The sequence below is a fragment of the Ranitomeya variabilis genome, chromosome 3 (genome assembly GCF_051348905.1).
Source record: "Ranitomeya variabilis isolate aRanVar5 chromosome 3, aRanVar5.hap1, whole genome shotgun sequence".
Classification (NCBI taxonomy): Eukaryota; Metazoa; Chordata; class Amphibia; order Anura; family Dendrobatidae; genus Ranitomeya; species Ranitomeya variabilis.
Window position 1 is genome coordinate 311,992,774 of NC_135234.1, and position 144,179 is coordinate 312,136,952.

A 144,179-nucleotide genomic window follows, 5' to 3' on the forward strand; every position below is an offset into this window, starting at 1 on the left:
TCAATGGATGTTTGATAGGTTATAGTTTCACACAGCAACTATTTTTCTGGAATGATCTGGTTCAGGTATATGTTGACCCCGTCGCATGACCGGGGGGGCCCACAGTGTCTGAACAGCCCGGGGCCCTGGCTACCCTTAATCCACACCTGGTGCCCAAACAGTGGTCCCCCCCACATATGGGGTATCAGCGTACTCAGGACAAACGTTGGGGTCCAATTTCTCATGTTACCCTTGAGAAAATAAAAAATTGCGAGCTAAAAAATCATTTTTGAGGAAAAAAAAAAGGATTTTTTATTTTAACAGCTCTACGTTATAAATTTCTGTGAAGTACTTGGGGGTTCAAAAGTTCAAAAGTGCTCACCACACATCTAGATAAGTTCCTTAAGGGGTCTAGTTTCCAAAATTATGTAACTTGTGGTGGGTTTCCACTGTTTAGGCACATCAGGGGCTCTCCAAATGAGACATGGCGTCCGATCTCAATTCCAGCCAATTCTGCATTGAAAAAGTCAAACGGAACTCCTTCTCTTCCAAGCTCTGCCGTGCGCCCACACAGGGGTTTACCCCCACATATGGGGTAGCGGCGTACTCGGGTCAAATTGCACAACAACTTTCGTGGTCTAATTTCTCCAGTTACGCTTGTTAAAATAAAAATTTGGGTGCAAAAAAATCATTTTTAAGAAAAAATTTGATTTTTTTATGTTCACAGCTCTATGTTATAAACTTCTGTGAAGCACCTGGGGGTTCAAAGTGCTCACCACACACCTAGATAAGTTCCTTAACGGGTCTAGTTTCCAAAATGGTGTCACTTATGGTGAGTTTCCACTGTTTAGGCACATCAGGAGCTCTTCAAACGTGACATGGCGTTCGATCTTAATTCCAGCCAATTCTGCATTGAAAAAGTCAAATGGTGCTCCTTCTCTTCCAAGCCCTGCCGTGCACCCAAACAGTGGTTTACCCCCACATATGGGGTATCAGCATACTCAGGACAAATTGCACAACAACTTTCGTGGTCTAATTTCTCCTGTTACGCTTGTGAAAATAAAAATTGGGGGGCAAAAACATCATTTTTTAAGAAAAAATGCGATTTTTTATTTTCACAGCTCTACGTTATAAACTTCTGTGAAGCACCTGGGGGTTCAAAGTGCTCACCACACACCTAGATAAGTTCCTTAAGGGGTCTAGTTTCCAAAATGAAGCACATCAGGGGCTCTCCAAACACGACATTGCGTCCGATCTCAATTCCAGCCAATTCTGCATTGAAAAAGTCAAACTGCACTCCTTCTCTTCCAAGCTCCGCCGTGCGCCCAAACAGTGGTTTACCCCCACATATGGGGAATTGTCGTATTCAGGAAAAAATGCGCAACAAAATTGTGGTTCATTTTCTCTTTCTACACTTGTGAAAATAAAAAAAATTGGTTCTGAAGTAAAAGGTTTGCAAAAAAAAGTTAAATGTTCATTTTTTTCTTCCACATTGTTTCAGTTCCTGGTAAGCACGTAAAGGGTTAATAAACTTCTTGAATGTGGTTTTGAGCACCTTGAGGGATATAGTTTTTAGAATGGTGTCAAGTTTGGGTATTTTCTGTCATGTACACCCCTCAAAGTGACTTTAAATGTGAGATGGTCCCTAAAAAAATGGTTTTGTAAATTTTGTTGTAAAAATGAGAAATCGCTGGTCATCTTAAAACCCTTATAACTTCCTAGCAAAAAAAAATGTTGTTTCCAAAATTGTGCTGATGTAAAGTAGACATGTGGGAAGTGTTATTTATTAACTAATTTGTGTGACATATCTCTCTGATTTAAGGGCATAAAATTTCAAAGTTTGAAAATTTTTGAAAATATTTCCGTTTTTTTCATAAATAATCGCAAGTAATATCGAAGAAATGTTACCACTAACATGAAGTACAATATGTCACGAAAAAACAGTCTCAGAATCAGCGAGATACGTTAAAGCATTCCAGAGTTATAAACTCATAAAGTGACACTGGTCAGAATTGTAAAAATTGGCTTGTTCATTAAGTACCAAATTGGCTCTGTCACTAAGCGGTTAAAGGTATATACACGGCTAAGTTAGGACTGGTGCCTAATAAGCTTCACTGGTCGTTTCTCATTATAGCATTCTAAGATCCTAAGGCCACACGCACATGATGAGGTTTTTTTCTACGATTTTCCAAAGACATGGAGACATTTTTACCATGTATTGGTAAAATTGCAGCAAAAAAGAAAGCATCAAAAACACATCACGTGAATATGGCCTCAAGGCAAGGGCAGATGCCACAGTTATTATTTAGTCAACGCAGTCAAAAATGTGCAGTAGATGGCATGTAATAATTGTATACACAAACATTCAGATGTCCGTGTTTCACGTACGAGTTCTATCCAGATTTTTCACAGTTAGAACATGTACTCATTACAATCTGTGCTGCTATTCACATGTCCCTTTATTTTCGGCAGCATGGATTAAAAGTACCAACACAAGTCTATGGGTCCTTGTGCCATCCATGTGTTGTCTGTGTTTCTATGGCAAAGGATAGGCTCTCAGTTCTTACAATCAGTGTTTCATTAGTGATTTTCACTTCGCTAGCTTAACACAACTTTCTAAAAAATGATCAATTTCATTCAGAGAACTTGGGCAATTTTTTTCTTACTTGTCATCTGTACGCAATCCGTACAAATTTATATTTTCCTATTTCCTTTCCATTTATAGTTTCCCATGTTAATAAATTGTAATGTATCCATATAAAAATCGGATTTTATACTATAGCTTTATATGACGTCTGATTTTTTTTTTTTTTTTTTAGCAACCATAGACTTGAATGGGTGAGTCTCATCCGATTTACGCAAGAAACTAGTGCATGTTGAGATTTTTCTCACATGCAGACTTGGTTAGTGAAAAAAAATTCTCATCTGTACCGCCCCATTGAATTATATTGGTCCGTGTACTGTCTGTTTCTTTCACAGACGGCTCTTGGACTGAAAATATTCTTGTGTGAACCCACCCTAAGGTTGCATTCAGACATACGTACAAATCGGTCCAAGATCAGACTGCAATGCACAGACTGATCGAGGGTCACAGCGTGACAGCTTCATAGACATATATGAAGTTGTCACGCTTGGGTGAGTAGACCTGCGACCAGCTTGGGCATTGCAGTCTGATCTCGGACCGGTTTGTACGGATTTCTGAATGAAACCTTATGATGTTAACCACGGACAACACTCAGATTACACACGGATTTTCAATGGCTTGTTTGAGTCATTTTAATATATTATGTGAATCACAAACAGCCATGTCTCTGATTTGTTTTGCGCAATAAAATATGGCCATGTGAACAGCTCCATAGATTTTAAGGGGTTCAATTTAATCAGTGAAAACCACAAATAGAACACACACGTGAAAAAAAGACGTCTGAACGTGGCCTGATGCTTTTCTATGCAAACTTGTCATGCAGTCAACTGAATGTGTTTTTTTGCCACATCAACCACATTACCACTCACAATCATGTCTTATAGCATTGCCTTCAGAAGCATTGCTTCATACAGAGTTTTTGCAGTTTTTTTGCTTATAAAAACCACATTAAGTTTTCACACGCATACAGCATTTGGAAAACAAATTCCAAGGTCTAAAAAGCATGAAAAACACCACAAAAAATGTGCTGTTTACAGTGCTTAGACGCAAAAAAAAGGGTAAAAATATTGCAAAATATGTGGCAATAGCCAAACAATTTGTGCCACAATGCTAGCATATGACTGTTGCAAATAAAACTCATGAAATAGGCCTGGACAGAAATGATGGTACCGTTAACCCAATATTTTGTTGCACAACCTTTTGAGGCAATCACTGGAATCAAACGATTCCTGTAACTGTGAATGAGACATCTGCACCTCTCAACAGGTATTTTGGCCCACTCCTCAAGAGCAAACTGCTCCAGTTGTCTCATGTTTGAAGGTTGCAGACGGCATGTTTCAGCTCTTTCCAAACATGCTCAATAGGATTTAGGTCAGGGCTCATAGAAGGCCACTTCAGAATAGTCAAATGTTTTCCTATTAGCCATTCTTGGGTGTTTTTAGCTGTGTGTTTTGGGTCATTATCCTGTTGCAAGACCCATGACCTGTGAATGAGACCAAGCTTTCTGACACTGGGCAGCACATTTCTATCTATAATCCCTTGATAGTCTTGAGATTTCATTGTACCCTGCACAGATTCTAGACACCCTGTGCCAGATGCAGCAAAGCAGCCCCAGAACATAACCGAGCCTCCTCCATGTTTCACAGTAGGGACTGTGTTCTTTTCTTGATATGCTTCATTTTTCCGTCTGTGAACATAGAGCTGATGTGCCTTGCCAAAAACTTCCATTTTTGTCTCATCTGTCCATAGGACATTTTCCCAGAAGCTTTGCGGCTTGTCAACATGTAGTTTGGCAAATTCCAGTCTGGCTTTTTATGATTTTTTCAACAATGGTGTCCTCCTTGGTTGTCTCCCATGAAGTCCACTTTGGCTCAGACAACGACGGGTGGTGCGATCTGACACTGATGTTCCTTGAGCTTGAAGTTCAACTTTAATCTGTTTAGAAGTTTTTCTTGGCTCTTTTGTTACCATTTGTATTATCCATCTCTTTGTTTTGTCATCAATTTTCCTCCTGTGGCCACATCCAGGGAGGTTGGCTACAGTCCCATGGATTTTAAATTTCTTAATAATATGTGCAACTGTAGTCACAGGAATATAAAGCTGTTTGGAGATGGTCTTATAACTTTTATCTTTAACACGTTTGTCTGTAATTTTCCTTCTAATCTCCTGAGACAACTCTTTCCTTTGCTTCCTCTGGTCCATGTTGAGTGTGATACATACCATGTCACAAACAGCACAGTGAATATCTGTAGCCCTATATACAGGCCCAGTCACTAATTCCTAGATTGTAGACACCTGTGATGCTAGTTAGTGGACACACCGTGATTTAACATGTCCCTTTTATCACATTATTTTCAGGGGTACCATCATTTCTATCCAGGCCTATTTCAGGAATTTTATTTATTTTTTTTAAATCCTGTGGAAGCATCGTTGAAAAGAAATGTCTGACATTCATTTGTTCATTAAAAACACAACATGAAGAGCAGACTCACCAGAGCCCTGTCAGATGACAAATGCACTCGCAGGGTGCAGCAGGCCCCCAATAATAAATGCTAAAGCAGCACAGGTGCAAGCTACTGATGAGAGCAACCACCCACTCGCACCAAACATTAGAGGGGTTGGCTGCCTAGTAGCAAAAATGCACACAGGTAAGGCTTGCATAAGACACTATTCACACAGATAAATGTGATGCACAGTGTCTGAACAACCTATTGATCACACCCATAGTATTAGCAGGCGGGCCATCCAGCACTATATATATATACATGCAACACACAAGAAACAGCATCCTGCCGCACCCTGCAAAATGATAAAAAGTGCAAAAAAGATGAAAAATTAAATAATGTATATAATACATTAGATGAGGTATTAGTTACAATTTGGGCCAAAATGGATAAGCTTGCAGACCAACGTCAAGGGTCCTCATCAACTTGCAAGTCCTACTCTAATATCAATGCAATTTGATGAGGACCCTTGACGTTGGGTTGCAGGCTTATCCATTTTGGCCAAAATTGTAACTAATACCTCATCTAATGTATTATATACATTATTTAAGTTTTCATCTTTTTTGCACTTTTTATCATTTTGCAGGGTGCGGCAGGGCCCCTTTATGCTGTTTCTTGTGTGTTGCATGTATATATATATATATATATATATATATATATATATATATATATATATATAGTGCTGGACGGCCCGCCTGCTAATACTATGGGCGTGATCACTAGGTTGTCCAGACACTGTGCATCACATTTATCTGTGTGAATAGTGTCTTATGCAAGCCATACCTGTGTGCATTTTTGCTACTAGGCAGCCAAACCCTCTAATGTTTGGGCGAGTGGGTGGTTGCTCTCATCAGTAGCTTGCACCTGTGCTGCTTTAGCATTTATTATCGGGGGCCTGCTGCACCCTGCGAGTGCATTTGTCATCTGACAGGGCTCTGGTGAGTCTGCTCTTCATGTTGTGTTTTTTTTTGTTTTTCTATGTTAGCTGTTTTTCATTTGTTCATTGTCATAGATTTTTTATTTATTATTACTTTTGTCAGATTAAAGTTATTACTGTGACCATTGTGAGTTTTTCTGTCATTAAACAAGGGGTACCAACAATTTTGGCCACGTGTATTTTCCTCCAGAGGAGTCTGCATCAATACTAGTCTTGATGAATCAACGCCATGGTGATTTAAAAAAAAAGCTGTATGTAAATTTATCCTTCGCACTCATTAAGACTTCATTTTCTGTATCCCCACCCCACCCCCATAAAAAAAAACAAGCAAAAAAATAGACCAATTTTCATCTGTGTGCTGGATCAGGTTTTCATCGAGGTTTGGTTAGAGCGAGAGTTCTACTGTACAGCCATGCTTGTAAGTTTGTGAACCATTCTGAATTTTCCATATTTCTACACAAATTTGAACTAAATTTACATCAGATTTTTCCCACATGTACTACATGTACATAAATAGAGACAAATCAAACAAATAAGTCCAAAGTATTAGACTTTGTGTTTTAATCCAATATCACATCCGTGAGTGGCAGAAGTATGTGAACCTTTGCATTCAGGATCTGGTGTGACCTCTTTTGTAGCAATAACTGAATCTAAACATTTGTCTTGCCAGCATTACCCACATTTTCTTGAGATTCAGCTCATGGACAAAAGTCCTGACAATTTCTTTTAGATTTCACGGGTATAATTCTGGATTCGTTGTTCCATCAATGATGGTAAGCTAGCTTGGCATAAATGCAGCAACATGGGCCCAAACTATCATACTACCACCGTGTTTCACAGAAGTACAATGTTTTTATGCTGTAATGCAGTGTTTTTCTTTCTCCTAACAAAACACATTGAGTTTAAACCAAAAAGCCCTATTTTGGTCTCATAGATCTACAAATAGACTTCTGGTTTTCCTGGTGTTCTTTAGCAAATGGCAAATGGACAGTAATCTTATTTTTGGAGAGCAGTGGCTTTCTCCTTGCAATCCATTCATGCACATTATTACTATTTAGTGTTCTTTTGATGTTGGACTCATGAATATTAACACTGGCAAATGTAAGGCCTTTAGTTGCTTAGAGGCTACCTTGGGTTCTTTTGTGACCTTGCGGACTACTTTCAACCACTCCTTAGGAGGGTAATAATGGTTTTGAATTTCCTACATTAGTACAATATCTGTCTTACTGTGATTTGGTGGCGTTCAAACTCTCTAGAAATGGTTTTGTAACTTTTTGCAGTCTAAAGAGCATCAACAACTCTTCTTCTCAGGTCCTCAGAAATCTCCTTTGTTCTTGCCATGATACATGTTGACTCCAATTACCTAATTCATCAAGAATTTTTACACTGGTCTTGATGAGGGGATGAAGTGGAATGCGAGGCACACAATTCATTAAGAGGCGCATGCCTCTTAATGAATCAGGGGAGGTGGAAATACCTCAATCCAGTAGGAAAGCTGGGAATACCTGAATCCAGCGAGATTGTAGCATTAGGTATGCCACGGATCCTCACAAATTTGATAAGTGGGGATTACAAAGCACCGTTACGCCCAGACCCACTTATTTTGTTGGAGCTGGGCAAAAAAGCCATGAAAATGCTAAAAGTTCCAAAAATACTTGTACAACCTCACGTTGCAAAAACAATTTGAATCTTTTTACGGCGGTTTCCTGATGAAAAAGCTTAATGAATTGGGGCCTTAATACTTAAATATGTGTTTTGAAGGTCAGACTTTGATAGAGCCATATTCTTTAAATAAAGCCTCATTCACAAGTCCGATTTTTGCATATGAGTGCTACTCATGGTTTTCACAGATAACACTCATACCCATGATATTGTATGGGACATGTCCGGTGATAGCAACATCACCGTGTGTTTCTTGTAAATCTCCTCCATGCACAGTGATACCAGGCATATGGAGCGCCCCCACACCGCCGCAGGGCCGAGGGGTACCCGGAGCCGGGCCTCTGGGTCTCAGTCCTGGGGTTGTCACGGTGGCTAGACCCGGTCCGTGGCCCTGTCTGTCAGTGGGGGACGTCCGGTGCAATAAGTGGTGTTGTAACGGTGCAGTTGTGAGGTGCAGGTCGCGGTAAATAACAAGGACACCAGGTTGCAGTCTCTTTACCTCTTTACTGAAGGTTTTTGGAGACCTCAGTCCAGAGCGCTGTTAACTGGGTTGTCAGAGACCGGCCGGTCCAAAGGCACATCAGGAGTTCTCTTTACAGGTGGGAATCAGTGTCTACCTGCTAGCGCTGGGTGTTGTAGTTCTTCCCTGCTGAGCTACCGGGATAGTCCTCACAACTGTTTCTGTCTGTCTCTATTGTTCGTTCTCTTCGTCCTCCAGGTGATATGGTAGGACGCACCCGTATGACGGGGTAGGCCTGGAGTTCTTCCGGGACCCTAGAGTCGCCCCTCTCCCACAGCTGCCTCCGTTGTCTGCTTAGGTGTTAAGTGAGACAGCCAACCTGTAATTAGCTGTCCGGCCGTGGTTTGCAGTGTACTTAAAGTCTCTTACTTGCTCGGCGTTCCGGCCACCGACTGTTTGCGCCTCAGAAGGATGTTGCCTCGGTCTAACAGCACGACTCCTTCTGGTCCCAATACTTCTTTACTGTATTCCCGTTGTGCGCTGGTTAGTTCTGTTCTGAAGAGTCTGCCAGGATCCCATCCCTGACAGGTCTTCTCACTAGCTCTTCCCAGCTACTTCTCACTGTCTTCCTGTCCAACCCCCAGTTTTACCAGAGTTGTGAGGAGTGGCCTACTAGATAGGACCACCCCCCCTGGTGGCCGGAGTGCGAAGTGTGGTGTGAGTGTACCTGATCAGAGAAACTCCTTAGTGCAATCAGACGTACCATAGCTCCCCATAGTGGCGGAGCCACAGTACTGCAACAACCAGGACTCTGGGGTGCTGCACATACGCTCTCCAACTTCATCAGTACACTGCTCATGCCAGGGTTGCCAGCCATCCAGAAATTCCAGTCTATAAAATTAGGGAACTTTTTGCCCTCTCTCTAAAAAGTGGAGGGTGTCTGTGATTTTTTTGAAGATCGTATACAGATTATTTTGACTGCAATTATCATAACTGTACAGTGCATGCAGCTGATGTCAGAATTATGGGGTATTGATATGGATCATGTATCATAAGGATTTATTATATTCTTCCAATGTGTCCGTAAACTATATTGTCTGTCCGTGATTTTGATAAGCCATCCAGAAAAAATAAAAAGTCAAGTTGGCAACCATGGCGCATACGCAGGGAGGCTGAATGTCAAGATTTACAAGGAGTCGACAGTGACGTCGCTCTTGCAGGTTATGTCTATTGCAAATAGAGGGGCATGCTTACAAGATAGGGGGGGCAGCACTAGTGCAAGGGAATCAAAGCCCCGCCGGACATTTATGTAATAATAGTGCAGATTAAAGCTTGAGTAAAGAGTAAAGATATTACAAAGCCACGAGAAATAGAGACATGAAAAGCATGGAAATGACTGAAACACAGATGTATCCTTCCAACAAATCCAATACACACAATGCAGCAGCAAAGTGAGGAGTTTTAGCACAAGCTGTGATCTTGGCCCATTGTCTGCGCTCTTGTGGCAGTTTTACCAGGTTTACTTTACCTCAGAATTATTTTGATTTGTACGTTTTCAGCAACATATCGCTATATGTAAATGGCCAGTTCAGTCTTGCTGAAAATATTGGACCAGTAAGGTGCATGCACCATTAATCCGCTCAGGCATTGACTATATAGACATGTATGGTTATCCCCTGTATTGGATTTAGCCACATGATGTGGAATGGACAGTGATGTTAGATCCATACATGTCACGGTTTATGGTGAGTTAATGTGAAAAGTCAGAATGTACAGACCTATCGGCAGATGTATATGAGCTTTATTAACATCACATGTCTAAACTGTGCTGGGAAGAATAGCATCCAGGCGTTCACAGCACACAGGACACTCCAGTTCCTTTCAGCCCACAATAGCCATCTGGGATTTTCTGCAGATATTGTTGGTGGTAATCCTCAGCATAATAAAACTCTGGAACGGGGAGGATCTCAGTGGTGATGGCTCCCAAGTTACAATGTTTAAGCTCCTGTGGACAGAAGACAGGAATCATCATATGTACCGTATATATCTGCACCTTGCTTTCTGTTCCAATTTTGCACCAATGACGGATGTTCCTCACAATTGTTAACTGCGTGGTCTTTACTGATGTTATGTAACACAACAGTCGGCAACATACGGCTAAACCAAACCTAAATCTTATGGGCAAGGGTTTCCTGTTTATTTACTGGGCAGTTTTACCTGAAAATATGATTGTTAATGACCACATAGTTTTGTGGGGAAAACGACAATCTTTTGGCCCAATTCACAATCCATCTCATACATGGTTTTGGCTGCATGCAGCTGATGCAATGTGGCCACGTAGCCTTTGGGCTCGTTTAGAATACCTGGTTACTGATGGTCATATAGTGGCCTATTCGGACAGACAGACCGCATCTCTGAGCAATTAGTAGCAGACTGTTCTGTGTATATGAATTGTCGTTGTTCTCAGTAGCACGTGTACTGTTTCCACAGGACAATGTGCTGCCGAGAATGATAATTTTATTTTTATAGCTCAGCTTCAATATAATTTAATCTGACAAGCGTTTTGGTTGTTAGTCGGGTAATTGGCAGCATGTTTATGCTGCACGATTATCTATATACTAGCAATCCTAGGAAAGTGCAGCGCCCCAGAGTCCTGGTCGTTGCAGTGCTGTGGCTTCGCCGCTAAGGGGAGCCATGGTACGTTCGATGGCACCGAAGGAGTTCCTCCAATCAGGTATCACAGACACCAATATGTTTCACAGCTGGGCCTCCGGGGGGAGCTAAGGGTGCTATTCATTAGGCCACTCCCCACCATAGTGGGTAAACTGGGGGTCAGGCAGGAAGTTAGACAGAACGCTGACGGGATTGAACGGAGCAACACCCTGTGGCAGGGGGTGTTGTGAAGGGAGAGACTGTAGGGTCTCTGCCAGGGGTGGGATCCTGGCAGAGGCTTGGCATTGAAAGAACGTAACGGGTCCGCGCAGGCTCCTGGAAGCGGCGGGACTCAAGAAAGGACTAGAAGCGAGATAGATTGTGCTGAGTGAGAAACGAGATCAAGCAGAAGGAGAATACCAGCAGGGGTTTTGTTGAAAGAGGCAGCACCCTGCTGAGGCGCAATACCGGTGGCCGGAACGCCGAGGGAGTGGATTAGAATACAGCTTCAAGCCATACTCCAAACAGCGGCAGGACAGTCGGTCTAAGGCGGGCTGTCTACCACATATCACCTATGAAGTCTTGGGGGGCAATTGCGGGAGAGGGGCGACTCTAGGGTCCCGGAAGAACTCCAGGCCTACCTGACAAACGGGTGCCATTCCAACCTGAATACAGGGAAGGGGTGGATTACAGAGGAACATCAAATCGAGTTGTGAGGGAACTTAAGAAACAGACACAACCGTTGTGGGGTTACTTTCCGTGAGCACAGCAGGGAAGGACTACAACACATAGCGCTAGAAGGAAGGCACAGATTTCCACCTGAGAGGAGAACTCTGGAGGTGCCATTGGACCGGCCGGACTTGCGTAGCCTGGTGAACCGTGTTCTGGACTGAGGACTCAGAGATCTCCAGTAAAGAGGTAAAGAGACTGCAACCTGGTGTCCTCGTTATTTACCGCGACTTACACCCCACAACCGCACCGCTCCATCGCTACCATTACTACCACCTATTACACCGGACGTCCCCCACTGACGGACAGGGCCACGGACCGGGTCTAGCCACCGTGACAACCCCGAGACTGAGAACTAGAGGCCCGGCTCCGGGTACCCCTCGGCCCTGCGGCGGTGTGGGGGCGCGCCGCAAACTTGGCGTCACGAACAGGATCTACTTAAGCCTGAAGAATCAGGTCATGTGTGCCTAGAGACTGTGATTTGTTGTGCTTGGACTGTACTTTATTACAAAGACTGTGCTGCGCCAGTTGCCGACAAAATCCGCCGCCATTGCAGCGCTGAGGAAAGCGCAGGAAGAGAAGAGGGGCGTGGAGTGGGCGTAGACGAGCTGGAGAGCGCGAAGAATAATGGCCGCCCAGTCTAAGTATTTTTGTGTCCTGAGGACGTGCCCGTCAACTGCCGAGGTCCGCCTCCTGATTCTGGCCGGAGGGTGGAGACCATGGGGACGGGGCCGCCCACGGAAGAGACCGCGGGAAGACGACGCGGAAGAGGAGAAAAAGATGGCGACATTCAGAGTACCACGCGGAGCTGACCCGGCTCGGCCTGAGGATACGCAGCCTGAGGTAGCCTCAGGGGCGCCCACATTGCGGGGTTCGGCCTTGGCAGGGCCACCGATGGGACGACCCCCTCCGCCGATGTCCGCGGAGTGTGCGGCTGCAGCCGAGACCCGACAGCTGGCACGCCGCCTAAAGAATGACACCCGTGTGCTAGCTCGGATGGGGCAGCCAACAGAAATCCGCCTGTCCCCAGTGTCCCCTGCTCCTTCCCACCTGGCCGCGTCCGAAGATACACCACCGACGCCGGACTTGAAAATAATTCCGGATGCGGAACACTTCCGGCGTCTGATGGCAGCCTGGCGGAGCCGGCCCCAGCCCGCCGAGCAGATTGACCTGGTAAGCCCCCCAGAGATCCCACCGTTGCACTGGGGTGTAGTGGTGGCCTTCAATCCCCAGTCTGGACGGGGAATAATCCAGGAGATTGGGGAGCCACTACAGGTCCGTGTGGATCGGATAGAGGTGGAACCAAGCAGCGGGAGGTTCGATTGCAACTTAGAGCCAGGTGATGCTGTCACCTACACGCGGTGGAGGAGGGCCGCGGGTGAGACGGGCTGGATAGCCCGAGGCGTGCAGCGATGCGTTGCCCTCCAGGCTGCTGCAGGGGCACCGGAAGACGATACTCCGGCGAGGAAAGCTGCAGAGCCCGGTCCCGCGGAACCATCAGAAGCTCGACCTCACCGTGCCCCGGGGGAACGTGTACGGTTGCCGACAACGAGGATCTCCCAGCGGGGGATTCTGGCACTGCTGGGACCGGAACGACGCCCTGGCTCACCAGAACGATCTGTTGGTTTGGTGAGGCCGGAGAGAAGACCCCCGGCCACATCTCAACGGTAAAGTAATATTACTGCTAAATGTACATAGTTACTGTTCTTCCAAGTTGCTGCTAGACCCGTTCAGGGTTAAAGGTGACCCCTTTGTTGACCCGGGGTCACTGTTGTTTTCCTGAAGTTTATACAAGTTTTAAAGTTACACAAACTGCAGAAATCATGGACTGTGCATGATTCGAACTTTCTTTTGTAAATAGTTTGCACCTTCTTAAAGGTGCTCCCTACTGGTTTTAGCCAAAGACACTTTGCGAAGATATTTGCCCTATTGGTTTGAGCCAAAGACACTTTGTGAAGATACCTTTCCTACAGGTTCTAGTTAAAGACACTTTGCGAAGATACCATACCGGAACCTTTGCGTGGGCTGGTAGGCTGAGAAGACGAGCTACCTCAGAAAGACTTGGTCCCCTCTTAAAGGGGATGTGTGAAATTGAACTTGAGAAAGATACTGTTGCAGAACAGTAATGTGATAATGAAGCTTGAAAAAGAAATGTAACTGTTTTACATGCTAAGTTATATGTGTTGAATTTGTTGAAATGTGAAATCTAAATAATGTTTTGCAGAAAGAAAAGATGCAGAGAGCCCGTAGGGGTAGAGATAGAGATCTGCATAGCTGAAAGTAAGGAAGTAATGATGAAGGTGAGGATAGAAGGTCAACCCTGCGTCCCCATAGAAAGTTACTTTGTTACTAAGGACAGAAGGCGAACCCGTAGGGGTTAGAGAGTGAGTCCTTAAAGGAGCCGAGTAGAGCGGGCTCAGAGTTCTTTAAACGAAAGGAATGTTATGTCTATACTATGTATAGTAGCGAAAGGCAGTAGGCCCTGGCTGAACGGGGCGGTCCTGTAAAAGAAAGGAGAGGCAGTAGGTCTGGTGCCATAGGGACAGGCGGTCCTGCAGGTTCAAAGTAGGAGAATGTGAAGTTACCTTACCCTGTAATGTGATTATCGGAAGGCCTTTGGTAAACTAAGAGTGTATGTTTCTTAAAGGCAATGTTAATTTATTGTTCCAGAATTTGCACTAAGTAGAATACCCGGTTGGGTAACAGGAGTTATGCATAGCCTGTAATTTATAATGTTGACCATGTTTGTAACGTTAAAAGTGTCCTCACCTCCCATAAAGGGAAGCCTGTTCAAGTATACTTATCGTTTTGCACTCAACAAAATTGTATGTCTTTTTGCTAATCTGTATTGTTGTTTTTCTTCCCAGTCCCGGAGTACTGTGTTTAACCAGGGGGGAGTGCAGCGCCCCAGAGTCCTGGTCGTTGCAGTGCTGTGGCTTCGCCGCTAAGGGGAGCCATGGTATGTTCGATGGCACCGAAGGAGTTCCTCCAATCAGGTATCACAGACACCAATATGTTTCACAGCTGGGCCTCCGGGGGGAGCTAAGGATGCTATTCATTAGGCCACTCCCCACCATAGTGGGTAAACTGGGGGTCAGGCAGGAAGTTAGACAGAACGCTGACGGGATTGAACGGAGCAACACCCTGTGGCAGGGGGTGTTGTGAAGGGAGAGACTGTAGGGTCTCTGCCAGGGGTGGGATCCTGGCAGAGGCTTGGCATTGAAAGAACGTAACGGGTCCGCGCAGGCTCCTGGAAGCGGCGGGACTCAAGAAAGGACTAGAAGCGAGATAGATTGTGCTGAGTGAGAAACGAGATCAAGCAGAAGGAGAATACCAGCAGGGGTTTTGTTGAAAGAGGCAGCACCCTGCTGAGGCGCAATACCGGTGGCCGGAACGCCGAGGGAGTGGATTAGAATACAGCTTCAAGCCATACTCCAAACAGCGGCAGGACAGTCGGTCTCAGGCGGGCTGTCTACCACATATCACCTATGAAGTCTTGGGGGGCAATTGCGGGAGAGGGGCGACTCTAGGGTCCCGGAAGAACTCCAGGCCTACCTGACAAACGGGTGCCATTCCAACCTGAATACAGGGAAGGGGTGGATTACAGAGGAACATCAAATCGAGTTGTGAGGGAACTTAAGAAACAGACACAACCGTTGTGGGGTTACTTTCCGTGAGCACAGCAGGGAAGGACTACAACACATAGCGCTAGAAGGAAGGCACAGATTTCCACCTGAGAGGAGAACTCTGGAGGTGCCATTGGACCGGCCGGACTTGCGTAGCCTGGTGAACCGTGTTCTGGACTGAGGACTCAGAGATCTCCAGTAAAGAGGTAAAGAGACTGCAACCTGGTGTCCTCGTTATTTACCGCGACTTACACCCCACAACCGCACCGCTCCATCGCTACCATTACTACCACCTATTACACCGGACGTCCCCCACTGACGGACAGGGCCACGGACCGGGTCTAGCCACCGTGACAACCCCGAGACTGAGAACTAGAGGCCCGGCTCCGGGTACCCCTCGGCCCTGCGGCGGTGTGGGGGCGCGCCGCAAATGCTCGAATTGTACCTTTACATGTGTAAGTAAAGTTGTCATCCTTTATCTGAAGGCACCTATTTATTATAATGTGTTAGTAAATCTCAATGAAGAGCCTTTGGCCCCTTTCATACATCAGTTTTTTGCTATCAGTCGCAATCCGTCGAATTTTGAAAAAAAGGGATCCGGCGACTAATGCCGCCGGATCGTTTTTTTTCTCATAGACTTGTATTAGCGACCTTATGTTTCATCCATCATTCGCCAGATCGGTCGTAAATTGTTTATCTGGCGGCCAGAGACGATGGACAAAGTAACATTTTTTGTTTACGTCGAAAAATCAGACAGCGACGGATCCGGTGCCGTCCATCGTTTGCTCAAATGGAAGCCTATGGGCGCCGGATCCGTTAAATGATGGAATTCGGCAAAGGATTCCGGTTTTTTTAACTGAGCATGCTCCAATGTAGAATACACCCCACGTGTCATTCTCAGTGCAGTGATTGGGTGAATCCAAAACCGATGCCCGCGCAGTTTCATGATGCACTGTCTTTCTCACTCCTTTTCAAGAATGACCGCTTCCAAATGATTCGCCTCAAAAGTAAAATCCACATAGATCTTCACAATGTTCGCAATCACACCTTCCATTTTTGCCACTTGCTCTACAACCTGTAAAAGATGGGCTGTAGAAGCACTGTATATATATAGGTTTTCAGTAGCCAATAACATTTGGGAGCCTCCCATTAGCGTTTTAAAAAAACGGATCTGTCGTAAAATGGAAGAAAAAACTGAAGAAATGGATGAAAAACTGATGCGACGGATCCGTTTTTTCACCGGATCCGCTAGTTGGATCCGTCGAAAAAATTAATCCTTTGCATCAGTTTTTCACAATCTGACTGACGGCAAAAAACTGATGTGTGAAAGGGGCCTTTCTCTTCTATTGTTTCTGTCTCCTGGGTACCCAAAAAATGCACCAAAAATACATGAATGAATCAAGCCTTAGGTTTCTTTTAGGCTGCCGTCACACTAGCAGTATTTGGTCAGTATTTACATCAGTATTTGTAAGCCAAAACCAGGAGTGGAACAAATAGAGGAAAAGTATAAGGCCACGTTCACACTTTGCGGCGTCCCTCTGCGGGTTCTCCCGCAGCGGAATTGATAAATCTGCAGGGCAAAACCGCTGCGGTTATCCCTGCAGATTTATCGCGGTTTGTTCCGCGGTTTCCGCTGCGGGATTACTCCTATACTATTGATGCTGCATATGCAGCAATATGCAGCATCAATAGTAATGTTAAAAATAATAAAAATTGGTTATACTCACCCTCCGATGTCCGGATCTCCTCGGCGCTGCACGCGGCGCTCTGGTTCCAAAGATGCTGGGCGAGAAGGACCTTCGTGACGTCACGGTCATGTGACCCGGGCGTCATCACGGTCATGTGACCGCGACGTCACCGCAGGTCCTGTTCGCACAGCAACTCTGACCGGCCGGCCGCGTGCAGCGCTGAGAGGTGAGTATAACATGATTTTTTATTTTTATTCTTTTTTTTTAACCCAAATATGGTTCCCAGGGCCTGGAGGAGAGTCTCCTCTCCTCCACCCCGAGTACCACCCGCACATTAACCGCTTACTTCCCGCAACGTGGGCACAGCCCCATGCGGGAAGTAAGCGGTTCAATGCATTCCTATGGGTGCAGAATCGCAGCGATTCTGCACAAAGAAGTGACATGCTGCGGGTTTTAAACCGCTGCGTTTCTGCGTTTCTGTGCACAGCGGTTTGCGGTTTCCATAGGGTTTACATGTAAATGGAAACGCTATGGAAACTGCTGCGGACCCGCAGCATCAAAATCGCCGCGGTAAAAAACGCAAAGTGTGAACATGGCCTAATAGAAACATATGCACCACTTCTGCATTTATCACCCACCCCTGGTTTTGGCTTACAAATAATGATGTAAAATACTGACCAAATACTGCTAGTGTGACGGCAGCCTTAGGCCAGGTTCACATTGCGTTTACAGCAGCCCGTTCAACACATACGGTAATGGGCTGCTGTAAACGCAAGTGCCGGTATGGCAGCACGCTAGCGCAGATAGAGCATCTGCTAGCTCTATCTGCGCTAGCAGTGACGGACCTGGAAACGCTGCAGCCCGCGTCTCAGGGTCCGTCACGCAATGACGGCACATCCCTAGCGCACACCCATTGTGGGCGTGCGCTAGCGATGCGTCCGACAGGAATTAATGGCGGCCTTTACGGACTACGTTACACCGCGTTTATACCGCGGTGTAACGTAGTCCGTCTAACGGACGGCCATAATGTAGTGTGAACCCAGCCTTAGACAGTTGTAATTTTTTTGCCTGTATTACAATCACAACACCTGCACCCCTCCATGTCTCAGAAACAGAAAAGTGCTCCACTTCTCATAAAGTATGACATTTTCAGATTTTACATATGTATTGCAGCCATAAAGTACAATAATTCAGGCTGTAGGGAGGTACAGTGGGCAGCACGGGCTAGGTCTTATCCCATGTGCATGATGATATGCTCACAGTTTTTATCAGTACTTAGGGCTGTGTATGACGTTCCCTGAAGTCTGGCAGCATTTCTGTAGCACACACCTGCAGGCATGGTGTTCATATGCTAGAACACGGTGTGACTCTTGGCGTACTATGGTTGTGTTGTAAAGCATGAAGTGAACTATGTGCAGCTGTAATTTATCATGGCGCCAACATATTCCATAGATTTGTACAAAGTATACACTATGCCTCTGAACCCATTGGGCTCACAATTTAATTTTCCTTTTGTGAACGAGAGCGTCAATTTTGCAAAAGAATAATGAAGTTAGTAAACTCGAGCACGCTCTTATGAATCTGTGCCAATTTTCGAGGGATTTCGCAATTAGTGAGTGTGCTGACATCAGGAAAATAAAATTGGTTGGGTGATATGGTTGAGCACTTCATGAGATATTAACAAGACTTTTTTGTGTTTTTTTTTGCTTTTCTGTGGCAGTCTGTTAAGCATTATTTGACATATTTGCTAAGTAGGCATCTCTGGGCATTGCCAAGTGTGTAGGGTAATATTGTAGCTAAATGCAGACTAGTTTGACTTCTTTCTTAAGATAACCCTATTCATGAGTGCCCTCTGCTGGTGGCAGGCCAGTATGACAATGAAGCAATCCATCGGCATTCTAATTTACTAGATGGTGGCCCGATTCGAACGCATGGGGTATTCTAAAATATGTCTGTATGTACGTCGCGCTGTGAGTGGGGGTTAAATTCCGCGCAAATATTGCTGATTGGTCACGGCCAGCCGGGCGCATGGGAGGTCTCGGAACTTGGCCCTATATGAGTCTGGGGTGATAGCATGGTAATCCAGGATAGTCTGCTTTACAATGTTATGATCCCGATTCCGCTGTGAGTCAATGGTTCGGTAAGCCAGGCTACCGTTCAGGAGTCCCACTAACAAATGCATCCAGCCAGAGTGAAGCACCTCCATCACAGCACACTGCTGCTCAAAGTCCTTGAAGAACCCCTCCACATCTCCGGAAGCCTCATCAAATGGCTTAAAGTCTGTCCGGGTGATCCGTACAGGCTCCCGGATCGTTGGGTTTACATTCCACATTGCGTTACTCCCTCTTTCAAGCTCCATTGCTTCTTGTCTCCGCTGTGCCCGGCGGGCAGCCTCCTCCTTGTACTCCTGAGAGACGCCTGGGCCCAGAACCACCATCTCTTCTTCATACCACACCACCCACTGGTAGATCAATTAAGGCCTCTTTAGTCAGTCCCTGGTAGTTCAGGCCCAAGTCTCTGGCTCTCCCCTGTAAACTGGATACAGTCCAATTTCTGTACTCACTCTGTGTGTGGTTCTCCATTAGGTTACACTCTGTTGATCCCGTTGCTTGCCACCAGTTGTCACAGGTTCCTTCTCCGGTATCACACAATCAACAGAGCCAGTGAAGAGTGAACAATTCCAAGACCTTTATTTAGGCAAAAGTACGAAAGGTCCATATACGCATAAACGGTCCACCACACAAAGGATAAAAATATTCCAGAACACAAATGCAGTTCCGTTACAGGATAAAAGTCCAATAATCCAGCATAGAGGATAACAGTCCATATTCCCTTCTTTCTCTCTCTGACATGCTGTGTTCTCTTCATAGTTCCAAACAAACCGATCTGTGTCTCACCTCCCTCCTCATTCACAAGTTAGGGGGGTGGGTCGCAGGGGCTCATTGTTTCAACAAGCTAGGTCAACATGTCATTAGCATATTAGCAAACAACATTATTCACTGACCCTGTGGAGAGATAACAATACAGATCTGGGGGGAGAATACCAGATGGCAAATAACAACTCAACACCATGAAAATAAGTAAAATAGAAATATACACAAAATGATACCCACAAAGTATATCACACCATCACAACCTCTCCCCCCTCATATTAAGTGAGCACGCCATTAGGTCTACACAGACCTCTGGCCTGCTCACTTTAGTCCACTTTGCTCCACTGTTTATAGTTCCTTGTACAGTGGCAGGGGTTGCAATAATCATGAGCACTTGTCCATAAATTCCTGGGTCCTGCTTTATGGTCATACTAGGTTTTTTGTCTGGACTGGGCCATTCGCTGATGTTCATTAGCCAAGGTAGCTAGCTGGGCGAGACAGTCTCTGATCACTAGAATGTAGGGAATGATGGGCGTTCCAGTATCTGCGATATCTCCCTCCAATTGTTCTTTCAGAAGAGTGAGAGGCCCACGGACCTTCTGCTCCCACAAAATGACTTTGCAACGCCCCAATGTCATTTCCAAGGAGGATATCTGCAGGAAGTCCTCCCATAACGCCAATCCAACACAGTTTTTCTCCAAAACCAAAATTCAAACGTACCAAAGCTCCCTGTATATATATGCGGACACCCACCGCTAGGACAATGGGAATTCCCGGGCCCTGGTGAATTGCCTCGGGTCGAACCACACGGGGGTCAGCGATAGTCAGGAATGCCCCCGTGTCTCTATATCCCGACATTTTGTATCCATCAATTAAGACATCCTGCAGGTGGCAATGCCATTGCTGTGTATTTCTGATGGACAAAGGCCGGAGTCCGTACACTCCAGCAGGGGTATCTATGGTGCCGTGGTCAGTGGTCCACTCTGGTGGGGGTGGTGGTAGCTCTTCCTCAGGTGGGATGGAGTGCACAAGATGCACTGGACGAGGTGGGGCTGCGTGGGGCTCCCTCCGAATCCTTGAGGGACAGCCAGACTGCAAATGTCCAGGTTGCCCACACGGTAACATCTCCTCTCTGTGATACCCCCAGGTCGTGGTCGGAACTATTGGGGCCCAGGATTGTGAGCTGTGATTGTCATCGGCCTGTGGCTGGGTGGAGGGGCAGATATAATCGGAGGGGGACGGGGCGCGGGAGAAGGCCGTGGCTCATTGTCCAGAAGCCTCCTCCATTGCGGTCAGATAGTAAGGGCTTCATCGGCCAGGGCTGCAGCTCTATCCACTGTGCACGGTGTGCGCTCCTGGACCCATTCCCGTACCTCTGCGGGGCACTTGGCAAGAAATTGTTCTAGAAGGAACGCCTGTATAACATCTTCCACAGTAAAGGCGTTTTCTGCTTCCAGCCATCTCCGACATGCCTGGGACATCTTATGTGCAAACATCCTAAACGATCCCCCCTTGACTTAAACTGTCTGGGTGATCCGTACAGGCTCCCGGATCGTTGGGTTTACATTCCACATTGCGTTACTCCCTCTTTCAAGCTCCATTGCTTCTTGTCTCCGCTGTGCCCGGCGGGCAGCCTCCTCCTTGTACTCCTGAGAGACGCCTGGGCCCAGAACCGCCATCTCTTCTTCATGCCACACCACCCACTGGCTTTTTGGGGTGGGGGTCCTCGTCTCCAGTGCTCGTCCTTCAGACATATGGGAGTAGGTGGTCTGGCTAGCACCCACCAGTAGATCAATTAAGGCCTCTTTAGTCAGTCCCTGGTAGTTCAGGCCCAAGTCTCTGGCTCTCTCCTGTAATCTGTGTACAGTCCAATTTCTGTACTCACTCTGTGTGTGGTTCTCCATTAGGTTACACTCTGTTGATCCCGCTGCTTGCCACCAGTTGTCACAGGTTTCTTCTCCGGTATCACACAATCAACAGAGCCAGTGAAGAGTGAACAATTCCAAGACCTTTATTTAGGCAAAAGTACAAAAGGTCCATATACGCATAAACGGTCCACCACACAAAGGATAAAAATATTCCAGAACACAAATGCAGTTTCGTTACAGGATAAAAGTCCAACAATCCAGCATAGAGGATAACAGTCCATATTCCCTTCTTTCTCTCTCTGACGTGCTGTGTTCTCTTCATAATTCCAAACAAACCAATCTGTGTCTCACCTCCCTCCTCATTCACAGGTTAGGGGGGTGGGTCGCAGGGGCTCATTGTTTCAACAAGCTAGGTCAACATGTCATTAGCATATTAGCAAACAACATTATTCACTGACCCTGTGGAGAGATAACAATACAGAACTGAGGGGAGAATATCAGATGGCAAATAACAACTCAACACCATGAAAATAAGTAAAATAGAAATATACACAAAATGATACCCACAAAGGATATCACACCATCACATACAGTTACGTAGTATAGAGCACAGCCACGTAGTATATAACACAGCCCACATAGTATATAACACAGCCATGTAGTATATAGCACAGCCACGTAGCATATAGCACAGCCACATAGCATATAGCACAGCCACGTAGTATATTGCACAGGCACATAGTATATAGCACAGCCATGTAGTATATAGCACAGCCCCGTAGTATATAGCAGCCACATAGTATATAGCACAGCCCACGTAGTATATAACAGACAGCCACGTAGTATATAGCACAGCCCACGTAGTATATAACACAGACAGCCACGTAGTATATAGCAGCCACATAGTATATAGCAGCCACGTAGTATATAGCACAGCCATGTAGTATATAACACAGCCCACGTAGTATATAGCACAGCCACATAGTATATAGCAGCCATGTAGTATATAGCAGCCACGTAGTATATAACACAGCCCACGTAGTATATAGCACAGCCCATGCAGTATATAACACAGCCCACGTAGTATATAACACAGCCCACGTAGTATATAACACAGCCCACGCAGTATATAGCAGTGTGGGCACAATATCCCTGTTAAAAAAAGAATTAAAATAAAAAATAGTTATATACTCACCCTCTGGAGTGCACCAAAGCTGTCCCGCTTCACGCGATGCGGCCGCCAGCTTCCGTTCCCAGTGATGCATTGCGAAATTGGCCAGATGACGTAGCGGTCTCGCGAGACCGCTAAGTCATCTGGGTAATTTCGCAATGCATCACTGGGAATGGAAGCTGGCGGCCGCATCGCGTGAAGCGGGACAGCTTCGGTGGACGGCTAGGTGAGGATACCACTATTTTTTATTATTTTTTATTATTTTTAACATTATATCTTTTTACTATTGATGCTGCATAGCTGCACCAATAGTAAAAAGTTGGTCCGGGATGGGGCGACACACTGGCACTGACTGGAAGGGGGCACTGACTGGAGGAGAGTAGGGAGGGGCCAATTCGTGGCCTCACTAAGCCTGTCGCTGATTGGTCGCGGCCTCCTGGCCGCAACCAATCAGTGACGCGGGATTTCTGTTACAGACCAACAAACAGAAAGACAGACAAACAGACGGAAGTACCCCTTAGGGTATGTTTCCACGTTCAGGAAACGCTGTGTTTTTGACGCTGCGTTTTTCCGCAGCGTCAAAAACGCAGCGTCCAGATGTTACAGCATAGTGGAGGGGATTTCATGAAATCCCGACTCCACTATGCGTTAAAAAACGCATGCGTTTTTGCCGCGAAAACGCATGCGCGGTGCGTTTTTTCAAAACGCAGCATGTTGCTACAATGAGCAAAACACGCAGGCACACCGCAGGTGACCTGCCAGTGACCTCAGGTGCAGTTTTGGTCAGGATTTTACTTGCATAAAATCCTGACCAAAGCCTGAAGCAATCCTGAACGTGGACACATACCCTTAGGGTATGTTTCCACGGTACGTAAACGCTGCTTGTTTGACGCTGCAGCGTCAAACAAGCAGCGTCCAGATGTTCCAGCATAGTGGAGGGGATTTTATGAAATCCTGTCTCCACTATGCGTGGAAACCCGCACGCGGCGGCCCTGCGACTCCGGATATGCTGCGCGTCTTTTCAGATCGCAGCATGTCCGTACACCTTGCGGGGACGCAGCGTCCCCGCAAGGCATATCACAGGGCCCTATGGCGAGGGGTGCGATGATCCCGGATGTGTACTGTACACATCCGGCATCATCGCGTCCCAGAAAGGGGGCGGGGCTTAGCGCCGAGCGGCTTCGCCGCTGCGGCGATCCCGCCGGCAAACCGTACCGTGGAGCCATACCCTTAGACGATTATATATATATATAGATGGAATGTTACTTGGGAGTTGGAATTGAATTCTGTTGAATATTTACCTTTTGGTAGCTGTCTATTGACTGAAGAGCTGCTTCCCTCTGTTGATCGCTGTAGGTGAATATCACAGAGCGGTACTGAGTACCTATGTCTTTTTCTTGCTTCATTCCTGAATTGACAGATGGAGTGATACTTTTATGGAAAAGGATTATATTGTCATGGTTATTCTTACTTCTTATCACAGTCTAGTAAGAAATATCTAACCTGCTCTAAAATTAGAATCATAACATGCTCTGCCAGACAGTAGTGCCAAAACACTCCAGGATCTATAAATTACTCTCTTTCCATATATAGTAAGCCAAGGGTCTGTCTAAATCAGTTGTTTAATAACGTATCCCTTTTTTATTTCACCTTTATGGCTTTAAACCTGTACCATGTAATTACCTATGACATTTTCAGGTAAGCCAAAACTGACCTGCCATTATGCGTCTCCAGGTCATTATGAGTTCATTGACACCAAACATGTAAAGGTTCTTTTTTATTTAAGTGGTTAAAAAAAATAAAAAATAAAAATTGCGCCATATTCCAAGACCTGTAGTGTCTCCATTTTTCATGATCTGGGGCTGGGTGAGGGCTTATTTTTTGCGAGTCAACATGCCGTTTTTATTGATACCACTTTAGTGTACAATCTTTTGATCGCCCATTATTGCATTTTACTGCAATGCAGCAGTGACAAAAAAAAATTGTAATTCTGAAGTTTTTTTTTTTTCTCATTATGCCATTTAACGATCTGGATAATTTTTTTATATTGATGGATCGGGTGATTCTGAACACGGCAATACCAAATATGTGTATGTTTTTTTTTTTTTTATTGTTTTATTTTGAATGGGGTGAATGGGGGTCATTCTAACTTTTTTATATATTTTTTAAATATTTTTAAAAACATTTTTTTTTACATTTGGCATGCTTCAATAGTCACCATGGGAGACTAGAAGCTGAACTACTTTGATCTCCTCTGCTACACACAGGCGATGATCAGATCGCCTGTGTGTAGCAGAATGCTTACTTGCTATGAGTGCCATCAATCTGGCAATGACAACCAATGCCAAGCTCTGGTTATCATGCTGACCCATCGGTGACCCGCGATCATGTGACGGAGTCACCGATGGGTGGGATTTACGATGCGTTTCTGGTAAGGCTGGAGTCACACTCAGCGTAAGACAATACGGTCCGTTCAGAATTTGACAGCGGCATTTAACTAGTTAACAGCCGTGTCTGGATCACAATTCCACCTACAGCTGATTCAGGCACATGTCAGTTGTATATATCAGCTGACATGTGCCTGGAAAGGTGCAGGCTCAGTGCCGGAGTCAGACATTGGCGTACTATTATGCCCAAGTTTGGAAAGGGGTTACATGGTATTTTCACCATTCACTCTTATATTCAGACAGTTTATATAAAAAGATGTACGGTAAATATATTGTATTACTTATCTGGTAGTTAACATGTATTGTACTTCAGAGCTGTATTCATAATTCTGCTGGTGTTTACTGGAAACCATCAACACGCTTTTAGGATGAGCACAGTTTAGGATGAGAAGGTTAGAGACAGTTACATTTTCCTAAATCAGCAAAATTGTGGACACAACACTGAATATTAACACAGGCTGTAACTCATAGTATTAGTAAAGGCATATATCGTACTGTATGTACAATGTTACTCAATTTCTTATGTAGGTTAATTCTTTAATGTTTTATTAGAAATTGTGTTCGAAGGTGATCATAAACTTTGACCGAATTGTATTTGAGATGATATCTGCTCCCCAGCTTTAGGCTGCGTGCACACGTTGCAGATTCGTGTGCGGATTTTTCCGCACCGTTTTTGCAAAATCCGCAAGTAAAACGCACTGCGGATTACCTGCGGAGTTACTGTGGATTTCCTGCGGTTTTTGTGTGGATTCCACCTGCGGTTTTACACCTGTGGATTCCTATTATGGAGCAGGTGTAAACAGCTGCAGAATCCACACAAAGAATTGACATGCTGCGGAATAAACAACGCAGCGTTTCCGCGTGGTATTTTCCGCAGCATGTGCACTGCGGATTTCGTTTTCCATACGTTTACATGGTACTGTACAACGCATGGAAAACTGCTGTGAATCCGCAGGGCCAATCCGCAGCGGCCAATCCGCTGCAGATCTGCAGCAAAATCCGCAACGTGTGCACATAGCCTTAGGGCTCCCACATATTCCAAGTATATAAAATATAAAATATCTATTTATTATAAAATATTCATCTAGGTTTTAGAAAACCACCTATTAATACATATCATACCGTCTGTTGGGTTGTGATTTTCCCAGAACAATTTCAGCAATGATTTATAACTGATCACTTTCGGGTCATATACAACTCGGACGACTTCAATGTGTGCAGTAAGACCTATATAAAAAAAATACAAATAAAATAAAAATACAGCTCGCAGTGAAATGTTCATTTTGTAGGAAATACTAGGCTAGTATTACATTTGGATTGGAGGCTGCATTGCAAATACCGGTATTTTGCAGAAAGAAATAGGGCAACCACTTGCTAATGCTTTTCTTCCAGTAAAATAACGGCTTCCCTAATGGAAACTAAACGGACCCCATTAATGGTGGTTGGAGCTCATCTGTTGCCATTGTTATGTGTCATAGAATGGATTTTTTTTGCAGGAGTTCCGAAAGCTGGTGTGCTAGTGTGAACCTAGCCTTGGGGTCTTTGGGAGTAGGTTATATTTGGGTCCCACCAGATGGGACCTGCACCTGTCTCTGGAAGGAAGGTTACCACCAACCCCTTTCTCAAGAACACTTTTAGAAGAGTTCCAAAAACTGTTGAGCAAGCCATGAAGATACATTTACAGTTTTATGACCCCATAGCCATAAAACAAGTCATAAAACTTAGGGAACATTTAGAAACTGTGGACATTATTTGTAACATGCCACTGTTACATTTCATGAAAATGTGATTTTATGTGTTGTGTACACCTGCATGATGTAGAAAGCCTTAACGGAGGTCCAGTCACTGTCACCCCGCAAGGGTGTGAATAAATCAAATCCTTGAGAGAGAAGTAGCAGAATGCAATGGAAATCTCACTTAAATATTGTGGCTTTAAAGACGACCTTTCACATTGAACTGGACACACAATGTAATAATGACTGCAGAGCAGAAGAAAATGTTTGTTTTTCTAATTATTTTGCCTCTCCATTGCAGAGATATTAGCAACCAAAGTATTTGACATCTAGTTAGTTAACTTTTTTAGTCCAAGTGGGAATTATGAAATAATTTCAAGAAGACCCATAGCTTTTATTACCTGTTGCCCTCTCCATCCCATGAATACACTCGCTACCATGTAGCTTCATAACATTACAAGACATCATTTCTTCCCCACGTTTTTAATTTGTGTTAATGGGCTGTAATGAATAACTCTGATCTGTCAATGCTTAAAACATTTTCACCATAAAGTATTTGGTGCTTAGCAGAACAAAAAAGTATAAGATAATATTCTATCAGGGCTTTGGAGATCCCAGAGAATCCGTAGAGCGGAGTCTGGTTTTGCAAGAACATTAAAGTTTCTGTGAAAAAAAGAAAAGCAGACCCTTTTTAATAATCATAAGCTGAGTTCAAAGGTGTATCTACGTTTTACAGCACCCATGGCAAAAATTCAGTTTGCCCCCGCCATCCCAAGCACATATGCAATTTGTTATACAGTTACTTGCTGACTAGTTCCTCTGTTTAAGGCCTCATAACCATTTGCGAGAAAAAAAACGGTCCGATTTCTGGACCGAAAAAACAGAAGAAAAACATGCGATTATCATGTGAGTGTTATGCGATTTTTTATCGCAACATCCGTATGCAATGCGATTTTAGCATGAGCTTTTACATACAGCAGTTCTTTTACACACCATTTTAAAATGAAATATTCTTGAAAACAGACACACATATATACAGTATATATGTGTGTGATAGATAGATAAATGGATAGATAGAAAAGCCAGCAATTCCTGTGCGCTTACAGTAAAATCACACTGGCAGGTTACAATAGAATAGAAATATACACATAGTATAGGTGTGTTATATATATATATATATATATATATATATATATATATATATATATATACAGTATGTCAGTGAGACACATACAGTATATATATTTTTTTATTTCATAGAGAGATAGCAGAAAAGCCGGTAATTCAATTGTCGGGTTCTGTAAAATCATTGCAGAACCCGACATTAACCCCTTATTACCCCATATGCCACTGCTACAGGGAAGAGAGAGGCTAAGGGCCGGAAAAGATGCATCTTACAGATGCGCCTTTTCTGGGGTGGCTGGGGGCAGATGTTTTTAGCCGGGGGGGGGGGCAGTAACCATGGTCCCTCTCTAGGCTATTAATATCTGCCCTCAGTCACTGGCTGTCCCACTCTGGCGGAGAAAATTGCGCGTGAGCCCACGCCAGTTTTTCCCGTGAATTAATCTTTTAATTTAACCCCTACAGCTCCAAAATGTTACACACACACACTACTAACATTATTAGTGAGGGACATAAGAAAATCTAACGGATATGCAATCTTTTACTGTGCGTAAACCATGTGTCATATCATGTCAGGTTCTGCAATGATTTTACCGTTACCGCTGCTATTAACCCTGTGTGACCAACTTTTTACTATTGATGCTGCCTATGCAGCATCAACAGTAAAAAGATCTAATGTTAAAAATAATAAAAAAAATAAAAAACAGTTGTATACTCACCGTCCGTCGGCCCCTCGGATCCAGAACAGGCAAGACCACTACGTCATCATCTTGCGAGACCGCAATGCACTCTTGGGACCGGAGCGCGCAAGGAGCATCGGTAAACGCTTCGCCTGGATCCGGGGGCCAACGGAAGGTGAGTATATCACTATTTTTTATTTTAATTCTTTTTTTTTAACAGGGTTATGATGCCCACATTGCTATATACTATGCGGGCTGTGCAATATACTATGTGGGCTGTGCAATATACTACATGGCTGTGCAATATACTACGTGGGCTGTGCTATATACTATGTGGGCTGTATTATACTGTACACTACATGGGCTGTTATATACTACGTGGGCTGTGCTATATACTACGTGGGCTGTGCTATATACTATGTGGGCTGTATTATACACTCCATGGGCTGTGTTATATACTGCGAGTGTGGGCTGTTATATACTATGTGAGCTGTGTTATATGCTACGTGGGCTGGTATAAACTACGTGGCTGTTTTATATGCTATGTGGGCTGTTATACACTCCGTGGGCTCTGCTATATACTCCGTGGGCTGTGTTATATACTACGTGGCTGTGCTATATACTCCGTTGGCTGTGCTATATGCTACGTGGCTGTTCTATATACTACGTGGCTGTGCAATATACTACGTGGCTGTGCTATGTAGTACGTGGCTGTGCTATTTACTACGTGGGTTGTTATATACTACGTGGCCGGCCGCAAACAATCAGCGACAGGCACAGTCCGGCTGCGAATTGGCGTGGGATTTGGACCACGCTTCGCTAATTGGTCGCGGTTGGCCGAGTCCTGTGTATTCAATGTATTATTCTAAAATCTTCATAAATAAACTACATACATATTCTAGAATACCCGATGCGTTAGAATCCGGCTACCATCTAGTATATCTATATATGTGTCTCACTGACATATATATCTATAATATAATGGTGGGAGCGTCACTCTGTCCAAAGCCTTTATAGACTGCGCAAGCGCGACGCACCGCGCCTGCGCAGTCTGCACCAGTGACGCAGCTGGCACAACAACTTACTTATACCGCCAACATACCGGCCATGGGGGCTCCGTGCTCCCGTGCATACCCCCAATATACCACCATGGGGCTCCACACATCCCTGTATTCCCCCAATATACCGGCCATGGGGGCTCCGTGCTCTGCAGCTCAGGTGAGGGTAGATATAGATCCCAGCAGAGCTCCAGGACCTTTGATGATGTCACCACCATGTGACCAGTGACACGAGTGGGCGGAGTCAGCCCTCCGCTGTGCTGGCTGCAGGGGTGCTGTATCCATTATAGCCGGAGCCGCACTTAGGCAGTAAGTACAGCCACACTTAGTAAAGCCACACTCAGTACAGCCACGCTCAGTATAGCCGCACTCAGTACAGCCACGCTCAGTATAGCCGCACTCAGTAAAGCCGCACTCAGTACAGCCATGCTCAGTATAGCCGCACTCAGTACAGCCACGCTCAGTATAGCCGCACTCAGTATGGCCACACTTAGTAAAGCCGCACTCAGTACAGCCATACTTAGTAAAGCCGCACTCAGTACAGCCACCTCAGTATAGCCGCATTCAGTAAAGCCGCACTCAGTACAGTCACACAGGGCTGCAACTAGGAATTTTGGGGCCCCATACTGACAAAATTTTCCGGGCCCCCTTGAGACTATGCCCAGGCTCCACCCCAGCCCCGCCTCCACCCCTCGAACTGTCCACAGTCAAAAGATTTTTAAAGCCGCCGCCACGACAAGGTCAGGCCCTACCCTACTCTAACCTACTAAACATTTGTTAAAATATCCAATACAATTTAGGTATATTTTTATTTATTTTTCAAATGACAAATACCACGGTACCATGACCAGACACCATATTACCACCACATAGTGACCAAATAATAGCGCATACAAGGAACAAATACCACCACGCCATGTCCAGACCACATATTACCGAAATATGATCACCAATAATAGCACATACAAGGAACTAATACCACCACACCATGACCAGACCACATATTACCACCACATAGTAACCAAATAATAGCACATACAAGGAACAAATACCGTCACACCATGGCCGGACAACATATTACCATCACATAGTGACTGAATATTACAATAGTGATCAGTAATAAAAAAACACAATACTAATATCACCATAAGTGCCATTATACACAGGACATCTGTACTTAGTATGCAGTGTCTGTGTAAAGGTAATACAATGATCACCGGTGACATTATACACAGGCGCTCTGTATATAGTGCATAATGTAAAGGTAATACAGTGATCACTGGTGACATTGTACACAGGACAGCTGTATATAGTATACAGTGTATAGAATCAGTGTACAGGTAACACACTGACTCACCAGTGATGTCTCTAGGTGAAGTCCTTCATCTTTGCTTTTTATCTTCATCCAGCACATACCGCCTGTCACGATTCACACCGTAACCGTCACCCCTACGTCACAGATTGTGGTGACTTTAGGCCAACAGCCGTCTATCACATGTGCAGGGGGCTTATCTTAGTTATCCCTCCACTGCTGCAATGTGATAAAAAAACACACACAAGGCTATTGACTTCTTAGTTTACAGCAGGGGCTTATTTTAGGTATCCCACTGCTCTTCAATATACCATGAACTGCAGGGATCTATGAATATCCTGCTTACAGTTCCACTTAAACCTTGCAGCTCTCTGGCACCCCCCTTACTGTCAGGTCAGATTAGGTACTGCACCTAGGGTAAATAGTCGCCAGAAAGGCTGCCTGCTATGTACTGGCTATTGGGCATGCTGCAGTGACGCGATAAACTACTCCCACTCAGGCAGGAACAATAATTATCAATGCCGCAGTCGCTACAATGACACCCAAAGGCCTGCACACGGTATTGCTGCCACCAGCTTCGATTAAACGGGTCCGAAGCTAACCCAACACAGTAGCGTAATTCCCTTCAGGAGACAGGGTACGTTTTAGAGCATGAAGAACGAACTAGTACTTTAAATATTTTACTCCGAAAGAACTCAGTGTTTTTTATATCAAAATATTACAAGGATGTTACAGAAGAGACAATTGAAATATGTACAAGGTAATTATAAAAAAACAGGGATTACAATAAGAAATAACACTTACATATGGTCAGATCATTTGAGGCAACCAGGCTAGTGGAGTTTCCATCTGTCCCAGTGCATTAGGACTCTGGGTAGGAACAGCTCTTCAAGTCAGACTCCAGCAGACAGACCCTTGCTGGAGTCTGGCCAAAAAACTTATAGCTGCAGCCTGTGACATCACCAAAAGGGTTGAGTTAAGATCGCCCTCCTCTTTCTTCAGTCTTAGTAAATGTCACCCAAGTTTGTCTAATACCTATATCTCTGCTCCAGAACATGTCATAGTCATAACAAACCCAGCATTCATCTCGTCTTAATATTGGCATTCTAATGAGATCAAATATGTCCTATTTGTGATGCATAATTACAGAGAAATCCCTACTTCTTTACCAGATGGAGTTAGAAGCCCGTGCTTACCGTAGCGGATAGATCCACCGAGGGAGATTAAGAATATGTATTTTCCTGTTCCTATCTTAAATGGTTGGCCCAATATCTTACAATAATGGAACAAAAGACCCTCATGGATTCTAGAGATTTCTAATCCAGTTCTAGCTGGCAAAGCTTTCCAATGCAGCTATGCTGGTCGTAAATTCCTTTCTTCAACAAAACTCCCCCCACATACATTGGCAAGGCAGCTCTTGGCTGAGTGAAAGGGAAGGGGGGGTTTTGTAGCCCACAGCATGGGCTGAAGGACAAAACTACAACATCATATTATACTTCATACAATAACGTGACACCTCCCCTTTTGGTGTGCGCTACGGAGGCAGAACCCCTTGGTATGCCTCCATGCGTACCTCAGTAGGTTCACCCTGGCGGGACAGTTCATCTGCATTTCCATGATCCCTGCCCGTTTTGTGTTCAATGGTGAAGTCAAACTGCTGAAGGGCAAGGCTCCAGCGTAGCAACCTGCCGTTGGTTCCACACATGGCGTTTAGCCAGCGCAGAGGGTGGTGGTCGGTCACCACGGTGAAGGTGCGACCGTACAAGTAGGGCTGCAAATGCTGCAGGGCCCAGAATATGGCCAGGCACTCCTTCTCGATGGTGGAGTAAACCACTTCCCTCAGCAAAAGTTTCCAGCTCAGGTACAACACGGGGTGCTCTTGGTTCTCCGAGTCAACCTGGCTGAGCACAGCACCAAGGCCAAACTCGCTGGCGTCGGTCTGTACCAAGAACGGTCGACTGCTGTCGACTGCTTTCAACACAGGGGCGTTGCACAGTGCTGTTTTCAACGCCTGGAAGGCCCCCTCACAGCCATCTGTCCAGTTGACGATGTGGGGTAGCTTCTTCCTGGTGAGGTCCGTCAAAGGTTTTGCCAGGCTACTATAGTGCTGTACAAAGCGCCTATAGTACCCTGCAGTGCCCAGGAAGGACATCACCTGTTTCTTGGTCCTGGGAGTGGGCCAGTTCACGATCGCGCCCACTTTCTCAGGCTCTGGCTTTAGGGTGTCTCCGCCTACCCGGTGTCCCAGGTAGTGGACCTCCCTCATGCCCATCTGGCACTTTCCTGGCTTGATAGTCAGTCCTGCTCGGTGAATTCGCCTGAGCACCTCTTCGAGATGCTGCAGGTTTTCCTCCCAGGAGGGACTGAAGATGGCAATGTCATCCAAGTAGGCCACTGCGTACTTCTCCAGTCCCTGAAGCAGGAGGTTGACCATCCGCTGGAGAGTGGCAGGGGCATTCTTCATGCCGAAGGGCATGACCGTGGACTCGTACAGTCCAAAGGGTGTGATAAAGGTGGACTTCTCCTGCGCCTCGGGGCTCAGGGGAATGTTGTGAACTCTGTTTTTGGGCTCCCTCTTGTGGTCACAACTGGTACTGTGTGAGTGCTGTCTTTGGGCTCCCTCTGGTGGCTCTTTGTGTCATTCTGCAGGTCTGAGGCTTCATCAGCTGTCTCGTTATCTGTTAGCTGGTTTCCTATTTAGTTCACCTGGACTCTCAGTTGTTGCCTGCTGTCAATGTCTTCAGTGCTATTTTGGAGCTCTCCTGCAGTCCTTCGTTATTTTTGGAAGTGCATCTGAACAGCAAGGTGGATTGCTGTTGAGGGGAGATAGAGAGAAAAAAAAAATAAAAAATCTATAAATCTTCAGCACAGCGAGTGTGAGCGAGCTGAGTGTGACCTGAGCGTAAGTGTGAACGGCGGTAAGTGTGTGACTTGTGATTCAGTGAGGAGGTATTTGGAAGGCCTTTAACAAATACCTGTGTGAATTGGAGTGAGTTGCTGAATTGGGAGTAGCTGTATTCATAAGGAGTTAACTTAGGGTGGGGGCTCATAATTAAGGGGATATAAGGGGCAGCTGTTTGGGGCTCAAGTCCTTTTTGGAAGTGCATCTGAACAGCAAGGTGGATTGCTGTTGAGGGGAGATAGAGAGAAAAAAAAAAAAATCTATAAATCTTCAGCACAGCGAGTGTGAGCGAGCTGAGTGTGACCTGAGCGTAAGTGTGAACGGCGGTAAGTGTGTGACTTGTGATTCAGTGAGGAGGTATTTGGAAGGCCTTTAACAAATACCTGTGTGAATTGGAGTGAGTTGCTGAATTGAGAGTAGCTGTATTCATAAGGAGTTAACTTAGGGTGGGGGCTCATAATTAAGGGGATATAAGGGGCAGCTGTTTGGGGCTCAAGTCCTTTTTGGAAGTGCATCTGAACAGCAAGGTGGATTGCTGTTGAGGGGAGATAGAGAGAAAAAAAAATAAATCTATAAATCTTCAGCACAGCGAGTGTGAGCGAGCTGAGTGTGACCTGAGCGTAAGTGTGAACGGCGGTAAGTGTGTGACTTGTGATTCAGTGACTTTGGAATCAGGGAGTTTCCAAGGGAGGAATTGCTTCTGTTTTTTTGTTTTTTTTGGTTTAATTAATACTTTGTATTTATTTTTAATTAACGTTTCTGTGTGGTGCAATCCCCATTAGGAAATGTGCTCCACAATTGTTAATGCCATCCAGTGTACATCTTGCCACATGTATGCAGTCCTTGACCAGCCGGTCGAGGGTGCATACTGCTGTGCGAGATGTGAGCACATTGTGCATTTGGAAACCCAGATACTGGATCTAAATGTGCAGCTGGCAACACTGAGATCCATAGACAATATGGAGAGGAGTCTTCTGCTCACAGAGCAGACGCTCAATGGGATAGATGAGGAGGGGGATGGTAGGATGGAGCTGCAGGACAGTGTGGCAGTTAGCTGGGTGACAGATAGAAGGCGGGGTAGAGGGAAGAGTGCCAGGGAGGCTAGTCCTGATCTGGCACACCCCAATAAGTTTGCTAAGTTGGCAGATGAGGGGGGTGCCAGTGCAGGGGTAGCACTGCTGCAGCCAGGCATGTCCTCTGAAAGCCGGAGGAGTGACTGCTCCAGTAAGGAGGGAAAAAGGAGAGCAGGGCAGGCCAGACAGGTGCTGGTAGTGGGGGACTCAATTATTAGGGGAACAGATAGGGCAATCTGTCACAAAGACAGGGATCGTCGGACGGTGTGCTGCCTACCTGGCGCTCGAGTCCGACACATCGCTGATCGGGTGGACAGATTACTGGGAGGGGCTGGTGAGGACCCAGCGGTCATGGTGCACATTGGCACAAATGACAAAGTTAGAGGTAGGTGGAAGGTCCTTAAAGATGATTTCAGGGAATTAGGCTGCAAGCTGAAAGCAAGGACTTCCAACGTGGTATTTTCCGAAATACTGCCTGTACCACGTGCCACGCCAGAGAGGCAACGGGAGATTAGGGAGGTTAATAAGTGGCTCAAGAATTGGTGTAGGAAGGAGGGGTTTGGGTTCCTGCAGAACTGGGCCGACTTCTCAGTTGGCTACAGGCTCTACGCTAGGGACGAGCTGCACCTCAATGGGGAAGGTGCAGCTGTGCTGGGGGAGAAAATGGTTAGAAGGTTGGAGGAGTGTTTAAACTAGGGATTGGGGGGGAGGGTATTCATTTTATAGGAGGGGAAGATAGTGCAGATAGAGACCTGGGCACAAATAAGGAAGTTGGGGGTGGCGGTGGCATGGGGGGTGGGGTTAGAACAGTTAGTAATTTAAGAAAGAATAGAGGTACAGAGAGTAACATCAAGTGCATGTATACTAATGCCAGAAGCCTCGCCAACAAAATGGATGAATTAGAACTAATGTTGTTGGAGCATAATTATGACATGGTGGTGATATCTGAGACGTGGCTGGATGAGAGCCATGACTGGGCTGTTAACTTGCAGGGCTATAGCCTTTTCAGAAATGACCGTACAGATAAGCGAGGGGGTGGGGTGTGTCTGTATGTAAAATCGACCTTAAAACCCATCCTGCGTGATAATATAGGTGAATCTAATGAAAATGTAGAGTCTCTGTGGGTGGAGATAAGGGGAGGGGGAAAAAATAATAAATTACTGATAGGGGTTTGTTATAAATCTCCAAAACTAATGGAAGCAATGGAGAATATCCTCGTAAAGCAAATAGATGAAGCTGCGACTCAAGGAGAAGTCATTATTATGGGGGACTTCAACTATCCTGAAATAGATTGGGGAACAGAAACCTGCAGTTCCAGCAAAGGTAATTGGTTTTTGACAACTATGAGAGACAATTACCTTTCACAACTGGTTCAGGACCCAACAAGGAGGGGGGCACTGCTAGACCTAATATTAACCAACAGGCCAGACCGCATATCAAATATAAGGGTTGGGGGTCACTTGGGGAATAGTGATCACAAAATAATAAGTTTTCATGTAACCTTTAATAAGATGGGTAGAAGGGGGGTGACAAGGACACTAAACTTCAGGAGGGCAAATTTCCAACGGATGAGAGAGGATCTTGGTGCAATTAACTGGGACGATATCCTGAGACACAAAAATACACAAAGAAAATGGGAGACATTTATTAGCATCCTGGATAGGACCTGTGCACAGTATATACCGTATGGGAATAAACATACTAGAAATAGGAGGAAACCAATATGGCTAAATAGAGCTGTAAGGGGCGCAATAAGGGACAAAAAGAAAGCATTTAGAGAATTAAAGGAAGTAGGTAGTGAGGAGGCATTAAATAAATACAGAAAATTAAATACATTCTGTAAAAAGCAAATCAAGGCAGCAAAGATTGAGACAGAGAGACTCATTGCCAGAGAGAGTAAAAATAATCCCAAAATATTCTTTAACTATATAAATAGTAAGAAACTAAAAAATGACAGTGTTGGCCCCCTTAAAAATAGTCTGGGTGAAATGGTGGATGAGGAAAAAGCCAATATGCTAAATGACTTTTTTTCATCAGTATTTACAAAAGAAAATCCCATGGCAGCCAATATGACTAGTGATAATAATTCCCCATTAAATGTCACCTGCTTAACCCAGCAGGAAGTACAGCGGCGTCTAAAAATAACTAAAATTGACAAATCTCCGGGCCCGGATGGGATACACCCCCGAGTACTGCAGGAACTAAGTACAGTCTTTGATAGACCATTATTTTTAATCTTTAAAGACTCCATAATAACAGGGTCTGTACCACAGGACTGGCGTATAGCAAATGTGGTGCCAATATTCAAAAAAGGGGCAAAAACTGAACTCGGTAATTATAGGCCAGTAAGTTTAACCTCTACTGTGGGTAAAATCCTGGAGGGCATTCTAAGGGATGCTATGCTGGAGTATCTGAAGAGGAATAACCTCATGACCCAGTATCAGCACGGGTTTACTAGGGACCGTTCATGTCAGACTAATTTGATCAGCTTCTATGAAGAGGTAAGTTCCGGACTGGACCAAGGGAACCCAGTGGACGTAGTATATATGGACTTTTCCAAAGCTTTTGATACGGTGCCACACAAAAGGTTGTTACATAAAATGAGAGTAATGGGGATAGGGGAAAATATGTGTAAGTGGGTTGAGAGCTGGCTCAGGGATAGGAAACAAAGGGTGGTTATTAATGGAGCACACTCGGACTGGGTCACGGTTAGCAGTGGGGTACCACAGGGGTCAGTATTGGGCCCTCTTCTTTTTAACATATTTATTAATGACCTTGTAGGGGGCATTCAGAGTAGAATTTCAATATTTGCAGATGACACTAAACTCTGCAGAGTAATCAATACAGGGGAGGACAATTTTATATTACAGGATGATTTATGTAAACTAGAAGCTTGGGCTGATAAATGGCAAATGAGCTTTAATGGGGATAAATGTAAGGTCATGCACTTGGGTAGAAGTAATAAGATGTATAACTATGTGCTTAATTCTAAAACTCTGGGCAAAACCGTCAATGAAAAAGACCTGGGTGTATGGGTGGATGACAAACTCATATTCAGTGGCCAGTGTCAGGCAGCTGCTACAAAGGCAAATAAAATAATGGGATGTATTAAAAGAGGCATAGATGCTCATGAGGAGAACATAATTTTACCTCTATACAAGTCACTAGTTCGACCACACTTAGAACACTGTGCACAGTTCTGGTCTCCGGTGTATAAGAAAGACATAGCTGAACTGGAGCGGGTGCAGAGAAGAGCGACCAAGGTTATTAGAGGACTGAGGGGTCTGCAATACCAAGATAGGTTATTACACTTGGGGCTATTTAGTTTGGAAAAACGAAGACTAAGGGGTGATCTTATGTTAATGTATAAATATATGAGGGGACAGTACAAAGACCTTTCTGATGATCTTTTTAATCATAGACCTGAGACAGGGACAAGGGGGCATCCTCTACGTCTGGAGGAAAGAAGGTTTAAGCATAATAACAGACGCGGATTCTTTACTGTAAGAGCAGTGAGACTATGGAACTCTCTGCCGTATGATGTTGTAATGAGTGATTCATTAATTAAATTTAAGAGGTGACTGGATACCTTTCTGGAAAAGTATAATGTTACAGGGTATATACACTAGATTCCTTGATAAGGCGTTGATCCAGGGAACTAGTCTGATTGCCGTATGTGGAGTCGGGAAGGAATTTTTTTCCCCATGGTGGAGTTACTCTTTGCCACATGGGGTTTTTTTGCCTTCCCCTGGATCAACATGTTAGGGCATGTTAGGTTAGGCTATGGGTTGAACTAGATGGACTTACAGTCTTCCTTCAACCTTAATAACTATGTAACTATGTAACTATGTAACTATGTTATCAGTCTCTTCAAGAGAAGCTAAGTTTCTGTTTGTTCATTTTTTGATCATCAGTGTTCAATATGCTTCTTGGTTTATTATCTGTCCTTGTCCAGCTTGCTAATATGTGATTTCCTCGCTTGCTGGTAGCTCTAGGGGGCTGAGTTTCTCCCCTCACACCGTTAGTTGGTGTGGGGGTTCTTGAATTCTCAGCGTGGATATTTTGTATAGGGTTTTCTACTGACCGCACAGTTTCCTATCTGTCTTCTGCTATCTAGTATTAGCGGGCCTCATTTGCTGAATCTGTTTCATTTCTACGTTTGTATTTTCCCCTTACCTCACCGTTATTATTTGTTGGGGGCTTTCTATATCTTTGGGGTTATTTCTCTGAGGCAAGTGAGGTCTTACTTTCTTTCTCTCTAGGGGTAGCTAGTTTCTCAGGCTGCATCGAGACGTCTAGGAATTTAGGCACGTTCACCGGCTACCTTTAGTGTGTTTGGTTAGGATCAGGTTTTGCGGTCAGTCCAGTTACCACCTCCCTAGAGCTCGTGTCTATGTTCATAAACTTAGCTAGTCCGTTTTGTGATCCTCAGCCACTAGGATCATAACAGGGGAATCTGCCAGTATCCTCGACTCAGATCCATTATGGTCAGGTATTTTGCGCCAGCTAACTTCTCAAGCAGCTCATCGATGCGCGGCATTGGGTACGCGTCAGAGGCTGTAATGGCGTTGAGCCCCCTGTAGTCCACGCAGAACCGGGTGGTCCGGTCCTTCTTTGGCACGAGAACTACAGGTGAGGCCCACGCGCTCTTTGACCGTCGAATCACCCCCAGCTGTAACATCTCATCCATCTCCTGGCGCATAACCTGCTGCATCTGGTTCGATTCGATAGGGTGTTCGCCGTAGTGGGGCATGATTCCCGGTGTCCACCTCGTGGACTGCTAACTTAGTCCTTCCAGGTTGGTTGGAAAACACGACCCAGAAGGGTTCCATGGTGGTTTGCAACTGCAACCGCTGTGGTTCAGTTAGCGAGGTGCTTACCTCCATGTCCTCGATGGACCCACCGGCCTTGGCTTGGGCCAGCATGTCCAGGAGGGCGTCTTCCTCCCCATCTTCGGGTGCGCTGCAGACCGGTAGGATGAAAGGTTCACGTTCGTGATGACCCTTCATCATGTTGACGTGAAAGGCCTTTCGCCTACCCCGAGCGTGGTCAAGCGTGACCACGTAGGTGACCGGGTTGAGCTGTTGGTGGACGACGTACGGGCCCTCCCAGGCTGCCTGAAGCTTATCCATTGGGACCAGCACCCACACCTTTTGACCCACGTGGTAGGTCCGCTTCCGGGCGTTCTGGTCGTACCAGTGCTTCTGATCAGCCTGAGCCTGCGTCATGTTGTCATGCACCAACTGCGTCAAGGTCTGCATCTTGTCACGGAAGCGCATGACATACTCTACTATGGACACTTCAGAAGGGTTCGGCTCCTCTTCCCAGGATTCTCTTACTAACCCAAGGGGTCCCCGGACTCACCGGCCATACAGGAGCTCGAAGGGGGAGAACCCCGTCGAGGCCTGCGGAACCTCTCGGTAAGATAACAGCAGGTGTGGGAGGTACCGCTCCCAGTCGCGCCCTTGTGTCTCAACCAGCATGCGTAGCATCTGAGGGTACCATTGAAGCGTTCACACAAGCCATTGGTCTGTGGGTGATACGCACTCGATACCAGGTGCTTCACCTGCATTCTCTTACAGAGAGCCTCCATTAGGCGAGACATGAATTGGGTCCCTTGATCAGTAAGCATCTCCCTGGGAAATCCTACACGTGCAAAGATAGCCAACAGGGCATCCGCCACCTTATCTGCCCTAGTTGACGACAGAGCTACTGCCTCTGGGTACCGGGTAGCGTAGTCTACCACAGTAAGGATGTATTGCTTTCCAGAGCTGCTGGGGACGGCCAGCGGGCCTACAATGTCCACCGCGATCCTCTGGAAAGGCTCCTCTATCACTGGCAAAGGGATCAGGGGAGCCTTAAGAGCAGGCCCCACCTTCCCCACTCTTTGACAGGTGATACAGGAGCGGCAGTAGTTTGACACATCTGTCCCCATCTTAGGCCAATAGAAGTGTTGAGACAGCCGGGCCTTTGTTTTGCTGATCCCCAAGTGTCCAGCTAGCGGGATCTCATGGGCAATCCGTAACAACTCACCCCTGAATTGCTGCGGAACGACCAGCTGTCTTTCCCTTAACCACTCCTTTTGTGATTCTCCGGGTACTGTCTCCCGGTACAACCTTCCTCGTTCCCAGACCACCCTCTCCTTATCAGTCTCGGAGATGGTCGTCTTGGCGAGTTGTCTCAAACTCTCTAGGCTCGCATCTGTGTGCAGAGCGGCCTGAAACTCCTGGCTAGGGGAAGCCAGAAGCGATGTCAGGGTCCCTTCCCCACGGGAACCCTCTTGGACCTGCTCTGGGTCCATCTCTGGTTCAGTCACAATGATGACTGAGGAGGGTCCGGAAGGCAGACAGTTATCTGCGTTCCGGGCACTCTGACTGCGGGTGACAGCAGCTACGTAGGCTGTCTCCCCGGGGATTTCTACCAACCCATCAGCCGACGCTGCTATGGGCTCTACCTCCCCATCCACCCCCATTACCTCAGGAGCATTGCTACTTATGGGCCAGTTACCTTCCTCGGTGGCACTGGTCAATTGCATAGCATCACCTTCCTCACGGTTCCCATGTATCTCCCCATTTCCTGTAGCACCGACACTTGCCCCTGCTAGGGGTTCCTCAGCCGTCTCACTCCGCAGAGCGACGTGGCTGAGCACTCCTGTACCTATGGACACATCAACTTTCACAGAAAAATCATTATCAGGTTCCGTTGGCACAGGTACATTTTCACCATCAATCCTAGGGAAAAAATGGTTATCAGATGCATCATTACAAGATAAAGCATGGTCAGGTAACACATGCGATTTCCCATCATCATCATCATCATCATCAGGGTTAATGTTACCCTCATTAGTAGATTGGGGAGGGGTGTCAGGGACGTAGTATGCAACCATCCTCCCCAAATCAGTCCCCAACAAAACATCAGTGGGCAAATTATCAGACAGCCCCACTTCCTTCACCCCGCTCCCGGCACCCCAATCAATATAAACCCGGGCCATTGGTAAGGGACAGCTGATGCCCCCAATCCCAGTGACAGTTAGGGTTTTCCCCGGAATGATTTCTTCAGGGGCCACCAATTCGGGTCGGATGAGGGTTCGTTCAGACCCGGTGTCCTTGAGGCCTGTAGCAACATGGCCTCCCACGGTGACGTGCTGTATGTTGTCACACCCCCTCCCAGCCACACCACCCACCAAAAGAACTGCTGCATTAGGCCCTGGGGCCTTGGATGAGGGGTTCTTCTGCTTGTCTGGACAGTGGGGACTGATATGACCTGTCCGATTGCAGAAGTAACACTTGCGGGGTTCGGTGGTAGGTCTGGTGCTGTTGGCTACGGGGACAGGACCTCTGGTGTGTTGGCTGGCAGGGGTACTGGCGTTGGATGCAGGCTTACCCCCTCTCCAGCTGGTGGTGACTGGCTTCCGCACTTCCGATCTACGGTTGGCCTCATAGGCATCGGCAATCTGCGCTGCTTTCGTCACGTCTTTGGGTTCTCTGTCCATCACGAACTGTTGCACCTCAGCTGGGCAAAGATGGAAGAACTGGTCTTTGATCATCAGGTCTCGCAGCTGTGCAAAGGTGGTCACTGACTGTCCTTGGGTCCACTGGTCAAAGTGGGTCCCCAGTCCATGCACCACATCACTGTAATTGTTGTGTGGGCCACGTTGGAGGGTCCGAAACTTTCTACAGTACAACTCAGGTGTAAGCTGGTACTTTGTTACCAGGGCCTGCTTGATGGCCTCATATTCACCATCTTCTTCTTGCGGGAGTGCAGCAAACGCCTCCAGAGCTTTGCCTCTCAGCCCTGGTGTCAGGTACCGGGCCCATTCATCTGTAGGCAGCCGGTACTGTCTGCAGGCTTTCTCAATGGCCCGCAGAAAAGTGTCCAAGTCCCCTTCCTTTTCCATAACAGGGAAGTGATCGGGCTGGGGCTTCGGTATCTGAGCGCTGCTGGGCTCACGGCCGGACTGGGACAACCCCTGCATTTGCAGTCGGGCTAACTGCAGCTGGTACTCCCGCTCTGCTTGGGCCTCTCACTCGGCTCGCTGGGCCTCTCGCTCAGCTCTCTCAGTCTCTCACTCGGCTCGGGCCTCTCGCTCGGCTCTCTCAGCCTCCTGCCGGTATTGCTGAATCAGCTGCCGACGTCCCTCATGGTCGTCAGTGGGGAATTCTTTCAAGGCCGCCTGCAGGTGGGGGTCCAATCCGCCCTGGTTGCTAATCGGGCCGGCATTCAGTGGTTGGACCTCTGCTGCAGCACCATGTTCGCTTGTGCTGGCTTCTGCGGCCTCTGGGCTCTGTGGCCTGGCTTGGTCTGCTTCAAATTGCACCAGTTCAGCGACCATTTGAGCCTTGTTCTTACCCTGGGGGTTCAGGCCATGGTACGTGCATATCCCAGCAAGAGTGTCCTTCTGCTGGGTGTACCAGGCTTCTCCTTTCACAGCCATGGTTGCCAAATAAAAGATAGGATAGAAAAACGAAGAAAAAGGAAGGGGATAATTACCAGTACACAATTGTCTCAGGACTAATAAACACTGAGTTTGTTCTCCAAACTTATTTGCGCAGAGTCCTCGCAAGAACTTTCTGGAAGTTTTTAGTGAGAGGAATGATCACTCAAACCAAATCACTAATGCTCTAATATCCCACCGCCTTGCCACTAATTTGTCACGATTCACACCGTGACCGTCACCCCTACGTCACGGATTGGGGTGACTTTATGCCAACAGACGTCTATCAGATGTGCAGGGGGCTTATCTTAGTTATCTTATTCCTCCACTGCTACAATGTGATAAAAAAACACACACAAGGCTATTGACCTCTTAGTTTACAGCAGGGGCTTATTTTAGGTATCCCACTGCTCTTCAATATACCATGAACTGCAGGGATCTATGAATATCCCGCTTACAGTTCCACTTAAACCTTGCAGCTCTCTGGCGCCCCCCTTACTGTCAGGTCAGATAAGGTACTGCACCTAGGGTAATTAGTCGCCAGAAAGGCTGCCTGCTATGTACTGGCTATTGGGCACGCTGCAGCGACGCGATAAACTACTCCCACTCAGGCAGGAACAATAATTATCAACGCCGCAGTCGCTACAATGACACCCAAAGGCCTGCACACGGTATTGCTGCCACCAGCTTTGATTAAACGGGTCCGAAGCTAACCCAACACAGTAGCGTAATTCCCTTCAGGAGACAAGGTACGTTTTAGAGCATGAAGAACGAACTAGTACTTTAAATATTTTACTCCGAAAGAAGGCAGTGTTTTTTATATCAAAATATTACAAGTATGTTACAGAAGAGACAATTGAAATATGTACAAGGTAATTATAAAAAAAACAGGGATTACAATAAGAAATAACACTTACATGTGGTCAGATCATTTGAGGCAACCAGGCTAGTGGAGTTTCCATCTGTCCCAGTGCATTAGGACTCTGGGTAGGAACAGCTCTTCAAGTCAGACTCCAGCAGACAGACCTGGCCAAAAAACTTATAGCTGCAGCCTGTGACATCACCAAAAGGGTTGAGTTAAGATCGCCCTCCTCTTTCTGCAGTCTTAGTAAATGTCACCCAAGTTTGTCTAATACCTATATCTCTGCTCCAGAACATGTCATAGTCATAAAAAACCCAGCATTCATCTCGTCTTAATATTGGCATTCTAATGAGATCAATTATGTCCTATTTGTGATGCATAATTACAGAGAAATCCCTACTTCTTTACCAGATGGAGTTAGAAGCCCGTGCTTACCGTGGCGGATAGATCCACCGAGGGAGATTAAGAATATGTATTTTCCTGTTCCTATCTTAAATAGTTGGCCCAATATCTTACAATAATGGAACAAAAGACCCTCATGGATTCTAGAGATTTCTAATCCAGTTCTAGCTGGCAAAGCTTTCCAATGCAGCTATACCGGTCGTAAATTCCTTTCTTCAATAAAACTCCCCCCACATACATTGGCAAGGCAGCTCTTGGCTGAGTGAAAGGGAAGGGGGGTTTTGTAGCCCACAGCATGGGCTGAAGGACAAAACTACAACTTCATATAATACTTCATACAATATCGTGACACCGCCATCACTTCATCCAGTCAGGGCTCGTTTCTGCAGGAAATAACAGTTATGTCGAGCTCCTCTTCCAGAACACATTACTTATTTTTTTCCCAAATTCTAAACTACAGCAGATGGAATAAAAAAAGCGACAGTGTTACTCTACACAGTAACAGGACCGCCCCTCCATTTAAAACTGTATCCTCAAAAAATAAAATAAATACATCACTGCAGTAATGATATCCCCTAATTAGCCCCTATGGTAACAATATCCCCCATCCTTACCCCGTGTATCTCATTCCTGGCTCCAGCCTTATGTTCTCCTATCCTGCCCCATGTCATGTCCCATCCTGCCCCAAATGATCTCCCCATCGTGTCCCATGATCCTGCCCCATCTGTCCCATGATCCTGCCCCATCTGTCTCCATCGTATTCATCCTACCCCATGATCCTACACCATCTATCTCCATCCTTCCCCATCTGTCCCATGATCCTGAACCATCTGTCTCCATCATGCCCCATATTCCTGCCCCATCTGTATCCATCCTGCACCATGTCTCTATCCTGCACCCCATGTCTCCCATCTGCCCTTGTATCTCCCATCTGCCCCTGTGTCTCCCATCTGCCCCTGTGTCTCCCATCTGCCCCCGTGTCTCCATTCTGTCCCTTGTCTCCATTTTGCCCCCTTGTCTCCCTTCTGTGCTGGGCTGGATGGAGACACATGGTCCACATTGCGGCTTGCTGCTTTCAGTTAAAGAAATAAAAAAAACTTTCTCCTTACCTGGCCGCGCTCCTACGGTGAAGCGAAGATCGCTCCCGGCGTTTCAGCGCGCACTCGCCGGCGAATGACAATTGTCATACGCTGGCGATGCTCGCTGACATCACCTCCGATTGGCTGGCGGCTTTAACCATTGCCCCCACACGGGCCCGCAAGGCTGCAATAGAGTAACTGAACCTGTGTCAGACGCAGGTTCAGTTACCGATAAAAGCCTGCCGCTGGGGCCCGGGCCCGATGAGCAGAAGAGACGGGGCCCGATGCAGGCCCCCCCTGCCACCGGGCCCCATATGCCAGTCAGGGCAGTAATGCCCTGATGGTGGCCCTGCAGTCACACTCAGTAAAGCCGGACTCAGACAATACAGCCACGCTCAGTATAGCCGCACTCAGTAAAGCCGCACTCAGTACAGCCACGCTCAGTAAAGCTGCTCTCAGTACAGTCACGCTCAGTATAGCCGCACTCAGACAGTACAGCCACGCTCAGTATAGCCGCACTCAGACAGTACAGCCACTCTCAGTAAAGCCACACTCAGACAGTACAGCCACGCTCAGTATACCCGCACTCAGGCAGTACAGCCACGCTCAGTAAAGCCGCACTCAGACAGTATAGCCGCACTCAGACAGTACAGCCACGCTCAGTATAGCCGCACTCAGGCAGTACAGCCACGCTCAGTATAGCCGCACTCAGGCAGTACAGCCACGCTCAGTGTAGCTGCACTCAGGAAGTACAGTCACGCTCAGTATAGCCGCACTCAGGAAGTACAGTCACGCTCAGTATAGCCGCACTCAGGCAGTACAGCCACGCTCAGTATAGCCGCACTCAGGAAGTACAGTCACGCTCAGTATAGCCACACTCAGGAAGTACAGTCACGCTCAGTATAGCCGCACTCAGGCAGTACAGCCACGCTCAGTATAGCTGCACTCAGGCAGTACAGCCACGCTCAGTAAAGCCGCACTCAGACAGTGCAGCCATGCTCAGTATAGTCGCACTCAGACAGTACAGCCACGGTCAAAATAGCCGCACTCAGGCAGTACAGCCACGCTCAGTATAGCCGCACTCAGACAGTACAGCCACGCTCAGTATAGCCGCACTCAGGCAGTACCGTCACGCTCAGTATAGCCGCACTCAGGCAGTACCGTCACGCTCAGTATAGCCGCACTCAGGCAGTACGGTCACGCTCAGTATAGGCGCACTCAGGCAGTAAGTAAAGCCACACTCAGTATAGCCACACTCAAACAGTACAGCCACGCTCAGTATAGCCGCACTCAGACAGTACAGCCATGGTCAAAATAGCCGCACTCAGGCAGTACAGCCACGCTCAGTATAGCCGCACTCAGGCAGTACAGCCACGCTCAGTAAAGCCACATTCAGACAGTACAGCCACGTTCAGTATAGCCGCACTCAGGCAGTACCGTCACGCTCAGTATAGCCGCACTCAGGCAGTAAGTAAAGCCACGATCAGTATAGCCACATTCAAACTGTACAGACACGCTCAGTATAGCCGCACTCAGACAGTACAGCCACGCTCAGTATAGTCGCACTCAGGCAGTACAGCCCCGTTCAGTATAGCCACACTCAGGCAGTACAGCCGCGCTCAGTACAGCTGCACTCAGTATAGCCGCGCTCAGGCAGTACAGCCGCGCTCGGTATAGCCACACCCAGGCAGTACAGCCGCACTCAGTACAGCTACACTCAGTATAGCCGCACTCAGGCAGTACAGCCACACTCAGTACAGCCGCACTCAGGCAGTACAACCGCACTCAGTATAACCTCACTCAGGCAGTACAGCCGCACTCAGTATAGGCGCACCCAGGTAATACAGCTGCACTCACTGTAGCCGCACTCAGTACAACCGCACTCAAGCAGTAAAGCATTAGCACTCAGTTCAGCCTCACTCAGGCAGTTCAGCCGCCCTCAGTAGAGCTGCACTCAGGCAGTTCAGCCGCACTCACTACAGCCGCACGCAGTATAGCTGAACTCAAGCAGTTCAGCCGCACTCAGTGCAGCCGTACTCAGTATAGCCACACTGAAGCAGTACAGCCGTTCTCAGTATAGCCACACTCAGGCAGTATTTCCACACTCAGTTTAGCCACACTCAGTACAGCTGCACTCAGGATGTACAGCTGCACTCAGTATAGCCGCACTCAGGCAGTAGAGCCGCACTCAGGCAGTAGAGCCGCACTCAGTAGAGCCGCACTCATTCAGTACAGCCACGCTCAGTATAGCCACACTCAGGCAGTACAGCCACACTCAGTATAGTCGCACTCATGCAGTACAGCCGCGCTCAGTATAGCCGCACTCAGACAGTACAGCCACGCTTAGTATAGCCGCACTCAGACAGTACAGCCACGCTCAGTATAGCCACACTCAGGCAGTACAGCCACGCTCAGTATAGCCGCACTCAGACAGTACAGCCACGCTCAGTATAGCCGCACTCAGACAGTACAGCCACGCTCAGTATAGCCGCACACAGGCAGTACAGCCACGCTCAGTATAGCCACACTCAGGCAGTACAGCCACGCTCAGTATAGCCGCACTCAGGCAGTACAGCCACACTCAGTAAAGCCGCACTCAGACAGTACAGCCATGCTCAGTATAGCCGCACTCAGACAGTACAGCCACGGTCAAAATAGATGCACTCAGGCAGTACAGCCACGCTCAGTATAGCCGCACTCAGACAGTACAGCCACGCTCAGTATAGCCGCACTCAGGCAGTACCGTCACGCTCAGTATAGCCGCACTCAGGCAGTACAGCCACGTCAGTAATTCTGCACTAAGGCAGTACAGCCATGCTCAGTAAAGCCGCAATCAGGCAGTAAGTAAAGCCACCCTCAGTATAGCCACACTCGGACACTACAGCCACGCTCAGTATAGTCACACTCAGGCAGTACAGCCATGCTCAGTAAAGCCGCTCTCAGACAGTACAGCCACGCTCAGTATAGCCGCACTCAGGCAGTACAACCATGCTCAGTATAGTCACACTCAGAGAGTACAGCCACGCTCAGTATAGCCGCACTCAGGCAGTACAGCCACGCTCAGTATAGCCGCACTCAGGCAGTACAGCCATGCTCAGTAAAGCCGCTCTCAGACAGTACAGCCACGCTCAGTATAGCCGCACTCAGGCAGTACAACCATGCTCAGTATAGTCACACTCAGAGAGTACAGCCACGCTCAGTATAGCCGCACTCAGGCAGTACAGCCACGCTCAGTATAGCCGCACTCAGGCAGTACAGCCACACTCAGTATAGTCTCACTCATGCAGTACAGCCGCGCTCAGTATAGCCGCACACAGGCAGTACAGCCACGCTCAGTATAGCCGCACTCAGGCAGTACAGCCACACTCAGTATAGCTGCACTCAGACAGTACAGCCATGCTCAGTATAGCCGCACTCAGACAGTACAGCCACGGTCAAAATAGCCGCACTCAGGCAGTACAGCCACGCTCAGTATAGCCGCACTCAGACAGTACAGCCACGCTCAGTATAGTCACATTCAGAGAGTACAGCCACGCTCAGTATAGCCGCACTCAGGCAGTACAGCCTCGCTCAGTATAGCCGCATTCAGACAGTACAGCCACGCTCAGTATAGCTGCACTCAGGCAGTACAGCCACGCTCAGTATAGCCGCACTCAGGCAGTACAGCCACGCTCAGTATAGCCGCACTCAGGCGTACAGCCATGCTCAGTAAAGCCGCTCTCTGACAGTACAGCCACGCTCAGTATAGCCGCACTCAGGCAGTACAGCCACGCTCAGTAATGTCGCACTCAGGCAGTACAGCCATGCTCAGTAAAGCCGCAATCAGGCAGTAAGTAAAGCCACCCTCAGTATAGCCGCACTCAGACAGTACAGCCACGCTCAGTAAAGCCGCACTCAGACATTACAGCCAAGCTCAGTATAGCCGCACTCAGACAGTACAGCCACACTCAGTAAAGCCGCACTCAGACAGTACAGCCAAGCTCAGTATAGTCACATTCAGAGAGTACAGCCACGCTCAGTATAGCCGCACTCAGGCAGTACAGCCACGCTCAGTAATGCCGCACTCAGGCAGTACAGCCATGCTCAGTAAAGCCGCAATCAGGCAGTAAGTAAAGCCACCCTCAGTATAGCCGTACTCAGACAGTACAGCCACGCTCACTATAGACACACTCAGACAGTACAGCCACGCTCAGTATAGCCGCACTCAGGCAGTACAGCCACGCTCAGTATAGTCACACTCAGGCAGTACAGCCACATTCAGTATAGCCACACTCAGGCAGTACAGCCATGCTCAGTAATGCCGCACTCAGGCAGTACAGCCACGCTCAGTATAGCCGCACTCAGACAGTACAGCCACGCTCAGTATAGCCGCACACAGGCAGTACAGCCACGCTCAGTATAGCCGCACTCAGGCAGTACAGCCACGCTCAGTATAGCCGCACTCAGGCAGTACAGCCACACTCAGTAAAGCCGCACTCAGACAGTACAGCCACGCTCAGTATAGCCATACTCACACAATACAGCCACGCTCAGTATAGTCACACTCAGAGAGTACAGCCACGCTCAGTATAGCCGCACTCAGGCACTACAGCCACGCTCAGTAAAGCCGCAATCAGGCAGTAAGTAAAGCCACCCTCAGTATTGCCACACTCAGACAGTACAGCCACGCTCAGTATAGTCACACTCAGACAGTACAGCCACGCTCAGTATAGCCGCACTCAGACAGTACAGCCACGCTCAGTATAGCCGCACTCAGGCAGTAAAGCCACGCTCAGTATAGCTGCACTCAGACAGTACAGCCACGCTCAGTATAGCCGTACTCAGACAGTACAGCCACGCTCAGTATAGCCGCACTCAGGCAGTACAGCCACGCTCAGTATAGCCGCACTCAGGCAGTACAGCCACGCTCAGTATAGCCGCACTCAGGCGTACAGCCATGCTCCGTAAAGCCGCGCTCAGACAGTACAGCGACGCTCAGTATAGCTGCACTCAGGCAGTACAGCCAAGCTCAGTATAGCCGCACTCAGACAGTACAGCCACGCTCAGTATAGTGACACTCAGAGAGTACAGCCACGCTCAGTATAGCCGCACTCAGGCAGTACAGCCACGCTCAGTATAGCCGCACTCAGGCAGTACAGCCACGCTCAGTAAAGCCGCTATCAGGGAGTAAGTAAAGCCACCCTCATTATAGCCGCACTCAGGCAGTACAGCCGCGCTCAGTATAGACACGCTCAGTATAGCCACACTCATACAGTACAGCCACGCTCAGTTTAGCCGCACTCAGGCAGTACAGCCGCTCTCAGTATAGCCGCACTCAGGAAGTACGGCTGCGCTCAGTACAGCCGCACTCAGTATAGGTGCACTCAGGCAGTACAGCCGCGCTCAGTATAGCGGCACTCAGGCAGTACAGCCGCGCTCAGTATAGCCGCACTCATGCAGTACAGCCACGCTCAGTAAAGCCACACTCAGGCACTACAGTCGCGCTCAGTATAGCCGCACTCATGCAGTACAGCCACGCTCAGTATAGCCGCACTCAGGTAGTACTGCCACACTTAGTACAGCTGCACTCAGGCAGTACAGCCGCACTCAGTATAGCTGCACTCAGGCAGTACAGCCGCAGTCAGTATAGCCGCACCCAGGTAATCCAGCTGCACTCAGTATAGCCGCACTCAGTACAACCGCACTCAAGCAGTAAAGCATTAGCACTCAGTTCAGCCTCACTCAAGCAGTTCAGCCGCCCTCAGTATAGCTGCACTCAGGCAGTACAGCCGCACTCAGTACAGCCACACCCAAGCAGTTCAGCTGCACTCAGTACAGCCGCACTCAAGCAGTACAGCCGCACACAGTACAGTCCCACTCAGTACAGCCATACTGAGTATAGCCGCACTCAAGCACTACAGCCACACTCAGTATAGCCGCACTCAGGCAGTATAGCTGCACTCAGTATAGCCACACTCAGTACAACTGCACTCAGGAAGTACAGCCGCACTCAGTATAGCCGCACTCAGTCAGTACAGCCGCACTCAGGCAGTAGAGCCGCACTCAGTATAGCCGCACTCAGTCAGTACAGCCACACTCAGTATAGCCACACTCAGGCAGAACAGCCACACTGAGTATAGCCACACTCATGCAGTACAGCCGCACTCAGTATAGCTGCACTCAGGCAGTACAGCCACGCTCAGTAAAGCCGCACTCAGGCAGTACAGCCGCGCTCAGTATAGCCGCACTCAGGCAGTACAGCCACGCTCAGTAAAGCCGCACTTAGGCAGTACAGCCACACTCAATATAGCTGCACTCATGCAGTACAGCCGTGTTCAGTAGAGCCGGACTCAGGCAGTACAGCCATGCTCAGTATAACTGCACTCAGGCAGTACAGCCGCACTCAGTATAGCCGCACTCAGGCAGTGCAGCTGCACTCAGTATAGCCGCACTCAGGCAGTACAGCCGCACCAAGTAAAGCCTCACTGAAGCAGCAAAGCAGCAGCACTCAGTTCAGCCGCACTCAGGCAGTTCAACCGCCCTCAGTATAGCTGCACTCAGGCAGTACAGCCGCACTCAGTATAGCCGCACTGAATTATTTCAGCCGCACTAAGGCCGGTTTCACACGTCAGTGGCTCCGGTACGTGAGGTGTCAGTTTTCTCACGTACCAGAGAGACTGACACACGTAGACACATTAAAATCAATGTGCCTCTGTGGAGCGCCCCCAGACGCAGGGCCGCGGGGTACTCGGTACCAGGCCTCTCTGTCTCAGTTCTGGGGTTGTCACGGTGGCTAGACCCGGTCCGTGACCCTACTAAGGGGCGTCCAATGAAAGGTGTAGGTGGTGGTGCCTGGTGCAGGTCGCGGTGAAGAACGAGGACACAGGGTTGCAGTCTCTTTACCTCTTTACTGAAGGCTTCAAGATCCACAATCCAGAGTACTGTCATCAGGGCTGTCTGAGACCGGCCGGTCCGATGGCATCTCCAGAGCTCCCTTTGCAGGTGGAAATCTGTGCCTACCTTCTAGCGCCTGTGTGTTGTAGTACTTCCCTGCTGAGCACCACGGGATAGTCCTCACAACTGTTGTGTCTCTTTCTGATGTTCTTTCCCACAACTTATATCTGTTCTGATGTTCTTCTCCGTCCCCCAGATGATATGGCTAGGACGCACCCGTATGACGGGTAGGCCTGGAGTTCTTCCGGGACCCTAGTGACGCCCCTCTCCCACAGTTGCCCCCTATGTCTGCTTAGGTGATTTAGGTGAGACAGTCAACCTATAATTAACTGTCCTGCCGTTGGTTTGAAGTAATGCTTGGAGCCCAATACTTCCTCGGCGTTCCGGCCACCGGCTACGCGCCTCAGTAGGATGTTGCCTCGATCTTACGGCACGACTCCTACTGGTGTTATCTCCTTTTTGCTATGATCTCGTTTCTCACTCTTCACAATAAACCTCGCTTCTTGTCCTTTCTTGAGATACCGCCGCTAGGTAGTGCAGGCGCGGCTCCTTAACGTTCTGTCTTGTTCGCTAGGCCTCTGTCAGGATCCCACTCCTGACAGGGACCCCCCTGAATCTTCCCCTGCAACACCCTCTGCCACAGGATGTTGCCTGGTTCCAACCCAGTCAGCTTCTCTCTAACTTTCTATCCAACCCCCAGTTTTACCAGATTGTGAGGAGTGACCTAATACATAGTGCCCTTTGCTCCCCCTGGAGGCCAGACTATGAAGTGTATTGGTGTCTGTGATACGTGGTCAGGTGAACTCCTTAAGTGCCATCAGACGTACCATCACTCCCCTTAGCAGCGGAGCGTCAGTACTGCTACGACCAGGACTCTGGGGCGCTGCACTCCCCCCGGTTAAATCTAGTACTCCCGGACTGGGAAGAAAACAACAATACATGTCAGCAAAAATTACAAATACAAAATACAAATTTTTGGAATGCAATAAACAAGTAATAAGTAGTAATAACAGTGCTTCCCTTTATGGGAGGTGAGGACTCTTAAACGTTACAAACAAAACATGGTTAAATATTTTAAATAACATACTATAAATAACTTCTATTACCCAGCCGGGTATTCTACTAAGTGCAAATTCTGAACAATAATTTAACTTTGCCTCTAAGGACGTATAGGCTGGATCCACTAGAGGCCTACTATAAAACTCCTAAGATATAAATTAACTTTTCTTCATTTCTCTCTTCTAAGTGCAACATTTTCTTCTTACTCTCTGATTTGTCTTATGCAGGACCGCCTGTCTATCTGCCCAGGCCTACTGCCTCTTTTCTTAGTACAGGATCACTGAGCCATCTCTCTATGGCTCCTAGGAGGACTCACCCACTAACCCCTACGGGTTCACTTCCTGTCCTCAATCTCTAGCAACATTATCAAACATTTTCTATAACTAACTAGCTGGCTACATATAACTTGCTATATAAAACATTATTACTGTTCACTTTCTTTTTAAGTCAACATTGTACATTAAGTGCAACTGGTGAACTTCCCCTTTAAGAGGGAACCAACTCTCTTTGAGGTAGTGCAACTGCTCAAGTTGCAAGTCCGTGTAAGGCAGGAACTCCTGTACTGTTTCCAGGAACAGTGTCTTCGCAAAGAGTTCTTTTTCTTGTAAAACCAGTAGGGAGCACCCTTAATAGGGTGTGAACTATTTACATTACAGTTTGTGAATCATTCACCGTCCATGATTCGGCAGTCTTTTCAAAATAGGAGGTGTAAAGGACAAAAGGAAAACAAAAGCAAAAATAAAAAGCAATAGGGATCTCGGGTAAACAAAGGGATCCCTTTAAGAACAACCCTGGTCGGGTACTAGCAGCAGAAGACACAGAAGACGAACAGTTAACTATTTACATACTCGTGGTTCCGAGGTTTATCCTCACAGAAGGTTACACTGCATCAATTGGCGACGGACACTCACTGGCCGGGAAGGCTGCAGTCCTCTGTCCTCGGCGGATGCAGAATCAGTATCATTGGTTGGTCTCCCAGACGCAGTCAGATCACCTGGTGTCTGGATTCGAATGTCAGCTGTGGTTGCAAGTTCAGTAGCGGCGATAATACACACCGTGGCAACAGTAGTGGCATTGGTCAAATCCGGGTTAGTCATAGTCGGGACAGCAGGTGGCGCTACCACCGGCTCGCATCGTTGGACGTCCCGGGCGCACCACCCCTGCGCACTGCGGTGGCGAGTGTAGGTCACCTGGTCCCCTTTACATGGTAGCTGACTGTCATTGCGAGTCGGGGTTTTCACATTGTAGCTGGTAAAGAAGATTTCTGCCGGCAGTCCCGGTTCTTGTATAGAGCCCAAATCCCACTTCGGGTGGAAGGCCAGTACAGTCCCCTGCCTTACCGAGTTCCTCTTATTGTATTCAGTCTTTGGTCTCTGTACTCTCGGTGGGTCATTTGGTTCTGTCTTTTTTTGGTTTTGCCATTGTCGAATTAAGCATTGCGTATACTGTTCCCAGGTGAGCGCAGCAATGCTGAGGCCCTCCTGCCTGGCCCCATCCGGCCCAATCCGTGGGTTATCCCACTGGAAAGTCACCCCCTCTGAGCTCACATCTAGCGGTTTCCCCATCGTTGTTGGAAATGGAGGCACCAGCTTCTCCATGGTGCCTGGGGTCAGTATTACTAGCTCAGCGGTGAAAACTCGGTTATTGTCGGGCTGGGGAGCGGTCACGGGAGCAGGGTCGGTCGGGAGAGCAGGATCGGTCGGGGGAGCAGGGGCGCTTTCCATACCTGCGTCTGATGTGATTCCACCGATGTCGATCTGTTCCGTTGACAAGGACACTGGAATCGGCTGCAGCCTGGACCGCAGTTCTTCCAGGGCGGTCTCCTGACACAGCTCCGACCTCCATTGCTTCGCATCGGCTGGCTTCATATTCAGGATAGGCTGGCTCGGCTCCGCCTGTGGCTCCAAGAGGTCCGGGTCCTCCAGCTGCGGTGGGTCCGGGTCCGTCTCCGGTAGTCGAGGACAAGCTGGAATCACTTCGCCGTCGCTCTGGGACTCGCTGGTCTCCATCCCTGCTCCGGGATCTTCGGTGGCACATGCACGTTGCCCCTCCATTTTCTGAGGGCGTAGCTTCTTCTTCCTCTCGTTCCCGCCGTTGCAATTCAGGGGGCGGTTCTCCTCTGCTCCTTGGAAGGTCGTCATCTCGCAGCAGTAGTCGGAGGGGGCAGTCGCCACTTTTGGCGCCGCTTGGATAGTCTCCTCCCATGGCATGCCCTTCTTCTTCTTCTGCGCTCCCCGTGGCGCTGCAATGGCGGCGATTTTGGTGGGAACTTTTGGCGGCAAGTGGCAATCCACAGTCTTTGCAATAAATCACAGTTCAAGCGCAATAAATCACAGTTCCAAGGCACGCATGACCTGATTCTTCAGGCTTAGTAGATCCTGTTCGTGACGCCAAGTTTGGAGCGCCCCCAGACGCAGGGCCGCGGGGTACTCGGTACCGGGCCTTTCTGTCTCAGTTCTGGGGTTGTCACGGTGGCTAGACCCGGTCCATGACCCTGCTAAGGGGCGTCCAATGAAAGGTGTAGGTGGTGGTGCGTGGTGCAGGTCGTGGTGAATAACGAGGACACAGGGTTGCAGTCTCTTTACTGAAGGCTTCAAGATCCTCAATCCAGAGTACTGTCAACAGGGCTGTCTGAGACCGGCCGGTCCGATGGCACCTCGAGTTCCCTTTGCAGGTGGAAATCTGTGCCTACCTTCTAGCGCCTGTGTGTTGTAGTACTTCCCTGCTGAGCACCACGGGATAGTCCTCACAACTGTTGTGTCTCTTTCTGATGTTCTTTCCCACAACTTATATCTGTTCTGATGTTCTTCTCCGTCCCCCAGATGATATGGCTAGGACGCACCCGTATGACGGGTAGGCCTGGAGTTCTTCCGGGACCCTAGTGACGCCCCTCTCCCACAGTTGCCCCCTATGTCTGCTTAGGTGATTTAGGTGAGATAGCCAACCTATAATTAACTGTCCTGTTGTTGGTTTGAAGTAATGCTTGGAGCCCAATACTTCCTCGGCGTTCCGGCCACCGGCTACGCGCCTCAGTAGGATGTTCCCTCGATCTTACGGCATGACTCCTACTGGTGTTATCTCCTTTTTGCTATGATCTCGTTTCTCACTCTTCACAATAAACCTCGCTTCTTGTCCTTTCTTGAGATACCGCCGCTAGGTAGTGCAGGCGCGGCTCCTTAACGTTCTGTCTTGTTCGCTAGGCCTCTGTCAGGATCCCACCCCTGACAGGGACCCCCCTGAATCTTCCCCTGCAACACCCTCTGCCACAGGATGTTGCCTGGTTCCAACCCAGTCAGCTTCTCTCTAACTTTCTATCCAACCCCCAGTTTTACCAGATTGTGAGGAGTGACCTAATACATAGTGCCCTTTGCTCCCCCTGGAGGCCAGACTATGAAGTGTATTGGTGTCTGTGATACCTGGTCAGGTGAACTCCTTAAGTGCCATCAGACGTACCATCACTCCCCTTAGCGGCGGAGCGTCAGTACTGCAACGACCAGGACTCTGGGGCGCTGCATCTGCACATGTCAGCGTGTTTACATGGACCGTGTGTCCATTTGAAAAACACGGAGACATGTCAGTGTTCGTGGGAGCGCACGGATCACACGGACCCATTAAAGTCAATGGGTCCGTGTAAAGCACGTACCGCACACGGATGCTGTCCGTGTGCCGTGCAGGAGACAGCGCTACAGTAAGCGCTGTCCCCCCAGCGTGGTGCTGAAGCCACCATTCATTTCTTCTCTCCAGCAGCGTTCGCTGGAGAGAAGATATGAAAAATCATTTTTTTTTTTTTGTGTTTCAAATAAAGAACCCTGTCACCATGCCCCTCCCACCCCCTGTGCGCCCGCCCGCTGGAAATAAAATACTCACCCGGCTCCCTCGCTGCTTCCTCTCAGCGCCGCAGCTTCTCCTGTATGAGCGGTCACGTGGTGCCGCTCAATACAGTGATGAATATGCGGCTCCACCTCCCATAGGGGTGGAGCCGCATATTCATTACCATAATGCCCTGATGGCGGCCCTGGCTGCACTCAGGAAGTACAGCCGCACTCAGTATAGCCGCACTCAGGCAGTAGAGCCGCCCTCAGTCAGTACAGCCACGCTCAGTATAGCCACACTCAGGCAGAACAGCCACACTCAGTATAGCCCCACTCATGCAGTACAGCGGCGCTCAGTATAGCCGCACTCATCCAGTACAGCCACGCTCAGTAAAGCCGCACTTAGGCAGTACAGCCACACTCAGTATAGCCGCACTCATGCAGTACAGCCGTGCTCAGCAGAGCCGCACTCAGGCAGTACAGCCACACTCAATAAAGCTGCACTCAGGCAGTACAGCCGCGCTCAGTATAGCCGCACTCATGCAGTACAGCCACTCTCAGTATAACCACACTCAGGCAGTACAGCCGCACTCACGCAGTACAGCCGCACTCAGTATAGCCGCACTCAAGCAGTAAAGCAGCACTCAGTACAGCTGCACTCAGTATAGCCGCACTCAGGCAGTACAGCTGCACTCAGTATAGCCGCACTCAGTACAGCCAGACTCAGGCAGTACAGCCGCACCAAGTATAGCCTCACTGAAGCAGTAAAGCAGCAGCACTCAGTTCAGCCGCATTCAGGCAGTTCAACCGCCCTTAGTATAGCTGCACTCCGCAACTGTTTTCCACCTGCACCAATAGGAAAGTGCAGTTGGAAACCCGCAGTGGAATCCGCAGGAGAAACCGCACAGAAAACCGCAGGGAAATCCACCGCGGTTTTGCACTGCGGGTTTTCTCAAATCAGGACCTGAAAAATCCGCAGACAAAAAAGGATGGTGTGAACAAGGCCTTTAAAGAGGGTAAATCATCACGCAATGTTGCAAAAGATGTTGGTTGTTCACAGTCAGCTGTGTCTAAAATCTGGACCAAATACAAACAACATGGGAAGGTTGTTAAGGCAAACATACTGGTAGACCAAGGAAGACATCAAAGCGTCAAGACGGGAAACTTAAAGCAATATGTCTCCAAAACAGGAAATATACAACAAAACAAATGAGGAACGAAAGGATGGAAACTGGAGTCAACGTCTGTGACTGAACTGTAAGAAACCGCCTAAAGGAAATGGCATTTACATACAGAAAAGCTAAATGAAAGCCATCATTAACACCTAAACAGAAAAAAGCAAGGTTACAATGGGCTAAGGAAAAGCAATCGTGGACTGTGGATGACTGGATGAAAGTCATATTCAGTGATGAATCGCTAATCTGCATTGGGCAAGGTGATGATGCTGGAACTTTTGTTTGGTGCCATTGCAATGAGATTTATAAAGATGACTGCCTGAATAGAACATGCAAATTTCCACAGTCATTGATGATATGGGGCTGCATGTCAGGTAAAGTCACTGGGGAGACGGCTGTCATTACATCTTCAATAAATGCACAAGTTTATGTTGATATTTTGGACACTTTTCTTATCCCATCAATTGAAAGGATGTTTGGGGATGATTAAATCATTTTTCAAGATGATAATGCATCCTGCCATAGAGCAAAAACTGTGAAAACATTCCTTGAAAAAAGACACATAAGGTCAATGCCAAGGCCTACAAATAGTCCGGATCTCAATCCAATTGAAAATCTTTGGTGGAAGTTGAAGAAAATGGTCCATGACAAGGCTCCAACCTGCAAAGCTGATCTGGCAACAGCAATCAGAGAAAGTTGGAGCCAAATTGATGAAGAGTAGGGTTGAGCGACTTTTGCTTTTTTAGGATCGAGTTGGGTTTTGTGAAACCCGACCTTCTCGAAAGTCGGATCGCGTGAAATCGGCCGATTCTACTGTAAAGTCGGGTTCCGGACCGGAACACGAAACCCAATGCAAGTCAATGTGGATTATATATTTTCTCTCTCTCTCTCTCTCTCTCACTCCCCTCCGTGCAAAGCATATGTTGTGTTTGACTGCGGAAATCACTGCAGCCCAAACGGTAATATGGCTCTATGACGCCGCAGAAACCAGACCGGAACCTATGTCATCACGCTGCCCACACTCCTTAATTGGCTGAAAAAATGGCGGGGAAGGCGTCATACAAAATGCGACTTTGGCGCCAAGATCGCCGACCACGTGGCCGATCCCACGCTGGAGTCGGGTCAGGTTTCACAAAACCCGACTTTGCCAAAAGTTGGCGACTTTTGAAAATGAACGATCCGTTTCGCTCAACCCTAATGAAGAGTACTGTTTGACACTCATTAAGTCCATGCCTCAGAGACTGCAAGCCAGAGGTGGTGCAACCAAATACTAGTGATGTGTTGGAGTGTTTTTTGTTTGTTTGTTTTTCACGATTCCATAATTTTTTCCTCAGAATTGAGTGATTCCATAATTTTTTTCTATGCTTGGTTATAAAAAGTAACTATTACTTACTACCACATTTTTTGTTCTTGATGTCTTTTAGTGTTTCCTGAAGCCAGAAAGTTGCCATTTGAAATGACTTTAGTTTTGTACCATGTCTGTGATCTGCTTTTTTTCTACAAAATTAAACAACTGAATGAACATCCTCCAAGACCGGTGATTCCATAATTTTTGCCAGGGGTTGTATTCTATTCTACTTTTATATATCTATTCTATTCTAACATGTCAGTGTGATTTTACTGTACACTGCACTGAAATACCAGCTTTTCAAAGAACACCGGTGTGTAAAAATCGGACAGCACTCACATGGTGTGAGTGCTGTGCGATTTTTTTTCTCGCACCCATTGACTTACATTGGCGAGCCTCGTCCGAGAATCGCAGCAAATCGCAGCATGCTGCAATTTTTTTCTCAGTCCAATTTCAGCTGAGAAAAAACTTGCAAATGAGAAGTTATCTATTGAATAACATTGGTCCGAGTGGAATCTGAATTTATCGGATTGCACTCATCCATTTCTCGCACAAATGGGTATGAGGCCTTATTCTCTCAATGTTCACATGTGAAAATCGCATAGGAGTGAAGTGTTTGGAACCAGCAAGCAGAGCTGAATCCTGACAGTGAGCATATTACACACTCTTAGGATTGTCATGCTACAAGGTTTCAATTTATAATTACAGGGTGCGTCCAGGTTTGAGATGAAAGTCTGTAGTCTCTCTGTGACTGCACTCTGTGACTGTAGGCTTCTGAATTCTCCCAGCACATTCATTGCACACTTTTAGGATTCTCCCTTGGCGGTGGGCAAGAGTGGACGGTCATGTGAGCACAAACATGCTATTTGTATACTTCCGGCTACATTTTGACTAGACTTGTGCAGCCTCGCTGAATTCATTTTCATTATATGAGGCAACGCATGTGTAGTTGGCACGTGATCGCATGCAGTGGCGGATTATAATGAGGTCAATATGGGCGGTAGCCCAGGGCCCAGTGATGTGGGAGGGCCCTGGGCTACCGCTCAGATTGACCGCCAACATCAGGGCATTTCTGCCCTGACTGGTGTATGGGCATGGTGGGCAGAGGGGGCCCGCACCGGGCCCCATCTCATCTGCTCACCGGGCCCCTACCGGCGCTGCGGCAGTTTAACACTATTGACGTGCGGGCGCGCGCCCGCACATCAATAGTTAACAGCCGCCAGCCAACTGGAGGCTGGCAGCTGACGTCAGCTGCAGCGCGCACGTCGCCGGAGTCTGATTTCATTGTTAGTCGCCGGTGAGTGCGCGCTGCTGGAGGGAACTTCGCCGCTGGAGCGCGGCAGGTGAGGAGAAATTGTTTTTGTTTTTTATTGCGAACGGCAATCCGGGGGGCCCGGGCCAGAATGCTGGACACTGGGGGCAGAGATGCTGGACACACTGGGGGCAGAGATGCTGGACACACTGGGGGCAATATGCTGGACACACTGGGGGCAATATGCTGGAGACACTGGGGGTTGAATGCTGGAGACACTGGGGGCAATATGCTGGACACACTGGGCAGAATGCTGGACACACTGGGGGCAATATGCTGGACACACTAGGGCAGAATGCTGGACACACTGAGGGCAATATGCTGGACACACTGGGGCAGAATGCTGGACACACTGGGGGCAATATGCTGGACACCTTAGGGGCAATATGCTGGATTCACTGCGGGCAGAATGCTGGACACACTGGGGGCAATATGCTGGACACACTGGGGGCAGAATGCTGGACACACTGGGGGAAGAATGCTGGACACACTGGGGGCAGGATGCTGGACACACTGGGGGCAATATGCTGGGGACATTGGGGGCAATATGCTGGAGACACTGGGGCAGAATGCTGGACACACTGGGGGCAATATGCTGGGGACACTGGGGGCAATATGCTGGACAAACTGGGCAGAATGCTGGACACACTGGGGGCAATATGCTGGACACACTAGGGCAGAATGCTGGACACACTGAGGGCAATATGCTGGACACACTGGGGCAGAATGCTGGACACACTGGGGGCAGGATGCTGGACACACTGGGGGCAGGATGCTGGACACACTGGGGGCAATATGCTGGGGACACTGGGGGCAATATGATGGACACACTGGGGGCAGAATGTTGGACACACTGGGGGCAATATGCTGGACACTGGGGCAGAATGCTGGACACACTGGGGGCAATATGCTGGACACACTGGGGGCAATATGCTGGAGACACTGGGGGCAATATGCTGGACACACTGGGGGCAGAATGCTGGACACACTGGGGGCAGGATGCTGGACACACTGGGGGCAGGATGCTGGACACACTGGGGGCAGGATGCTGGACACACTGGGGCAGAATGCTGGACACACTGGGGGCAATATGCTGGAGACACTGGGGCAGATTGCTGGACACACTGGGGGGCAAAATGCTGGACACACTGGGGGTAATATGCTGGACACACTGGGGCAGAAAGCTGGACACACTGGGGGCAATATGCTGGACACACTGGGGCAGAATGCTGGACACACTGGGGGCAATATGCTGGACACACTGGGGCAGAATGCTGGACACACTGGGGGCAATATGCTGGACACCTTGGGGGCAATATGCTGGATTCACTGGGGGCAATATGCTGGACACACTGGGGGCAATATGCTGGACACACTGGGGTCAGAATGCTGGACACACTGGGGGCAGAATACTGGACACACTGGGGCAGGATGCTGGACACACTGGGGGCAATATGCTGGGGACACTGGGGGCAATATGCTGGAGACACTGGGGCAGAATGCTGGACACACTGGGGGCAATATGCTGGGGACACTGGGGGCAATATGCTGGACACACTGGGGGCAGAATGCTGGACACACTGGGGGCAATATGCTGGACACACTGGGGGCAATATGCTGGGGACACTGGGGGCAATATGCTGGACACACTGGGGGCAATATGCTGGACACACTGGGGGCAATATGCTGGACACACTGGGGCAGAATGCTGGACACACTGGCGGCAATATGCTGATGCTGGACACACTGAGGGCAATATGCTGGACACACTGGGGGCAATATGCTGGACACACTGGGGGCTGAATGCTGGACACACTGGGGGCAGGATGCTGGACACACTGGGGGCAGAATGCTGGACACACTGGGGCAGAATGCTGGACACACTGGGGGCAATATGCTGGACACACTGGGGGCTGAATGCTGGACACACTGGGGGCAGGATGCTGGACACACTGGGGGCAGAATGCTGGACACACTGGGGCAGAATGCTGGACACACTGGGGGCAGGATGCTGGACACACTGGGGGCAATATGCTGGACACCTTGGGGGCAATATGCTGGATTCACTGGGGGCAATATGCTGGACACACTGGGGGCAATATGCTGGACACACTGGGGTCAGAATGCTGGACACACTGGGGGCAATATGCTAGACACACTGGGGGCAATATGCTGGGGACACTGGGGGCAATATGCTGGACACACTGGGGCAGAATGCTGGACACACTGGGGGCAATATGCTGGACACACTGGGGGCAATATGCTGGGGACACTGGGGGCAATATGCTGGACACACTGGGGGCAGAATGCTGGACACACTGGGGGCAGGATGCTGGACACACTGGGGGCAGGATGCTGGACACACTGGGGCAGAATGCTGGACACATTGGGGGCAATATGCTGGAGACACTGGGGCAGATTGCTGGACACACTGGGGCAGATTGCTGGACACACTGGGGGCAATATGCTGGACACCTTGGGGGCAATATGCTGGATTCACTGGGGGCAATATGCTGGACACACTGGGGGCAATATGCTGGACACACTGGGGGCAGAATGCTGGACACACAGGGGGCAGAATGCTGGACACACTGGGGCAGGATGCTGGACACACTGGGAGCAATATGCTGGGGACACTGGGGGCAATATGCTGGAGACACTGGGGCAGAATGCTGGACACACTGGGGGCAATATGCTGGACACACTGGGGGCAATATGCTGGACACACTGGCGGCAGAATGCTGGACACACTGGGGGCAGGATGCTGGACACACTGGGGGCAATATGCTGGACACACTGGCGGCAGAATGCTGGACACACTGGGGGCAGGATGCTGGACACACTGGGGGCAGGATGCTGGACACACTGGGGCAGAATGCTGGACACACTGGGGGCAATATGCTGGAGACACTGGGGCAGATTGCTGGACACACTGGGGCAATATGCTGGAGACACTGGGGCATATTGCTGGAGACACTGGGGGCAGAGATGCTGGACACATTGGGGGCAGAGATGCTGGACACATTGGGGGCAGATATGCTGGACACTGGGGGCATTGATGCTGGACACTGGGGGGCAGAGATGCTGGACACTGGGGGGCAGAGATGCTGGACACTGGGGGCAGAGATGCTGGACACTGGGGGCAGAGATGCTGGACACACTGTGGGCAGGACTGGAGATATGGGCATAATGTAGATACGGGGCATGATTGGAGACACGGGGCAGAATGAAAGACATGGGGCAGGATTGGAGACAGATCGTGCAGGATCATGGGGCAGGATGGATACAATAGAGACAGGTGGGGCAGGATGGGGAAATCATATGGAGCAGAATGGATACTCATGAGGGCAGGATGGGAGAACATATGGCTGGAGCCAGGAATGAGATACACGGGGCCAGGATGGGGGATATTATTACCATAGGGGCTAATTAAGGGATATTATTACTGCAGTGATGTATTTATTTTATTTTTTGAGGACACTGTTTTAAATGGGGGGCGGTCCTGTTACTGTGTAGATTGACACTATGTTGCTTCTTTTTCTTTACGTGGTGTAATGTAGAAGTTGGGAAAAATTAAGTAATGTGTTCTGCAAGCAGAGCTCGAGATAACTGTGTTATTTCCTGTAGAGACAAGTCCTGGCTGGATGAAGTGATGGCGGTCTGTGCGGGATGAAAGATGAAGGACTTCACCTAGAGACGTCACTGGTGAGTCAGTGTTACCTATACACTGACACTATATATACACTGTATACTATTTACAGAGCTTCTGTGTATAATGTCACCGGTGATCACTGTATTACCTCTACACTGACACTGCATACTAAGTACAGATCTCCTGTGAATACTGGCACTTATGGTGATAGTATTGTGTTTTTTGGTTTTTTTTTTTCTAACTGAAGGGTAAATTGACTAGATCAATGGATGTTTGACAGGTTATAGTTTCACACAACTGGAGGCTGACAGCTGACGTCAGCTGCAGCGCGCACGTCGCCGGAGTCTGATTTCATTGTTAGTCGCCGGTGAGTGCGCGCTGCTGGAGGGAACTTCGCCGCTGGAGCGCGGCAGGTGAGGAGAAATTGTTTTTGTTTTTTATTGCGAACGGCAATCCGGGGGGCCCGGGCCAGAATGCTGGACACTGGGGGCAGAGATGCTGGACACACTGGGGGCAGAGATGCTGGACACACTGGGGGCAATATGCTGGACACACTGGGGGCAATATGCTGGAGACACTGGGGGTTGAATGCTGGAGACACTGGGGGCAATATGCTGGACACACTGGGCAGAATGCTGGACACACTGGGGGCAATATGCTGGACACACTAGGGCAGAATGCTGGACACACTGAGGGCAATATGCTGGACACACTGGGGCAGAATGCTGGACACACTGGGGGCAATATGCTGGACACCTTAGGGGCAATATGCTGGATTCACTGCGGGCAGAATGCTGGACACACTGGGGGCAATATGCTGGACACACTGGGGGCAGAATGCTGGACACACTGGGGGAAGAATGCTGGACACACTGGGGGCAGGATGCTGGACACACTGGGGGCAATATGCTGGGGACATTGGGGGCAATATGCTGGAGACACTGGGGCAGAATGCTGGACACACTGGGGGCAATATGCTGGGGACACTGGGGGCAATATGCTGGACAAACTGGGCAGAATGCTGGACACACTGGGGGCAATATGCTGGACACACTAGGGCAGAATGCTGGACACACTGAGGGCAATATGCTGGACACACTGGGGCAGAATGCTGGACACACTGGGGGCAGGATGCTGGACACACTGGGGGCAGGATGCTTGACACACTGGGGGCAATATGCTGGGGACACTGGGGGCAATATGATGGACACACTGGGGGCAGAATGTTGGACACACTGGGGGCAATATGCTGGACACACTGGGGGCAATATGCTGGAGACACTGGGGGCAGGATGCTGGACACACTGGGGGCAATATGCTGGGGACACTGGGGGCAATATGATGGACACACTGGGGCAGAATGCTGGACACACTGGGGGCAATATGCTGGACACACTGGGGGCAATATGCTGGAGACACTGGGGGCAATATGCTGGACACACTGGGGGCAGAATGCTGGACACACGGGGGGCAGGATGCTGGACACACTGGGGGCAGGATGCTGGACACACTGGGGGCAGGATGCTGGACACACTGGGGCAGAATGCTGGACACACTGGGGGCAATATGCTGGAGACACTGGGGCAGATTGCTGGACACACTGGGGGGCAAAATGCTGGACACACTGGGGGTAACATGCTGGACACACTGGGGCAGAAAGCTGGACACACTGGGGGCAATATGCTGGACACACTGGGGCAGAATGCTGGACACACTGGGGGCAATATGCTGGACACACTGGGGCAGAATGCTGGACACACTGGGGGCAATATGCTGGACACCTTGGGGGCAATATGCTGGATTCACTGGGGGCAATATGCTGGACACACTGGGGGCAATATGCTGGACACACTGGGGTCAGAATGCTGGACACACTGGGGGCAGAATACTGGACACACTGGGGCAGGATGCTGGACACACTGGGGGCAATATGCTGGGGACACTGGGGGCAATATGCTGGAGACACTGGGGCAGAATGCTGGACACACTGGGGGCAATATGCTGGGGACACTGGGGGCAATATGCTGGACACACTGGGGGCAGAATGCTGGACACACTGGGGGCAATATGCTGGACACACTGGGGGCAATATGCTGGGGACACTGGGGGCAATATGCTGGACACACTGGGGGCAATATGCTGGACACACTGGGGGCAATATGCTGGACACACTGGGGCAGAATGCTGGACACACTGGCGGCAATATGCTGATGCTGGACACACTGAGGGCAATATGCTGGACACACTGGGGGCAATATGCTGGACACACTGGGGGCTGAATGCTGGACACACTGGGGGCAGGATGCTGGACACACTGGGGGCAGAATGCTGGACACACTGGGGCAGAATGCTGGACACACTGGGGGCAATATGCTGGACACACTGGGGGCTGAATGCTGGACACACTGGGGGCAGGATGCTGGACACACTGGGGGCAGAATGCTGGACACACTGGGGCAGAATGCTGGACACACTGGGGGCAGGATGCTGGACACACTGGGGGCAATATGCTGGACACCTTGGGGGCAATATGCTGGATTCACTGGGGGCAATATGCTGGACACACTGGGGGCAATATGCTGGACACACTGGGGTCAGAATGCTGGACACACTGGGGGCATTATGCTAGACACACTGGGGGCAATATGCTGGGGACACTGGGGGCAATATGCTGGACACACTGGGGCAGAATGCTGGACACACTGGGGGCAATATGCTGGACACACTGGGGGCAATATGCTGGGGACACTGGGGGCAATATGCTGGACACACTGGGGGCAGAATGCTGGACACACTGGGGGCAGGATGCTGGACACACTGGGGGCAGGATGCTGGACACACTGGGGCAGAATGCTGGACACATTGGGGGCAATATGCTGGAGACACTGGGGCAGATTGCTGGACACACTGGGGCAGATTGCTGGACACACTGGGGGCAATATGCTGGACACCTTGGGGGCAATATGCTGGATTCACTGGGGGCAATATGCTGGACACACTGGGGGCAATATGCTGGACACACTGGGGGCAGAATGCTGGACACACAGGGGGCAGAATGCTGGACACACTGGGGCAGGATGCTGGACACACTGGGAGCAATATGCTGGGGACACTGGGGGCAATATGCTGGAGACACTGGGGCAGAATGCTGGACACACTGGGGGCAATATGCTGGACACACTGGGGGCAATATGCTGGACACACTGGCGGCAGAATGCTGGACACACTGGGGGCAGGATGCTGGACACACTGGGGGCAATATGCTGGACACACTGGCGGCAGAATGCTGGACACACTGGGGGCAGGATGCTGGACACACTGGGGGCAGGATGCTGGACACACTGGGGCAGAATGCTGGACACGGGACAGGACTGGAGATATGGGCATAATGTAGATACGGGGCATGATTGGAGACACGGGGCAGAATGAAAGACATGGGGCAGGATTGGAGACAGATCGTGCAGGATCATGGGGCAGGATGGATACAATAGAGACAGGTGGGGCAGGATGGGGAAATCATATGGAGCAGAATGGATACTCATGAGGGCAGGATGGGAGAACATATGGCTGGAGCCAGGAATGAGATACACGGGGCCAGGATGGGGGATATTATTACCATAGGGGCTAATTAAGGGATATTATTACTGCAGTGATGTATTTATTTTATTTTTTGAGGACACTGTTTTAAATGGGGGGCGGTCCTGTTACTGTGTAGATTGACACTATGTTGCTTCTTTTTCTTTACGTGGTGTAATGTAGAAGTTGGGAAAAATTAAGTAATGTGTTCTGCAAGCAGAGCTCGAGATAACTGTGTTATTTCCTGTAGAGACAAGTCCTGGCTGGATGAAGTGATGGCGGTCTGTGCGGGATGAAAGATGAAGGACTTCACCTAGAGACGTCACTGGTGAGTCAGTGTTACCTATACACTGACACTATATATACACTGTATACTATTTACAGAGCTTCTGTGTATAATGTCACCGGTGATCACTGTATTACCTCTACACTGACACTGCATACTAAGTACAGATCTCCTGTGAATACTGGCACTTATGGTGATAGTATTGTGTTTTTTGGGTTTTTTTTTTCTAACTGAAGGGTAAATTGACTAGATCAATGGATGTTTGACAGGTTATAGTTTCACACAGCAACTATTTTTCTGGAATAATCTGGTTCAGGTATATGATGACCCCGTCACATGACCCCATCACATGACCCTGTCACATGACCGGGGGGCCCACAGTGTCTGAACAGCCCGGGGCTCTGGCTACCCTTAATCCACCCCTGATCGCATGTATGTAAATTGCTGACACCAGAGAATCCTGAAAGCCTGCAGTGCGCTCTGTGAGAATTCAGAAGCCTGCAGTCATATAGAATGGCTGCAGGCTCATCACAAACTCGGACAACCTCTTTAATTCTCCTAACATAAATAAAAATATGAAAGTTATTTTTGCTTCCTTTTATTAGTGCATCCAGACAAAAAATAACTAGTGAACATTTTCGGTCCAGCAAAGGACCTTCATCAGACAATTCTTTGACATGAACTGGATGTGGAAGCAATCCAGGAAGAATTGGAGAGCATTAAACTAATGGCAGCCTGCTGTAACGGGTAAATAGCTGGGGGGTAGGACACCATTCAAAAGGAGAAAAAGCACTAGGGTCTGAAGCAACAGGGTTGCAGGAGCAAAGCGCTGTGTCCGGATCAAGGGTGAAGGAGCGCACAGGCTTCACTTGCTGGAGCGCACAGGCTTCCGGGTTCGGCCTTCTGTGGGCCTTCGGATCGCTGAACACCGCTTGGAGCACGCCGTTCCTCGTGGGGGTCTGCTCTTGGACCCGGGAAGGAGGAAGGGAATATGTTCACCTGCACTGGGGGCAGGGTTTATTACTATATAAACCTGCCTGAAGACACCTCCAGGTAAGACTGATCCCTGTCAGTATGGACGGTGCTTCCTGCCCTGCATCTGCAGAGCCCAGCGCTGCCCCAGCTCCTGTAAGTTCGTTGCGGGGTTTGTCCGAGGCCAGGGCTAGTGGAGGGGGTCCCTTCTTTCTCCACTCTCCCTCTTTATGCAGGGAGACATGTTTGCCCAGAAAGCCCCGGCCAAAAATACCCCCAAATGTGCCATCTGCAGTTTGAAGCTTCCATCTCTATGGGAGAAGAAGCTTTGTCAGGGGTGCACGGATAAAGTTGTCAGAGCTGAGCAGCCCTCTCTCATTTAAGAAATCTGTGCCCTGGTTAAGCATGAGGTCCAATCCTCTCTAGCCACCTTCAATCCTCCTCCCCCGCCACCTCCGTTGCCGGGTCCATCTCCTTTTAAAAATGGAACATTCTAATTGAGGACTCTGAGTCTGAACACTCTTATTCTTCCTCTTCAGAGAAGTGGGGAGAATCTTCATCATCTAATTCTACGGAGGCAAGAAAATATTTTTTCTCTTCTGATTATATAGAAGAGCTAGTAACCGCTGTACGTAACACACTGGGGTTACAGGAGGAATCAGTTCCACAGTCTATACAAGTTGAAATGTTTGGAGAATTAAAGTCAGAGAGACAGATGGGTTTCCCGGTACATAGAAACATCCTGGATCTAATAACTCAGGAATGGGCGCTCCCAGAGAAACGTCTAACTACCCCCTCAGAACTGAAACATAGGTTTCCCTTAGAAGGGGGTTCTCCTACATGGGACGTACCTAAAGTGGACATACAGGCAGCGAGAGTAGCGAAAAAAACTCTCCCTTTTGATGATTTCTCACAGCTGAAGGATTCAATGGACAGGAATATACAAAGCTTGTTGAGGAAATCATGGGAAACATCCACCTCGGGGTTAAGATCCAACATTGCCTCCACCTGTGTTGCCAGAGCTCTCTTTCGATGGATGAGGAGCTGGAAAAACATATTTCCCAGGGTACCTCGAGAGGGGAAATACTCTCTGCCCAAGCTCCAAAAGCCTACTGCCTTTCTAGCTGACGCTTCCATGGAGTCAATAAGGATTGATGCTAGATCCTTTGTCCAATCTAATTCTGCCCGACGAGCCTTCTGGCTCAAGATGTGGAGCGGAGATGTCACCTCCAAAATTAAGCTATGCTCAATTCCCTTTAAAGGTGATTATGTCTTTGGTCCCGCTCTGGATGAAATTCTGGAAAAAGCCATGGATTGAAAAAAGGCCCTTCCTGAGCAAAAACCTATCAGGAAGCGTTTTTTTTTTCGTGCCTCCCAATCTTATACCTCCCAGTCGAGAGGTAAGGGAAAAACTGGGAGAAAAATATCCTCGTTCCCCAGCAGCAGCAGCAGCCCCAGCAGGACAAACAATGACTCCATTCCAGTGGGGGGAGGCTCGCAAATTTCTTCCACCATTGGCGGGCCATTACTAATTGTCAGTGAGTCCTCAATGTCATCCAAGAGGGCCTCCTTATAGAGTTCATATCTTCCCTCCCCCCTCGGAATCTGAGCGTTACCTCCCCAACGTCCCAGGGAGCGCATACAATGATGATGGCAGGCCTTGGAGATCTCTTAAAATCAAACACAATCTCCCCAGTACCCCCCGAGAAATGGGGTTCAGGTCATTACTCTCGTATTTTCCTGGTAAAGAAACCATCGGGGGAGGCACGAGTCATAATAAATCTAAAAGACCTCAATCATCACATTCTATATCGCAGATTCAAAATGGAATAGGTGAAATCCGCTATTCCCCCGATAGGTCTGCATTTTTTCATGGCAACCATCGACCTAAAAGATGCGTACTTCCATGTGCTGATTCACCCTTGGTACAAAAATTATCTCAGGTTCGCAATACAGTACAACCAGCAGGTAAAGCACTTTCGGCATTTTCTCAGCGCTGAGAGTCTTCTCCAGGATAATGGCGGTGTCGTATATCCGGGGACAGGGAATCTGTATTGTACCTTACTTGGACAATCTGTTAATAGCCCCCTTGGCTCAGACTCTCAGCGATCATGTTTCAAGGACTCTCGATATTCTCAGAACCCTAGGATGGCTCCCAAATCTGAAGAAGTCCCAGTGCCAACCTTCCAAATCAAGGAAGTTTCTGGGGGTTCTATTAGACTCTGTGAAACAGAAGTCTTTTCTCCCAGAAGATCATCGCCGGGCTATAATGAGGAAAATTAGAGATTTCAGAGAAGAAAGATGTCCGACTCTTCGGAAACCATGTCGGTTCTAGGCTCCATGTCAGCCTGCATACAATCAGTGTCCTGGGCACAGGCCCACTCCAGAACCCTTCAAGCCCACATCCTCGGAAACTGGGATGGAAATCCAGGCTCTCTGAAAAGAGAGTGCACACTCCGGGGTGTGTAAAGGCATCCTTGGCATGGTGGTTGAACTCCGCAGGGGCGTGAGCTGGTCACAATCCCCCCCTGGTGACGATTACAACCGATGCCAGCAAACGAGGCTGGGGGGCCATGATATCATATACTTCTTTCCAGGGACACTGGCGTCAGACAACAAGCACCAGGTCCTCCAACTTCAGGGAACTGAAGGCAGTGGAGGAAGTCCTCCTGGCTGCAGGCGACCTAATAGCCAGAAATCATATCAAAGTTTATTTGGACAACACAACTACAGTTGCTCACCTCAGACATCAGGGGAGCTCAAAATTCAACAGCCTAAGAGGCATCTCAGACCGAATATTCTGTTGGGCCGAAAAGCACCTTCTCTCTCTGACAGCCGTCCTTTTAAAGGGGTCTTCCAATCTACAGGCGGATTTCCTGAGTAGCCAAGACATTCAATCGGGGGAATGGAGCCTGAACAGAAGAGTCTTCAAAATGCTGGTGGACAGATGGGGCCTACCAGAAATCGATTTGTTTGCCTCAGAACAAAACACACAGGTCCAGGCTTTCTTTTCTCTGAATCCCAGGGACAACTCCAGAGGAGTGGATGCCCTGGCCCAGCCATGCAGTTTCCGATTAGCCTACGCTTTCCTGCCAATCCCAATACTGGTGAAAACCCTTCAGAAGATCCGGGAGGATCAGGTTCCGACCATACTAGTAGCTCCAGTATGGCCAAAAAGAAGCTGGTTCAACCTCCTCATCGAGCTACAGATAGACGGACCAGTCCGCTTGCCAGTAGAAGCCGATCTTCTTCAGGGGCCCCTTCAACATCAAAACCCTCAAAAGTTGAACCCTAGCTGCCTGGTTACTGAGGCCTAGGTCCTGAGTGCTAAGGGGCTGTCGGATGCCGTAATTGCTACTTTGCAAAGATCCAGGAAGCCAGTTGCTAATGCGATCTATAATAAAGTCAGGAAAAAATGTTCTTCTTTCTACCTACTTATTAGTCCAGATCCACTTCACCCAAATATTTAGCAAATATTGAACTTCCTTCAACGGGGGTTAGAGTTAGGCCTTTGACCCAGCACGCTGAAGGTTCAGGTTTCTGCTCTCAGCGCTCTTTTTGACCAGGACCTAGCCAACCATCGTTGGATCAGAAGATTCATGGTATCGGCTCTCAGATCACTTCCCAGGAAACAACCCATTGTGCCTTCATGGGACCTAAATCTAGTCCTTAAGGGACTCACACAAACGCCGTTCGAGCCCTTGTCTTCCTGCACTCCTCAACTCCTTTCATACAAAGCTGCTTTCCTTGTGGCGATAACCACAGCAAGACGCGTGGGAGTCCTGCAAGCCTTATCAATTAGAGAACCCTATTTAATGATTACGGATGACTCTATAATTCTTCGTCTTGATCCATCTTTTCTTCCGAAAGTGGTGTCTGATTTTCACCGATCTCAGAACATCATCCTCCCTTCCTTCTGCCAGCATCCGACAAATTCAAAAGAGGAAGAGTTCCATACTCTTGATGTTAAGAGGACTATTCTACACTACATTGAGCAAACTAGATCTTTAAGAGTTGATCAGAATTTGTTCCTCCATCTGTCAGGTCAGAATAAGGGGAAGAAGGTGGCAAAATCTACCATCTCCAATTGGATCAAGAGGGCCATACATGAAACATATCTAGCCCAGAACATGACACCTCTGATTGGGGTCAAAGCCCACTCTACAAGATCTACTTCAGTTTCATGGGCAGAAAGAGCAGGCGCTTCCATCGAGGAGATCTGCAGGGCCGCAACATGGTCTCCACCTCATACCTTCACCAAACACTACAGATTAGACTTATTGTCCAATAGGGATCTAGTCTTTAGCCGGAAAGTTCTCCAGGCTATTATCCCCCCTAGTGAAGAATTGGTTGCTACTCCTCCTATGCTGTCGTGGAAGGTGACTAGAGAAAATAGAATTAGACTTACCGGTAATTCGGTTTCTAGGAAACTTCCACGACAGCACTAATTCCCTCCCTTGTTTCCTTGGTTAAATCCTGGGACCATTAAGGTAGCTAGTGCTATGGTATCCGTTATAAGTCACTGGTGAATAGGAGGTAGGAGGGGCCTTTTAACCTCTTGTGCTTCCTGTCCCCGATTAGGGAATGGAGACATCCTCCTATGCTGTCGTGGAAGGTTCCTAGAAACCGAATTACCAGTAAGTCTAATTCTATTTTTGTGCCCACTCACACTTTTCTCCACCATATTGTCACCTCACACTTTTCCCTTCAATAGTCTCCTCACACGTTTCTCCCTCCCTCCTCATACTGTTTCCTCTCACAATCCCCCCTCATAATCATACTGTCTCTTCATATATTTACCCCCTCACTCTCCATACCACCTCATACATCCCCCCGACTCCCCATACTATGTCTGAACACATCCCATCACCCTCACTCCCCACAAATTTTTCCCCTCACTACTCCTACTGTGTACGCACCTATATCCAACTCACCAGACTGTGTTTGAACCCATCTCCCACTCGCTCCCCATACTGTGTCTGCATACATTCCTTCCTTTGCTCCTCATATTGCATTCGCACCCATCCTCTGCATTCTTTGTCCCCACCAATCCCCCTACCCACCATACTGTGTATGCACCCATCCCCCTCATACATTCCCCCTCACTCCTCATACTGTGTCCACACCCATTCCCCAACTCACCATACTGTGTCTGCACCCATTTCCCCCAATCACCATACTGTGTCTGCTCCCAACCCCCATACTGTTTTCTCATACATTACCCCATTCCCCCCTTGCTCCTCATACTGTGCCTTCAAATTTGTCTTATTCCCCATATTGTGCATGCACCTGTCCCTTCCTTGCTCCCCAAACTTGTGTTCTCAAATATTCCCAAATACACTAAATCTCCCCCACCCTAAATCATCGGTGTCTTCCACTCCACTGCAGCACTTACCATCAATGTGCGCTTGTGCAGCGCTGGCGAGTGACGTCAGTAGTGTGATCACATGACCTGATCACACTGCTGACATCACCCTGATCCAGCGGTCAGAGCTTCAATTGTACTCGCGTCTGAAAGAATTGTTCGCTGGGAGCCGGCATGCTGCACCTTCTCTGAGCTAGCTGTCAGCTTGACAGTCGACTCAGAGAATGGCCAACTCCCAGTCCAGGGGGCATCAAAATGCCGCCACCAGGGGAAACCCCTAGGACTGCTGCATTATGAGGCCCAACAGCACCCCCCCCTGCCTGCTGTGCCCATGGCAGATGCCCTGTCTGCCCTCCACCCTAGATATGCCTCTGGATGAGTTCACATCTTTCTTTTTGTTAATGTTTAACTCCTGCAAACATTTTATTGTTCAAAATTGGGGTGTTTAAGCTCTGACCAGGCAATGTTCCCAAAACTGTTGTGGAAAAAGTGGGCTGCTGGCAAGTACACATCTGTCATAGGCCGGTGTTAAACTTATGTGCCATAAGCTTTACAAATGTAATCAAAGCTTTCTGTTTCTCAGGGCTAGACATCCATCCCTCTCTAGTTGGGTGGCCATGCCTACTTGTCGTGCTTCTTCGCTCCTGGCAGACAGAGTACAAAGTTACAACACACAATCTACCCCAAGTTCAGTAAAGAGTCAAGTCATTCACCCACCTTCCTACCCACCAGACTGAGATCAGAGCTCAATTCCCCCCCCTCTTCCCCAGCAGATTGAGTGAAGAGCCCACATCTGGCTGTATATAGTAACTATGTATATGCATAGTTACATCATTAGAGCTTTTCGAGGTAACCTAAACATGTGGGGGACTTCTTACCATTGTCTCGTATTCTTTCTGCTAATCCTGGGAGGGAAGCATGACTTCATTTGCCAGTGGGATGAGGTAGTGGAATAGAGTGGGTTACTAGCAGTATTGTGCCCCTTACATAGTAATTATCTTCCCTGATTGCACCCTTAAAACAAATGCCCTAAGGGTCACCTTAAAAAAAAAATGCCCCCTTAGGCCGGGATCACACATGCGAGAAATACGTCAGAGTCTCACATGGTAATACCCGGCATTGCCGCCATCACTCAGGAGCGGAGAGTGCGGCTGCATAGCAATACATGCGGCCGCACGCTCTGCTCCTGAGTGACAGCGGCAATGCCGGGTATTACCATGCGAGACTCGGACGTATTTCTCGCATGTGTGATCCCGGCCTTAGGGTATGTGCACACGTCCGGATTTCTTGCAGAAATTTCCTGAAGTAAACCGGAAATTTTCTGCAAGAAATCCGCATTTTTTTTTGCGTTTTTTTTCCGTTTTTTTTGCGTTTTTTTTAGCATTCTGCAAGCGTAATTAGCTTGCAGAATGCTAAAGTTTTCCAAGCGATCTGTAGCATCGCTTGGAAAACTGACTGACAAGTGACATGGTCACACTTGTCAAACATAGTGTTTGACAAGTGTGACCAACTTTTTACTATAGATGCTGCTTATGCAGCATCTATAGTAAAAGATAGAATGTTTAAAAATAATAAAAAAATAAAAAAATGGTTATTCTCACCCTCTGCACACAGCCGATGTCATCAGCGGCGTCCGTTCCTATAGATGCCGGTGTGGTTCAGGACCTTCGATGATGTCGCGGCTTGTGATTGGTCGCGTGAGTCACATGAGCGGTCACGCGACCAATCACAAGACAGCAACGTCATCACAGGTCCTGAACCACACCATCTATAGGAATGGAAGAGAGAGCATGCACCGGAGAGGCGGGAACACTTCGGGGGCCATCAGAGGGTGAGTATAGGACTATTTTTTATTTTAATTCTTTTTTTTTTACCAATTATATGGTGCCCAGTCCGTGGAGGAGAGTCTCCTCTCCTCCACCCTGGGTACCAACCGCACATAATCTGCTTACTTCCCGCATGGTGGGCATAGCCCCGTGCGTGAAGTAAGCAGATCAATGCATTCCTAGGTGTGCGGAATCCCCGCAATTCCGCATTTTTAATGAACATGTTGCTTTTTTTTCCGCGATGCGATTTTTTCGCGGAAAAAAATGCAACATTTGCACAAAAAATGCGGAATACCCTGTAAATAATAGGAGGCATATGTAAGCGTTTTTATAGCGAAAAAATGCAAAAAAAAAAGCGAAAAATCCTGAACGTGTGCACATGCCCTTAATGTCCCTTTCAAATGTATTAATGCCATCTTAGTTCCCTGTTAAAAAGTAATGATGACCCCTGAGTGCTCTTCAAAAGTAATAATTGCACCTTTGTGCCACCCCCTGGAAAACTAAAACATTTAGTTACCTAATCCAATCCTTTAAGTCCTATTCTCCCCTGCAGACAGAGCAAGCTGGCACAGGCTGTGCAATGCAGTGATGCCTTTGCTCTGCCTGCGCCGATTGGAAGAGTGGTTGGAAAAGGAGCCATCTAATGGGGTTAACTTTGTAATTTTGTGTGACACAAAGTTTGTGCACTGCACAAGATTGTTGGCTTTTTTTTAAGTCTGAAGTGTTTTCTTTTTTTGTATTTTGAAATGATGCACCCCAGAAGACCCTTCCATAGTGTCATGTGCGCAGAACTGTTCTTGCCCTAATGAAGTGGTAGGCAGGCATACTGTGGGTAGACTTCCATAGAATAAATATATCATGTCCCCATAAATATTGTGAACAGTCTCGTATACCAATACACAGCCATAATGTGAATAACCTAGAAGTGGTACAGCTTACATAATACGACACCCATAGAAGTCTCTAGTCATATACAATACCTTTGATTTCAGATTCAGATTTCATGTTCAATCACATGTTGTATTGCCAAAGTATTCTGCCATAGAAATAATACTTTTAAAAGAGAACATCCCATCAGCAGAAAGACACCTGAAGTGCCTAAGGATTGTATATCATCATGTACACCCTTTGCACACAGTTCACAGGAGATTGCCTACAGGGCTAAAGTTGAGAAATGTGACCTGCTAGAATAAATCTGCAGATGCAATGACTAACATCAAATGTATAGAAGAGAGAGAGGTTTTACTTCACTCTGTTCTTCATAAATGCAACAGTGTATTTAAAGGGAACCTGTCACCTGAATTTGGCGGGACCAGTTTTGGGTCATATGGGCGGGGTTTTCGGGTGTTTGATTCACCCTTTCCTTACCCGCTGGCTGCATGCTGGCCGCAATATTGGATTGAAGTTCATTCTCTGTCCTCCGGAGTACACACCTGCGCAAGGCAATATTGGCTTGCGCTGGCGTGTACTCCGGAGGACAGAGAATGAACTTCAATCCAATATTGCGGCCAGCATGCAGCCAGCGGGTAAGGAAAGGGTGAATCAAACACCCGAAAACCCCGCCCATATGACCCAAAACTGGTCCCGCCAAATTCAGGTGACAGGTTCCCTTTAAATGTGTGTTTTGGATCATTGTCATGTTGGAAAAGTGCCCGTGCACATCTACCAAGGGCACAGAGTGATGGTAGCATCTTCTCTTTCAATATAGCACAGTACATCAGTTAATTCATAATACCATCAATTAAATGTAACTCCCTGACACCAGCAGCAATTATGCTGCCCCCACATAAGGACACTACCACCACCATATTTCACTATAGGTATCATGCATTTAAGGCCACTGTTGCATTTCTAAAGAAGAACGGTGTGAAAGTGATTCAGTGGCGAAGTGTCTCCTCATCTGAGCCCAATCAAACAACTATGAGGAATTCTGAAGAGACAAGTTGAGCATCACTTTCTAACCAGCATCTAGGCTCTAAAAGAGGTTGTTCTTGAAGAATGGAAAAAGATGGATGTTGCAATATGTCGCCAACTTGTTCATTCCAATGCTAGAAGACGTGGTGCTGTCCTTAAAACTAATGGCAGTCATACAAAATACTAGATCTAGTAGTGTTTGATATGGGGTGTATTCATTTTTGCATCAACTAATTTGAGAAATACTGAAGATTATATTATTAACCTCACTTTCGTGTTATGGGTTAAAAATGTTCTATGAAACTCGGTTGTGCCAAAATTTTGAAAACTGTGCTTGTTTTCAGTTAGATATTGATTAAAATCTTAATTTTCAAAGGGGTGACTGTATACTAATTTCTGCAAATACAGCTTAAGAGACCACCACATCAAAACCCTGTCATGGGCAGCCCAATCTCCAGACCTGAACCCCATTGAAAACCTCTGGAATGTAATCAAGAGGATGATGGATAGTCACAAGCCATCAAACAAAGAAGAACTGCTTAAATTTTTGCGCCATAGAGCAATGTGAAAGACTGGTGGAAAGCATGCCAAGCTGTGATTAAAAATCATGGTTATTCCTCAAAATATTGATTTCTGAACTCTTCCTGAGTTAAAACATTAGTATTGTTGTTTCTAAATGATTATGAACTTGTTTTCTTTGCATTATTTGAGGTCTGAAAGCACTGTTTTTAAAAAAAAAAATGTTTGACCATTTCTCCTTTTCAGAAAAAAATACAAAATTCATTGTTTGGAAATTCGGAGACATGTTGTCAGAAGTTTATAGAATAAAAGAACAATTTACATTTTACTCAAAAATATACCTATAAAGAGAAAAATCAGACAAACTGAACATTTTGCAGTGGTCTCTTAATTTATACAGCTCTGGTAAAAATTAATAGACAACTGCAAAATGTTCAGTTAACCTCCAATACGTCTTTTTACTGACATGAGATATAAGAGAATAGCATCCCCGATACAGGTGACAATCCAGCAGCTGTCAGCTGTACACTATAGCTGACAACTTGCTGTATCAGCCACGATCAGTGTTGGCACCATCCATATCTGCTTAATCCCTTAGATTCTGCTGGCAATAGTGACTACATCATATACAGCTCTGGCAAAAATTAAGAGACCACTGCTAAATTTTCAGTTTGTCTGATTTTTCTCTTTATAGGTATATTTTTGAGTAAAATGTAAATTTTTCTGACATGTTGTCAGTATTTTATAGAATAAAAGAACAATTTACATTTTACTCAAAAATATACCTATAGCTTCAAGCTGCATAGCCGGAAGCAGCAGTTGTATCACCGGGCCGTAGACACGTATTCAGTAGGGTAAGTGCTGCATTATTCAGGTTCATACGGCCATACGATTCCCGCAGCTAGGGTGCCGCGACAGCTATGTAAGGACTTCCGTGGCTGCGCCATTGCCATATTATTATGCACGCTTGTTTTTGGTATTTGGTGTAAACACGTACACGTTGTAGTGATTACTGCAAGGTTGGCATCCGTGGCCATATCTGTTATCTGGTTATTGAACTACCTGACATCAGTTTTCAATATGTCAGGGGGTGTTTTTAAAATGGTATCACTTTTGGGGGTATTCCAATATATAGGACCTCCAAAGTCACTTCAAACCTGGATAGGTCTCTAAAAAAATAAATTTTTCTGAAAAAATGAAAAATTGCTGCTACATTTTTAAACTTCTTAAAATGCTAACAAAATAAAATAACATTTTACAAATGGTGCTGATTTAACCCCTTAACGACTGCCAATAAGCCTTTTAACGGCGGTAGTTAAGGGTACTTAAACCACAGCGCCATTAATTAACGGCGCTGTGGAAAGTGTATAGCGCCCCCCAGAGTCGGATTTTCTCCGGCATCTTGGCTGCCGGGGGTAGCTGAGACCCCAGAGAACATGATTCGGAACAGTTTTTACCGACCCCCGGAGTGCGATCGCTGGTATTAACCGTTTACGAGCAACCGCAAAAAAAAAAGTCTGATGTGCCATTTAATTTTTCTCCCCTCTGATGTGATCACATCAGAGGAGAGAGAAATAGGGTCCCTGACCCCCCCGGTACCTCCCAGTGCTCCACGGCCCTCCTACTTCCCACCCCCATGGGCGCCGTTGTCTTTTTCCGGAAAAAAATGGCAGGCGCATGCGTAGTGTGCCTGCCGAGATCAGCCGGCCGGTACCTGGCAGATCTCAGGGTCTCGGCTGCTGGGGGTAGCTGAGACCCCAGAGAACGTAATTCGGGTTGTTTTTTACCGACCCCGGTTTTGCGATAGCCGCTACTAACCGCGTAGCGGTGACTGCAAAAAAAAAGTCTGATGTGCCATTTAATTTCTCTGTCCTCTGATGTACCTCCCGATGCTCCTTGGCCCTCCTGCTTCCTCCTGTGGGTGCCACCATCTTCAGCCAGGAAATAAATGTCGGGCGCATGCGCAGTGCGCCCGCCGAGATCTGCCGGCCAGCACCTGGCAACAATAGGAAGATTTTTCCTATTGTTTCATTTTGGTCACTGTGATAAACCCTATCACAGTGATCAAAATAAAAAAAATAGTAAATAACCCCCCCTTTATCACCCCCTTAGTTAGGGAAAAATACTAAAATAAAGAAAATGTGTTTATTTTCATTTTTCCATTAGGGTTAGAGTTGAGCTAAAGTTAGGGTTATGGTTAGGGTTGGGGCTAAAATTAGGGTTAGGGTTGGGGCTAAAATTAGGGTTAGGATTAGGGTAAGGCTTCTTTTACACTTACTGTGGTTTTGTGTCCTGTTTTTGCCATCCCAATAGATTTGGATGGGGCTGCGAAAAAAGGGCAGCAATAATTCCACGGGGAGCCATACATCATATGGCCGTGAGGGTGGTATTTACGGCCATGAAAAAATATCGAGCCTGCTCAATATTTTTCATGGCTTACGGACATGGCCCCCATTGTAATTCAATGGGCCGCAAAAACAACAGAAGATTTTGCGGACCGCCGTTTTTGTTTTCCAGTACTATTGCCATGGTATTGCAAACCCGAAAACCGGCGATTCGCAAGTTTTTTGCGGTCCATTATTGCAGCAGACCGTGAAAATTGAGGCAATACTGCCCGCAAAAAAGCCCGTAATAACGGGCCGCAAAAAACCCGGTAAGTGTAAAAGAAGTCTTAGGTTTGGGAATAGGGTTAGGTTTAGGATTAGGGTTATGGTTGGGATTAGGGTTAGGATTAGGTTTGGGATTAGGGTTATGTTTGGGATTAGGGTTGTGGTTAAGGTTGGGATTAGGGTTATGGGTGTGTTGGGATTAGGGTTAGGTTTGTGGTTAGGGTTGGGATTAGGGTTAGGGGTGTGCTGGGGTTAGGGTTATGATTAGGGTTAGGGTTGGGATTAAGCGTGTGTTGGGGTTAGGGTTGTAATTAGAGTTATGGTTCGGTTTGGGATTAGGGTTAGGGGTGTGTTGGGGTTAGGGTTGTAATTAGAGTTATGGTTAGGTTTGGGACTAGGGTTAGGGGTGTGTGGGGGTTAAGGTTGTGATTATGGTTAGGGTTGGGATTAGGTTTAGGGGTGTGTTGGGGTTAGGGTAAATCAAAATGGTTTAGTTGAAAACGTCAGCTTGTCCCACAATAAACAAGTCCAGTCTGTGGAGAGATAAAAAGCTATAGCTCTCAGAATACAGAGATGCAAAAACAATTCTTTTCCATAAAAAGTTGTTTTTATTGTGTAAAAGCTGCAAACCATAAAAAATGCGACATAAATGTGGTATTGCTTGTAATCGTACTGGCCCAAAGAATAAAGCCGTCTTATTGCTTTTACAACATGGAGAGTAGCATTAAAAACAACAAAAAATTCCTGAATTGCTGTTTTTTCTTCATGCTGCCTCACAAAAATAGAAATAGAAAGCAATCAAAAAATGTCATGTGCCCTAAAATAGTACCATAAAAACGCGACATAAATGTGGTATCGCTTGTAATCATATTGGCCCAAAGAATATAGCAGTCTTATCGCTTTAACAACACGGAGAGTGGCATTAAAAACAACAAAAAAATCCTGAATTGCTGTTTTTTGTTCATGCTGCCTCACAAAAATAGAAATAGAAAGCAATAAAAAAGTCACGTGCCCTAAAATTGTACCAATAAAAACATTAACTCATCCTGCAAAACATAACGATATAAATCTGGTATCGCTGTAATTTCACTGGCCCGAAGAATAAAGTCATCTAATCACTTATACCGCACAAGGAATGGCGTAAAAATAAATAAAACCAATTTTTCACATGCTGTTGATTTGATCATTCTGTTTCCCAAAGATCGCACTAAGGCTCATACACATTTATTTTGAACTTTGTGCTGAACACTGAGTTTTCGTGTAAATCTCTGAAGTATGTGAATCGGATAGAACCCCCAGCGGAAGATTCCCTATAATGAGGCAGATGGAGGCACTGTGGACGCTGTCTGGCTGCCTATGATCCGGCATAAAAGCATTCGTCTGGCACAGTTTTGTGCTCCTCTGAATAAAAAACAACACTGAACAGAGGCCAAACAGAGTCCAGAGTAACACTGCGGTGTCATTATAGTTAATGGATCACTCAGGTTTCATCTGAATCACATTATTCAGAGATTTAGATGGAGACCTCAATGTAGATCGTTAGACACTACATTTTAGGTGCTGTAGCACCCCTTTAACTCCTTCCCGACTTGTGCCGTATATGTACTGGGTTCCCACAAAACACTGTACATATACTTCTTTCTCGATCACGCAGGGTTAAGCTGAGCGCCGCCGCGATTCAGTGCGGGTGTCCACTCTATATGAGCTGACACCCTGCAGCAACACCCATGATCGGTGCTAGCACTGATCGGACGTTTAACCCCTCTTATGCCGATGTCAATAGTGACAGCAACATCAAGGAGCATCATAGAGGAAGTGAGCTCCCTGTCTGCTCCCATCAGCACAATGTGTTGTGCAGATGATTTCCATGATGACCCCGAACCGCAAGATGGCCTTGGGGTTGTAACAAGGTGGCCCGGGGTGGTAGTCCCAGCTGAGTCAACTAAGCCACAGTCAGTGTACACCCCGGAACCTTGTACAGAAATGGACAGGACAAACGCAATCCCAGACACAGCTGCAGTCCAAGAGGGAAACAGTTTAATAAAAGGGATGAATAAAGTACATTAACTTCCTGCTCTCTCCCTAACAACATCCACAGTCGTAACCACAGCAGCCACGGCGGCCGAAAAAGGAGGTAGTCCATATGCTGGAATCTGGCTACTTGAAGTACCTTTCTGCGGGGCACTTACATAGTCCTAGTGCCCGTTGCACTGCCCAAAGGTCCGGGGCAGCATCCCTTCCCCTCCTGGGGTCTAGCAAGGCTGAGCTTGTGCCCTGGGCAAACATGCCTGGGCTCTGAGCCGGAAGAAGGAGCTTCCTGCTCCCCAGAGGCTGCAAGTCCAGCCCACCCAGTTAACCTGTGCTGGCCTTGCCTCTAACACATAGAGTAACATTGCAGATACAGCACAATAATACAAAACACAATGCAATACAACAGTAACATACTTCACAGTACAAGTATTATGTTCATAGGCATACACCATGGGTACCACACAGGAGAGAGAGAGAGAGAGAAGCGATGAGGTTCTCTGCCACCTCTTTACAGGGTCATTCAGGGTCATTGAGAGAAGGTGGCCTGTGAGTGCCTGCTCAGAGCAACTGACACGCCTTTTCCCTGCCTGTCAGACACTGCCTGATGCCCTACACTGTAGAAGCATTGTGGAATATCAGATAAGTGTAACGATGATGTCCCATAGTGGGACAATGTAAAACAGTAACAAAAAAAAAGTTATCAAAAATTGTAAAAAAAATTATTACAAACCCAAATAAAGAACAAAACAATGAAGAAAAATATTCTTAAAATAAGTATATTTATTTATGGAAAAAAGAAAACAAAAAAGTACACATATTTGGTATCGCTGCATCCAGAACAACCCGACCTAAAAAAAGTCCCACTAATTAACCCCTTTAGTGAACACCATAAAAAAACAAGTAGAAAATGAGGCAGAAAACGATGCTTTATCATCATACCATTGAACAAAAAGTGTAATAAAACACTATCAAAAAGACGAATATAAATAAAAATGGTGCCCCTGAAAACGTTATCTTGTCCCACAAAAAACATGCTGCCATACAGCTCCATCAGCGGAAAAATAAAAAATTATAGTTCTCAGAATACAGTGATGCAAAAATATTTTTTTTCTATAAAATAGTTATTGTGTAAAAGTGCCAAAACATAAAAAAATTATATACATGGGGTATTGCTGTAATCATATTAAGCCAAAGCATAAAGCTGCCTTATCAATTTTACCACAAGTGGAACGGCATTAAAAAAAAAAAAATCAGTTCCTGAATTGCTGTTTTTTCTTCATTCTGGCTCTCAAAAATCGGAATAGAAAGCGATCAAAAAATGTCAAGTGCCCAAAAATGGTACCAATAAAAACGTCAACTCACACAAAATTATAGCTGCCTAAATATGGCGATGCAAAAACTGTTTTTTGCAATAAAAAGCGTCTTTTAGTGTGTGACAGCTGCTAAACAGAAAAACCCGACATAAATTTGGTATCGCTGTAATCGCACCAATCGTAAGAATAAAGTCGCCTAATCATTCATATCGCATTGGGAATGGTGTAAAAAAATAAATAAAACCAATTCTTCAGCATTGCTGATTTGTTTCTGCCTCCAAAACATCACAGAAAGGCCGGCGTCACACTAGCGAGTTTTACGGACGTATGAGCGCATAAACTACGTCCGTAAAATACGCATTGCACACGGCCCAATGAATCTCTATGGCCCAGCTCCTATCTGCCGTATATTACGCATCCGTAATATACGGTCTTGTACGGCCGTAGAAAATCGCAGCATGCTGCGTTTGTCATCGTATTGCGCAAAAAAATCGCTAATGAAAGTCTATGGGGTGAGAAAAACACGGATTACACACGGACCATGCGTGTGACTTGCGAGAAATACGCACCGGTGTTAGAGAAAAGTTGGTAATTCAATTGCCGGCTTTTCATTTCTCCTTCCCAAACACGACAGGATATGAGACATGGTTTACATACAGTAAACCATCTCATATCCCCTTTTTTTTTTTGCATATTCCACACTACTGTTAGTAGTGTGTATGTGCAAAATTTGGGTTCTGTAGCTTGTAAAATAAAGGGTTAAATGGCGGAAAAAATTGGCGTGGGCTCCCGCGCAATTTTCTCCGCCAGAGTGGTAAAGCCAGTGACTGACGGCAGATATTAATAGCCTAGAGAGGGTCCATGGTTATTGGCCCCCCCTGGCTACAAACATCTGCCCCAGCCACCCCAGAAAAGGCACATCTGGAAGATGAGCCTATTCTGGCACTTGGTCACTCTCTTCCCACTCCCGTGTAGCGGTGGGATATGGGGTAATGAAGGGTTAATGTCACCTTGCTATTGTAAGGTGACATTAAGCCAGATTAATAATGGAGAGGCGTCAATTATGACACCTATCCATTATTAATCCAATAGTATGAAATGGTTAATAAAACACACACACACATTATTTAAAAGTAATTTAAATTTAATGAAATTTAATGAAATAAAGACACAGGTTGTTGTAATATTTTATAATACTGGTAATCCACCTGAAGACCCTCGTTCTGTAACAAAGGAAAAATAAAAAAACAACAATATCTCATACCTTCCGTCGCTCAGGTCAAGTCCCACGAAGTAAATCCATCTGAAGGGGTTAAATCATTTTACAGCCAGGAGCTCTGCTAAAGCAGTGCTCGTGCCTGTAAAAACCCCAGGGAATGAATGGAAAGTGGGGTGACCTGTAGTTACCTTGAGTTGCGGTGAGGCGCCCTCTGCTGGATGTCCTCATATGAACTCAAGCGTGTGAACTTTTACCAGGCTCAAGTTCATGAGGACATCCAGCAGAGGGCGCCTCACCGCAACTCAAGGTAACTACAGGTCATTCCCCTGCAATCCATTCATTCCTGGGGTTTTTACAGGCACGAGCACTGCTTTAGCAGAGCTCCTGGCTGTAAAATGATTTAACCCCTTCAGATGGATTTACTTCGTGGGACTTGACCTGAGCGACGGAAGGTATGAGATATTGTTGTTTTTTTATTTTTCCTTTGTTACAGAATGAGGGTCTTCAGGTGGATTACCAGTATAATAAAATATTACAACAACCTGTGTCTTTATTTCATTAAAATACTTTTAAATAATGTGTGTGTGTGTGTTTTAATAACCATTTCGTACTATTGGATTAATAATGGATAGGTGTCATAATTGACGCCTCTCCATTATTAATCTGGCTTAAAGGGACTCTGTCACCTGAATTTGGAGGGAACAATTTTCAGCCATAGGGGCGGGGTTTTTGGGTGTTTGATTCACCCTTTCCTTACCCGCTGGCTGCATGCTGGCTGCAATATTGGATTGAAGTTCATTCTCTGTCCTCCGTAGTACATGCCTGCACAAGGCAATCTTGCCTTACGCAGGCGTGTACTATGGAGGACAGAGAATGAACTTCAATCCAATATTGCAGCCAGCATGCAGCCAGTGGGTAAGGAAAGGGTGAATCAAACACCCGAAAACCCCGCCCCTATGGCTGAAAATTGTTCCCTCCAAATTCAGGTGACAGAGTCCCTTTAATGTCACCTTACAATGGCAAGGTGACATTAACCCTTCATTACCCCATATCCCACCACTACACGGGAGTGGGAAGAGAGTGGCCAAGTGCCAGAATAGGCTCATCTTCCAGATGTGCCTTTCCTGTGGTGGCTGGGGGCAGATGTTTGTAGCCAGGGGGGGCCAATAACCATGGACCCTCTGTAGGCTATTAATATCTGCCCTCAGTTACTGGCTTTACCACTCTGGCGGAGAAAATTGCGCGGGAGCCCACGCCAATCTTTTCCGCCATTTAACCCTTTATTTTACAAGCTACAGCGCCCAAATTTTGCACATACACACTACTAACATTGGTAGTGTGGAATATGCAAAAAAAAAAAAGGGATATGAGATGGTTTACTGTATGTAAACCATGTCTCATATCATGTCGGGTTTGGGAAGGAGAAAGAAAAAGCCGGCAATTGAATTACCGGCTTTTCACATATCTCGCGTTGAATTAAATATAAATACAGTATATATATATATATATATATATATATATATATATATATATATATATATATATATATATATATATATGTGTGTGTGTGTCTCAATGACATATATATATATATATATATATGTATACATACTGTATATATGTTTTAACGAACATTTGAGCACATAAATCCATTAGATGTCGGTTTTGCAAGCCCGCGAGAAAATATCGCAGTACGGATGCCATACGGATTACATACGGAGGATGCCATGCGCAAAATACGCTGACACACCCTGCCTACGGATGACATACGGATCACTATTTTGGGAACATTTCTGCGTATTACGGACGTAAAATACGGACCGTATTTTCATACGCTGAGTGTGACGCCGGCCTAAGGCTGCCGTCACACTATCAGTATTTGGTCAGTATTTTACATCAGTATTTGTAAGCCAAAACCAGGAGTGGAACAATTAGAGGAAATGTATAATAGAAATATATGCACCACTTCTGCATTTATCACCCACTCCTGGTTTTGGCTTACAAATACTGATGTAAAATACTGACTAAAGGCCATGTGCACACGTTCGCGTTTTTTTCGCGTTTTTTTCCGCGTTTTTTCGCTATAAAAACGTGATAAAAACGCGAAAAAAACGCTTACATATGCCTCCTATTATTTACAGTGTATTCCACATTTCTTGTGCAAATGTTGCATTTTTTTCCGTGAAAAAATCGCATTGCGGAAAAAAAAGCAACATGTTCATTAAATTTGTGGAATTGCGGGGATTCCGCACAACTAGGAATGCATTGATTTGCTTACTTTCCGCATGTGGCTGTGCCCACCATGCGGGAAGTAAGCAGATCATGTGCGGTTGGTACCCAGGGTGGAGGAGAGGAGACTCTCCTCCACGGACTGGGCACCATATAATTGGTAAAAAAAAAAGAATTAAAATAAAAAATAGTCATATACTCACCCTCTGATGGCCCCGGAGTCTTCCCGCCTCTCATCGGTGCACGCTGCCGCTTCCGTTCCTATAGATGGTGTGTGTGAAGGAGCTGCGATGACGTCGCGGTCTTGTGATTGGTCGCGTGACCGCTCATGTGACCGCTCACATGACCGCGACGTCATCGAAGGTCCTGCACACACACACCATCTATAGGAACGGACGCCGCTGAGGAGATCGGCTGTCTGCAGGTGAGTATAAGCATTTTTTTTAATTTTTTTATTATTTTTAAACATTATCTTTTACTATTGATGCTGCATAGGCAGCATCTATAGTAAAAAGTTGGTCACATTTGTCAAACACTATGTTTGACAAGTGTGACCAACCTGTCAGTCAGTTTTCCAAGCGATGCTACAGATCGCTTGGAAAACTTTAGCATTCTGCAAGCTAATTTCGCTTGCAAAATGCTAAAAAAAACGGGAAAAAAACGCAAAAAAAAAATGCGGATTTCTTGCAGAAAATTTCCGGTTTTCTTCAGGAAATTTCTGCAAGAAATCCTGACGTGTGCACATACCCTAAATAATGATAGTGTGACGGCAGCCCAAGACTCGGCTCACATTTATCCTGCACCGAGTATTTGCATCAGGGTTTCCGTGTAAATCTCTGAAATGTATGATACAGACAGAACCCGGGCAGAAGATTCCCTATAATATGGCAGATGAAGGCACAGTGAATGCTGTCTGACCTGTGATCCAGTGGTGTTCATCTTTTTAGGTGAGCATAAAAGTGCAGTCGACCACAGAGAGACCAGATCGAGCCCAGAATAACTCTGCTGTCTCACTGTAGTGAGAGGATCCATTGGGGGGGGTTTCATGTGTCATATCACTCAGAGATTTAGATAGAAACCCCAAAGTAAGTGCTTAGCGTAGTTAAATGTAATCGTAAATGTTATGTAACATGTTCCCAATAAAATCTGCAACTCAAGCCACAAAAAAGCAAGTCCTCACTCAGGTCTGTCATCTGTTAACAGAAATATAGAGGGCGTCAAAGGCTCTGGAAAAGCGAAATAGCTCCTCACCCCCAAAATAAATTCAGCAAATTCTGCACTCCCAAATCCAAATGCCCCTCTCCTTTCTGAGCCCCAGTGTGTCTAAACCACGTTTATCATCCATATGTTTGGCATTTCTGTAATGATGAGAGCCCGCCTAATTTACGGGTGCTTGTCTCCAGTAGCATGAGCTGGGCACTACAACATACTGGTAACTAGAATGGAAGTTTGCAATTTTCACTCAGCAACATCCACTACTGTTTGTTTCTGGAAAACACCCATGGAGAAAAAATAGTCAATACATCTGTAGACAAATTCCAAAAGGGGTATAATTTCCAAGAGGGGTCACTTGAAGGGTGATTCATCTTTTCTAGCACTTGGGGCTCTGAATATGGTGTCCGCAAACTATTCTAGGAAAATCTGTGCTCCAGGAGGCAAATAGTGCTCCATCTCTCCCTAAGTCTTGCCAGCTAAGCAATACTGTACAGCCACATACTGGGTGTTTCTACATTCAGCAGAAATTGTGGGACACATATTGCTGCCATTTTTACCCATTTCCCAGTATGAAAATTTAAAATCTGGGGTTAACACACAATCTTGGTGGTAAAAATGTAATTATTTTTCTTCACTGCCCAATGATATAAAATTATGTGACAAACCTGTGGTGTCAATATGATCGCTGCATCCCTAATTGAATTGAGAGGTTTAGTTTATAAAATTGGGTCTCTTATGGGGGGTTCTACTGGTCTGGCACCTCAAGGGACTCTCTTAATGTGACATGGCACCCTCAAACCAGTACAGCTAAATCTGAACTTCAATATGGCGCTGCTTCCTGCTTCCCTTCTGTGCTTTTCACTGTGCCTTAAAAGTATTTTTCTACCACAAATGGGGTATCGGTGTACTCAGGTGAAATTGCACAACAAATTTTGGTGTCCATTTTCTCATGTTACCCTTGTGAAATTGCAAAATTTGGGGCCCAAAAAAATGTTGTGGGAAAAATGTAATTTTTTTTTAATTTTTACCACTCAATGTTATAAACCTCTAGGAAGCACCTTGGGGTTCAAGGTGCTCACCACACATTTACATAAGAAGGGACTAGTTTCCAAATTTGTGTCATTAGCGTCTGCTAATTATTCCAGCAAATTTTGTATTCAAAAAGTCAAATGGTGCAGATTCTTTTCCAAGCTCTGCAGTGTGCTCAAACAGTGTTTTTCCTCCTGTCACCCTTGCAAAAGTAAAAAAAATTGGATCTAAAGGAAAAATTTAGTGGAAAAGGTTAAGTTTATTTTTTTCCTTCCACATTCCATTAATTCCTGTGAATCACCTGAATGGCTAATACATTTCTTGAATGTGGTTTTGAGTACCTTGAGGGGTGCAGTTTTTAGAATGATATCACTTTTGGGTATTTTCTGTCATATAGGCCCCTCAGAGTCACTTCAAATGTGATGTGGTCCCAAAATTTTGATGTAAAAATAAGAAATCGTTTGTCAACTTTTAACCCTTATAACTTCCTAACAAAAAAAATTATGTTTCAACAATTGTACCGTTGTAAAGTAGACATGTGAGAAATGTTATTTATTAACTATTTTGTGTGATATGACTCTGATTTAAGGGTATAAATATAAAAAAAATTTAAATTGCTAAATTTTCGCCAAAGTTTCGATATTTTTCAGAAATAATCATAAGTCATATCAAACCAATTTTACCACTACCGTGAAGTACAGAGTGTCACAAGAAAACAGTCTCAGAATTAGTGGGATCCATTAAAGCATTCCAGAGTTATGACCTCATAAAGTGACAGTGGTCAGAATTGAAAAAAATGTCTGGTCAGGGAGGTGAAAACAGGCTTCAGGATTAAAGGGTTATGGATTAAATAAAAGTAAAGTTTTTTCCACAAAGAAAATTATCCCCGTGCCACAACTTTTTGGAGACTATATGTCTCTATGACAGATCAAAAGAATTCTAAAAGTGCAGTTACTCTTTTTGTCTTGGTCCCTGCAGTGATGGCTGATCCCCTGGTTGAGGCCGAGTGGCATAGGAAGGTGAGCACTGGCTTCAAGCCCTTATTACCGCCCTCAGCGCTGACCTCCCTGGGCCCTCTCCCGACCCCTGCCTACACTTCCCTCGTCCGGCCTAGGCCCAGCTAATGGCTAATGTGGGATTGAACGCCTTCCCCCCACACCCCCAGGCCCTCTCGTGGGCCCCGATGCCACGCACTATCTCACCTTTGCCATCGACTAGCGTGCTGCCTGGGCGGCGTGCAGTGCAGCGTCCCAGCGGTCCGGAGGCCGGCGTGGGTGAGGTCCCTGTGTGCCGTCCCCTCTCTCCCACGCTGCCAGCCGGAGGTCCATCTGCTGCGGGCGTTCAAGCGGCGGGCACCCGGAGGAGGCATGGGAGGGCCATGCGGCGCACCCGCCAGCGGGACGGCGGTGTCTCGCCCCTCGCTGTGGCGGTGGGCAGCATGCGGTGTCGCCACCGTTCCCCGCTGCTCCAGTGACTGCTCTGGCGGCGCCGGGGGCAGGCGATCCGCGCGGTTACCCCACGCCCCCGGAGAAGCTCCAGGTCTGGGATGGTGCGGCGTTGCCACCTCACTGGCCACGCAGCTTCCGGCCTCGACTCCCTGCTCCCTCAGGCTCCACAATGCTCCCCGGCTTAGCTCCGCGCATGCATGTCCGGGCTCCGCCCACTAACAGCGCTGGCCTGTCCTCCATTGCCTTCCCTGCAGGCACATCTATGCCTCCCGCGGTGGGGCAACTCGAGGCAGGCGGGAGCGTATTTGATACACCAGAAGAGTGCGCTGATTGGTCGAGCTGGACCAAGCAGCGTGCAAATCTTCGGCCCAGTACAGGCCTGGCCTCCAGACTACCCCTGGCAGATGTAGCCCCTACGCCTGCACAGTGGTACTGGGGTACCAGCTGTGGAAACAATAGGGCAGCTGTAGAGCGCGCTGTTCGGTCCAACCAGACTGATCAGAGCGTTCAACAGCGGTACAATACGGATTAATGTGACATATCAATAATGGCACCAAACACGGACCCATTTACATCTCCCCCCCACAGCCCAAATACCTACATTAACACTTGCACCTCCCCTCACAGCCCAAATACCTAATAAAGATGTCCCGTTAACCCCTGCCCCGCCATATTCCGGTAATGGGAGTGGTTACAGTTACCTCATAACCCCCCTACTGTAATAATTATAGGGGATAACTCAGGAGACTCTTTCAGTTTTATAAGTGGTAAAGTCTATATTATCACACGGTGATTCAAACAGGTGCAGAGAGAAACTCAAGTCCACAACACTTGGTGCAAATATCAAATGCAGCTCAGCAGTCTATAGGAAACTTCAGAGGAAAATGCAATCACGCAGAAAGTCTATGAAGCACAATTATTCTTGAGGATACTTGACACGAATAAGTCCTTGCTTAGTCCACAACACAGATAGATATGCTTATAGGGCAGTTCAAATAATATCTTAGCTCAACCAGGGAGGTCTGGGTAATAGTCTCAGGTTCTTGCAGAGCAGAAACAGCTTACATGTCCAGCAAATGCAGAAGGAAGCTAACACGAGCAGCAGATGAAGGAGGATTACTGGAACTGGTGTATGCAGCAGGAACTCAGAGCAGAGTAGCAGGATAACCCCACAGGTTCACAGGAGCAGGTATATAGCCAGGGAGTCACCAGAGGTCAGGAGCTGGATGCAAGGCAGAATACTCTAGCACAGGCTGAAGGCTGGGGTGGAGTTTTATAGCAGGAAGACACAGTGCACATGACACCAAAGACGCCATCTTGGAAAAGGGCAGTAATGCACAAAAAGGTAATAAAAAATGTTCAGAGTCCTGACACCTACTAAGCAGCAGGACTGTACCCACTATGGCCAATAACCCCCCCGATACACCGCATAGTAACGGCGGACGCAGGCATAGATGCCACACATCCTCCCAATCTACTTCTAGCAACTACCGTCACCATTCGCGCTATCCCTCTATTCATCCCTCCCTTTACCGACGCAGACACAGCTCGCATAGGAGCTGCCGCAGTTCGCAGGCCTCAGGATGGCTTTCATCAGCCACATCTGAAGGGTCTGAGACGTCGCAGAGTCCAGATGGGAGTTATCGGGCAAGTGACAAATGCAATAAGTCGCGCGCACCCTCAAAGGCTATCAGCCGGGGAGAACCATCCCCCACAGCTTCCAGCCATGCCAGCTGCCATGCAGTCGCACAAGACAGAGCCGTAATTCCGCCCTTGCATGGTTGTAATTAAGCTCGAGTGCACGACAGTCCGTCATGCGCTCCAACGTTGGCTAACAACCAGGAATACGTATCGTAAGATTCCCTGGTGTCCAGCCAGGCCATCACGGTAGCAGGAGCCAGTTTCCCCATCCTGTGATATCACCCCATCAACATCAGCGGGAGCCGGGGTTCCTCCAGGATCGGTGTACACTCCTCCAGAGTCACACAGCGGTGAGTGTTCCAAAAATAGCGAGGAACTGTTACGCTACGGGGGTAACTTAAAAGAAATGGAGCTAACCTTAGCGATAAAGGAGCTAATTCTACACCTAGCACATCCGAGCAGTACAGTGGTGAACACTACAACAATACAGTCAGAGATACACCAACCGAGGCCTCCTAGATGATTAAATCAGGCCATCAAATGTTCAGTTCAAAAAATATAATTTATTTATAGCAAAAAAAAATTAATAAAACAATCCATCAATTAGCATATACAATTTCAAAATGTGGGGATGCCTCCAAACCAATAACTGGTTTCAAGTGCGGTGCATGTATTAAAATAATAACACTTTTCAAGTAGGTAGTGAGGCAAGTCACAAGTTAGCTTATTCCTAGGTTATTATTGACTCAAATATATAAATGATTCACATGAAACAAGTATTTTATCTGTTAAGGTGCCAGTGTGCTACAGTAAATGACTAGTTGCAAAAACAGCCTAAAAGGCTTGTATAATAATAATGCACATTTAAGTTACTCCGTTATAGAATGTGGACATGGCCACACCATATTGTAATGCACCCAAGCACAAAATGCTAACAAAGCGGTCAGGTGTACCCTAACTACAGCATAATCAGGAGATCATAGTTACCTATATGCACACGTACTAGACCAGCATGGGGTTTCATGCATTATTATTATACAAGCCTTTTAGGCTGTTTTTGCAACTAGTCATTTACTGTAGCACGCTGGCACCTTAACAGATAAAATACTTGTTTCAGGTGAATCATTTACAGTGGGGCAAAAAAGTATTTAGTCAGTCAGCAATAGTGCAAGTTCCACCACTTAAAAAGATGAGAGGCGTCTGTAATTTACATCATAGGTAGACCTCAACTATGGGAGACAAACTGAGAAAAAAAAATACAGAAAATCACATTGTCTGTTTTTTTATCATTTTATTTGCATATTCTGGTGGAAAATAAGTATTTGGTCAGAAACAAACAATCAAGATTTCTGGCTCTCACAGACCTGTAACTTCTTCTTTAAGAGTCTCCTCTTTCCTCCACTCATTACCTGTAGTAATGGCACCTGTTTAAACTTGTTATCAGTATAAAAAGACACCTGTGCACACCCTAAAACAGTCTGACTCCAAACTCCACTATGGTGAAGACCAAAGAGCTGTCAAAGGACACCAGAAACAAAATTGTAGCCCTGCACCAGGCTGGGAAGACTGAATCTGCAATAGCCAACCAGCTTGGAGTGAAGAAATCAACAGTGGGAGCAATAATTAGAAAATGGAAGACATTCAAGACCACTGATAATCTCCCTCGATCTGGGGCTGCACGCAAAATCCCACCCCGTGGGGTCAGAATGATCACAAGAACGGTGAGCAAAAATCCCAGAACCACGCGGGGGGACCTAGTGAATGAACTGCAGAGAGCTGGGACCAATGTAACAAGGCCTACCATAAGTAACACACTACACCACCATGGACTCAGATCCTGCAGTGCCAGACGTGTCCCACTGCTTAAGCCAGTACATGTCCGGGCCCGTCTGAAGTTTGCTAGAGAGCATTTGGATGATCCAGAGGAGTTTTGGGAGAATGTCCTATAGTCTGATGAAACCAAACTGGAACTGTTTGGTAGAAACACAACTTGTCGTGTTTGGAGGAAAAAGAATACTGAGTTGCATCCATCAAACACCATACCTACTGTAAAGCATGGTGGTGGAAACATGCTTTGGGGCTGTTTCTCTGCAAAGGGGCCAGGATGACTGATCCGGGTACATGAAAGAATGAATGGGGCCATGTATCGTGAGATTTTGAGTGCAAACCTCCTTCCATCAGCAAGGGCATTGAAGATGAAACGTGGCTGGGTCTTTCAACATGACAATGATCCAAAGCACACCGCCAGGGCAACGAAGGAGTGGCTTCGTAAGAAGCATTTCAAGGTCCTGGAGTGGCCTAGCCAGTCTCCAGATCTCAACCCTATAGAAAATCTTTGGAGGGAGTTGAAAGTTCGTGTTGCCAAGCGAAAAGCCAAAAACATCACTGCTCTAGAGGAGATCTGCATGGAGGAATGGGCCAACATACCAACAACAGTGTGTGGCAACCTTGTGAAGACTTACAGAAAACGTTTGACAACTGTCATTGCCAACAAAGGATGTATTACAAAGTATTGAGATGAAATTTTGTTTCTGACCAAATACTTATTTTCCACCAGAATCTGCAAATAAAATGATAAAAAAAACAGACAATGTGATTTTCTGGATTTTTTTTTCTCAGTTTGTCTCCCATAGTTGAGGTCTACCTATGATGTAAATTACAGACGCCTCTCATCTTTTTAAGTGGTGGAACTTGCACTATTGCTGACTGACTAAATACTTTTTTGCCCCACTGTATATATTTGAGTCAATAATAACCTAGGAATAAGCTAACTTGTGACTTACCTCACTACCTACTTGAAAAGTGTTATTATTTTAATACATGCACCGCACTTGAAACCAGTTATTGGTTTGGAGGCATCCCCACATTTTGAAATTGTATATGATAATCGATGGATAGTTTTATTAATTCTTTTTTGCTATAAATAAATTATATTTTTTGAACTGAACATTTGATGGCCTGATTTAATCATCTAGGAGGCCTCGGTTGGTGTATCATTGAGTTGAGTGTGTTCTGTGTAAATTTCATTTCTTTGGAGTAAAATGTATAAATACAGTCAGAGAGTCTACACAAAGACTAGTTTTTCTGTGGGATCAGACCGCTAGGCGCTCATATAGACCAGGAGACTAGACAAAAAATCTGGAACAACGATTATGTTGACATATGGTGGCTGCTATCAGCCGACCAACAAACAGTGGATAAAGCTAACAAACGGGGTTATGATAGGAATAGATCAAAAATAGCATTAGCTATGAATAATTGGCTTCAGTCCTTCGCAGTATTGGGCTGTAATGTATTTAGGCCAGAAGCATCCGGAACACTGCTCCGAATTATTTATATATCAGGACATGATAAATAGTTCATACAAATCGCATGGCGGTTCAGCCTGGTAGCGGTATGACGAGGAGTTCTGCAGGCGGCTGGCCCTACAGCCCAATCTAGGGTGGGGAGTTAAAGCGACAGACGTGTGATTGCCTCTGATGCTGTCGCAGAAGCAGTTACCCTTTTCAACTACGACTACTAATTACTTCGCAGCTGCAGGTCAAAACTCAGTGGTCGTACGAAAACCCGGGGCTTTTCCACGTGCTATGCAAATTCAGACATGACTGCTCAGGTTGCGGGGGGGGGGGGGGGGACGCCCAGCATCAAGGTGCACTCGCCAGCCATACAAAGCGCCTACAAGGCAGAACCCCAGTGAGCGTAACCGCGATGGGCCCCTGGCTAGACCTCTACCCCAATAAAAAAGCAGCACAGCAACTACAAGCTGGCTTTACGGACGGGGTTTTTATCCCCTTCAAGTTTACAAGAACGCCAACCCTATCTGATAACTTAAAATCTGCTTGTGAATTTCCCGAAATCCTAAGACAAAAAATACAAAAGGAGATGGAACTAGGTAGAATAGCAGGCCCCTTTCAGTCGCTCCCCTTCAAAAACATCAAAATATCGCCGTTAGGCATTATACCAAAAAAGGAACCCGGAAAATATTGTTTACTCCATCATCTTTCTCACCCAAACGGCGAATCGGTTAATGACGCTATCTTTCTAGAAGAAGCTTCTGTCACATACGCCTCTTTCGAAAAGGTGGTGGAACTAGTTCGGGCAACCGGACCCGGCGCCCTGCTAGCCAAATCAGACATAGAATCGGCATTCCGTTTACAACCTGTGCACCCCGAATGTTTCCACCTACTGGGCTGCAAAGTGGACCAGCACTATTATTCGATATGAGTTTACCAATGGGATGTTCCATCCCATGTCACTATTTCGAATTATTCAGTACCTTCTTGGATTGGGTAGTTCGGTATGAAACAGGCAGCAAATCCCTAATTCATTACCTCGACAATTTTTTGCTCGTCAGCCCCAGAAATTCTAAATTTTGCTTTGATCTACTAAAGAAATTCAAAGCTATCTCACGGCAATTCGGCATACCATTATCACCCGAAAAAACAGAGGGACAGTGCAACGTATTGCCTTTCTTAGGCATCGAAATAGACACCAATTCAATAATTTTCCGCTTACCGATGGATAAAACACAGCAGATGTTGGAAGGCTTCCGCGAAGTTAAAGAAGTAACCCTCCAGCAAATGCAGGCATTATAGGGTCTACTGACGTACACCTGCCACGTAATGCCGGCTGGCAGAGCATTCTCGCGCAGACTATTGTTGGCAACAAAAGACGCTTCTCAGCCCGGCCATAGAATTTGGCTCACGTTCCTGCAATCGTACAACGGTCACACATATGCCATGGCTAGAGAGACTGCAAGCAAGGACCTTGGACTGGCAATAGGGTGGAGCAAAAAAGAGGGTTTTGCAGCAATCTACAAAAACCAATGGTGCAAATACGATTGGTCAGAGCTATGGACCACATCAAACTGGGGGCGCGACCCAGCCCTATGGGAAATGTTTGCAATTGTGGCGGCTGTTGAGATATGGGCTAATCAGTTGATAAACATGAACATTCGTTTCCAAACAAAAAATACAAAAACAGCAAGGAGTCTAAACCACGTCATCCTCATCCTTGCCCATACTCGCTCTCTTGCGTTGGCTAGCACTGCTATGCCTAGAAAACAATATTTGGTGTAGAGCCACCATTGTGGCGGAAGTAGACAAAAATATCATTAACTCACTGTTATTTTCCAATTGGCAGGCTTTCAGAATCCAGCATCCCAATGCGCAACTCCGGGTGTTGTGAATTTGGATTCTGGGCTCCCCCGGTGGCTACTGGTGGAATTGAACTTGTGACATCATCTTCCCTGTTCACCTGTTCTGATTAGATCTGGGTGTCGCTATATAACCTGGCTTCTCTGTTAGATGCTTGCCGGTCAACAATGTTATCAGAAGCCTCTCTGTGCTTGTTCCTGCTCCCAGACATCTACTAGATAAGTTGGACATTCGTCCATGTTTTGTTTTTGTATTTTGGTTCCAGTTCACAGCTGCAGTTTCGTTACTGTGTCTGGAAAGCTCTTGTTGATCAGGAATTGCCACTCTGGTATTATGAGTTAATGCCAGAGTCCTAAAGTAATTTCTGGATGTGTTTTGTTAGGGTTTTCTACTGACCATGAAAGTATGCTTTCTGTCTTCTGCTATCTAGAAAGCGGACCTCAAATTTGCTAAAACTATTTTCCTGCTGCGTTTGTTGTTTCATCTCATATCACCGCCAATATATGTGGGGGGCTTCTGTCTCCTTTTTTTTGGGCATTTCTCTAGAGGTGAGTCAGGTCTTATATTTCCCTCTGCTAGCATTATTTAGTTCTCCGGCCGGCGCTGGGCATATAGGGATAAAAAGTAGGACATGCTACCTGGCTACTTCTAGATGATGCGGTAGGTTTAGTTCATGGTCAGTATAGTTACATCTTCCAAGAGCTTGTTCCTATAGAGGCTTATGCTAGTTCTCTGGCCATGGAGATCATGACAGTTTGACCGGCCCACTAAAGGGTTAAAATCCTTGGCTGAGAAAGGAGAGAAATAAGAAGTCTGCTGAGAGTTTTTTTTTTTTTTTTTTCTGTGCTCTTAATTGGATCACTTGCCAGTCTGTCTATGCTGCAGTCTTTCTTTTTTTTCTCTCTCCTTATAATCTTTGAATGGCTTTGTGTTCACCTGTTAATAATGGATCTTCAGAGTGTAACTGCAGGTTTGAATAATCTCACCACGAAAGTACAAAATTTGCAAGATTTTATTATTCATGCTCCGGTATCTGAGCCGAGAATTCCTTTGCCGGAATTCTTCTCAGGGAATAGATCTAGCTTTCAGAATTTTAGAAATAATTGTAAGCTATTTTTGTCCCTGAAATCTCGTTCTGCTGGAGACTCTGCACAGCAGGTTGGGATTGTGATTTCCTTGCTCCGCGGCGACCCTCAAGACTGGGCTTTTGCATTGGCACCAGGGGATCCTGCGTTGCGCAATGTGGATGCGTTTTTTTTGGCCTTGGGCTTGCTGTATGAGGAACCTCATTTGGAACTTCAGGCAGAAAAAACTTTGATGTCCCTATCGCAGGGGCAAGATGAAGCTGAAATTTACTGCCAAAGATTCCGTAAATGGTCTGTGCTTACTCAGTGGAATGAGTGTGCCTTGGCGGCTACTTTCAGAGAGGGTCTCTCTGATGCCATTAAGGATGTTATGGTGGGGTTCCCTGTGCCTGCGGGTCTGAATGAGTCCATGACAATGGCCATTCAGATCGATAGGCGTCTGCGGGAGCGCAAACCAGTGCACCATCTGGCGGTGTCCACTGAGAAGACGCCAGAAAGCATGCAGTGTGATAGAATTCTGTCCAGAAGCGAGCGGCAGAATTTTAGACGGAAAAATGGGTTGTGTTTCTATTGTGGGGATTCTACTCATGTTATATCAGCATGCTCTAAACGTACTAAAAAGCTTGATAAATCTGTTTCCATTGGCACTTTACAGTCTAAATTTATTTTGTCTGTGACCCTGATTTGCTCTTTGTCATCTATTACTACTGACGCCTATATCGACTCTGGCGCCGCTTTGAGTCTTATGGATTGGTCCTTTGCCAATCGTTGTGGGTATGATTTAGAGCCTTTGGAAACTCTTATTCCTCTGAAGGGGATTGACTCCACCCCATTGGCTAATAATAAACCACAATACTGGACACAAGTGACTATGTGTATTAATCCGGATCACCAGGAGACTATTCGTTTTCTAGTGCTGTATAATCTACATGAGGATTTGGTGCTGGGATTGCCATGGCTGCAGTCTCACAACCCAGTCCTTGACTGGAGAGCTATGTCTGTGTTGAGCTGGGGATGTAAGGGGACTCATGGGGACGTACCTTTGGTGTCCATTTCATCATCTATCCCCTCTGAAATCCCTGAGTTCCTGTCTGACTATCGTGACGTCTTTGAAGAACCCAAGCTTGGTTCACTACCTCCGCACCGTGAGTGCGATTGTGCTATAGATTTAATTCCGGGTAGTAAATACCCAAAGGGTCGTTTATTTAATCTGTCTGTGCCTGAACATACTGCTATGCGAGAATATATAAAGGAGTCCTTGGAAAAGGGACATATTCGTCCTTCGTCATCTCCCTTAGGAGCCGGTTTTTTCTTTGTGTCAAAAAAAGACGGCTCTTTGAGACCATGTATTGATTATCGGCTTTTGAATAAAATCACGGTTAAATATCAATACCCATTGCCGTTGCTGACTGATTTGTTTGCTCGCATAAAGGGGGCCAAGTGGTTCTCTAAGATTGATCTCCGTGGGGCGTATAATTTGGTGCGGATCAGGCAGGGGGATGAGTGGAAAACCGCATTTAATACGCCCGAGGGCCACTTTGAGTATTTGGTGATGCCTTTTGGTCTTTCTAATGCCCCTTCAGTCTTCCAGTCCTTTATGCATGATATTTTCCGCGATTTTTTGGATAAATTTATGATAGTGTATCTGGATGATATTCTGATTTTTTCGGATGACTGGGACTCTCATGTCCGGCAAGTTAAGAGGGTTTTTCAGGTTTTGCGGTCTAATTCTCTGTGTGTCAAGGGTTCTAAGTGCGTTTTTGGGGTTCAGAGAATTTCCTTTTTGGGATATATTTTTTCTCCCTCTTCCATTGAGATGGATCCTGTCAAGGTTCAAGCTATTTGTGATTGGACGCAGCCCTCTTCTCTTAAAAGTCTTCAGAAATTTTTGGGCTTTGCCAACTTTTATCGTCGATTTATTTCTGGTTTTTCGGATGTCGTTAAGCCATTGACCGATTTGACTAGACAGGGTGCTGATGTTGCTAATTGGTCCCCTGATGCTGTGGAGGCCTTTCAGGAGCTTAAGCGCTGTTTTTCTTCTGCCCCTGTGTTGCGTCAGCCTGATGTGACTCTTCCTTTTCAGGTTGAGGTCGACGCTTCTGAGATCGGAGCTGGGGCAGTGTTGTCGCAGAAAAGTTCTGACTGCGCCGTGATGAGGCCTTGTGCCTTCTTTTCCCGTAAATTTTCGCCCGCTGAGCGGAATTATGATGTTGGGAATCGGGAGCTTTTGGCCATGAAGTGGGCGTTTGAGGAGTGGCGCCATTGGCTCGAGGGGGCCAGACATCAGGTGGTGGTATTGACTGACCACAAAAATTTGATTTATCTTGAGACCGCCAGGCGCCTGAATCCTAGACAGGCGCGCTGGTCATTATTTTTTTCTCGGTTTAATTTTGTGGTATCGTACCTACCAGGTTCTAAGAATGTTAAGGCGGATGCCCTTTCTAGGAGTTTTGAGCCTGATTCACCTGGCAACTCTGACCCCACAGGTATTCTTAAGGAGGGAGTTATCTTGTCAGCCGTTTCTCCAGACCTGCGGCGGGCCTTGCAGGAGTTTCAGGCGGATAGACCGGATCGTTGTCCGCCTGATAGGCTGTTTGTTCCTGATGATTGGACCAGTAAAGTCATCTCTGAGGTGCATTCTTCTGCGTTGGCAGGTCATCCTGGAATTTTTGGTACCAGGGATTTGGTGGCAAGATCCTTCTGGTGGCCTTCCCTGTCACGAGATGTGCGAGGCTTTGTGCAGTCTTGTGACGTTTGTGCTCGGGCCAAGCCTTGTTGTTCTCGGGCTAGTGGATTATTGTTGCCCTTGCCTATTCCTAAGAGGCCTTGGACACACATCTCGATGGATTTTATTTCAGATCTGCCTGTTTCTCAGAAGATGTCTGTCATCTGGGTGGTGTGTGACCGTTTTTCTAAGATGGTTCATTTGGTTCCCCTGCCCAAATTGCCTTCTTCTTCCGAGTTGGTGCCCCTGTTTTTTCAAAATGTTGTTCGTTTGCATGGTATTCCTGAGAATATCGTTTCTGACAGAGGAACCCAATTTGTGTCTAGATTTTGGCGGGCATTTTGTGCTAGGATGGGCATAGATTTGTCTTTTTCGTCTGCTTTTCACCCTCAGACTAATGGCCAGACCGAGCGGACTAATCAGACCCTGGAGACATATCTGAGGTGTTTTGTGTCTGCTGACCAGGATGATTGGGTTGCTTTTTTGCCATTGGCGGAGTTCGCCCTCAATAATCGGGCCAGCTCTGCCACCTTGGTTTCCCCGTTTTTCTGTAATTCGGGGTTCCATCCTCGATTTTCCTCCGGTCAGATGGAATCCTCGGATTGTCCTGGAGTGGATGCGGTGGTGGAGAGATTGCATCATATCTGGGGGCAGGTGATGGACAATTTAAAGTTGTCCCAGGAGAAGACTCAGCTTTTTGCCAACCGTCACCGTCGTGTTGGTCCTCGGCTTTGTGTTGGAGATTTGGTGTGGTTGTCTTCTCGTTTTGTCCCTATGAGGGTCTCATCTCCTAAGTTTAAGCCTCGGTTCATCGGTCCGTATAAAATATTGGAGATTCTTAACCCTGTTTCCTTCCGTTTGGACCTCCCTGCATCCTTTTCTATTCATAACGTTTTTCATCGGTCGTTATTGCGCAGGTATGAGGCACCGGTTGTGCCTTCCGTTGAGCCTCCTGCTCCGGTGTTGGTTGAGGGTGAGTTGGAGTACGTTGTGGAAAAAATCCTAGACTCCCGTGTTTCCAGACGGAGACTCCAGTATCTGGTCAAGTGGAAGGGATATGGCCAGGAGGATAATTCTTGGGTCACTGCATCTGATGTTCATGCCTCTGATCTGGTTCGTGCCTTTCATAGGGCCCATCCTGATCGCCCTGGTGGTTCTGGTGAGGGTTCGGTGCCCCCTCCTTGAGGGGGGGGTACTGTTGTGAATTTGGATTCTGGGCTCCCCCGGTGGCTACTGGTGGAATTGAACTTGTGACATCATCTTCCCTGTTCACCTGTTCTGATTAGATCTGGGTGTCGCTATATAACCTGGCTTCTCTGTTAGATGCTTGCCGGTCAACAATGTTATCAGAAGCCTCTCTGTGCTTGTTCCTGCTCCCAGACATCTACTAGATAAGTTGGACATTCGTCCATGTTTTGTTTTTGTATTTTGGTTCCAGTTCACAGCTGCAGTTTCGTTACTGTGTCTGGAAAGCTCTTGTTGATCAGGAATTGCCACTCTGGTATTATGAGTTAATGCCAGAGTCCTAAAGTAATTTCTGGATGTGTTTTGTTAGGGTTTTCTACTGACCATGAAAGTATGCTTTCTGTCTTCTGCTATCTAGAAAGCGGACCTCAAATTTGCTAAAACTATTTTCCTGCTGCGTTTGTTGTTTCATCTCATATCACCGCCAATATATGTGGGGGGCTTCTGTCTCCTTTTTTTTGGGCATTTCTCTAGAGGTGAGTCAGGTCTTATATTTCCCTCTGCTAGCATTATTTAGTTCTCCGGCCGGCGCTGGGCATATAGGGATAAAAAGTAGGACATGCTACCTGGCTACTTCTAGATGATGCGGTAGGTTTAGTTCATGGTCAGTATAGTTACATCTTCCAAGAGCTTGTTCCTATAGAGGCTTATGCTAGTTCTCTGGCCATGGAGATCATGACATCCGGGGTATTCAGTATCCACTATCCCTGTGGGACACAGTGGCCAATCACTGATGCCCTTAATCTGTGCCTCCGTTTCGCCGGCTACCTAGCAGGTCTATGGTAATGCTTGGGAGGACTGGTGCTCATTAATTCAGGGTAGGCCAGTTGATAAAAGCGACCGAACACAAGGTGCGGTGACGGCCGAAGTTCTACTAAGGCTTAAGGAAAGCGGGGCGTCGGGGACGTCGGCGCAACGGAAATTATCAGGGTTAGCCTTTTTTTGTCAAATACTGGGATGGGCAGACATAATAAAGTTCTTTTTCATTAAGCAAGCCATTAAAGGATTGAAAAGGCTTCAGCCAAGCCAAAAATGTCGCTGCCCCATTTCACTGAGGCTATTGCATGATATGATTTCGATATCCCCATCAGTCTGCACATCGCAATACGAGGCGGTCCTGATATCGGCAGCTTTTGCGATCGCCTTTTTCGGAGCACTGCGCATCAGCGAATTACTACCACGGTCAAAAAACGCGTTGGAAGGAGGCCTAATTAATGAGGACATAGTCATATGCAGCGATGCTCTGCGCATTCGGGTGAGAAAATCCAGGTACGATCCCAGGCGCTAATACAAAGGAGTATGGAACATATTCGTTCCGGATCAGGGCACCCACAGAACCAGCTAGAGCAGGAGTGTCAGAAGTCGAGGTGCAGAGAATGGGTCGTTGGAAGTCCACATGCTTCACCAGATACATAAGATCTGATTTGCTGAATTAACATATGCTGTCTCTTACAGGAGTAGAAGTTTGGGTTGTAGGACATTCCTAAGTCTACTGGGCGGAAAAAAGGGCCACACTGCGGCCGCGAGGAAAAAGTCTTGGCCTCCCGGGCCTAGAAGTTAACTGGAGGGGTATCAGAGGCCTCCAATGGAAACAGGTGTTCAAAGAGATGGTTGACATAGCAAGGAGGGCGAAACACCCGGTGATAATAGTGTTACACGCGGGTGGCAATGATCTAGGCAAGCAAAAGGTGGCCGACCTGTACAAATGGATGACAATGGATATGGAACGGTTCAGCTGTTTATTCACAAATATGATACTGGTGTGGTCGGAGATGATACCTCAGGCCACCTGGCGTGGCGCAAGAGATGAAAAAGCCATAGATTGCACAAGAAGGAAATTCAATGCTCGGATCGGAAAATTTGTGAGAGGAAAGGGCGGTATTGTAATTCGTCACCACCAGCTGCAAGGGAACAACACGGTACTATTACGACCGGACGGAGTTCACCTGACGGACATTGACCTCGATATTTTTCTGTCTGGATAACAGGATGAGGTTGAACAGGCCCTAAGGTTGTTAGGTGGGGGTCAGAGTCCTGTGTAGGTCATACACACGATCCTCAGTGGCGGAAGAAGCGGAGGAGGGCAAAGGTTCGTAACCGCTCGTTGGGCCCATTCACCTGTCGATCATGGACAGGAGCTCGGCGCGAGCTGCCCGTTACGAAATGTAATTGCTTTTTTCTGCTTATGTAATTAATAAACTGTGACCGACCTGTTAAACCCACCTAGGACAGTGTGTGTTTCATTGAGGGATTGGTGGGAGGGGGGGAAGGCACTGGTTACGACACACAGGTCTCCACAGACTGGCAGGCGCGGTCCTGTATAAGGTGCGTGCCTCTGACTGGGGTGCACATATAGCAAACAACAATAAAATACGGTCAGTGCCCAGTTCCCCCTTCGCACCACTCCTCTTGATGATGCACTACTTAGGATGCCCCTGCTGGCCAATGGTCCCTAAAGGGGAAGGGTCCTACTGCCACACCTACAGGGGTTAAATCCAGGCGTCCGTGCCAGTAACTTCCTCTTTTCCCCGGCGGACACCTGGAAGCTTTTGTCCCACCCTCCCTCCCTTATAGTGGTTAATGGGGGTAAATGGCCATACTAATTGGCGGAAAGATGCAAATTTGTAAATTATATTGTATAAAAAAAAATGTACCGTATTTTCCGGCGTATAAGACGACTTTTTAACCCCCGAAAATCTTCTTAAAAGTCGGGGGTCATCTTATACGCCGGGAATCGACTTGTACGCCGGTGTATATGGTGGGTGGGGAGGGGGAGTGATCCTGATGACGAGGGGGCGTCTCACAGGAAAGTGAGTAATCCCCATTACCTTATCCTAGCGGTGCAGCGTGGGGGTGTCAGTGCTGGGAGCGGCGGCGGCTGCTGTGTTCTGGTGCGGCGGCTCCTCTTCTGTGTGGGGCCTCTGTGCTGTGAGGTGGCGGCGGCAGCGGCGTATCTTTATCCAGTTGGGGCTCCTCCGGCATCTCCTTAGCCCTGGAGGCCCCGCCGCAACTCCATCGGTGCAATGTGGTGGCCTCCGGGAAAATGGCCGCTGCTCAGATTCAGATCTCGTGTCCCGAGATTTCGGGACGAGATCTGAATCTGAGCAGCGGCCATTTTCCCGGAGGCCACCGCATCGCACCTATTGAGCTGCCTCCGGGAAAATGGCCGCTGCATTGCACCGATGGAGTTGCGGCGGGGCCTCCAGGGCTAAGGAGATGCCGGAGGAGCCCCAACTGGATAAAGATATGCCGCCGCCACCGCCACCGCACAGCACAGAGGCCCCACACAGAAGAGGAGCCGCCGCACCAGAGCACAGCAACCGCCGCACCAGAGCACAGCAGCCGCCGCCGCCGCCACTCCCAGCACTGAGACCCCCACGCTGCACCGCTACGATAAGGTAATGGGGGATACTCACTTTCCTGTGAGACGCCCCCTCGTCATCAGGATCACTCCCCCCCCCCCCCCCAAAAGGCACATATTCACCGGCCCTATAAGACGACATAGGGTGTATAAGAAGACCCCCGACTTTTAAGAAGATTTTATATTTTAACTGGTAAAGTTGGGGGGTCGTCTTATACGCCCAGTCGTCTTATACGCCGGAAAATACGGTATATAAGTGTATATATAACTAACCATCGTTAACTTTACTAAGTCACAGAAGAAGAAGCGGAGGAGGGCAAAGGTTCGTAACCGCTCATTGGGCTAATTCACCTGTCGATCATGGACAGGAGCTCGGCGCAAGCTGCCCATTACGAAATGTAATTGCCTTTTTCTGCTTATGTAATTAATAAACTGTGACCGACCTGTTCAACCCACCTAGGACTGTGTGTGTTTCATTGCGGCATTGGTGGGAGGGGAGAAGGCACTAGTTAAGACACACAGGTCTCCACAGTCTTGAAAAAATTGCCCGGTCAGGGAGGTGAAAACAGGCTTCAGGGTTAAAGGGTTATGGATTAAATAAAAGTAAAGTTTTTTTCCACAAAATTATCGCGGTGCCACAGCTTTTTGGAGATTATATGTCTCTATGACATATCAAAAGAATTCTAAAAGTGCAGTTACTCTTTAACTTGAAATTCTTGTTCTTCTATCAGTAAAGAAATATATGTGTATGTTGAACAGATGCCACCATTGTTTTAGTGCATTTAATAGCTAAAAGCAAAAACTGGCTAACCTTCATGTAGAAGGTGTGTACAGATTTATGTGTATAAAGAATGCTAAAGTAGGTAACAGGTAGCATTATAAAATGAATTCCAAGCCTCATTCACATGTCCATGTTTAAACACATATGTAAAAAAATGGTGCCATCACCAGTGTTGTCCATTTTTACCATCAGTTTGTTATCAGTGTCCATTTTTACCATCAGTGTGTCGTCCGTGCATCCGTTGTTGCCATCAGTGTGTCATCTGTGAGTCTGTTTTTATCATCAGTGTGTCGTCCGTTGTTAACATCAGTGTGTCATCCGTGTGTCTGTTTTCCCCATCAGTGTGTCATCCGTGTGTCCATTTTCACCATCAGTGTGTCATCCGTATGTCCGTTTTCACCATCACTGTCATCAGTGGTTTTCACAGATGGATAAAGGAAGAAAGAAACAAAGCTTTTCTTATAATTTGCAATGTTAAACATGAATGGCACACGGACGCCATCCCTGTGCTGTAGATGTTTTTCACGGACCCATAGACTTGTATTCTCCCTTGTCATTTGTGCTGCCAGAAAGAAACTGACATGTCTGTTTTGCACAGACACTGTCTGTGAAGAACACGGACACTTGAGCAGCACCATAGATTAAAGTGGGTATGTGTTGTATCTGTGAAAAAAAAAACAGATACATCACGGACGTCTGAATGAGGCCTAAGAGAAAGTACTTACCAGTGCACACTTCTTCATATGTGGGATTCTTTGTAAAACCTCCTGCATAACCAACTTGTGTAGAGAAGACCCCCTTCTGTCTCCAGAACAGTCGTTCAACTCCCCAGAAACAGCCCATGCCTGTAGAGTGTCAAAAGGCGACAGTCAGGATAAGACTTCCATGTAGCGCTGCTCTTTAACCCCTTTCTGACATTAGGCGTAATAATCTGTCAATATGACCTGGGTCTATCTGACCAGGGATAGATTATTACGTCTACATGATCGCACACACGGATGGCGTGGGGCTCTCCAAATGGGACATGACATGCACTAATGATTCCAGGAAATTTTGCACTCAAAAAGTGAAATGACGCTCCTTCCATTCCGAGCCATGCCATGCCCCCAGACAGTAGTTTTCTCTCTCATATGGGTTATCGGCGCATTCAGGAGTAATTGCACAACAAATTGTATGGTGCACTTTCTCCTGCTACCCTTATGAAAATGCATTATTTTGGCTGAAAACATATTTGTGGGAAAAATTAGATTTTTTTTTTTTACAGCTCAACGTTAAAAACTTCTGTGAAGCACCTGAGAGTTCAATGTGCTCACCACACATTTAGATCAATTCCCTGAGGGGTTTAGTTTCCAAAATGGTGTCACTTGTGATGGATTTGCACTGTTTAGGCACATCAGGGGCTTTCCAAACACAACATGGCGTTGGCCAATTGCTCCAGCAAAGTTTGCATTCAAAAATTAAAATGACGCTCCTTCCCTTCCGAGCTCTGTCGTGCGCCCAAATAGTCATTTTATCCCTCATATAGGGTATCGGCATGCTCAGGAGAAATTACGCAAGAATTTTTGGGGTCCAATTTTTCCTGTTAACATTATCAAGATAAGAAAAATTAGATCTGAAATCATTTTTTTGTGAAAACAAGTTAAAGGTTGTTTTTTTCTTTTTCAAAAATTTCCTGTGAAGCACCTGAAAGGTTAATAAACTTAATGAATGTGGTTTTGAGTACCTTGAGTGGTGCAGTTTTTAGAATGGTGTCACTTTTGGGTATCTTCTTTCATACAGATCCCTCAAAGTGACTTCAAATGTGAGGTGGTCCTTAAAAAAAATGGTTTTGTAAATTTTATTGGAAAAATGAAAAATCGCTGGTCAACTTTTAACCTTTATAACTTCCTTACAAAAAAAATTGGTTACATTGCTGATGTAAAGTAGACATGTGGGAAATGTTTTTTATTAACTATTTTGTGTGACTCATCTCTGTGATTTAACATGTTTAGCCCCAAGGGTGGTTTGCATGTTAATGACCAGGCCAATTTTTACAATTCTGACCACTGTCCCTTTATGAGATTATAACTCTGGAACGCTTCAACGGATCCTGGTGATTCTGACACTGTTTTCTTGTGACATATTATACTTCATGAAAGTGGTAACATTTCTTTGATATGACTTGAGCTTATTTGAGAAAAAATTTAAAAAATTTGCAATTTTCCAACTTTGAATTTTCATGCCCTTAAATCACACAGATACACTCACTGGCCACTTTATTAGGTACACCTGTCCAACTTCTTGTTAACACTTAATTTCTAATCAGCCAATCACATGGCGGCAACTCAGTGCATTTAGGCATGTAGACATGGTCAAGACAATCTCCTGCAGTTCAAACCGAGCATCAGTATGGGGAAGAAAGGTGATTTGAGTGCCTTTGAACGTGGCATGGTTGTTGGTGCCAGAAGGGCTGGTCTGAGTATTTCAGAAACTGCTGATCTACTGGGATTTTCACGCACAACCATCTCTAGGGTTTACAGAGAATGGTCCGAAAAAGAAAAAAAATCCAGTGAGTGGCAGTTCTGTGGGCGGAAATGCCTTGTTGATGCCAGAGGTCAGAGGAGAATGGGCAGACTGGTTCGAGCTGATAGAAAGGCAACAGTGACTCAAATCGCCACCCGTTACAACCAAGGTAGGCCTAAGAGCATCTCTGAACGCACAGTGCGTCGAACTTTGAGGCAGATGGGCTACAGCAGCAGAAGACCACACCGGGTACCACTCCTTTCAGCTAAGAACAGGAAACTGAGGCTACAATTTGTACAAGCTCATCGAAATTGGACAGTAGAAGATTGGAAAAACGTTGCTTGGTCTGATGAGTCTCGATTTCTGCTACGACATTCGGATGGTAGGGTCAGAATTTGGCGTAAACAACATGAAAGCATGGATCCATCCTGCTTTGTATGGAGCATCTTTGGGATGTGCAGCCGACAAATCTGCGGCAACTGTGTGATGCCATCATGTCAATATGGACCAAAATCTCTGAGGAATGCTTCCAGCACCTTGTTGAATCTATGCCACGAAGAATTGAGGCAGTTCCGAAGGCAAAAGGGGGTCCAACCCGTTACTAGCATGGTGTACCTAATAAAGTGGCCGGTGAGTGTATGTCACACAAAATACTTAAGAAACATTTCCCACATGTCTACTTTACATCAGCACATTTTTGGAACCAATTTTTTTTTTCTTAGGGAGTTATAAGGGTTAAAAGTTGACCAGCAGTTTCTCATTTTTACAACACCATTTTTTTTTAGGGACCACATCACATTTGAAGTCACTTTGAGGGGTCTATATGATAGAAAATATCCAAACGTTACACTATTCTAAAAACTGCACCCCTCAAGGTGCGCAAAAACACATTCAAGAAGTTTATTAACCCTTCTAGTGCTTCACAGGAATTTTTGGAATGTTTAAAAAAACGAACCTTTACATTTTTTCACAAAAAAAGTACTTCAGATCCAATTTTTTTTATTTTCCCAAGGGTAAAAGGAGAAATTGGACCCCAAAAGTTATTGTGTAATGTGTCCTGAGTATGCTGATACCCCATAGGTGGGGGATACCACTGTTTGGGTGCATGGCAGAGCTCAGAAGGGAAGGAGCACCGTTTGACTTTGTCAACGCAAAATTGGCTGGAATTGAGATAGGACGCCATGTACCATTTGGAGAGCCCCTGATGTGCCTAAACAGTGGAAACTCCCCTCCACAAGTGACACCATTTTAGAAACTAGACCTCCCAAGGAACTTATCTAGATGTGTGGTGGGAACTTAGATGTGGGGGTAAACCACTGTTTGGGCGCATGGCAGAGCTCGGAAGGGAAGGAGCGCCGTTTGACTTTTCAATGAAAAATTGGCTGGAATTGAGATCAAATGCCATGTCATGTTTGGAGAGCGCCGGATGTGCCTTAACAGTGGAAACCCCCACAAATGACACCATTTTGGAAACTAGGCCCCCCAAGAAACTTATCTAGTTGTGTGGTGAGCACTTTGAACCCCCACAGGCTTCACAGAAGTTTATAATGTAGAGTCGTAAAATTAAAAAATCATATTTTTTCCACAAAAAATTATCATTTCACCCCCAATTTTAATTTGCCCAAGGGTAACAGAACCCCAAAACTTATTGTGCAATTTGTCCTGAGTACGCTGGTACCTCATATGTGGGGGTAAACCACTGTTTTGGCGCATGGCAGAGCTCGGAAGGGAAGGAGTGCCATTTGACTTTTTCAATGCAAAATTGGCTGGAATTGAGATCGGACGCATTGTTGCATTTGGAGAACTCCTGATGTGCCTAAACAGTGGAAACCCCCCACAAGTGACACCAATTTGGAAACTGGACCCCCCAAGGAACTTATCTAGATGTATGATGAGAACTTAACCCCCAGGTGTTTCACTAAAGTTTATAACAACCGGGCGTGAAAATAAAAAAAAATCTAATTTTTTCCACAAACATGATCTTTTATTTTCCCAAGGGTAACAGGAGAAATTGGACCCCAAAATCTGTTGCCCAATTTGTCCTATGTATGCTGATACCCCATATGTGGGTGAAAACTACTGTATGGGCACACGTCGGGTCTCGGAAGGGAAGAGGTGACGTTTTGGAATGCAGACTTTGATGGAATGGTCTGCGGGCGTCATGTTGCATTTGGAAGGCCCCTGATGTGCCTAAACAGTGGAAACCCCCCACAAGTGACCCCATTTTGGAAACTATACCCCCAAGGAACTTATCTAGATGTGTGGTGGGAACTTTGAACACCCAAGAGCTTCACAGAAGATTATAACGTAGAGCCATAAAAATAAAAAATCATATTTTTTCCACAAAAATGATCTTTCTGCCTCCAATGTTTTATTTTCCCAAGGGTAACAGAAGAAATTGGACCCCAAGCTTCATTGTGCAATTGGTTCTGAGTATGCTGATACCCCATATGTGGGGGTAAACCACTGTTTGGGCACATGGCAGAGCTCAGAAGGGAAGGAGCGACAGATTTTACTGTTATGGTTTGCAGGTGCCATGACCCAATGGGAGAGCCCATGAGGTGCCAAAACAGCAGAACCCCACATAAGTGACCCCATTTTATGAATTACACCTCTCATTGAATTCATCTAGGGGTGCAGTGATCATATTGACAACATGGGTGTGTCACAGAATTTTATACCATTGGGCAGCCATGCGGAGAAACTCGGAGGAACGGTTCAAGTGAATGGGTCTGTGCACATGTCAGTGTGTTTCCACAGACCGCGTGCCCATGGGCAAAACACGCTGACATGTCTGTTTTTTAATGTCAGCACGGGCCACAAAACATCCAGCACACGTGCATATGCATAACACACATGGATGTTATCCAAGTGACACGCATCGGCGCCGGGGAAGAAGCGTTACAGTAAGTGCTGTTCTTCGGCACCGGGTGCTGAACTTGTGCCGATCGCTGGCAGAGCAGGGGAGAATGATGATAGCTGTCATTCTCCCCTGCTTGTGCCAATTGCCAGCAGAGCAGGGGAGAATGATGAGAGCATGTTCAGCACCTGACGCCGGGGAACAGCGCTTACTGTAATGCTTCTTCCTTGGAGCCCGTCTTCGTGGTACTGATGCGGCACACGCATGCCACACGTGTGCCGCAAGTATTACACACACGGACACTGACATCTCCGGTACCGGAAATATCAGAACGTGTGAAAGAGTCATTATAGCGAGTTTTCATGTTTGGCTGCTGTCACATGCTAAAAGGCGCTTTTTATTTCAAAAAATAGTTTTTGCATCACCACATTTTGAGAGCTATAATTTTTTTGCGGCACAAGATGACGTTCTTATTGGTACCATTTTTGGGCACATGACTTTTTTTCCCACTTTTTATTCCGATTTTTGGGAGGCAGAATGAACAAAAACCAGCAAATTATGATTTTTTTCTTTTAACCCCTTTCTGACATCTGACTTACTATCCCGTCTAGGTGTTCTGGGCCCCTATGACCACCGACGGGATAGTACGTCATCACCAATCAGCTGCGCTCACAGGGGGAGCGCGGCTGATCGCCAGCTAACTATCACAGCTGACATCCGACACTATGCGCCAGGAGCGGTCACGGACCGCTCCTGGCACATTAACCCCCGGAACACTGCGATCAAACATGATCACAGCGTTTTGGTGGCATAGTGAATCATCGTGCAGGGAGGAGGCTCCCTGCATGCTTCCGAGACCCTCGGAATAACATGATGTGATTGCGTTGTTCCTAGCGTCTCCTTCCTGTAGGCCCCGGATCCAAAATGGCCGTGCGGTTCCTTCCGGGTCCTGCAGGGAGGTGGCTTGTAAGCGCCTGCTCAGAGCAGGCGCCGGCAAGCCTGCAGTACTGCCTGTCAGATTGCTGATCTGACACAGTGCTGTGCAAAGTGTCAGATCAGCGATCTGACACAAAAAAATCCTAAATAAAAAAAAAAATATATATATATATTGTTCCAATAAATACATTTCTTTATCTAAATAAAAGTACACATAGTTAGTATCGCCGTGTCCGTAACAACCCGACCAATAAAATTGTCCCACTAGTTAACTAGTTCAGTGAACACCATAAAAAAAAAAAAACAAGGCAAAAAACAACGCTTTATTATCTTACCACCGAACAAAAAGTGAAATAACACGCGATCAAAAAGACGGATATAAAAAAACATGGTACCGCTGAAAACATCATCTTGTCCCGCAAAAAACGAGCTGCCATACAGCGTCATCAGAAAAAAAAAAAGTTATGGTTATAATTATTTTTTATATAAAATAGTTTTTATCTAATAAAAGCGCCAAATCATAAAAAAAATGATATAATTGAGGTATCTCTGCAATGGTACTGACCCGAAGAATAAAACTGCTTTATCAATTTTACCAAACATGGAATGGTATAAACGCCCCCCAAAAGAAATTCATGGATAGCTGGTTTTTGGTCATTCTGACTCACAAAAATCGGAATAAAAAGCGATCAAAAAATGTCACGTGCCCGAAAATAGTACCAATAAAAACATCAACTCGTCCCACAAAAAACAAGGCCTCACATGACTCTATGGACCAAATTATGGAAAAATAATAGTTCTCAAAATGTGGAGACGCAAAAACTATTTTTTGCCAAAAAAAGCGTCTTTTAATGTGTGACAGCTGCCAATCATAAAAATCCGCTAAACCCCCCCCCCCCACTATAAATAGTAAATCAAACCCCCTTCATCACCCCCTTAGTTAGGGAAAATTAATAAATTTTAAAAAAATGTATTTCCATTTTCTCATTAGGGTTAGGGCTAAAGTTAGGGTTAAGGCTACAGTTAGGGTTGGGGCTACAGTTAGGGTTGGGCCTAAAGTTATGGTTAGGGTTGGGGCTAAAGTTAGGGTTGGGGCTAAAGTTAGGGTTAGGGTTGGGGCTAATGTTAGGATTAGGGTTTGGATTAGGGGTGTGGTTAGGGTTATGGTTGGGATCAGGGTTAGGGGTGTATTGGAGTTAGGGGTGTTTTTAAAGTTGGGATTAGGGTTAGGGGTGTGTTGGGGTTAGGGGTATGGTTGGGATTAGGGCTAAGGGCGTGTTCGGATTAGGGGTTTGATTAGGGTTATGGTTAGGTTTGGGATTAGGGGTGTGTTTGGGTTAGGGTTTCAGTTAGAATTGGGGGGTTTCCACTGTTTAGGCACATCAGGGGCTCTCGAATCGCGACATGGCGTCCGATCTCAATTCCAGCCAATTCTGTGTTGAAAGAGTAAAACAGTGCTCCTTCCCTTCCGAGCTCTCCCGTGCGCCCAAACAGGGGTTTACCCCAACATATGGGGTATCAGCATACTCAGGAAAACTTGGACAAAAACTTTTGTGGCCCAATTTCTCTTGTTACCCTTGGTAAAATAAAAATTTGGGGGCTAAAAAATCATTTTTGTGGGAAAAAATGATTTTTTATTTTCATGGCTCTGCATTATAAACTGTAGTGAAACACTTGGGGGTTCAAAGTTCTCACAACACATCTAGATAAGTTCCTTGGGGGGGTCTAGTTTCCAATATGGGGTCACTTGTGGGGGGTTTCTACTGTTTAGGTACATCAGGGGCTCTGCAAACGCAATGTGATGCTTGCAGACCATTCCATCTAAGTCTGCATTCCAAACGGTGCTCCTTCCCTTCTGAGCTCTGTCATGCGCCGAAACAGAGGTTTACCCCCACATATGGGATATCAACGTACTCAGGACAAATTGCACAACAACACTTGGGGTCCAATTTCTTCTGTTACCCTTGGAAAAATAAAAAATTGGGGGCGAAAAGATAATTTTTGTGAAGAAATATGATTTTTTATTTTTACGGCTCTACATTATAAACGTCTGTGAAGCACTTGGTGGGTCAAAGTGCTCACCACACATCTAGATAAGTTCCTTAGGGGGTCTACTTTCCAAAATGGTGTCACTTGTGGGTAGTTTCAATGTTTTCAATGTTTAGGCACATCAGGGGCTCTCCAAACTTGACATGGCGTCCTATATCAATTCCAGTCAATTTTGCATTGAAAAGTCAAACGGTGCTCCTTCCCTTCCAAGCTCTGCCATGTGCCCAAACAGTGGTTTACCCCCACATATCAGGTATCAGCGTACTCAGGACAAATTGCACAACAACGTTTGGGGTCCAATTTCTCCTATTACCCTTGGTAAAATAAAACAAATTGGAGCTAAAGTAATTTTTTTGTGAAAAAAAGTTAAATGTTCATTTTTTTTAAACATTCCAAAAATTCCTGTGAAATACCTGAAGGGTTAATAAACTTCTTGAATGTGGTTTTCAGCACCATGAGGGGTGCAGTTTTTATAATGGTGTCATATTTGGGTATTTTCTATCATATAGAAGTGACTTCAAATGTGGTCCCTAAAAAAATGGTGTTGTAAAAATGAGAAATTGCTGGTCAACTTTTAACCCTTATAACTCCCTAAAAAAAAAATGTTGGCTCCAAAGTTGTGCTGATGTAAAGTAGACATGTGGGAAATGTTACTTATTATGTATTTTGTGTGATATATCTCTGTGATTTAAGGGCATAAAAATTCAAATTTGGAAAATTGCGAAATTTTCAAAATTTTCACCAAATTTCCGTTTTTTTCAGAAATAAACGCAGGTAATATCAAAGAAATTTTACCACTATCATGAAGTACAATATGTCACGAGAAAACAAAGTCAGAATCATCAGGATCCGTTGAAATATTCCAGAGTTATAATCTCAAAAAGGGACAGTGGTCAGGATTGTAAAAATTGGCCCGGTCATTAATGTGTAATCCACCTTTGGGGGTAAAGGGGTTAATACCGTTCCGCGTGTGGTGAAATTGGTACAGGCAGCCTAATTCTTTGGGTCAGTATGATTACAGCGATACCGTATTTATATTTTTTTTATGTTTTGGGGCTTTTATTTTATTATTTTATTTTTATTATTTATTTTTATTATTATTTTTGCATCGCTTTATTCTGACAGCTATAACTTTTTCTTTTTCTGCTGATGGAGCTGTATAGTGGCTTTTTTTTTGCAGGACAAGATGGCGTTTTCAGCGGTACCATTGTTATTTATATCTGTCTTTTTGATTGCATGTTATTCCACTTTTTGTTCGGCAGTATGATGATAAAGCATTGTTTTTTGCCTTGTTTTTTTTATTTTTATGCTGTTCACTAAAGGGGTTAACTAGTGGGACAGTTTTATAGGTCGGTCATTTAGAACACGGGGATACCAAATATGTTTACTTTTATTGTTTAGATTTTATTTTCATTGAAATATTTATTTATTGATAGAATAAATATGGATTTTTTATTATTTTTTTTAATTTTTTTTAAATATTTTTACAATTTTTTTTTTTTTAATTCATTTGAACTTTTACACTTTGTCCCACTATGGGACAATAATTTTGTGCAGATCTGCATGCTATAGAAGCTGTCAGCGCTGCAGCTTCTGTACACTGACCTTAGAGACTTCCTGACATGCACTGCGCAGCATGACAGGAAGTCTCTCAGCTCTGGAGACCCGGATGTCTTCATGACGACATTGGGTCTCCATGGCAGCGATCGGGACACCGCGGCATGCCGAGGGGTCTCCGATCCAAAGGCAGAGGGGCTGTCAGCCCCTGTGCTGGCTCCATAACGCTGCGATCATGTTTGATCGCAGTGTTCCGGGGTTAAAGTGACTGGAGCGGTCCATGACCGCTCCTGGCACTTAGTGCCGCGTGTCATCTGTGAGAATCAGCTGACACCCGGCCCTGATCGGCCGAACACCACCCTGTGTGCGCCGCCGAACGGCTATGATGTTTTATCCCGTCCATGGTCAGATGGGCCCAGCCCACATGGACGGGATAGTACGTTGGATGTCAGAAAGGAGTTAAGGGCTTAAAAATTCAAAGTTTGAAAATTGCTAAATTTTAAATTTTCGCCAAATTTCCATTTTTTTCACAAATAAACGCAAGTTATACAGAAAATATTTTACCGCTATCATGAAGTACAATATGTCACGAAAAAACCTTTTCAGAATCACCGAATTCCTGAATTATAACCTCATAAAGTGACAGTGGTCAGAATTGCAAAAATTGGCCCGGTCATTAATGTGCAAATCACCCTTGGGAATAAAGGGGTTAAAATGTGTTACTATTTGCAACTTAAAGGGGTTGTCCACTAAATAACCTAAATAAAATAAAGTAAAACATACTTCCCAAACCAGCGCCATTCTAGCAATGTTTGTGCTGTAAATAACAAAAAAGCTTGGGCACTCAAATGAAAATTTATTGTCCAATGTAGACCAATGAGGCAAATGCCACCACCATACAACAAAGAAAAAATACAGGATGACCCGATTGAAAGAGAGATTAACTTTTGCCTGAATGGTGTGGGGGCCCGACCACGAGTGCCAGAGTGTATATTCTCTAAAATGTTTGTGCTGTGTCAATGTGATAAAAGGTCTCGTCACCAGCGGGAGACACCGCGCTGGTCCAGAAGGCAAATATGTGGGGGATTTTATCCAGCGTTTAACAATGGGGCTTTCAGCAGTAGACAACCACTTTAATATAATATTATTATAAATAGTAATCTATATTTGCAGAACATATTCTGCAGCATGTAAGAATTCATAGGGGACATGTACAAAAAAATAATGCTTTGCATGGTAAGAAACTAATTAATGTGAGGAAGAGGAGTGAGTACCCTGTTCTCAAAAGCTTCTAAAATATAAGGAAATAAAGGTGACACAAAAGGTTAATGTGCTAGTTTTGTAGGGTCCAGCCATCTTTGATACTAAATAAGGTAGCGCACATACATTTGCTTGAGCCAGTCATAAGCTAGTGTCCTATTAATTAGTGTACCATTAAAGGGGTTTTACACTACAATGATATTGACGACATGTCAGGTCATGAATAACAGATCAGAAGGACTTACCAAACATTGCCAACTCAAATCCTGCCGGGTATGGTTCTAACATTGAGTTTCCATTTACAGCATGCTTGGCTGCGAAGAGGAATAGATAATAAAATGCATGCAAAGACTGGAGAAATACTAAGGAGAGTTGTGACTCTCAGCAATCCTATGTTACTTACGGTAATTACCTTGCATGTTAGAAGAGTGTTCTCTTCCTTCATATAGTGTTCATGAACGGACATTCTTACCTGCCACCTTGAGCGCTTCAGCCCTCCCTGGTAGGGCTTCTTCAGCAGTAGGAAGAACAGTCTTGCTTGGCATTGCTGCGGCATATGAATGTAGGAGGCACAGTCAACATGGGTATTTATAGGGTATAATTATGCGAAGGGGGCAGAGGTCAGCAGAATTTTTCTAATAAGTAACTTATGAGATCTGCTTGTTAAAGCGATACCAATAGCAATATTGCTACAAAACTTGTCCTGCCCAAATGTACTACTTGTAGCTATGTGCAAAACTTGTGTATGGAGCAGAAACAGGTAAATGTGCATGTTAGACCCACTGTATGATTTGTATCCCACCACAGCTCTGTATGCAACTTGTTATTCCAACAATTACTTCGTCAGATTGTGGGATATACTGGATGAATTTAACCCAATCAGATCAGGCAGCATTGCTATGATCTAAGCCGATGTGCAGACCACCAGTAGATGGAATCGGTCAGTGCCCATACATTTCTGCTGTGTAAAAATATGCAAATTCTTTCATAACCAAACATTAACTAAACTTTCTATTCACTGTATGTACTAACAATTAATAAGAGATGTATATCCCCTAGAACCATTTCAGCCATCAACACAGGCTCCTTACTTATTACAGTAAGTAACCAATAGTTTTGCATTCAGTAATTATTATACAAATTCAAGCACAAAATCTTTATAAATTATCTATTAAGTAAAGACTCAGATAAATAGACTAAATGTTGTTATTGCCCCATGCAGTAAGTCAGGTCTCAAAGGCAGATGTCTGCAAAGTTGTTGGACTGCTTCCTAATGTCCTGAGACACTGTTTAAACAGCTATTGGTGATCAAATATTGATGTTTAGAGGGACCCTGCAGGCTTGGCCACTCGAATGCTCATTTACCACCCCTGTGTCAACCCAAACTCAACAGCATCATGGGCATTTAGGTTCATGTTTTGGGACCCATTGTGAATCCAGTCTCAAAGTCAGCCAAATCCACCTATTTTTGGCAAGACTGGCTCTAATGTGTTGCTTCAATGTGAGTGTTTTTTATTAAAGAATGTTTTTAAAGTTCCATAATATTTACCTTTTATATATTGTTTGCATGAAGATTAAATATTAATATGTCCACATTTGTATGCTGTTTACAGTGTATCCTGTTCTGATGATACAGCAAAATATATGTTCTGCTACTGATGAATGCGCTCAGCAGGTCATTGAAATTACGAATTTAGAACATTTTGCTAATCTGTTTAATTAGTAGTTATGGATATATTAATTGAAAAACTCTGGACTAAAGGTATGTGTGGTGCCCAGGGTCCTGGTCGTCACAGTGGTATTGCTACGTTTGGAGGCAAGAAAGGATAACTGCATCCAGGTACCACAAACATGCAACGCATTTCATACTCTGGGCCACCAGGGGGAGCTTATGCTCCTATTTACTAGGTCACTCCCTATATATGTATATATATATATATATATATATATATATATGTATATATATATATCTGGTAGTCTGTAGGGAAAGTTAGTTAGTTGCTGGCTGACCTCAGCTCAGTTAGTTAAAGACCGGAGTCTGAGGAAGACAGAAGGTTAACGGAGCTGTGCATGCCCTCAGAGCTGCAGCTCCCAGAAAGAGACATTGAAAGGCAGAATTGCATTGCAGCGAGTGTGAAGGAAGTTGAAGCAAAGGAGAGGATACCAGAAGGGGACAAGTCCCGCTCAGGCTGCCTCCTTCAGGCTGAATCCTGGTAGCTGGAATACCGAGGAAGTAAGGACCTCTATGCCTTATTTCAGAGACCGGCAGGACAGCTAATTGCAGGTTACCTGTTTGCACCTACACCCAGGAGGCACGGTGGCACCCCTCAGAGGCCGGGGCATGCTAGAGTCCCTATAAACAGCCTCAAGCCACCGTTCATATGGGTTTTGTCCTATCCTAAATGGAGGACAGAGAGAGCACATCTTTGAGACCCTTATGTGAAGCCATAGGCAGTAAGGGACTACACCACCACAGCGCAATGGAAGGCTACTGATTTCCACCTGGACAAGGGAACTCTGGACTTGCCTCCAAACCAGCTGGACTCTAGCTGCCCTGTGATCTGGTGCCCTGTGCTGTGGATGCTGAAGTCTTCAGTAAAAGTAAAGAGACTGCCACCTTGTGTCCTCGTTCTTCTCTGCGCCTCTCACCATACCACCATCTACACATCGGGAGCCCTGGGGACATACTTCACCTGTGGGAAGGTATACCATCTAGCTGCCATAACATCACCCCAGCGGACCCCTTAAAGCAGCGTCGGTCACCCTGACCGAATATCACAGGTGGCATCAAGAACATAAACTCTATCCCTTTAAAGACCTTTCCTTTTTATACGGACGTCCCAGGGCCACGGACCGGGTCAGCCACCGTGACATCCCCCAGTGAACATCGGACCCAGTACCGATACCCCACAGCCCTTGGGGGGGCGATCCATATGTGATTCCTTAACCCCTTCACCCCGAAGTCTGTTTTCACCTTCCTGACCAGGCCAATTTTTACAAATCTGACCTCTGTCACTTTATGAGGCTATAACTCTGGAACTCTTCAATGGATCCCACTGATTCTGAGATTGTTTTTTTGTGACATATTGTACTTCATGACAGTAGTAAAATTTATTTGATATGACTTGCATTTATTTGAGGAAAAAATGGAAATTTGTCGAAAAGTTTGAAAATTTAGCAATTTTCAAAGTTTTAATTTTTATCCCCTTAAATCAGAGTCATATCGCACAATAAATACTTAATAAGTAACATTTCCCACATGTCTACTGTACATCAGCAGAATTTTTGAAACATAATTTATTTTGTTAGGAAGTTATAAGGGTTAAAAGTTGGCCAGCGATTTCTCATTTTTAAAGCACAATTTGCAAAACCATATTTTTTTAGAGACCACCTCACATTTGAAGTCACTTTGAGGAGCCTATATGACAGAAAATACCCAAAAGGGACCCCATTCTAAAAACTGCACCCCTCAAGGTACTCAAAACCACATTCATGAAGTATATTAACCCTTCAGATGCTTCACAGGAATTTTTGGAATTTACTTTTCTTTCACCAAAATTACTTTCGCAAGGGTAACAGGAGAACATGGACCATTCAATTTGTTGTGCAATTTCTCCTGAGCATGCCGATACCCCATCTACTATTTAGGCACATGACATGGCTCAGCAGGGAAGGAGCACCATTTCACAATTTGCTGGCATAATTAGTGGACACCATGTCATGTCTGTAGAACCCCTGATGTGCCTAAACAATGGAATCCCCCAATATGTGACACCATTTTGGAAACTAGACCCCTTAGGGAACTTAACTAGATGTGTATTGAGCACCTTGACTCCACAGGTGGTTCACAAAAGTTTATAACGTAAAGCTGTGAAAATTAAAAAAAAAAATCATATTTTTCCAAAACAAGATAAAAGTCTTTTTTAGCTCCAAACTTTGTATTTTCATAAGAGTAACAGGAGAAAATGGACCCCAAAAATTGTTGTGCAATTTCTCATGAGTTCACTGATACCCCATATGTTGTCAAAAACTACAAGTGCTTCTCACTAAATAGACTATCATCAAAAGGTTAATTTATTTCAGTTCTTCAATACAAAAAGTGAAACCCATATATTATAAAGCCAATACAAAGACTGATCTATTTCAAATGTTTATTTCTGTTAATGTTGATGATTATGGCTTACAGCCAATGAAAACCCAAAAGTCATTTCACTTTTATATCACTGAGCAGTGAAGATAAAATTACATTTTTACCACCAAGATTATTGTGTTAGACCTAAGTTTTAAATTTTCATACTGGGAAATGGGTAAAAATGGCACCAAAATTTGTCCCACAATTTCTACTTAACGCGGCAATACCCCATATGTGGCTGTACAGTATTACTTAGTGATACGGAGAGACTCAGGAGGGACGGAGCGCTATTTGCTTCCTGAAACACAGATTTTCCTAGAATAGTTTGCGGATTCCATATACAGAGCCACTAAGTGCTAGAAAAGCAGAATCCCTCCTCAAGTGACCACATTTTGGAAATGATAACCCTTTGGGAATATATCTACAGATGTACTGATGGTTTTGACTCCGTGGGTGCTTTCCAGAAACAGGCAGCAGTTGATGTTGCTGATTGAAAATTGCAAACTGCTATTGTAGTGACCAGTATGTTGTAGTGACCAGTACGCTGCAGTCACCAGTACATTATGCCCAGCTCATGCTTCTGGAGACACACACCTGTAAATTAGGCGGGCTCTCATCACTAAAGAAAAGCCAAACATGTGGGCGATAAATGTGGTTTAGGCATGCATACTGGGGCTCAGAAGGGAGGGGGCATTTGGATTTGGGAGCGGAGAATTTGCTGAATTTCTTTTGGGGGTCAAGGAGCCATTTTGCTTTTCCTGAGCCTTTGTGCTACCAGTAATGTTAAAGCCCACTATATTTCCGTTAACAGATGACAGACCTGAGTGAGGGCACACTTTTTTTGTGCATTGAGCTTTTTTATTGCGAAAACTAGTTTTTACATCACCATATTTTGAGAGTTATAATTTTTGCATATTTCGGCTGACAGTCATGTTATGGCTTGTTTTTTACAGGATGAGCTGACGTTTTTATTGGTACCATTTCTGGGCACATGACATTTTTTGATCGCTTTCTATTCAGATTTTTGCGACCACATATCAAATATGTGTACTTTTATTGTTTTATCTTTTTATTTACATAAATGTATTTATTGAAAAAATATTTGTTTATTTTTTTTTTTGTTCTTTATTTGGGGATTTTTGGAAAATATTTTTACACTTTTTTATTTATTTCTTTTTTTCACATTGTCCCGTCCTGGGACATCACTGTATATCATCAGATCGCTGATCTGATACTCTGCAATGCTTGCGCACTGAAGATCATCGGAGCAGCGTCTGACAGGCAGAGACGGAGATGTCTCGGGTCCTGCTCTCTGCAGGCACTGCGAGGCTACCTTCTCTGAAGGACCCTGTGACCATTTTGCGGCCGAAGGTCTCCATGGAGACCATTAGGACAATGCGATCGCATGGCGTTGTCCTGATGGAAGCGCGGCAGGAAACCCATTTTCTGCACGATGCTCCTCTGTGTCGCTGTCACTACTCACAGAGGCATCAGAGGGGTTAAATGCCCTTGATTGGTGTTAGCACCGATCGATCGTGGGCGTCGCTGCAGGGTGTCAGCTCACACAAAGCTGACACCCGCACTTGATGGCCGGAGCGCTCAGTGTGAGGCCGTGTGATCGTGCTGCCGTACACATACTGCTATTTGTGGGAACACAGCTCCGGCAGAGCAGTATATGTACGGTGCATGTCGGGAAGGGGTTTAATAGAATGAAAATTAAAAAAATTTGAATATTGCTGAAAAGCATTTGCTTCCTCCTTTTAACGGCTGCAAGCAGGTAGACTTATAGTTATGGCCAAAAGTGTTGCTGCCATTGAAATTGTTCCATAAAATTAAGTATTTATTTTGCGTTTATTTCTTTTCTGAGGATTGGAACACAAAAAAAGAGGAAAAAAGTCAAATTAGACATAATTTCACAAAAATTAAAAAAACGGGCAGGACAAAATTGTTGGCGACCTCAACTTAATATTTGGTTGCACATCTTTTGTAATAAATAGCTGCAATCAATCGCTTCCTATAACCATCAACAGCTTCTTACACCTCTAATTTGGAATTTTGAACCACTCTTCTGTTGTAAACTGCTCAAGGTCTCCCATATTTGAAGGGTGCCTTCTCCTAACAGCAATTTAAGATCTCTCCAAAGGTGTGTTCAATGGGATTTAGATCCGGACACATTGCTGGCCACTTCTGAACTCTCCTTTCCTTCCATTTCTGGCTGCTTTTTGTAGTATGCTTGGAGTAATTGTCCTGCTGAAAAACCCATGACATAGGAAGCAAACCCTGATTTCTGACACTGAGAACTACATTGTGACCCAAAATCAAAATAGGTAATCTTCAGATTTCATGATGCCTTCACCCAGTGCCAGAGGCAGCAAAACAAGCTCAAAACATCTTTGACTGTAGGTACTGTGTTATTTTCTTTGTAGGATTCATTCCAATTTTAGTAAACTGTAGAATTATGCTGTCACGATGGTGTTGGCACTATGGGTGCTAATCAGGTCACTAGAACTAGGGGTGCCCTAGTCTATCCCTGTCCCCCAGATTACTCCTGAAGGTGCAGATGCTGGGTTCATGTGCCTTGATATGCTCCTATATCAACCCTTATCTGTCCCCTTTCCCACCCAGGGTAGTGGAAAGCTGAAGTGTATAGGAACACACTAACCAGACAAACATGGGATGACTGACAGAGATAAAAGAAAATACTGACCATACAAAATTCACACACCAAAACAACAGAGTGGGACACAGGGGAATTAAGGAAGGAGAAACCAAACAGGAGACAATGAGGATGCACACACAGATAAAATCATCTGAACAATCTCCAAACCCCAAGTTCAACCATGAACTACACCAACTCCAGAACCAGGCAGTAAGAACTAACACTGCTAATCCCTAAGTGCCAGAGGTAAGCATATATAGCAAAGTGTGGTGGCCAACACCGAACAGCTGAGACAATCCAAGTAGGAAAGCTCCAGGAGCTTCAATTGAACAGATTAACACTTGCACTGCTAGCAAGGAAAAACTGCACTGTTTAATATGATGGAGAAGTAAGGTACTTCTAACCAATGCAGGAGTTCATGAAACTAGACTTTACAATCTTCTGATCCCTCTCTGTTGTGGTATACCTGTGACACCCCCCCTCTAAGGGGGACCTCAGGGCCAGGTTTATCAGGGTGTGTCGCTTGAAAAGACCAGACCAACCTGACCCCATGGATGTCAGATGCAGGTACCCACATTCTGTCTTTGGGATCACAACCATTCCAGTGTACCAAATACTGAAGGGCTTGATGAACAAAGCAAGAATCGATAATCTTAGCAATCAGAAATTCCAAATTCCCTTCAACAATGGAAGGCAGTGGAGATGGTTCACAGGAAGCAATGTATTTTTTTAGTACAGATCGGTGAAACACATTATGAATCCTAAAATTGGGTGGCAAAGCAAAGCGAAAGTAGAGGGCTGTTCGTGACACAAAGATAACAGTGTGGGTGGTTCAGTTACGACCCCCAGGCTGCGATCTTTGACAGCCTTCCCGAGGTCTAGTTTAGAAAAGCACTTTTCCCCGACAATATATGTATGTATTGAAAAAAAGACCATGGTCTGAAACAGATAGAACAAAGTTAATCTGCTATATGTAATGAAACAGAATCACGCTAAAATAACAATACCCATTATTTTTGCTTCTATTTCTACAAATAAATACTTTACAACTCCATGGGCCAGCCCCTTCCCTTATGGCTCCCTTCTCTCCTTGTTTTCTGTATTTACAGGTGCTTTATGGGTATCATGATTTTAGCATGATTCTGTTTCATTACACATAGCAGATGAACTTTGTTCCTGTTTGAGACCATGGTCTTTTTTTTTTTCAATACATACGCACAAATAACTAAACCCATTGTATGTCTTTCTGATGAGGGTATATCTTTATTTATCCACATTGGATCCATATTTTGAAGTTATTTTGATGTTCTTTTATATGTATTTTTGTTCTCTACCTCCTATCTACGCGTTCTATACATATGAGGTTGTTCCTTATATTATCATCACTATTATACATTATTGGAATGCAGCCACCTTTGACTTGTGGAGCTCTTTTTCCTCCTCCTTGATACTGCCCTATCCCTTGGCAGCAATGGGACGTTTGGTGCCTTGATTCATTGAGCACTGGGATGGTGATGTCACCTTAACACCTTTGTCTTACAGCGTCCATACTTACTATCACTATGGAGCGCCGACGTGTCATTTCCAATCTTGGCGAAGCTGCTTTGGCTTCAACACTAGAGACTTCATTATGCCTGTTGCGCATGTGCGTATTCGCGCATTTGCTCTTTCAGCAGCCATATTTGTATGCTTCCTGTTTCTGGAGACTTCATTATATCCTCTGTGCACGCTCACGTGATTCTCTCAACAGCCTTGTGGATCCCAGCAGGATATGCCATTTCCAGGTAGACCCTGGGACTCAAGTATGTGAACTTTCGCCCACAGCTGTTCTCCGGCCACTTCATTATTTACAGGTCCTTAAGTCACTACAGACTGGATTGCAGTTACTTCCCCTGAAGAAGCCAGCGACACGTGTTGGGCACATCCTGTGCCCTTGCTTCCTCCGCTTCTTTTACCCACAGCATATCGTTTATTCTTTATAGTATTCTTTCCATGTGGGTTGTACTCTGCCTAGGTCCAGGTAATGTGTGGATTTAATACCCATTTTGGGCCATTGGTATTCACATGTTTATTTTTTTTTGATCCTGCGGGTGTACTTTGCTACACTGGGCTTCAATTGAAACCAACTTTACTGAGCCAATTATACATATTTTTTTGGCATTTGCTAATGTTGTTTCAGCAGGACCATCTGTTTTCCAACTTTTTGGTTAGCAAGACATTATTCTATTGACAATTGTTGATCTCACTGACCTCTTCTCATCGTGCTTACCAGTACGGGTGCTCAACACAACTGGCCACAACAGTGTGATTAACATATGTTTACAGTTTAGCTTTTTGAACTATTATTGATCATCCGGGGATTTGGCTAGGGCACGGCCCTATTGTGGGCCTTTTGTGTTGTTACATGCTGTTTTAGGCCTTAACGACCGTCGATACGCCTTTTAACGGCGGTAGTTAAGGGTACTTAAACCACAGCGCCGTTAATTAACGACGCTGTTAAAAAAGTGTACAGCGCCCCCCTAGAGTCGGATTTTCTCCAGGGTCTCCAGAGAGACCCCAGAGAACATGATTCGGGTTGGTTTTTACTGACCCCTGGGTTGCCATCGCCGGTAATTAACCGTTTACCGGCAACCGCAAAAAAAGCGCGATTTGCCATTTAATTTCTTTGTCCTCCGATGTGATCGCACATCAGAGGAAAGAGAAATAGGGTCCCCAATCCCCCCCGGTGCTCCTCGGCCCATGTGAATCCCCCCACGGGCGCCATCTTCTTTGGGTAGCCAAGACCCCAAAGAACATTATTCGGGTCAGTTTTTACTGACCCCTGTTTTGCGATCGCCGTTACTAACCGTGTAATGGCGGCCGCAAAAAAAAAAAAGTCTGATGTGCCATTTAATTTCTCTCTCCTCTGATGTGAAGGACAAATTGCATGTGTTTAGTAAAGGTAGTTGCTAAGAAGCTATGGGGTAGTTGGAGAGGCAAGTTGCCATGGAAGCCAAGTATGAAAAAATTTGTCATGTGCGTGAGCGTCCCAGCTAGATAGCTCTTCCATCCTATGGATGTCCTGTACTTTTTTAATCCATTCCCTAATATGAGGGGGAGATGTTTGCCGCCAATGTAAGGAGATCAAATGCTTAGCCGCAGCTATCAGAAGGGGAAGCAAATCGTGTTTCTTAGGGTTGTATGACTTTGTGGGGAGTGATAGCAGGGCTTCTTGGGGAGTTAGATTCCGTTTCAACAATCCTATCTGGCGTAGGTAAGCAAAGATGTCTTCCCAAAATTTAACGATAATTGGGCAAGACCAAAAAATATGACTTACGGAGCCTTTAGATAATTTACATCTCCAGCATAGAGGTGAGTCAGAGAGGCCCAAGTGGTGGAGCAACTCCAGGGTTCTATACCATCTGGAGAGGATTTTGAAGGCATTTTCTTGCAACAGCACACACCTTGAAAAACCGTGTGAGTGTCCCAGAACCTGCTCCGTCTCCGTCAATGTAAGAGATATGTTTAATTCAGTTTCCCATGAGGATATATACAAAGGTTTAAATTGACTTTTGGGGGAAATTAGGTTGGAGTATAATTTAGATACTAGTTTGGAAGGCAAGGGCTTGAGTCGCAGAAGGAGTTCAAACCATAGCCAGTCTGTATTAGGTTGGATATCTGATTTAAGTTTTGAGATAATATGTTGGACATGATGTGTTTGAATAAAGTTCCTGGGTCGTTTTTTGCATCTTGAGGCCATTTATCTACACAGTCAATCTGGTTGGAAAGTAACTGAGAAATTGGGAGGGCCGGTAAAGAGTTCCATAAATCAAATGCATCTATGTATTTTGGTTCCATGAGCCAAGGTATAATCTTTAGAGGGATAATATCCAGGAAAAAACTATTTGGCCATTTATTATGGATGAGCGCTTGTCTTATAGCCAAGGTGTTGTTGGTTATTATCTCCGATGAGCCCTGCGGGGGAGCAGCAGAGGTCCAGAGGTATATCTCCGCTTCTTTTCCTAGTAGCATAAGCTCTAGATTAGGGTTTTTTTGGTCAGATACAAACTTAGTTAGATTCATCCATCGAGCTAAGTGTATTGCCTGATAGTAGGTCTTGAGACTAGGGAGTCCCAGGCCACCCCTTTTTCGTGGGTGAGAGAGGATTTTAAAGGGGAGTCTGGCTCTTTTACCTCTCCACACAAAACCATTGGTTATTCTATTGGCTAATACAAAGAAGGATTTGGGAAGAGGTATAGGTATCATGTTCATATGGTAGAAAATTTTAGGTAAAATATAGGATTTAATTATGTTAATCCTACCAATCCACGAAAGATATGGCAAATCATAGGATTTTAGAAGGTTTTGTATATTATCTAGAAGGGGCTCAAAATTATATTTAAAAAGGGTGGAGGGGTCTGCGGTAAGTTGGACGCCTAAGTATTTTAGTTTTTCAGAGAGCCATTTAAAGGGGGTAGTCTTTCTGAGATCAGAGACTACATTTTCTGATAATGAAATGTTCAGAACTTCAGATTTGTGCATATTGACTTTAAAGTTAGAGATGTGTTGTGAATTCCGCTCTTGGGCTCCCTCCGGTGGTTGTAAGTGGCACTTTTGTGAATTCTGCTCTTGGGCTCCCTCCGGTGGTTTTAAGTGGAACGGCTGCTCCTTGGATTTAGCAGTCAGCAGCTGCTTCCACTGATCGTCTATTCTGGCTCGGCTATTTAGCCTGGCTCTATCCTTCAGCCAGTGCCACTTGTCAATGGTTCCTGGTTGGATTCACATCTCTTCTTGGATTTCCCTGATATTCTGACCAGTTCAGCAAAGATAAGTCCTTGCTTTGTTCTTTTGCAGTCCACATTTTGTGGACTTTATCATTCAGCACATTCTATGTTTTTTCTAGTCCAGCTTGTCAGTATGGATTTATTCAGTTAAGCTGGAAGCTCTGGGAAGCAGATTTACCCTCCACACCTTTAGTCAGGTGTGTAGATTTTTGTAAACTCTGTGGTGGATTTTTCTAGTTTTTTAATACTGACCGCACAGTATTCTGTCCTATTCTATCTATCTAGCTAGCGTGGCCTCCTTTGCTTCATCCTGGTTTCATTCTGCGTATGTCATTTCCCTCTCCACTCACAGTCAATATTTGTGGGGGGCTGGCTATCCTTTGGGGATTTTCTCTGAGGCAAGATAGCTTTCCTGTTTCTATCTTTAGGGGTAGTTAGTCCTCCGGCTGTGACGAGGTGTCTAGGGAGTGACAGGAACATCCCACGGCTACTTCTAGTGTTGTGTTAAGCTCAGGAACTGTGGTCAGTACAGGTTCCACCTCCTCCAGAGCTTGCCCCATGTTGCTCCTAAACCACCAGTTCATAACAGAGATGACTCCAAATTCATTGAGTAGTTCCAATAGCTTAGGAAAGGCTATCCTTGGGTTTGAAATCAGAATCAGGAGGTCATCTGCAAAAGCAGCCGTCTTAAATTCTGATTGATCCACTATTAGACCCCTAATCGACTCCTCTTGTCTTATTCTCTGTACCAGAGTCTCCATAACTAACACAAAAAGGGTGGGGGAGAGAGGGCAGCCCTGCCTGGCTCCATTTCCGATCCCAAAGGAGTCCGAAAGCAACCCGTTGACTCTAACTCTAGCGGTTGGGAGTGAATACAGAGTCATAATGGCATCAATAAGAGGTTGGGGGAAGTCAAACTTCTGTAAGGTGCCTACCATATAATGCCAGCTGACTCTGTCGAATGCCTTCTCGGCGTCAGTTGAAAGCAAAGCCAACGGGATGCCGGAGCGTCTGGCATGTGAAATAGCCAAGAGAATTCTTGTGGCATTGTCCCTTCCCTCCCTGCCCCTAACAAAACCCACTTGATCGGGGTGAATTAGGCTACGTTCACATTACCGTTAAGCTAATGTGCGTCGGGTTTGCGTCGGCGACGCAGCGGCGACGCATGCGTCATGCGCCCCTATACTTAACATGGGGGACGCATGCGTTTTTTTTTGTTGCGTTGTGCGACACATGCGTCTTTTTTGCCGCAAGCGTCGGACCAAGAAAACGCAACAAGTTGCATTTTTCTTGCGTCCGATTTTCGGCAAAAACCGACGCATGCGTCGCAAAACGCAGCGTTTTTGCGTGCGTTTTGACGCGTTTTTGCGTGCGTTGTGCGTTGCATCGCCGACGCAGCGGCGCACAATGCTAGTGTGAACGTAGCCTTAAAGACTCTAGAACTGTGTTAATCCTGGATGCAAGGATTTTAGCCCAGAGTTTTAGGTCAGAGTTTAATAAAGAGATAGGACGATAATTGCCACATAGGCTGCCATCTCTCCCGTCCTTTGGAATAACAGAGATATGTGCCTCTAAGGTCTGTTTGGTTGGGGGGGTTCCTGCAAGGAAAGACTTGAATAGAGAGGTCAAATGTGGGAGGAGTAGGTCCGAGAATTTTTTATAATAGGACACGGGGAAACCATCTGGGCCTGGAGTCTTATTAATTGCCATATTCTGTAACGTATCGCTAATTTCTTGGGGGGTGACTTGAGACAGGAGGGTCGCATGATCTTTGGTTTGAATTTTGGGGAGGGAAATCGAGGCTAGGAATTCTTGGATCCTGTCTATCGCGGTTAAACGATCTTTCATAGGGTCGGGTGGTTCTAAGTTATAGAGAGATTCATAATAACTTCTGAACGCCTCTGCAATGTCTTCGGACCTATCAACCTTTGTGTTGGGGTCTTTATAGATATGTTTTATAAATCTATTTTCTGCTTGTTTTTTAAGTAGATAAGAGGTCAGCTTACTATTTTTGTTACCGTGGGCATAACATTTATATCTACATTGCATAAAAGTCTTAGCAGATTTAAGATTGAGCAGATCTTTCAGTTTTCCACGAAGGGCGATTAGGTCTTGTTGAAGATTCTGGGTGTTAGATTTTTTGTGGAGACGTTCAGTGATTGCGATCTGATGTAAGAGTGACATAATCTCTTTTTCCTTTTGTTTTTTAGGATGAGCCCCAATTGATATGAGTTCTCCCCTAAGTACTGCCTTATGCGCCTTCCAAATGTTAGGTGTTAGTGGTCCCTCCGTAACATTTTCTAAAAAGTAGCGCGAGATCGTGTATTTTACCTTCGCTAGATTTTGTGGGTCATCCAGTAAGGTTTCATTCGGTCTCCAAGTTGTTGCGGGGCGAGGTAAGGTGTCAATCGTGATGTCTAGGAAGATTGGGGCATGGTCAGAGATTGTAATTGAGCCTATATTGGCGGATTTAATGAGACTTAAAGATCTCGATTGGATTAAAAGGAAATCGATTCGATGATAGGACGAATAGGGAGGGGAGAAAAAGATGTAATCTCTTGTGGTGGGATGAATAACATGCCAGGGGTCTATAAGATTAAGAGAAGATAGTTTGTTCATCAGATTATATCTCAATTTTTGTGGAATAAAAGACAGGCCACTTGAAGAATCAGTCTCAGGATTTAGGGTCAAGTTAAAGTCACCTCCCACCACTAGTAGTCCCTCTGTGAAAAGTTGTAGTATGTCTAGTGTTTTCGAGATCCATTGGACTTGTTGCTTGTTAGGTGCGTATAAGTTGGCAAACGTAACCATAGTATTACCTAAGAGTCCTTTTACAAATATATATCTCCCTTCATGATCGCTCAGTGTATCCCTTGGTGCGAATGGGAGTCCTTTTTTTAGTACTATGCTGATCCCCTTAGATGCAGAAGAATTACAACTATTAAACCATATTGGTGTGAAGATTTGGTTTCGTTTTGCGGGAATATTAAGACCTTTAACATTAAAAAAACATGAAGAACAAACTTTGTACAGTCAAAGGCCCGCCTAACGCGGGGCGGGGGGGGGGGGGTCTACCCAAACATAGGCGAGGTAGTCCAAGTTGTGAATATAACCTGTTCTAATAAGGGAAGAAAAACATTGCACAGTATAAGAGAAAAGAAATTAATAAGGCAGACGCAATTACAGTTAACAGCAACGAGTGAAACAAATCACTACCATACTACCATTGAGAGAGAAAAACCTAAGAAAACAAAAACGAGAGAGGAAATTTTCATCGTGGGTGTTTCTTTGGATCTAGTTTCTTAACTTTAGGAGAAGTGTGTTTTTTCTTAAGAGACCACTCCTGTGGTTTCTTCATTGGGGGTAAGCTCCAGTTGGAATCCACAGGCATCCAAGAAGAAAGGTCGATTGGTGGAATGTCCAGAGTCTCCCAAACTTTATGAAGATCCTCTGGAGTACGAATTGTGAGTTGACGTCCAGAAACATTTACTGCAAGACCAAAGGGAAATAACCATTTATATGTCAAGTTTTTAGCTTTTAGAGCAGCTAGAAGAGGTCTGAGGATCCTTCTTTTTGCCAAAGTGGATGGGGCTAAGTCTTGGAAGAGTTGTACTTGCGAATTTTCATAGAGAATTTTTTCTTGTTCTCTAGCACTTGTTAGAATGGCAGCTGTGTCTACATAGCTAAGAAGACCGCAAACAATGTCTCTAGGTGGTTCATCTGTTTTTGGTTTGGGCCTTAGAGCGCGGTGAACTCTTTCGATTGTGATTATTGCGTCTCTCTCTTGCCCTAGTAGGCTAGCAAAAATTTCCTTAGCTACTTTATCTAGGGCTTCCCGAGCAAAGGATTCTGGAACACCTCTTATCCGTATATTTTTCCTTCTGCTTCTATTTTCTTGATCCTCAGCTGCTAGTAGTACCATATTCAGATGTTGCTGCTGTTTAAGAGTTTGTTCATGCAGACAGGTAACAGCTTCGATCATATCACTATTCGCAGATTCCAGGGACTCAACTCTGTGACCTAATTGTTGGAGGTCAGAGCGCATTCCCGTAACTTCTTCTAGAAGAGGTTTCATGTTTTGGGCCATCAGCTTTATCATGAAGTTTCTGGAGATGGGAGCTATGTCTCCTGTGGTGGATTCACTATCAGAATCAACTTCAGTGAGATCTGAATCGTCCATATTTTCAGAAGAAATTGCTTTTTTAAGAGAGCGTCTTGTAGAAGTCTGAGAAGCATCAGTTTTTTTCTTCAAATAAGAGTCAATAGCGCCATGGGTATTTTTTTTCTGTTCGTCTGCCATCGCTTTATTCGCTGATTTTTCACGTTCTTTTTGTGATTTAACCATGTTGAGGATGTATGATAACGTGAAATGCTGCAATCACAACTTGGACAAAGGAGGAAAAAACTTATTTGCTCATTATGTTGAATTTAGAGCAGGGATTCAGTATGGACACTAGGTGTCGCTAAAGGATCAGTAAAGATAAATAATGTCGTGTTTGACGTTTCCCATGGTATAACAGATTTGGTTTTAATATCTAGCATGGGCACCTGGAGTCACTGTGGTCCCTTATTTTCACATGTACAGATAGCGGCAAAGAAAAATTGAACTTTTTATATCTTCTTGTCAGAGGGTTAACAGAAGGTATTCACAGTCAATGAACCAGTCCTGTAAATGCCAAAACAGGTGGGTATGGGGCAGCAGTAGATAGGGTGCAGTTCAAGGCTGTAGAGGAGCGAATGCAGCAGAGAACGTAGTCTCTTGGTCAGACGTGCACTAGTAATACAGTATGATAACCCAGTATAATAGGTGTTCCAGTCTCGTTGGGGTTAAAACAGCTAGGCACGAGGTTGCAGTAGGTGAAATGAGACAGTAAGTTGTAAATATGTAATGCTCTCAGTATAGACCCCAGCCACCTCTAAATTGTGCCCAGCAAAATGAAGCAGGTGGGTATGGGGCAGCAGGAGATAAGGGGGGCTGTAGATGGGGAGCGAACCCAGCCAGGCACAAGTCCCTGTGTGGTTATGCAGAGGCTCCTCCACACCATGCGGCGATGACAAGATGGCGCCGGGACCAGCGGGAAATTCCCAGCCTCTCTACCCCACAGATGAGATCGGGGTAGATACAAGCCGCCCGGGGAGCAAAGCAGCACCAAGGGAGGTGGGTGAGCAGGATCAGCGATGCCGCCAGTTACCCTGTCCCACTTACACTGCAGGCAGCCCCCGTATGGAGGCAGGAACCAGGACGCAGCAGCGGCGGCACAGCACGCCGTGGAATGCGGTCTGAAGTTCCGGATCGGAGGGGACACAGCCGCCGGTAAACCATGTCCCGGGGGGGGGGGAACAGAAGCCGGGTTCGGTCAAGGCCACTCACCGCCAGGCGATCTTAGTCCAGGGGAACGGCGGCTATGGATGCCCTCTCAACCCCAGCCGAATGGGATCCTCTTCGCCGCTCACCGCCGGCAGCCACCGCAGCGGAACACACGGCAGGAGACAGGCCAGGAGGACGGACACCGCCTCAGGTGAACCGCTCCGGATCACCAATGGAACGGTAGGTAGCAATGGTTCTCTACACGCCGCGCGCCACCGTGGGGCAGGCAGCCAGCGGCGGGAACCCCGCTGAGTATGGCAGGTGGGAGGCCCTAAAAGGGACCACGACATCCAGTCACCAGTCGCCGGTGTCTCCGCTGAGAAGCATCGGGGGATACTGGATGCTTCACGGGGGTCACCCCTCACCCCGCTCATAAGTGCTTCTCTCCAGGGGAAGGAGGCGTCAGGTTCAGTGCGCCGATCACGATGCGGGAGGGAATACCTCGAGCGGGCTTCAGGCCTGCCCGCAGGCCTTAGTTCTTCACAGCTGGCTCTGTCCGTTAATATGGCTAATCTAGCCAAAAGCAGATTCCCAGATCTTTAGGGAGATGAGTAACTCTCTGTAATGATGTGGATGGGCTTTGTGAAATTAGGGATTTGATAGATTAAGGCAGCTATCTGTGGAGCACATGAGACACACGTCTTTCTCCTTCGGCTGCTGGCCACGCCCCCTCTTCATTGTTTTATTTTGAATGGGGCGAAAGGGGGGGCGAGTTAAACTTTTATATTTTTTTATTTTTTTCACATTTTTTTAAAACTTTTTTTTTAACTTTTGCCATGCTTCAATAGCCTCCATGGGAGGCTAGAAGCTGGCACAACTCGATCGCCTCTGCTCCATAGCAGTGATCATCAGATCGCTGCTATGCAGCAGAAATGCAGGTGTGCTATGAGCGCCGACCACAGTCCGGAAGCGGTAGTTAAATGCCGCTGTCTGCGTTTGACAGCGGCATTTAACTAGTTAATAGCGGCGGGTGAATCGCAATTTCACCCGCCGCTATTGCGGGCACATGTCAGCTGTTCAAAACAGCTGACATGTCCTGGCTTTGATGCGGGCTCACAACCGGAGCCCGCATCAAAGCGGGGCTTCTGACCTTGGACGTACTATCCCATTCGAGGTCAGAAAGGGGTTAAGGGCATAAAAATTCAAAATTTGAAAATTGCTACATTTTAAAAATTTTCGCCATATTTCCATTTTTTTCATAAATAAACGCAAGTAGTATAGAAGAAATGTTACCACTAACATGAAGTACAATATGTCATGAAAAAACAATCTCAGAATCCATGGAATCCGTTAAAGCGTTCCAGAGTTATAACCTGATAAAGTGACAGTGGTCAGAATTGGAAAAATTGGCCTGGTCATTAAGCTGCAAATTGGCTCCATCACTAAGGGGTTAAGGGTATGTGCACACGTAGAATGGAAAAATCTGCAGCGGATTTGATAAATCCACAGGGCAAATACACTGCGTTTTTCCTGCAGATTTATTGCGGATTTACCGTGGTTTTTGTGCGGATTCCACTGCGGTTTTACACCTGCGGTTTTCTATTATGGAGCAGGTGTAAAACCTCTGCGGATTCCACACAAAGAATTGACATGCTGCGGAATGTAAACCACGCATTTTTTTCCGCAGCATGGGCACAGCGTTTTCGGTTTCCCATAGGTTTACATTATACTGTAAACTCATGGGAAACTGCTGCGGACCCGCAGCTGCGGATCCGCAGCAAAATCCGCATCGTGTGCACAGAGTCTAAATGTTTTTAATCATGCAGTGTTGTCGTGTTGTCACTTTAATAAAGATCTATGTATTATTTGTATGGTGGTCCCCATACTTTGCATGCTGCTTTTCTTTTTTTCATGTTATATACACATTTCTAGCGTGTAACAGGAGATCCCTGTTAGTGGTGCCCTCCAGATTTCTTCTTTACAGTGCCCAAAATAGTCTCATAGCACAAGTACACTAATAGAACAACAATCAAGTGGGTGCACAGTAAGATATCAAATGACAAGGTACTGCTAGATAATTAACTCTTTCCTGTTCCCTCAGCCAAATAGCCTAATGCCCAATGTTATTTTCTCTTTATGTCCAACAAAATGGGTGCATGACTAAACATCAAATCGCCATACAGAAATCCCACATAATAGTGGTATTAATCCACTCTCATCCCCTCCTACTTTCAGATACCAGCACGTAAATGAGAACATAATTTGATATCAATAGCTATGAAAAAAATATTCCACACAGTCGTGGTACTTATCAGCCATTTTAGCTCCCTTTTATTCCCAACGTATTTCCCCCTTAGGAAGTACAAGGGTTCATCAGGGGAATCAGGGTTGAGGGCTTCAGTGTTCCCCCTGGCCTTAGTCAATGCTGTGTCTGGCAGAGTCCCGGTGCTGGCGCTGTATTTTTATATTTAGCGCCCTTATCAGGCCGTGTCCTCACTTCCACCCCTGTGTATGTTGCGTTCAGACGTGGACCGCAGGTTGCGCTCCACTAACGTCATCACGATCGTATGTAGCACAGGCCCTCAGCATCATCATTGGCTGCACCATAGATTGTGGAGTGCAGGATGCATCTCACAGGCCCACGTACCGGAAGTGAGGTCATCCCCGGCCCAGAGAGCCGTGGAACACAGGATGCATATCACCAGCCCGTGTACCGGAAGTGAGATCATCCCCAGCAAGGAACATAGTATATGGAATGCAAGAATCGCCTGGCATGTTTGGGGGAGTGTAAATACACTGTTCCCCCCTATCAAAAGGGTTCAACATTGAATTTAAGGCACGTCCAGCCCTATCCTTATGATGACGTGACAATGAATGAGAACTTATGGTAAATTACAATATATACCTAATAAACATGTACCCAACATACACAGGGGCTGAAAAGGGCGCTTAATATAAAAATACAGCGCCGGCACCGGGACTCTGCCACACACAGCATTGACTACGGCCAGGGGGAACACTGAAACCCTCAACCCTGGATCCCCTGATGAACCCTTGTATTTCCTAAGGGGGAAACAAGTCAGGAATAAGAGGGAGCTAAAATGGCTGATAAGTACCCCGACTGTGTGAAATATTTTTTTCATGGCTATTGATATCGGATTATGTACCCATTTACTTGCTGGTTTCTGAAAGTAGGGGGGGAAGAGAGTGGATTAATACCACTATTGTGTGGGATTTCTGTACGGCGATTTAGTGTTTAGTCATGCACCCATTTTGTTGGACATAAAGAGAAAATAACATTGGGCATTAGGCTATTTGACTGAGGGAACAGGAAAGAGTTAATTATCTAGCAGTACCTTGTCATTTGATATCTTACTGTGCACCCACTTGATTGTTGTTCTATTAGTGGTGTACTTGTGTTATAAGACTACTTTGAGCACTGTGTGTTAGGAGTCGAGTTTCCTCTGCTGCACAGGAGGAATCTCGATCCGTGTCTGCTGCGGTCTCCCATTCTGCATCGGCCGCAGTGGAGTAAAGATACGCCCAAAACTACTACGTAAAAATAGTAACAGCTCTTTATTAGAAATATTATTTAACAGATGTATACAAAACTAGACATACAGGGTACACAAATAGTTCATGTATGGCGGACAGAAACCACTGTAAATGGCACCAGGGGGACAGGAGACAGCCGGTAATTATCCAGGAAAGGTGAGTGTCATCAATTGATAATGTATCCTTAAAGTGCATAGTGCTGATGAGTACCACCTATACCTGGTAAATCACCATACATATCTGCATATCAGACACAGGGGTCAGTTAGAGGTGACAAAAAAAATATTCCAATGTAATATATAGTGCAGATGGATGCCACCTATACTTGGTACATCACAATATATATCTATAAGCAGTTCTAGTACCTGTATTTCACGTATCTATTTCCATCATTTGTCTGTTCCCCCGGGCTTGTGTGAGATATCCGACCATCTTGACGGCAGTGTTTCCTGATGGAGGAGGAGAAAAGGAAAAAAAGTGGAGAGGAACATCAGTGACTTTGTTTCACTTATATAAGATTTATGTACTTAGAACACGTGTATGTCTCCTGATTCAGGTGGCAATATCATATGTTGGTATGTTTTATGTTCCTCATGTCTAATTATATATTCTTGGTGTATCGAATATTGGTTTTTAAACTCATGTCATTTTTATCGTTTTTATCTATGCTATACTTTGCTGGGTATTGGGTATAGTATATTAGTTATAAAAAATTATATAAAAAATCTTAGAATTATTCTAGGCACTTTATGCACTTTCCTTCACTTAATTGTCTCATATATTATATGGAGCTTATATGTGGATGCTTTCCAAGCAGCTGGTCCCGGCTGTACCCAACGATCTTCTTGCTGAGGGAGACTCTTCGCTTTTCCCAGAAGGCACCTGGAATATGCAAATTATCCTCCTCAAGCTTGAATCCCTGGTTTGGTGATGCTTTCCAAGCAGCTGGTCCCGGCTGTACCCAACGATCTTCTTGCTGAGGGAGACTCTTCGCTTTTCCCAGAAGGCACCTGGAATATGCAAATTATCCTCCTCAAGCTTGAATCCCTGGTTAGCTTCCTCAGTGATGGCGGCACGCACGCGCCGATTATGGCGTGACTCCTCTATCACAGCTGTCATTCGGCCTTTAAATACAACCCCGGGCACACACACAAACACGACCCCCCGAGGAAGCCTAACGCGAAACGCGCGTCGGGGCCGCCGGACAAACACTGGCACTGACCTAATTGGGTAAGACAGGTTCAGCCTTTTTTGTTACTTTAAATTGACTATACTCTTCTGCTTATAGATATATATTGTGATGTACCAAGTATAGGTGGCATCCATCTGCACTATATATTACATTGGAATACTTTTTTTGTCACCTCTAACTGACCCCTGTGTCTGATATGCAGATATGTATGGTGATTTACCAGGTATAGGTGGTACTCATCAGCACTATGCACTTTAAGGACACATTATCAATTGATGACACTCACCTGTCCTGGATAATTACCGGCTGTCTCCTGTCCCCCTGGTGCCATTTACAGTGGTTTCTGTCCACCATACATGAACTATTTGTGTACCCTGTATGTCTAGTTTTGTATACATCTGTTAAATAATATTTCTAATAAAGAGCTGTTACTATTTTTACCTAGTAGTTTTGGGCGTATCTTTACTCCGTGGTTTGTTGTAGTTAATTAGCAGAGGAGTTTGTGCCCCGTCATTTGTTGACGTCCATGATAGGGTGTATCCCTATGATAGGTTTGCATTGATATGCATCAGTGGTATTTGTATCGGCCGCAGTGGAGCCCGCTCAGCGGAGACGTCGGTCCCAGCGTCTCACTAAGACTGATACTGTGCAAAGGGTTACTGCTGCCTCTCCAGGCTCTGCTATTGTACCCTACACTGATCTGCGGTGAGCAGGCTTTTCTGGGACTAAGTCCTGCTTTGCACACACTGAGCATGCCCAGGGTAAGATCTCTCAGTGGAGATCAAGGGTCACATGCTCAGGTACTGCAGCCAAATCTATTGGTCCTTCTAGGAAGGTCCTGTAGGTGCGCAGGCTCTGTAGCAGCCTCTCATTGGTCCTTCTAGGAAGGTCCTGTATATGCTGCAGCTATTTAAGGCTCGCATGTGCCTCTGTGAAAGTCTAACAGGGCACAGAGCTTTGCTTTCTCGGCCGCTCTGTGAAGCTAACAGAGCTGGTTCATACCGCCATATAGTGCCGCCAATTACTTAGCAGCAGGTTCTTTCCTGCACGGTGGATCCCGGGTTGTGAACACACCAATCCCATCTAATAAATATATTCGGAGCGTTCCGCCAACCCTAACAGTATACTAATGCCAGGATCTGGCTAAGTAATGGCAGATGAACAGTGATTGCAGGGGTACATCCAGCTGCTGGAGGGTCGGTTGGCGTCTCTTGAGCGTGCAACCTCGGCGGTGGATGTTACCGCAATAGCTGTTTAGGCTGCTAGCGTGGCTGCAGCAGCTTTACCCACTGCCATCTCTGTTCCGACCTTATCTCACCTCCCATTGCCTGAGAGATACTCTGGGGACAGTAAGTCCTGTAGGGGTTTCGTGAGCCAGTGTGGTATACACCTCGAGCTCCTGGCTGCATGTTTTCCCACAGAGCGGGGGAAAGGTGGGATTCATAATCTCTCTCTTGTCGGACAGGGCGTTGGAGTGGGCTACGCCGCTGTGGGAGCGCAACGATCATGTGGTGGGGAGTGTTCCTCGGTTTCTGGACACTCTGAAACAGGTCTTTGTAGGACCTCAAGTCACCCATGATACAGCGCTCCAACTGCTGGCTTTGACTCAGGGTTCAACCATGGTCAGCCATTTTGCGGTTCTCTTCCGGACATTAGCGTCTGAGTTGGAATGGCCAGATAAAACCCTCATTCCCGTATTTTGGAGGGGGCTGGCTGACCATGTGAAGGACGCTTTGGCTACTAGGGAGATTCCCGCCACACTGGAGGAGCTCATAGCTGTATCAACTTGCATAGACCTTCGTTTTCACAAGCGAAGGTTGGAGCGAGCCCAGTGTAGGCAGAGGTTTCGGCTGGCTCCCACCTTCGCCAGACCTCTGGAATCTCCAGTCCAGGTGTCCGAGTCACATGAGGCCATAGAGGTGACACGAGCGGGATCCAAGTCCGAGTCTGCTCGTGCACATAAGGTCTGTCATGTTTGCCGGCAGTCAGGACATCTTGCCTCCAAGTGTCCTCAGCGTTCGGGGAAACGTCAGCGTCTAGTGGCAGTTGGAGGAGGTACACTAGACACGGCGACGTTTGCCTCAAAGTTGTCCTTCAATGGGACAATTACCTTAGGCCCATCCACTCTTATGGTAGAGCTATGCGTGGACTCTGGGGCGGAGGGTAATTTTCTCCCAGCATCACGCAATACCCCTGGTTATGCTCGCCAAACCAGTAACCGTTCGAGTGGTAAATGGGTGGACACTAACCTCACAGATTACCCACCAAACTATTCCTATCACGCTTTCTGTGTCTGCATCACATCAGGAGATTATCTCCCTATTAGTCATTCCTGAGGGAATTGATGAGGTCCTGTTGGGGATACCATGGCGTTTTTTTACCGCCTTTTTGATGCGTTTTTGGTGAGTTTTTGATGCGTTTTTTTCCGGACATTTCCCAATGCATTTTAAGTGGGAAATCCGCAAAAAAACCGCAAAATTAATGAACATGCTGCGTTTTTTACCGCAATGCGTTTTTACCGCGGAAAAAAAACGCATCATGTGTACAAAAAGTGCAGAATTCATTAAAAATGATAGGATGCATAATATAAGCAGATTATTTGCGGTTTTATAGCGTTTTTATAGGGAAAAAATGCGAAAAAAACGTGAATAATCTGCAACGTGTGAACACAGC

The 144,179-nt window shown here is 46.2% G+C and overlaps 1 protein-coding gene across 2 annotated transcripts; it reads right to left on the reverse strand.

The window, feature by feature from the left end:
• Positions 1-9,969: 9,969 nt before the first annotated feature.
• LOC143815896 (peptide methionine sulfoxide reductase MsrA-like) lies at positions 9,970-120,498 on the reverse strand. Of its 2 annotated transcripts, XM_077295641.1 has the most exons (6): positions 120,370-120,497; positions 120,143-120,211; positions 109,459-109,578; positions 26,363-26,467; positions 24,095-24,201; positions 9,970-10,191 (listed from the first exon to the last, which is right to left on the reverse strand). In XM_077295641.1, the coding sequence occupies exons 1-6, from the start codon at positions 120,440-120,442 to the stop codon at positions 10,039-10,041; spliced, it is 627 nt and encodes a 208-aa protein (XP_077151756.1). In that variant the 5' UTR covers positions 120,443-120,497; the 3' UTR covers positions 9,970-10,038. The 2 variants fall into 2 exon arrangements, with proteins under 2 accessions (XP_077151756.1, XP_077151757.1); XM_077295642.1 differs by lacking the exon at positions 109,459-109,578 and having other exon boundaries at positions 120,370-120,498.
• Positions 120,499-144,179: the final 23,681 nt, after the last annotated feature.

Coding starts and splice junctions, on each gene's coding strand:
- LOC143815896 (XM_077295641.1), bottom strand. CDS start 120,442: ATGCCAAGCAAGACTGTTCTTCCTACTGCTGAAGAAGCCCTACCAGGG. Junction 120,212..120,369: donor TGAAGCGCTCAAGGTGGCAG/GTAAGAATGTCC, acceptor TCCTCTTCGCAG/CCAAGCATGCTGTAAATGGA. Junction 109,579..120,142: donor ATTTGAGTTGGCAATGTTTG/GTAAGTCCTTCT, acceptor GACACTCTACAG/GCATGGGCTGTTTCTGGGGA.